A 144179-nucleotide genomic window follows, 5' to 3' on the forward strand; every position below is an offset into this window, starting at 1 on the left:
AATGTATTACTGAGTTGAAAGAAGTGGATTCTAGTGCATGGTTTTGAAACCGCAGTCAGAAAAAAAATCACAACCATATCAACATGTTAATAATCCCCGGGGCTGTCGTTTTGGTCAACAAATGAAAATTCTAAAAGTTCCGTTTTTTCTGCTTTAAACTCTAGGTACACATCCAAAATGTATTACTGAGTTGAAAGAAGTGGATTCTGGTGCATGGTTTTGAAACCGCAGTCAGAAAAAAAATCACATCCATATCAACATGTTTAAAACCCCGTGGCTGTCGTTTTGGTCAAAAAATAAAAATTCTAAAAGTTCCGTTTTTTCTGCTTTAAACTCTAGGTACACATCCAAAATGTATTACTGAGTTGAAAGAAGTGGATTCTAGTGCATGGTTTTGAAACCGCAGTCAGAAAAAAAAAATCACATCCATATCAACATGTTTATAACCCCCGGGGCTGTCGTTTTGGTCAAAAAATGAAAATTCTAAAAGTTCAGTTTTTTCTGCTTTAAACTCTAGGTACACATCCAAAATGTATTACTGAGTTGAAAGAAGTGGATTCTGGTGCATGGTTTTGAAACCGCAGTCAGAAAAAAAATCACAACCATATCAACATGTTTATAACCCCCGGGGCTGTCGTTTTGGTCAAAAAATGAAAATTCTAAAAGTTCCGTTTTTTCTGCTTTAAACTCTAGGTACACATCCAAAATGTATTACTGAGTTGAAAGAAGTGGATTCTGGTGCATGGTTTTGAAACCGCAGTCAGAAAAAAAATCACATCCATTTCAACATGTTTATAACCCCCGGGGCTGTCGTTTTGGTCAAAAAATGAAAATTCTAAAAGTTCCATTTTTTCTGCTTTAAACTCTAGGTACACATCCAAAATGTATTACTGATTTGAAAGAAGTGGATTCTGGTGCATGGTTTTGAAACCGCAGTCAGAAAAAAAATCACAACCATATCAACATGTTTATAACCCCCGGGGCTGTCGTTTTGGTCAAAAAATGAAAATTCTAAAAGTTCAGTTTTTTCTGCTTTAAACTCTAGGTACACATCCAAAATGTATTACTGAGTTGAAAGAAGTGGATTCTGGTGCATGGTTTTGAAACCGCAGTCAGAAAAAAAATCACAACCATATCAACATGTTTATAACCCCCGGGGCTGTCGTTTTGGTCAAAAAATGAAAATTCTAAAAGTTCATGTTTTTCTGCTTTAAACTCTAGGTACACATCCAAAATGTATTACTGAGTTGAAAGAAGTGGATTCTGGTGCATTATTTTGAAACCGCAGTCAGAAAAAAAATCACAACCATATCAACATGTTTATAACACCCGGGGCTGTCGTTTTGGTCAAAAAATGAAAATTCTAAAAGTTCCGTTTTTTCTGCTTTAAACTCTAAGTACACATCCAAAATGTATTACTGAGTTGAAAGAAGTGGATTCTGGTGCATTGTTTTGAAACCGCAGTCAGAAAAAAAATCACATCCATATCAACATGTTTATAACCCCCGGGGCTGTCGTTTTGGTCAAAAAATGAAAATTCTAAAAGTTCCGTTTTTTCTGCTTTAAACTCTAGGTACACATCCAAAATGTATTACTGAGTTGAAAGAAGTGGATTCTGGTGCATGGTTTTGAAACCGCAGTCAGAAAAAAAATCACATCCATATCAACATGTTTATAACCCCCGGGGCTGTCGTTTTGGTCAAAAAATTAAAATTCTAAAAGTTCAATTTTTTCTGCTTTAAACTCTAGGTACACATCCAAAATGTATTACTGATTTGAAAGAAGTGGATTCTGGTGCATGGTTTTGAAACCGCAGTCAGAAAAAAAATCACAACCATATCAACATGTTTATAACCCCCGGGGCTGTCGTTTTGGTCAAAAAATGAAAATTCTAAAAGTTCCGTTTTTTCTGCTTTAAACTCTAGGTACACATCCAAAATGTATTACTGAGTTGAAAGAAGTGGATTCTGGTGCATGGTTTTGAAACCGCAGTCAGAAAAAAAATCACAACCATATCAACATGTTTATAACCCCCGGGGCTGTCGTTTTGGTCAAAAAATGAAAATTCTAAAAGTTCATGTTTTTCTGCTTTAAACTCTAGGTACACATCCAAAATGTATAACTGAGTTGAAAGAAGTGGATTCTGGTGCATTATTTTAAAACCACAGTCAGAAAAAAAATCACAACCATATCAACATGTTTATAACACCCGGGGCTGTCGTTTTGGTCAAAAAATGAAAATTCTAAAAGTTCCGTTTTTTCTGCTTTAAACTCTAGGTACACATCCAAAATGTATTACTGAGTTGAAAGAAGTGGATTCTGGTGCATGGTTTTGAAACCGCAGTCAGAAAAAAAATCACATCCTTATCAACATTTTTATAATCCCCGGGGCTGTCGTTTTGGTCAAAAAATGAAAATTCTAAAAGTTCAGTTTTTTCTGCTTTAAACTCTAGGTACACATCCAAAATGTATTACTGAGTTGAAAGAAGTGGATTCTGGTGCATGGTTTTGAAACCGCATTCATAAAAAAATCACATCCATATCAACATTTTTATAATCCCCGGGGCTGTCGTTTTGGTAAAAAAATGAAAATTCTAAAAGTTCCGTTTTTTCTGCTTTAAACTCTAGTTACACATCCAAAACGTATTACTGATTTGAAAGAAGTGGATTCTGGTGCATGGTTTTGAAACCGCAGTCAGAAAAAAAATCACAACCATATCAACATGTTTATAACCCCCGGGGCTGTCGTTTTGGTCAAAAAATGAAAATTCTAAAAGTTCAGTTTTTTCTGCTTTAAACTCTAGGTACACATCCAAAATGTATTACTGAGTTGAAAGAAGTGGATTCTGGTGCACGGTTTTGAAACCGCAGTCAGAAAAAAAATCACATCCATATCAACATGTTTATAACCCCCGGGGCTGTCGTTTTGGTCAAAAAATGAAAATTCTAAAAGTTCCGTTTTTTCTGCTTTAAACTCTAGGTACACATCCATAATGTATTACTGAGTTGAAAGAAGTGGATTCTGGTGCATGGTTTTGAAACCGCAGTCAGAAAAAAAAAATCACATCCATATCAACATGTTTATAACCCCCGGGGCTGTCGTATTGGTCAAAAAATGAAAATTCTAAAAGTTCATGTTTTTCTGCATTAAACTCTAGGTACACATCCAAAACGTATTACTGAGTTGAAAGAAGTGGATTCTGGTGCATGGTTTTGAAACCACAGTCAGAAAAAAAATCACAACCATATCAACAAGTTAATAACCCCCGGGGCTGTCGTTTTGGTCAAAAAATGAAAATTTTAAAAGTTCAGTTTTTTCTGCTTTAAACTCTAGGTACACATCCAAAATGTATTACTGAGTTGAAAGAAGTGGATTCTGGTGCATGGTTTTGAAACCGCAGTCAGAAAAAAAATCACATCCATATCAACATGTTTATAACCCCCGCAGCTGTCGTTTTGGTCAAAAAATGAAAATTATAAAAGTTCATGTTTTTCTGCTTTAAACTCTAGGTACACATCCAAAATGTATTACTGAGTTGAAAGAAGTGGATTCTGGTGCATGGTTTTGAAACCGCAGTCAGAAAAAAAATCACATCCATATCAACATGTTTATAACCCCCGGGGCTGTCGTTTTGGTCAAAAAATGAAAATTCTAAAAGTTCATGTTTTTCTGCATTAAACTCTAGGTACACATCCAAAATGTATTACTGAGTTGAAAGAAGTGGATTCTAGTGCATGGTTTTGAAACCGCAGTCAGAAAAAAAATCACAACCATATCAACATGTTAATAATCCCCGGGGCTGTCGTTTTGGTCAACAAATGAAAATTCTAAAAGTTCCGTTTTTTCTGCTTTAAACTCTAGGTACACATCCAAAATGTATTACTGAGTTGAAAGAAGTGGATTCTGGTGCATGGTTTTGAAACCGCAGTCAGAAAAAAAATCACATCCATATCAACATGTTTAAAACCCCGTGGCTGTCGTTTTGGTCAAAAAATAAAAATTCTAAAAGTTCCGTTTTTTCTGCTTTAAACTCTAGGTACACATCCAAAATGTATTACTGAGTTGAAAGAAGTGGATTCTAGTGCATGGTTTTGAAACCGCAGTCAGAAAAAAAAAATCACATCCATATCAACATGTTTATAACCCCCGGGGCTGTCGTTTTGGTCAAAAAATGAAAATTCTAAAAGTTCAGTTTTTTCTGCTTTAAACTCTAGGTACACATCCAAAATGTATTACTGAGTTGAAAGAAGTGGATTCTGGTGCATGGTTTTGAAACCGCAGTCAGAAAAAAAAAATCACATCCATATCAACATGTTTATAACCCCCGGGGCTGTCGTTTTGGTCAAAAAATGAAAATTCTAAAAGTTCATGTTTTTCTGCATTAAACTCTAGGTACACATCCAAAATGTATTACTGAGTTGAAAGAAGTGGATTCTGGTGCATGGTTTTGAAACCGCAGTCAGAAAAAAAATCACAACCATATCAACATGTTAATAACCCCCGGGGCTGTCGTTTTGGTCAAAAAATGAAAATTCTAAAAGTTCCGTTTTTTCTGCTTTAAACTCTAGGTACACATCCAAAATGTATTACTGAGTTGAAAGAAGTGGATTCTGGTGCATGGTTTTGAAACCGCAGTCAGAAAAAAAATCACATCCATATCAACATGTTTATAACCCCCGGGGCTGTCGTTTTGGTCAAAAAATGAAAATTCTAAAAGTTCATGTTTTTCTGCATTAAACTCTAGGTACACATCCAAAATATATTACTGAGTTGAAAGAAGTGGATTCTGGTGCATGGTTTTGAAACCGCAGTCAGAAAAAAAATCACAACCATATCAACATGTTAATAACCCCCGGGGCTGTCGTTTTGGTCAAAAAATGAAAATTCTAAAAGTTCCGTTTTTTCTGCTTTAAACTCTAGGTACACATCCAAAATGTATTACTGAGTTGAAAGAAGTGGATTCTGGTGCATGGTTTTGAAACCGCAGTCAGAAAAAAAATCACATCCATATCAACATGTTTATAACCCCCGGGGCTGTCGTTTTGGTCAAAAAATGAAAATTCTAAAAGTTCATGTTTTTCTGCTTTAAACTCTAGGTACACATCCAAAATGTATTACTGAGTTGAAAGAAGTGGATTCTGGTGCATGGTTTTGAAACCGCAGTCAGAAAAAAATTCACAACCATATCAACATGTTTATAACCCCCGGGGCTGTCGTTTTGGTCAAAAAATGAAAATTCTAAAAGTTCCGTTTTTTCTGCTTTAAACTCTAAGTACACATCCAAAATGTATTACTGAGTTGAAAGAAGTGGATTCTGGTGCATGGTTTTGAAACCGCAGTCAGAAAAAAAATCACATCCATATCAACATGTTTATAACCCCCGGGGCTGTCGTTTTGGGCAAAAAATGAAAATTCTAAAAGTTCATGTTTTTCTGCATTAAACTCTAGGTACACATCCAAAATGTATTACTGAGTTGAAAGAAGTGGATTCTAGTGCATGGTTTTGAAACCGCAGTCAGAAAAAAAATCACAACCATATCAACATGTTAATAACCCCCCCGGGGCTGTCGTTTTGGTCAAAAAATGAAAATTTAAAAGTTCCTTTTTTTCTGCTTTAAACTCTAGGTACACATCCAAAATGTATTACTGAGTTGAAAGAAGTGGATTCTGGTGCATGGTTTTGAAACCGCAGTCAGAAAAAAAATCACAACCATATCAACATGTTTATAACCCCGGGGCTGTCGTTTTGGTCAAAAAATGAAAATTCTAAAAGTTCATGTTTTTCTGCTTTAAACTCTAGGTACACATCCAAAATGTATTACTGAGTTGAAAGAAGTGGATTCTGGTGCATTATTTTGAAACCACAGTCAGAAAAAAAATCACAACCATATCAACATGTTTATAACCCCCGGGGCTGTCGTTTTGGTCAAAAAATGAAAATATTAAAAGTTCCGTTTTTTCTGCTTTAAACTCTAGGTACACATCCAAAATGTATTACTGAGTTGAAAGAAGTGGATTCTGGTGCATGGTTTTGAAACCGCAGTCAGAAAAAAAATCACAACCATATCAACATGTTTATAACACCGGGGCTGTCGTTTTGGTCAAAAAATGAAAATTCTAAAAGTTCATGTTTTTCTGCTTTAAACTCTAGGTACACATCCAAAATGTATTACTGAGTTGAAAGAAGTGGATTCTGGTGCATGGTTTTGAAACCGCAGTCAGAAAAAAAATCACAACCATATCAACATGTTTATAACCCCCAGGGCTGTCGTTTTGGTCAAAAAATGAAAATTCTAAAAGTTCCGTTTTATCTGCTTTAAACTCTAGGTACACATCCAAAATGTATTACTGAGTTGAAAGAAGTGGATTCTGGTGCATGGTTTTGAAACCGCAGTCAGAAAAAAAATCACATCCTTATCAACATTTTTATAACCCCCGGGGCTGTCGTTTTGGTCAAAAAATGAAAATTCTAAAAGTTCCGTTTTTTCTGCTTTAAACTCTAGGTACACATCCAAAATGTATTACTGAGTTGAAAGAAGTGGATTCTGGTGCATGGTTTTGAAACCGCAGTCAGAAAAAAAATCACAACCATATCAACATGTTTATAACCCCCGGGGCTGTCGTTTTGGTCAAAAAATGAAAATTCTAAAAGTTCCGTTTTTTCTGCTTTAAACTCTAGGTACACATCCAAAATGTATTACTGAGTTGAAAGAAGTGGATTCTGGTGCATGGTTTTGAAACTGCAGTCAGAAAAAAAATCACAACCATATCAACATGTTAATAACCCCCGGGGCTGTCGTTTTGGTCAAAAAATGAAAATTCTAAAAGTTCTGTTTTTTATGCTTTAAACTCTAGGTACACATCCAAAATGTATTACTGAGTTGAAAGAAGTGGATTCTGGTGCATGGTTTTGAAACCGCAGTCAGAAAAAAAATCACATCCATATCAACATGTTTATAACCCCCGGGGCTGTCGTTTTGGGCAAAAAATGAAAATTCTAAAAGTTCATGTTTTTCTGCATTAAACTCTAGGTACACATCCAAAATGTATTACTGAGTTGAAAGAAGTGGATTCTAGTGCATGGTTTTGAAACCGCAGTCAGAAAAAAAATCACAACCATATCAACATGTTAATAACCCCCGGGGCTGTCGTTTTGGTCAAAAAATGAAAATTCTAAAAGTTCCTTTTTTTCTGCTTTAAACTCTAGGTACACATCCAAAATGTATTACTGAGTTGAAAGAAGTGGATTCTGGAGCATGGTTTTGAAACCGCAGTCAGAAAAAAAATCACATCCATATCAACATGTTTATAACCCCCGGGGCTGTCGTTTTGGTCAAAAAATGAAAATTCTAAAAGTTCCGTTTTTTCTGCTTTAAACTCTAGGTACACATCCAAAATGTATTACTGAGTTGAAAGAAGTGGATTCTGGTGCATGGTTTTGAAACCGCAGTCAGAAAAAAAATCACATCCATATCAACATGTTTATAACCCCCGGGGCTGTCGTTTTGGTCAAAAAATGAAAATTCTAAAAGTTCAGTTTTTTCTGCTTTAAACTCTAGGTACACATCCAAAATGTATTACTGAGTTGAAAGAAGTGGATTCTGGTGCATGGTTTTGAAACCGCAGTCAGAAAAAAAAATCACATCCATATCAACATGTTTATAACCCCCGGGGCTGTCGTTTTGGTCAAAAAATGAAAATTCTAAAAGTTCATGTTTTTCTGCTTTAAACTCTAGGTACACATCCAAAATGTATTACTGAGTTGAAAGAAGTGGATTCTGGTGCATTATTTTGAAACCGCAGTCAGAAAAAAAATCACAACCATATCAACATGTTTATAACCCCCAGGGCTGTCGTTTTGGTCAAAAAATGAAAATTCTAAAAGTTCCGTTTTATCTGCTTTAAACTCTAGGTACACATCCAAAATGTATTACTGAGTTGAAAGAAGTGGATTCTGGTGCATGGTTTTGAAACCGCAGTCAGAAAAAAAATCACATCCTTATCAACATTTTTATAACCCCCGGGGCTGTCGTTTTGGTCAAAAAATGAAAATTCTAAAAGTTCCGTTTTTTCTGCTTTAAACTCTAGGTACACATCCAAAATGTATTACTGAGTTGAAAGAAGTGGATTCTGGTGCATGGTTTTGAAACCGCAGTCAGAAAAAAAATCACAACCATATCAACATGTTTATAACCCCCGGGGCTGTCGTTTTGGTCAAAAAATGAAAATTCTAAAAGTTCCGTTTTTTCTGCTTTAAACTCTAGGTACACATCCAAAATGTATTACTGAGTTGAAAGAAGTGGATTCTGGTGCATGGTTTTGAAACCGCAGTCAGAAAAAAAATCACAACCATATCAACATGTTTATAACCCCGGGGCTGTCGTTTCGGTCAAAAAATGAAAATTCTAAAAGTTCATGTTTTTCTGCTTTAAACTCTAGGTACACATCCAAAATGTATTACTGAGTTGAAAGAAGTGGATTCTGGTGCATGGTTTTGAAACCGCAGTCAGAAAAAAATTCACAACCATATCAACATGTTTATAACCCCCGGGGCTGTCGTTTTGGTCAAAAAATGAAAATTCTAAAAGTTCCGTTTTTTCTGCTTTAAACTCTAGGTACACATCCAAAATGTATTACTGAGTTGAAAGAAGTGGATTCTGGTGCATGGTTTTGAAACCGCAGTCAGAAAAAAAATCACAACCATATCAACATGTTTATAAACCCCGGGGCTGTCGTTTCGGTCAAAAAATGAAAATTCTAAAAGTTCATGTTTTTCTGCTTTAAACTCTAGGTACACATCCAAAATGTATTACTGAGTTGAAAGAAGTGGATTCTGGTGCATTATTTTGAATCCGCAGTCAGAAAAAAAATCACAACCATATCAACATGTTTATAACCCCCGGGGCTGTCGTTTTGGTCAAAAAATGAAAATTCTAAAAGTTCCGTTTTTTCTGCTTTAAACTCTAGGTACACATCCAAAATGTATTACTGAGTTGAAAGAAGTGGATTCTGGTGCATGGTTTTGAAACCGCAGTCAGAAAAAAAATCACATCCTTATCAACATTTTTATAACCCCCGGGGCTGTCGTTTTGGTCAAAAAATGAAAATTCTAAAAGTTCAGTTTTTTCTGCTTTAAACTCTAGGTACACATCCAAAATGTATTACTGAGTTGAAAGAAGTGGATTCTGGTGCATGGTTTTGAAACCGCATTCATAAAAAAAATCACATCCATATCAACATTTTTATAATCCCCGGGGCTGTCGTTTTGGTAAAAAAATGAAAATTCTAAAAGTTCAGTTTTTTCTGCTTTAAACTCTAGGTACACATCCAAAATGTATTACTGAGTTGAAAGAAGTGGATTCTGGTGCATGGTTTTGAAACCGCAGTCAGAAAAAAAATCACAACCATATCAACATGTTTATAACCCCCGGGTCTGTCGTTTTGGTCAAAAAATGAAAATTCTAAAAGTTCCGTTTTTTCTGCTTTAAACTCTAGGTACACATCCAAAATGTATTACTGAGTTGAAAGAAGTGGATTCTGGTGCATTGTTTTGAAACCGCAGTCAGAAAAAAAATCACATCCATATCAACATGTTTATAACCCCCGGGGCTGTCGTTTTGGTCAAAAAATGAAAATTCTAAAAGTTCCGTTTTTTCTGCTTTAAACTCTAGGTACACATCCAAAATGTATTACTGAGTTGAAAGAAGTGGATTCTGGTGCATGGTTTTGAAACCGCAGTCAGAAAAAAAATCACATCCATATCAACATGTTTATAACCCCCGGGGCTGTCGTTTTGGTCAAAAAATGAAAATTCTAAAAGTTCCGTTTTTTCTGCTTTAAACTCTAGGTACACATCCAAAATGTATTACTGATTTGAAAGAAGTGGATTCTGGTGCATGGTTTTGAAACCGCAGTCAGAAAAAAAATCACAACCATATCAACATGTTTATAACCCCCGGGGCTGTCGTTTTGGTCAAAAAATGAAAATTCTAAAAGTTCCGTTTTTTCTGCTTTAAACTCTAGGTACACATCCAAAATGTATTACTGAGTTGAAAGAAGTGGATTCTGGTGCATGGTTTTGAAACCGCAGTCAGAAAAAAAATCACAACCATATCAACATGTTTATAACCCCCGGGGCTGTCGTTTTGGTCAAAAAATTAAAATTCTAAAAGTTCATGTTTTTCTGCATTAAACTCTAGGTACACATCCAAAATGTATTACTGAGTTGAAAGAAGTGGATTCTGGTGCATGGTTTTGAAACCGCAGTCAGAAAAAAAATTCACAACCATATCAACATGTTTATAACCCCCGGGGCTGTCGTTTTGGTCAAAAAATGAAAATTCTAAAAGTTCAGTTTTTTCTGCTTTAAACTCTAGGTACACATCCAAAATGTATTACTGAGTTGAAAGAAGTGGATTCTGGTGCATGGTTTTGAAACCGCAGTCAGAAAAAAAATCACAACCATATCAACATGTTTATAACCCCCGGGGCTGTCGTTTTGGTCAAAAAATGAAAATTCTAAAAGTTCCATTTTTTCTGCTTTAAACTCTAGGTACACATCCAAAATGTATTACTGAGTTGAAAGAAGTGGATTCTGGTGCATGGTTTTGAAACCGCAGTCAGAAAAAAAATCACAACCATATCAACATGTTTATAACCCCGGGGGCTGTCGTTTTGGTCAAAAAATGAAAATTCTAAAAGTTCATTTTTCTCTGCTTTAAACTCTAGGTACACATCCAAAATGTATTACTGAGTTGAAAGAAGTGGATTCTGGTGCATTATTTTGAAACCGCAGTCAGAAAAAAAATCACAACAATATCAACATGTTTATAACCCCCGGGGCTGTCGTTTTGGTAAAAAAATGAAAATTCTAAAAGTTCCGTTTTTTCTGCTTTAAACTCTAGGTACACATCCAAAATGTATTACTGAGTTGAAAGAAGTGGATTCTGGTGCATGGTTTTGAAACCGCAGTCAGAAAAAAAATCACAACCATATCAACATGTTTATAACCCCCGGGTCTGTCGTTTTGGTCAAAAAATGAAAATTCTTAAAGTTCCGGTTTTTCTGCTTTAAACTCTAGGTACACATCCAAAATGTATTACTGAGTTGAAAGAAGTGGATTCTGGTGCATGGTTTTGAAACCGCAGTCAGAAAAAAAATCACAACCATATCAACATGTTTATAACCCCGGGGGCTGTCGTTTTGGTCAAAAAATGAAAATTCTAAAAGTTCATGTTTTTCTGCTTTAAACTCTAGGTACACATCCAAAATGTATTACTGAGTTGAAAGAAGTGGATTCTGGTGCATGGTTTTGAAACCGCAGTCAGAAAAAAAATCACATCCATATCAACATGTTTATAACCCCCGGGGCTGTCGTTTTGGTCAAAAAATGAAAATTCTAAAAGTTCATGTTTTTCTGCTTTAAACTCTAGGTACACATCCAAAATGTATTACTGAGTTGAAAGAAGTGGATTCTGGTGCATGGTTTTGAAACCGCAGTCAGAAAAAAATTCACAACCATATCAACATGTTTATAACCCCCGGGGCTGTCGTTTTGGTCAAAAAATGAAAATTCTAAAAGTTCCGTTTTTTCTGCTTTAAACTCTAGGTACACATCCAAAATGTATTACTGATTTGAAAGAAGTGGATTCTGGTGCATGGTTTTGAAACCGCAGTCAGAAAAAAAATCACAACCATATCAACATGTTTATAACCCCCGGGGCTGTCGTTTTGGTCAAAAAATGAAAATTCTAAAAGTTCCGTTTTTTCTGCTTTAAACTCTAGGTACACATCCAAAATGTATTACTGAGTTGAAAGAAGTGGATTCTGGTGCATGGTTTTGAAACCGCAGTCAGAAAAAAAATCACAACCATATCAACATGTTTATAACCCCCGGGGCTGTCGTTTTGGTCAAAAAATGAAAATTCTAAAAGTTCATGTTTTTCTGCATTAAACTCTAGGTACACATCCAAAATGTATTACTGAGTTGAAAGAAGTGGATTCTGGTGCATGGTTTTGAAACCGCAGTCAGAAAAAAAATTCACAACCATATCAACATGTTTATAACCCCCGGGGCTGTCGTTTTGGTCAAAAAATGAAAATTCTAAAAGTTCAGTTTTTTCTGCTTTAAACTCTAGGTACACATCCAAAATGTATTACTGAGTTGAAAGAAGTGGATTCTGGTGCATGGTTTTGAAACCGCAGTCAGAAAAAAAATCACAACCATATCAACATGTTTATAACCCCCGGGGCTGTCGTTTTGGTCAAAAAATGAAAATTCTAAAAGTTCCATTTTTTCTGCTTTAAACTCTAGGTACACATCCAAAATGTATTACTGAGTTGAAAGAAGTGGATTCTGGTGCATGGTTTTGAAACCGCAGTCAGAAAAAAAATCACAACCATATCAACATGTTTATAACCCCGGGGGCTGTCGTTTTGGTCAAAAAATGAAAATTCTAAAAGTTCATTTTTCTCTGCTTTAAACTCTAGGTACACATCCAAAATGTATTACTGAGTTGAAAGAAGTGGATTCTGGTGCATTATTTTGAAACCGCAGTCAGAAAAAAAATCACAACAATATCAACATGTTTATAACCCCCGGGGCTGTCGTTTTGGTAAAAAAATGAAAATTCTAAAAGTTCCGTTTTTTCTGCTTTAAACTCTAGGTACACATCCAAAATGTATTACTGAGTTGAAAGAAGTGGATTCTGGTGCATGGTTTTGAAACCGCAGTCAGAAAAAAAATCACAACCATATCAACATGTTTATAACCCCCGGGTCTGTCGTTTTGGTCAAAAAATGAAAATTCTTAAAGTTCCGGTTTTTCTGCTTTAAACTCTAGGTACACATCCAAAATGTATTACTGAGTTGAAAGAAGTGGATTCTGGTGCATGGTTTTGAAACCGCAGTCAGAAAAAAAATCACAACCATATCAACATGTTTATAACCCCGGGGGCTGTCGTTTTGGTCAAAAAATGAAAATTCTAAAAGTTCATGTTTTTCTGCTTTAAACTCTAGGTACACATCCAAAATGTATTACTGAGTTGAAAGAAGTGGATTCTGGTGCATGGTTTTAAAACCGCAGTCAGAAAAAAAATCACATCCATATCAACATGTTTATAACCCCCGGGGCTGTCGTTTTGGTCAAAAAATGAAAATTCTAAAAGTTCATGTTTTTCTGCTTTAAACTCTAGGTACACATCCAAAATGTATTACTGAGTTGAAAGAAGTGGATTCTGGTGCATGGTTTTGAAACCGCAGTCAGAAAAAAATTCACAACCATATCAACATGTTTATAACCCCCGGGGCTGTCGTTTTGGTCAAAAAATGAAAATTCTAAAAGTTCCGTTTTTTCTGCTTTAAACTCTAGGTACACATCCAAAATGTATTACTGATTTGAAAGAAGTGGATTCTGGTGCATGGTTTTGAAACCGCAGTCAGAAAAAAAATCACAACCATATCAACATGTTTATAACCCCCGGGGCTGTCGTTTTGGTCAAAAAATGAAAATTCTAAAAGTTCATGTTTTTCTGCATTAAACTCTAGGTACACATCCAAAATGTATTACTGAGTTGAAAGAAGTGGATTCTGGTGCATGGTTTTGAAACCGCAGTCAGAAAAAAAATTCACAACCATATCAACATGTTTATAACCCCCGGGGCTGTCGTTTTGGTCAAAAAATGAAAATTCTAAAAGTTCAGTTTTTTCTGCTTTAAACTCTAGGTACACATCCAAAATGTATTACTGAGTTAAAAGAAGTGGATTCTGGTGCATGGTTTTGAAACCGCAGTCAGAAAAAAAATCACAACCATATCAACATGTTTATAACCCCCGGGGCTGTCGTTTTGGTCAAAAAATGAAAATTCTAAAAGTTCCATTTTTTCTGCTTTAAACTCTAGGTACACATCCAAAATGTATTACTGAGTTGAAAGAAGTGGATTCTGGTGCATGGTTTTGAAACCGCAGTCAGAAAAAAAATCACAACCATATCAACATGTTTATAACCCCGGGGGCTGTCGTTTTGGTCAAAAAATGAAAATTCTAAAAGTTCATGTTTTTCTGCTTTAAACTCTAGGTACACATCCAAAATGTATTACTGAGTTGAAAGAAGTGGATTCTGGTGCATTATTTTGAAGCCGCAGTCAGAAAAAAAATCACAACAATATCAACATGTTTATAACCCCCGGGGCTGTCGTTTTGGTAAAAAAATGAAAATTCTAAAAGTTCCGTTTTTTCTGCTTTAAACTCTAGGTACACATCCAAAATGTATTACTGAGTTGAAAGAAGTGGATTCTGGTGCATTGTTTTGAAACCGCAGTCAGAAAAAAAATCACATCCATATCAACATGTTTATAACCCCCGGGGCTGTCGTTTTGGTCAAAAAATGAAAATTCTAAAAGTTCCGTTTTTTCTGCTTTAAACTCTAGGTACACATCCAAAATGTATTACTGAGTTGAAAGAAGTGGATTCTGGTGCATGGTTTTGAAACCGCAGTCAGAAAAAAAATCACATCCATATCAACATGTTTATAACCCCCGGGGCTGTCGTTTTGGTCAAAAAATGAAAATTCTAAAAGTTTCGTTTTTTCTGCTTTAAACTCTAGGTACACATCCAAAATGTATTACTGATTTGAAAGAAGTGGATTCTGGTGCATGGTTTTGAAACCGCAGTCAGAAAAAAAATTCACAACCATATTAACATATTTATAACCCCCGGTGCTGTCGTTTTGGTCAAAAAATGAAAATTCTAAAAGTTCATGTTTTTTCTGCTTTAAACTCTAGGTACACATCCAAAATGTATTACTGAGTTGAAAGAAGTGGATTCTGGTGCATGGTTTTGAAACCGCAGTCAGAAAAAAAATCACAACCATATCAACATGTTTATAACCCCCGGGGCTGTCGTTTTGGTCAAAAAATGAAAATTCTAAAAGTTCCATTTTTTCTGCTTTAAACTCTAGGTACACATCCAAAATGTATTACTGAGTTGAAAGAAGTGGATTCTGGTGCATGGTTTTGAAACCGCAGTCAGAAAAAAAATCACAACCATATCAACATGTTTATAACCCCGGGGGCTGTCGTTTTGGTCAAAAAATGAAAATTCTAAAAGTTCATGTTTTTCTGCTTTAAACTCTAGGTACACATCCAAAATGTATAACTGAGTTGAAAGAAGTGGATTCTGGTGCATTATTTTGAAACCGCAGTCAGAAAAAAAATCACAACAATATCAACATGTTTATAAGCCCCGGGGCTGTCGTTTTGGTAAAAAAATGAAAATTCTAAAAGTTCCGTTTTTTCTGCTTTAAACTCTAGGTACACATCCAAAATGTATTACTGAGTTGAAAGAAGTGGATTCTGGTGCATTGTTTTGAAACCGCAGTCAGAAAAAAAATCACATCCATATCAACATGTTTATAACCCCCGGGGCTGTCGTTTTGGTCAAAAAATGAAAATTCTAAAAGTTCCGTTTTTTCTGCTTTAAACTCTAGGTACACATCCAAAATGTATTACTGAGTTGAAAGAAGTGGATTCTGGTGCATGGTTTTGAAACCGCAGTCAGAAAAAAAATCACAACCATATCAACATGTTTATAAACCCCGGGGCTGTCGTTTCGGTCAAAAAATGAAAATTCTAAAAGTTCATGTTTTTCTGCTTTAAACTCTAGGTACACATCCAAAATGTATTACTGAGTTGAAAGAAGTGGATTCTGGTGCATTATTTTGAATCCGCAGTCAGAAAAAAAATCACAACCATATCAACATGTTTATAACCCCCGGGGCTGTCGTTTTGGTCAAAAAATGAAAATTCTAAAAGTTCAGTTTTTTCTGCTTTAAACTCTAGGTACACATCCAAAATGTATTACTGAGTTGAAAGAAGTGGATTCTGGTGCATGGTTTTGAAACCGCATTCATAAAAAAAATCACATCCATATCAACATTTTTATAATCCCCGGGGCTGTCGTTTTGGTAAAAAAATGAAAATTCTAAAAGTTCAGTTTTTTCTGCTTTAAACTCTAGGTACACATCCAAAATGTATTACTGAGTTGAAAGAAGTGGATTCTGGTGCATGGTTTTGAAACCGCAGTCAGAAAAAAAATCACAACCATATCAACATGTTTATAACCCCCGGGGCTGTCGTTTTGGTCAAAAAATGAAAATTCTAAAAGTTCCGTTTTTTCTGCTTTAAACTCTAGGTACACATCCAAAATGTATTACTGAGTTGAAAGAAGTGGATTCTGGTGCATGGTTTTGAAACCGCAGTCAGAAAAAAAATCACAACCATATCAACATGTTTATAACCCCCGGGGCTGTCGTTTTGGTCAAAAAATGAAAATTCTAAAAGTTCATGTTTTTCTGCATTAAACTCTAGGTACACATCCAAAATGTATTACTGAGTTGAAAGAAGTGGATTCTGGTGCATGGTTTTGAAACCGCAGTCAGAAAAAAAATTCACAACCATATCAACATGTTTATAACCCCCGGGGCTGTCGTTTTGGTCAAAAAATGAAAATTCTAAAAGTTCCGTGTTTTCTGCTTTAAACTCTAGGTACACATCCAAAATGTATTACTGAGTTGAAAGAAGTGGATTCTGGTGCATGGTTTTGAAACCGCAGTCAGAAAAAAAATCACAACCATATCAACATGTTTATAACCCCGGGGCTGTCGTTTCGGTCAAAAAATGAAAATTCTAAAAGTTCATGTTTTTCTGCTTTAAACTCTAGGTACACATCCAAAATGTATTAATGAGTTGAAAGAAGTGGATTCTGGTGCATTATTTTGAAACCGCAGTCAGAAAAAAAATCACAACCATATCAACATGTTTATAACCCCCGGGGCTGTCGTTTTGGTCAAAAAATGAAAATTCTAAAAGTTCCATTTTTTCTGCTTTAAACTCTAGGTACACATCCAAAATGTATTACTGAGTTGAAAGAAGTGGATTCTGGTGCATGGTTTTGAAACCGCAGTCAGAAAAAAAATCACAACCATATCAACATGTTTATAACCCCGGGGGCTGTCGTTTTGGTCAAAAAATGAAAATTCTAAAAGTTCATGTTTTTCTGCTTTAAACTCTAGGTACACATCCAAAATGTATTACTGAGTTGAAAGAAGTGGATTCTGGTGCATTATTTTGAAACCGCAGTCAGAAAAAAAATCACAACAATATCAACATGTTTATAACCCCCGGGGCTGTCGTTTTGGTAAAAAAATGAAAATTCTAAAAGTTCCGTTTTTTCTGCTTTAAACTCTAGGTACACATCCAAAATATATTACTGAGTTGAAAGAAGTGGATTCTGGTGCATGGTTTTGAAACCGCAGTCAGAAAAAAAATCACAACCATATCAACATGTTTATAACCCCCGGGTCTGTCGTTTTGGTCAAAAAATGAAAATTCTTAAAGTTCCGGTTTTTCTGCTTTAAACTCTAGGTACACATCCAAAATGTATTACTGAGTTGAAAGAAGTGGATTCTGGTGCATGGTTTTGAAACCGCAGTCAGAAAAAAAATCACAACCATATCAACATGTTTATAACCCCCGGGGCTGTCGTTTTGGTCAAAAAATGAAAATTCTAAAAGTTCCATTTTTTCTGCTTTAAACTCTAGGTACACATCCAAAATGTATTACTGAGTTGAAAGAAGTGGATTCTGGTGCATGGTTTTGAAACCGCAGTCAGAAAAAAAATCACAACCATATCAACATGTTTATAACCCCGGGGGCTGTCGTTTTGGTCAAAAAATGAAAATTCTAAAAGTTCATGTTTTTCTGCTTTAAACTCTAGGTACACATCCAAAATGTATTACTGAGTTGAAAGAAGTGGATTCTGGTGCATGGTTTTGAAACCGCAGTCAGAAAAAAAATCACAACCATATCAACATGTTTATAACCCCAGGGTCTGTCGTTTTGGTCAAAAAATGAAAATTCTTAAAGTTCCGGTTTTTCTGCTTTAAACTCTAGGTACACATCCAAAATGTATTACTGAGTTGAAAGAAGTGGATTCTGGTGCATTGTTTTGAAACCGCAGTCAGAAAAAAAATCACATCCATATCAACATGTTTATAACCCCCGGGGCTGTCGTTTTGGTCAAAAAATGAAAATTCTAAAAGTTCCGTTTTTTCTGCTTTAAACTCTAGGTACACATCCAAAATGTATTACTGAGTTGAAAGAAGTGGATTCTGGTGCATGGTTTTGAAACCGCAGTCAGAAAAAAAATCACATCCATATCAACATGTTTATAACCCCCGGGGCTGTCGTTTTGGTCAAAAAATGAAAATTCTAAATGTTCCGTTTTTTCTGCTTTAAACTCTAGGTACACATCCAAAATGTATTACTGATTTGAAAGAAGTGGATTCTGGTGCATGGTTTTGAAACCGCAGTCAGAAAAAAAATCACAACCATATCAACATGTTTATAACCCCCGGGGCTGTCGTTTTGGTCAAAAAATGAAAATTCTAAAAGTTCCGTTTTTTCTGCTTTAAACTCTAGGTACACATCCAAAATGTATTACTGAGTTGAAAGAAGTGGATTCTGGTGCATTGTTTTGAAACCGCAGTCAGAAAAAAAATCACATCCATATCAACATGTTTATAACCCCCGGGGCTGTCGTTTTGGTCAAAAAATGAAAATTCTAAAAGTTTCGTTTTTTCTGCTTTAAACTCTAGGTACACATCCAAAATGTATTACTGAGTTGAAAGAAGTGGATTCTGGTGCATGGTTTTGAAACCGCAGTCAGAAAAAAAATCACATCCATATCAACATGTTTATAACTCCCGGGGCTGTCGTTTTGGTCAAAAAATGAAAATTCTAAAAGTTCCGTTTTTTCTGCTTTAAACTCTAGGTACACATCCAAAATGTATTACTGAGTTGAAAGAAGTGGATTCTGGTGCATTGTTTTGAAACCGCAGTCAGAAAAAAAATCACAACCATATCAACATGTTTATAACCCCCGGGGCTGTCGTTTTGGTCAAAAAATGAAAATTCTAAAAGTTCCATTTTTTCTGCTTTAAACTCTAGGTACACATCCAAAATGTATTACTGAGTTGAAAGAAGTGGATTCTGGTGCATGGTTTTGAAACCGCAGTCAGAAAAAAAATCACAACCATATCAACATGTTTATAACCCCGGGGGCTGTCGTTTTGGTCAAAAAATGAAAATTCTAAAAGTTCATGTTTTTCTGCTTTAAACTCTAGGTACACATCCAAAATGTATTACTGAGTTGAAAGAAGTGGATTCTGGTGCATTATTTTGAAACCGCAGTCAGAAAAAAAATCACAACCATATCAACATGTTTATAACCCCCGGGGCTGTCGTTTTGGTAAAAAAATGAAAATTCTAAAAGTTCCGTTTTTTCTGCTTTAAACTCTAGGTACACATCCAAAATGTATTACTGAGTTGAAAGAAGTGGATTCTGGTGCATGGTTTTGAAACCGCAGTCAGAAAAAAAATCACAACCATATCAACATGTTTATAACCCCCGGGTCTGTCGTTTTGGTCAAAAAATGAAAATTCTTAAAGTTCCGGTTTTTCTGCTTTAAACTCTAGGTACACATCCAAAATGTATTACTGAGTTGAAAGAAGTGGATTCTGGTGCATTGTTTTGAAACCGCAGTCAGAAAAAAAATCACATCCATATCAACATGTTTATAACCCCCGGGGCTGTCGTTTTGGTCAAAAAATGAAAATTCTAAAAGTTCCGTTTTTTCTGCTTTAAACTCTAGGTACACATCCAAAATGTATTACTGATTTGAAAGAAGTGGATTCTGGTGCATGGTTTTGAAACCGCAGTCAGAAAAAAAATCACAACCATATCAACATGTTTATAACCCCGGGGGCTGTCGTTTTGGTCAAAAAATGAAAATTCTAAAAGTTCATGTTTTTCTGCTTTAAACTCTAGGTACACATCCAAAATGTATTACTGAGTTGAAAGAAGTGGATTCTGGTGCATTATTTTGAAACCGCAGTCAGAAAAAAAATCACAACCATATCAACATGTTTATAACCCCCGGGGCTGTCGTTTTGGTAAAAAAATGAAAATTCTAAAAGTTCCGTTTTTTCTGCTTTAAACTCTAGGTACACATCCAAAATGTATTACTGAGTTGAAAGAAGTGGATTCTGGTGCATGGTTTTGAAACCGCAGTCAGAAAAAAAATCACAACCATATCAACATGTTTATAACCCCCGGGTCTGTCGTTTTGGTCAAAAAATGAAAATTCTTAAAGTTCCGGTTTTTCTGCTTTAAACTCTAGGTACACATCCAAAATGTATTACTGAGTTGAAAGAAGTGGATTCTGGTGCATTGTTTTGAAACCGCAGTCAGAAAAAAAATCACATCCATATCAACATGTTTATAACCCCCGGGGCTGTCGTTTTGGTCAAAAAATGAAAATTCTAAAAGTTCCGTTTTTTCTGCTTTAAACTCTAGGTACACATCCAAAATGTATTACTGATTTGAAAGAAGTGGATTCTGGTGCATGGTTTTGAAACCGCAGTCAGAAAAAAAATCACAACCATATCAACATGTTTATAACCCCCGGGGCTGTCATTTTGGTCAAAAAATGAAAATTCTAAAAGTTCCGTTTTTTCTGCTTTAAACTCTAGGTACACATCCAAAATGTATTACTGAGTTGAAAGAAGTGGATTCTGGTGCATTGTTTTGAAACCGCAGTCAGAAAAAAAATCACATCCATATCAACATGTTTATAACCCCCGGGGCTGTCGTTTTGGTCAAAAAATGAAAATTCTAAAAGTTTCGTTTTTTCTGCTTTAAACTCTAGGTACACATCCAAAATGTATTACTGAGTTGAAAGAAGTGGATTCTGGTGCATGGTTTTGAAACCGCAGTCAGAAAAAAAATCACATCCATATCAACATGTTTATAACTCCCGGGGCTGTCGTTTTGGTCAAAAAATTTAAATTCTAAAAGTTCCGTTTTTTCTGCTTTAAACTCTAGGTACACATCCAAAATGTATTACTGATTTGAAAGAAGTGGATTCTGGTGCATGGTTTTGAAACCGCAGTCAGAAAAAAAATCACAACCATATCAACATGTTTATAACCTCCGGGGCTGTCGTTTTGGTCAAAAAATGAAAATTCTAAAAGTTCCGTTTTTTCTGCTTTAAACTCTAGGTACACATCCAAAATGTATTACTGAGTTGAAAGAAGTGGATTCTGGTGCATGGTTTTGAAACCGCAGTCAGAAAAAAAATCACAACCATATCAACATGTTTATAACCCCCGGGGCTGTCGTTTTGGTCAAAAAATGAAAATTCTAAAAGTTCATGTTTTTCTGCTTTAAACTCTAGGTACACATCCAAAATGTATTACTGAGTTGAAAGAAGTGGATTCTGGTGCATTATTTTGAAACCACAGTCAGAAAAAAAATCACAACCATATCAACATGTTTATAACACCCGGGGCTGTCGTTTTGGTCAAAAAATGAAAATTCTAAAAGTTCAGTTTTTTCTGCTTTAAACTCTAGGTACACATCCAAAATGTATTACTGAGTTGAAAGAAGTGGATTCTGGTGCATGGTTTTGAAACCGCAGTCAGAAAAAAAATCACAACCATATCAACATGTTTATAACCCCCGAATCTGTCGTTTTGGTAAAAAAATGAAAATTCTAAAAGTTCCGTTTTTTCTGCTTTAAACTCTAGGTACACATCCAAAATGTATTACTGAGTTGAAAGAAGTGGATTCTGGTGCATGGTTTTGAAACCGCAGTCAGAAAAAAATCACAACCATATCAACATGTTAATAACACCCGGGGCTGTCGTTTTGGTCAAAAAATGAAAATTCTAAAAGTTCCATTTTTTCTGCTTTAAACTCTAGGTACACATCCAAAATGTATTACTGAGTTGAAAGAAGTGGATTCTGGTGCATGGTTTTGAAACCGCAGTCAGAAAAAAAATCACAACCATATCAACATGTTTATAACCCCGGGGGCTGTCGTTTTGGTCAAAAAATGAAAATTCTAAAAGTTCATGTTTTTCTGCTTTAAACTCTAGGTACACATCCAAAATGTATTACTGAGTTGAAAGAAGTGGATTCTGGTGCATTATTTTGAAACCGCAGTCAGAAAAAAAATCACAACAATATCAGCATGTTTATAACCCCCGGGGCTGTCGTTTTGGTAAAAAAATGAAAATTCTAAAAGTTCCGTTTTTTCTGCTTTAAACTCTAGGTACACATCCAAAATGTATTACTGAGTTGAAAGAAGTGGATTCTGGTGCATGGTTTTGAAACCGCAGTCAGAAAAAAAATCACAACCATATCAACATGTTTATAACCCCCGGGTCTGTCGTTTTGGTCAAAAAATGAAAATTCTTAAAGTTCCGGTTTTTCTGCTTTAAACTCTAGGTACACATCCAAAATGTATTACTGAGTTGAAAGAAGTGGATTCTGGTGCATTGTTTTGAAACCGCAGTCAGAAAAAAAATCACATCCATATCAACATGTTTATAACCCCCGGGGCTGTCGTTTTGGTCAAAAAATGAAAATTCTAAAAGTTCCGTTTTTTCTGCTTTAAACTCTAGGTACACATCCAAAATGTATTACTGAGTTGAAAGAAGTGGATTCTGGTGCATGGTTTTGAAACCGCAGTCAGAAAAAAAATCACATCCATGTCAACATGTTTATAACCCCCGGGGCTGTCGTTTTGGTCAAAAAATTAAAATTCTAAAAGTTCCGTTTTTTTCTGCTTTAAACTCTAGGTACACATCCAAAATGTATTACTGATTTGAAAGAAGTGGATTCTGGTGCATGGTTTTGAAACCGCAGTCAGAAAAAAAATCACAACCATATCAACATGTTTATAACCCCCGGGGCTGTCGTTTTGGTCAAAAAATGAAAATTCTAAAAGTTCCGTTTTTTCTGCTTTAAACTCTAGGTACACATCCAAAATGTATTACTGAGTTGAAAGAAGTGGATTCTGGTGCATGGTTTTGAAACCGCAGTCAGAAAAAAAATCACAACCATATCAACATGTTTATAACCCCCGGGGCTGTCGTTTTGGTCAAAAAATGAAAATTCTAAAAGTTCATGTTTTTCGGCTTTAAACTCTAGGTACACATCCAAAATGTATTACTGAGTTGAAAGAAGTGGATTCTGGTGCATTATTTTGAAACCACAGTCAGAAAAAAAATCACAACCATATCAACATGTTTATAACACCCGGGGCTGTCGTTTTGGTCAAAAAATGAAAATTCTAAAAGTTCAGTTTTTTCTGCTTTAAACTCTAGGTACACATCCAAAATGTATTACTGAGTTGAAAGAAGTGGATTCTGGTGCATGGTTTTGAAACCGCAGTCAGAAAAAAAATCACAACCATATCAACATGTTTATAACCCCCGAATCTGTCGTTTTGGTAAAAAAATGAAAATTCTAAAAGTTCCGTTTTTTCTGCTTTAAACTCTAGGTACACATCCAAAATGTATTACTGAGTTGAAAGAAGTGGATTCTGGTGCATGGTTTTGAAACCGCAGTCAGAAAAAAATCACAACCATATCAACATGTTAATAACACCCGGGGCTGTCGTTTTGGTCAAAAAATGAAAATTCTAAAAGTTCCGTTTTTTCTGCTTTAAACTCTAGGTACACATCCAAAATGTATTACTGAGTTGAAAGAAGTGGATTCTGGTGCATTGTTTTGAAACCACAGTCAGAAAAAAAATCACATCCATATCAACATGTTTATAACCCCCGGGGCTGTCGTTTTGGTCAAAAAATGAAAATTCTAAAAGTTCCGTTTTTTCTGCTTTAAACTCTAGGTACACATCCAAAATGTATTACTGAGTTGAAAGAAGTGGATTCTGGTGCATGGTTTTGAAACCGCAGTCAGAAAAAAAATCACAACCATATCAACATGTTTATAACCCCCGGGGCTGTCGTTTTGGTCAAAAAATGAAAATTCTAAAAGTTCCGTTTTTTCTGATTTAAACTCTAGGTACACATCCAAAATGTATTACTGAGTTGAAAGAAGTGGATTCTGGTGCATGGTTTTGAAACCGCAGTCAGAAAAAAAATCACAACCATATCAACATGTTTATAACCCCCGGGGCTGTCGTTTTGGTCAAAAAATGAAAATTCTAAAAGTTCCGTTTTTTCTGCTTTAAACTCTAGGTACACATCCAAAATGTATTACAGAGTTGAAAGAAGTGGATTCTGGAGCATGGTTTTGAAACCGCAGTCAGAAAAAAAATCACAACCATATCAACATGTTTATAACCCCTGGGGCTGTCGTTTTGGTCAAAAAATGAAAATTCTAAAAGTTCCGTTTTTTCTGCTTTAAACTCTAGGTACACATCCAAAATGTATTACTGAGTTGAAAGAAGTGGATTCTGGTGCATTGTTTTGAAACCGCAGTCAGAAAAAAAATCACATCCATATCAACATGTTTATAACCCCCGGGGCTGTCGTTTTGGTCAAAAAATGAAAATTCTAAAAGTTTCGTTTTTTCTGCTTTAAACTCTAGGTACACATCCAAAATGTATTACTGAGTTGAAAGAAGTGGATTCTGGTGCATGGTTTTGAAACCGCAGTCAGAAAAAAAATCACATCCATATCAACATGTTTATAACTCCCGGGGCTGTCGTTTTGGTCAAAAAATTTAAATTCTAAAAGTTCCGTTTTTTCTGCTTTAAACTCTAGGTACACATCCAAAATGTATTACTGATTTGAAAGAAGTGGATTCTGGTGCATGGTTTTGAAACCGCAGTCAGAAAAAAAATCACAACCATATCAACATGTTTATAACCTCCGGGGCTGTCGTTTTGGTCAAAAAATGAAAATTCTAAAAGTTCCGTTTTTTCTGCTTTAAACTCTAGGTACACATCCAAAATGTATTACTGAGTTGAAAGAAGTGGATTCTGGTGCATGGTTTTGAAACCGCAGTCAGAAAAAAAATCACAACCATATCAACATGTTTATAACCCCCGGGGCTGTCGTTTTGGTCAAAAAATGAAAATTCTAAAAGTTCATGTTTTTCTGCTTTAAACTCTAGGTACACATCCAAAATGTATTACTGAGTTGAAAGAAGTGGATTCTGGTGCATTATTTTGAAACCACAGTCAGAAAAAAAATCACAACCATATCAACATGTTTATAACACCCGGGGCTGTCGTTTTGGTCAAAAAATGAAAATTCTAAAAGTTCAGTTTTTTCTGCTTTAAACTCTAGGTACACATCCAAAATGTATTACTGAGTTGAAAGAAGTGGATTCTGGTGCATGGTTTTGAAACCGCAGTCAGAAAAAAAATCACAACCATATCAACATGTTTATAACCCCGGGGGCTGTCGTTTTGGTCAAAAAATGAAAATTCTAAAAGTTCATGTTTTTCTGCTTTAAACTCTAGGTACACATCCAAAATGTATTACTGAGTTGAAAGAAGTGGATTCTGGTGCATTATTTTGAAACCGCAGTCAGAAAAAAAATCACAACAATATCAGCATGTTTATAACCCCCGGGGCTGTCGTTTTGGTAAAAAAATGAAAATTCTAAAAGTTCCGTTTTTTCTGCTTTAAACTCTAGGTACACATCCAAAATGTATTACTGAGTTGAAAGAAGTGGATTCTGGTGCATTGTTTTGAAACCGCAGTCAGAAAAAAAATCACATCCATATCAACATGTTTATAACCCCCGGGGCTGTCGTTTTGGTCAAAAAATGAAAATTCTAAAAGTTCCGTTTTTTCTGCTTTAAACTCTAGGTACACATCCAAAATGTATTACTGAGTTGAAAGAAGTGGATTCTGGTGCATGGTTTTGAAACCGCAGTCAGAAAAAAAATCACATCCATATCAACATGTTTATAACCCCCGGGGCTGTCGTTTTGGTCAAAAAATTAAAATTCTAAAAGTTCCGTTTTTTCTGCTTTAAACTCTAGGTACACATCCAAAATGTATTACTGATTTGAAAGAAGTGGATTCTGGTGCATGGTTTTGAAACCGCAGTCAGAAAAAAAATCACAACCATATCAACATGTTTATAACCCCCGGGGCTGTCGTTTTGGTCAAAAAATGAAAATTCTAAAAGTTCCGTTTTTTCTGCTTTAAACTCTAGGTACACATCCAAAATGTATTACTGAGTTGAAAGAAGTGGATTCTGGTGCATTATTTTGAAACCACAGTCAGAAAAAAAATCACAACCATATCAACATGTTTATAACACCCGGGGCTGTCGTTTTGGTCAAAAAATGAAAATTCTAAAAGTTCAGTTTTTTCTGCTTTAAACTCTAGGTACACATCCAAAATGTATTACTGAGTTGAAAGAACTGGATTCTGGTGCATGGTTTTGAAACCGCAGTCAGAAAAAAAATCACAACCATATCAACATGTTTATAACCCCCGAATCTGTCGTTTTGGTAAAAAAATGAAAATTCTAAAAGTTCCGTTTTTTCTGCTTTAAACTCTAGGTACACATCCAAAATGTATTACTGAGTTGAAAGAAGTGGATTCTGGTGCATGGTTTTGAAACCGCAGTCAGAAAAAAATCACAACCATATCAACATGTTAATAACACCCGGGGCTGTCGTTTTGGTCAAAAAATGAAAATTCTAAAAGTTCCGTTTTTTCTGCTTTAAACTCTAGGTACACATCCAAAATGTATTACTGAGTTGAAAGAAGTGGATTCTGGTGCATTGTTTTGAAACCGCAGTCAGAAAAAAAATCACATCCATATCAACATGTTTATAACCCCCGGGGCTGTCGTTTTGGTCAAAAAATGAAAATTCTAAAAGTTCCGTTTTTTCTGCTTTAAACTCTAGGTACACATCCAAAATGTATTACTGAGTTGAAAGAAGTGGATTCTGGTGCATGGTTTTGAAACCGCAGTCAGAAAAAAAATCACAACCATATCAACATGTTTATAACCCCCGGGGCTGTCGTTTTGGTCAAAAAATGAAAATTCTAAAAGTTCCGTTTTTTCTGATTTAAACTCTAGGTACACATCCAAAATGTATTACTGAGTTGAAAGAAGTGGATTCTGGTGCATGGTTTTGAAACCGCAGTCAGAAAAAAAATCACAACCATATCAACATGTTTATAACCCCCGGGGCTGTCGTTTTGGTCAAAAAATGAAAATTCTAAAAGTTCCGTTTTTTCTGCTTTAAACTCTAGGTACACATCCAAAATGTATTACAGAGTTGAAAGAAGTGGATTCTGGAGCATGGTTTTGAAACCGCAGTCAGAAAAAAAATCACAACCATATCAACATGTTTATAACCCCTGGGGCTGTCGTTTTGGTAAAAAAAATGAAAATTCTAAAAGTTCCGTTTTTTCTGCTTTAAAGTCTAGGTACACATCCAAAATGTATTACTGAGTTGAAAGAAGTGGATTCTGGTGCATGGTTTTGAAACCGCAGTCAGAAAAAAAATCACAACCATATCAACATGTTTATAACCCCCGGGGCTGTCGTTTTGGTCAAAAAATGAAAATTCTAAAAGTTCCGTTTTTTCTGCTTTAAACTCTAGGTACACATCCAAAATGTATTACTGAGTTGAAAGAAGTGGATTCTGGTGCATGGTTTTGAAACCGCAGTCAGAAAAAAAATCACAACCATATCAACATGTTTATAACCCCGGGGGCTGTCGTTTTGGTCAAAAAATGAAAATTCTAAAAGTTCATGTTTTTCTGCTTTAAACTCTAGGTACACATCCAAAATGTATTACTGAGTTGAAAGAAGTGGATTCTGGTGCATTATTTTGAAACCGCAGTCAGAAAAAAAATCACAACCATATCAACATGTTTATAACCCCCGGGGCTGTCGTTTTGGTCAAAAAATGAAAATTCTAAAAGTTCCGTTTTTTCTGCTTTAAACTCTAGGTACACATCCAAAATGTATTACTGAGTTGAAAGAAGTGGATTCTGGTGCATGGTTTTGAAACCGCATTCATAAAAAAAATCACATCCATATCAACATTTTTATAATCCCCGGGGCTGTCGTTTTGGTAAAAAAATGAAAATTCTAAAAGTTCAGTTTTTTCTGCTTTAAACTCTAGGTACACATCCAAAATGTATTACTGAGTTGAAAGAAGTGGATTCTGGTGCATGGTTTTGAAACCGCAGTCAGAAAAAAAATCACAACCATATCAACATGTTTATAACACCCGGGTCTGTCGTTTTGGTCAAAAAATGAAAATTCTAAAAGTTCCGTTTTTTCTGCTTTAAACTCTAGGTACACATGCAAAATGTATTACTGATTTGAAAGAAGTGGATTCTGGTGCATTGTTTTGAAACCGCAGTCAGAAAAAAAATCACATCCATATCAACATGTTTATAACCCCCGGGGCTGTCGTTTTGGTCAAAAAATGAAAATTCTAAAAGTTCCGTTTTTTCTGCTTTAAACTCTAGGTACACATCCAAAATGTATTACTGAGTTGAAAGAAGTGGATTCTGGTGCATGGTTTTGAAACCGCAGTCAGAAAAAAAATCACATCCATATCAACATGTTTATAACCCCCGGGGCTGTCGTTTTGGTCAAAAAATTAAAATTCTAAAAGTTCAATTTTTTCTGCTTTAAACTCTAGGTACACATCCAAAATGTATTACTGATTTGAAAGAAGTGGATTCTGGTGCATGGTTTTGAAACCGCAGTCAGAAAAAAAATCACAACCATATCAACATGTTTATAACCTCCGGGGCTGTCGTTTTGGTCAAAAAATGAAAATTCTAAAAGTTCCGTTTTTTCTGCTTTAAACTCTAGGTACACATCCAAAATGTATTACTGAGTTGAAAGAAGTGGATTCTGGTGCATGGTTTTGAAACCGCAGTCAGAAAAAAAATCACAACCATATCAACATGTTTATAACCCCCGGGGCTGTCGTTTTGGTCAAAAAATGAAAATTCTAAAAGTTCATGTTTTTCTGCTTTAAACTCTAGGTACACATCCAAAATGTATTACTGAGTTGAAAGAAGTGGATTCTGGTGCATTATTTTGAAACCACAGTCAGAAAAAAAATCACAACCATATCAACATGTTTATAACACCCGGGGCTGTCGTTTTGGTCAAAAAATGAAAATTCTAAAAGTTCAGTTTTTTCTGCTTTAAACTCTAGGTACACATCCAAAATGTATTACTGAGTTGAAAGAAGTGGATTCTGGTGCATGGTTTTGAAACCGCAGTCAGAAAAAAAATCACAACCATATCAACATGTTTATAACCCCCGAATCTGTCGTTTTGGTAAAAAAATGAAAATTCTAAAAGTTCCATTTTTTCTGCTTTAAACTCTAGGTACACATCCAAAATGTATTACTGAGTTGAAAGAAGTGGATTCTGGTGCATGGTTTTGAAACCGCAGTCAGAAAAAAATCACAACCATATCAACATGTTAATAACACCCGGGGCTGTCGTTTTGGTCAAAAAATGAAAATTCTAAAAGTTCCGTTTTTTCTGCTTTAAACTCTAGGTACACATCCAAAATGTATTACTGAGTTGAAAGAAGTGGATTCTGGTGCATTGTTTTGAAACCGCAGTCAGAAAAAAAATCACATCCATATCAACATGTTTATAACCCCCGGGGCTGTCGTTTTGGTCAAAAAATGAAAATTCTAAAAGTTCCGTTTTTTCTGCTTTAAACTCTAGGTACACATCCAAAATGTATTACTGAGTTAAAAGAAGTGGATTCTGGTGCATGGTTTTGAAACCGCAGTCAGAAAAAAAATCACAACCATATCAACATGTTTATAACCCCCGGGGCTGTCGTTTTGGTCAAAAAATGAAAATTCTAAAAGTTCCGTTTTTTCTGCTTTAAACTCTAGGTACACATCCAAAATGTATTACAGAGTTGAAAGAAGTGGATTCTGGAGCATGGTTTTGAAACCGCAGTCAGAAAAAAAATCACAACCATATCAACATGTTTATAACCCCTGGGGCTGTCGTTTTGGTAAAAAAAATGAAAATTCTAAAAGTTCCGTTTTTTCTGCTTTAAAGTCTAGGTACACATCCAAAATGTATTACTGAGTTGAAAGAAGTGGATTCTGGTGCATTATTTTGAAACCACAGTCAGAAAAAAAATCACAACCATATCAACATGTTTATAACACCCGGGGCTGTCGTTTTGGTCAAAAAATGAAAATTCTAAAAGTTCCGTTTTTTCTGCTTTAAACTCTAGGTACACATCCAAAATGTATTACTGAGTTGAAAGAAGTGGATTCTGGTGCATGGTTTTGAAACCGCATTCATAAAAAAAATCACATCCATATCAACATTTTTATAATCCCCGGGGCTGTCGTTTTGGTAAAAAAATGAAAATTCTAAAAGTTCCGTTTTTTCTGCTTTAAACTCTAGGTACACATCCAAAATGTATTACTGAGTTGAAAGAAGTGGATTCTGGTGCATTGTTTTGAAACCGCAGTCAGAAAAAAAATCACAACCATATCAACATGTTTATAACCCCCGGGGCTGTCGTTTTGGTCAAAAAATGAAAATTCTAAAAGTTCATGTTTTTCTGCTTTAAACTCTAGGTACACATCCAAAATGTATTACTGAGTTGAAAGAAGTGGATTCTGGTGCATTATTTTGAAACCACAGTCAGAAAAAAAATCACAACCATATCAACATGTTTATAAACCCCGGGGCTGTCGTTTTGGTAAAAAAATGAAAATTCTAAAAGTTCCGTTTTTTCTGCTTTAAACTCTAGGTACACATCCAAAATGTATTACTGAGTTGAAAGAAGTGGATTCTGGTGCATTATTTTGAAACCGCAGTCAGAAAAAAAATCACAACCATATCAACATGTTTATAACCCCCGGGGCTGTCGTTTTGGTCAAAAAATGAAAATTCTAAAAGTTCCGTTTTTTCTGCTTTAAACTCTAGGTACACATCCAAAATGTATTACTGAGTTGAAAGAAGTGGATTCTGGTGCATGGTTTTGAAACCGCATTCATAAAAAAAATCACATCCATATCAACATTTTTATAATCCCCGGGGCTGTCGTTTTGGTAAAAAAATGAAAATTCTAAAAGTTCCGTTTTTTCTGCTTTAAACTCTAGGTACACATCCAAAATGTATTACTGAGTTGAAAGAAGTGGATTCTGGTGCATGGTTTTGAAACCGCAGTCAGAAAAAAAATCACAACCATATCAACATGTTTATAACCCCCGGGTCTGTCGTTTTGGTCAAAAAATGAAAATTCTAAAAGTTCAGTTTTTTCTGCTTTAAACTCTAGGTACACATCCAAAATGTATTACTGAGTTGAAAGAAGTGGATTCTGGTGCATGGTTTTGAAACCGCAGTCAGAAAAAAAATCACAACCATATCAACATGTTTATAACCCCCGGGGCTGTCGTTTTGGTCAAAAAATGAAAATTCTAAAAGTTCATGTTTTTCTGCTTTAAACTCTAGGTACACATCCAAAATGTATTACTGAGTTGAAAGAAGTGGATTCTGGTGCATTATTTTGAAACCACAGTCAGAAAAAAAATCACAACCATATCAACATGTTTATAACACCCGGGGCTGTCGTTTTGGTCAAAAAATGAAAATTCTAAAAGTTCCGTTTTTTCTGCTTTAAACTCTAGGTACACATCCAAAATGTATTACTGAGTTGAAAGAAGTGGATTCTGGTGCATGGTTTTGAAACCGCATTCATAAAAAAAATCACATCCATATCAACATTTTTATAATCCCCGGGGCTGTCGTTTTGGTAAAAAAATGAAAATTCTAAAAGTTCCGTTTTTTCTGCTTTAAACTCTAGGTACACATCCAAAATGTATTACTGAGTTGAAAGAAGTGGATTCTGGTGCATTGTTTTGAAACCGCAGTCAGAAAAAAAATCACAACCATATCAACATGTTTATAACCCCCGGGGCTGTCGTTTTGGTCAAAAAATGAAAATTCTAAAAGTTCATGTTTTTCTGCTTTAAACTCTAGGTACACATCCAAAATGTATTACTGAGTTGAAAGAAGTGGATTCTGGTGCATTATTTTGAAACCACAGTCAGAAAAAAAATCACAACCATATCAACATGTTTATAATCCCCGGGGCTGTCGTTTTGGTCAAAAAATGAAAATTCTAAAAGTTCCGTTTTTTCTGCTTTAAACTCTAGGTACACATCCAAAATGTATTACTGAGTTGAAAGAAGTGGATTCTGGTGCATGGTTTTGAAACCGCAGTCAGAAAAAAAAATCACATCCATATCAACATGTTTATAACCCCCGGGGCTGTCGTTTTGGTAAAAAAAATGAAAATTTTAAAAGTTCTGTTTTTTCTGCTTTAAACTCTAGGTACACATCCAAAATGTATTACTGAGTTGAAAGAAGTGGATTCTGGTGCATGGTTTTGAAACTGTAGTCAGAAAAAAAATCACAACCATATCAACATGTTAATAACCCCCGGGGCTGTCGTTTTGGTCAAAAAATAAAAATTCTAAAAGTTCCGTTTTTTCTGCATTAAACTCTAGGTACACATCCAAAATGTATTACTGAGTTGAAAGAAGTGGATTCTGGTGCATGGTTTTGAAACCGCAGTCAGAAAAAAAAATCACATCCATATCAACATGTTTATAACCCCCGGGGCTGTCGTTTTGGTCAAAAAATGAAAATTCTAAAAGTTCCGTTTTTTCTGCTTTAAACTCTAGGTACACATCCAAAATGTATTACTGAGTTGAAAGAAGTGGATTCTGGTGCATGGTTTTGAAACCGCAGTCAGAAAAAAATCACAACCATATCAACATGTTTATAACCCCGGGGGCTGTCGTTTTGGTCAAAAAATGAAAATTCTAAAAGTTCATGTTTTTCTGCTTTAAACTCTAGGTACACATCCAAAATGTATTACTGAGTTGAAAGAAGTGGATTCTGGTGCATTATTTTGAAACCGCAGTCAGAAAAAAAATCACAACCATATCAACATGTTTATAACCCCCGGGGCTGACGTTTTGGTCAAAAAATGAAAATTCTAAAAGTTCCGTTTTTTCTGCTTTAAACTCTAGGTACACATCCAAAATGTATTACTGAGTTGAAAGAAGTGGATTCTGGTGCATGGTTTTGAAACCGCAGTCAGAAAAAAAATCACATCCTTATCAACATTTTTATAACCCCCGGGGCTGTCGTTTTGGTAAAAAAATGAAAATTCTAAAAGTTCAGTTTTTTCTGCTTTAAACTCTAGGTACACATCCAAAATGTATTACTGAGTTGAAAGAAGTGGATTCTGGTGCATGGTTTTGAAACCGCATTCATAAAAAAAATCACATCCATATCAACATGTTTATAACCCCCGGGGCTGACGTTTTGGTCAAAAAATGAAAATTCTAAAAGTTCCGTTTTTTCTGCTTTAAACTCTAGGTACACATCCAAAATGTATTACTGAGTTGAAAGAAGTGGATTCTGGTGCATGGTTTTGAAACCGCAGTCAGAAAAAAAATCACAACCATATCAACATGTTTATAACCCCCGGGTCTGTCGTTTTGGTCAAAAAATGAAAATTCTAAAAGTTCCGTTTTTTCTGCTTAAAACTCTAGGTACACATCCAAAATGTATTACTGAGTTGAAAGAAGTGGATTCTGGTGCATTGTTTTGAAACCGCAGTCAGAAAAAAAATCACATCCATATCAACATGTTTATAACCCCCGGGGCTGTCGTTTTGGTCAAAAAATGAAAATTCTAAAAGTTCCGTTTTTTCTGCTTTAAACTCTAGGTACACATCCAAAATGTATTACTGAGTTGAAAGAAGTGGATTCTGGTGCATGGTTTTGAAACCGCAGTCAGAAAAAAAATCACATCCATATCAACATGTTTATAACCCCCGGGGCTGTCGTTTTGGTCAAAAAATGAAAATTCTAAAAGTTCCATTTTTTCTGCTTTAAACTCTATGGTACACATCCAAAATGTATTACTGATTTGAAAGAAGTGGATTCTGGTGCATGGTTTTGAAACCGCAGTCAGAAAAAAAATCACAACCATATCAACATGTTTATAACCCCCGGGGCTGTCGTTTTGGTCAAAAAATGAAAATTCTAAAAGTTCCGTTTTTTCTGCTTTAAACTCTAGGTACACATCCAAAATGTATTACTGAGTTGAAAGAAGTGGATTCTGGTGCATGGTTTTGAAACCGCAGTCAGAAAAAAAATCACATCCATTTCAACATGTTTATAACCCCCGGGGCTGTCGTTTTGGTCAAAAAATGAAAATTCTAAAAGTTCCATTTTTTCTGCTTTAAACTCTAGGTACACATCCAAAATGTATTACTGATTTGAAAGAAGTGGATTCTGGTGCATGGTTTTGAAACCGCAGTCAGAAAAAAAATCACAACCATATCAACATGTTTATAACCCCCGGGGCTGTCGTTTTGGTCAAAAAATGAAAATTCTAAAAGTTCAGTTTTTTCTGCTTTAAACTCTAGGTACACATCCAAAATGTATTACTGAGTTGAAAGAAGTGGATTCTGGTGCATGGTTTTGAAACCGCAGTCAGAAAAAAAATCACAACCATATCAACATGTTTATAACCCCCGGGGCTGTCGTTTTGGTCAAAAAATGAAAATTCTAAAAGTTCATGTTTTTCTGCTTTAAACTCTAGGTACACATCCAAAATGTATTACTGAGTTGAAAGAAGTGGATTCTGGTGCATTATTTTGAAACCGCAGTCAGAAAAAAAATCACAACCATATCAACATGTTTATAACACCCGGGGCTGTCGTTTTGGTCAAAAAATGAAAATTCTAAAAGTTCCGTTTTTTCTGCTTTAAACTCTAAGTACACATCCAAAATGTATTACTGAGTTGAAAGAAGTGGATTCTGGTGCATTGTTTTGAAACCGCAGTCAGAAAAAAAATCACATCCATATCAACATGTTTATAACCCCCGGGGCTGTCGTTTTGGTCAAAAAATGAAAATTCTAAAAGTTCCGTTTTTTCTGCTTTAAACTCTAGGTACACATCCAAAATGTATTACTGAGTTGAAAGAAGTGGATTCTGGTGCATGGTTTTGAAACCGCAGTCAGAAAAAAAATCACATCCATATCAACATGTTTATAACCCCCGGGGCTGTCGTTTTGGTCAAAAAATTAAAATTCTAAAAGTTCAATTTTTTCTGCTTTAAACTCTAGGTACACATCCAAAATGTATTACTGATTTGAAAGAAGTGGATTCTGGTGCATGGTTTTGAAACCGCAGTCAGAAAAAAAATCACAACCATATCAACATGTTTATAACCCCCGGGGCTGTCGTTTTGGTCAAAAAATGAAAATTCTAAAAGTTCCGTTTTTTCTGCTTTAAACTCTAGGTACACATCCAAAATGTATTACTGAGTTGAAAGAAGTGGATTCTGGTGCATGGTTTTGAAACCGCAGTCAGAAAAAAAATCACAACCATATCAACATGTTTATAACCCCCGGGGCTGTCGTTTTGGTCAAAAAATGAAAATTCTAAAAGTTCATGTTTTTCTGCTTTAAACTCTAGGTACACATCCAAAATGTATAACTGAGTTGAAAGAAGTGGATTCTGGTGCATTATTTTAAAACCACAGTCAGAAAAAAAATCACAACCATATCAACATGTTTATAACACCCGGGGCTGTCGTTTTGGTCAAAAAATGAAAATTCTAAAAGTTCCGTTTTTTCTGCTTTAAACTCTAGGTACACATCCAAAATGTATTACTGAGTTGAAAGAAGTGGATTCTGGTGCATGGTTTTGAAACCGCAGTCAGAAAAAAAATCACATCCTTATCAACATTTTTATAATCCCCGGGGCTGTCGTTTTGGTCAAAAAATGAAAATTCTAAAAGTTCAGTTTTTTCTGCTTTAAACTCTAGGTACACATCCAAAATGTATTACTGAGTTGAAAGAAGTGGATTCTGGTGCATGGTTTTGAAACCGCATTCATAAAAAAATCACATCCATATCAACATTTTTATAATCCCCGGGGCTGTCGTTTTGGTAAAAAAATGAAAATTCTAAAAGTTCCGTTTTTTCTGCTTTAAACTCTAGTTACACATCCAAAACGTATTACTGATTTGAAAGAAGTGGATTCTGGTGCATGGTTTTGAAACCGCAGTCAGAAAAAAAATCACAACCATATCAACATGTTTATAACCCCCGGGGCTGTCGTTTTGGTCAAAAAATGAAAATTCTAAAAGTTCAGTTTTTTCTGCTTTAAACTCTAGGTACACATCCAAAATGTATTACTGAGTTGAAAGAAGTGGATTCTGGTGCACGGTTTTGAAACCGCAGTCAGAAAAAAAATCACATCCATATCAACATGTTTATAACCCCCGGGGCTGTCGTTTTGGTCAAAAAATGAAAATTCTAAAAGTTCCGTTTTTTCTGCTTTAAACTCTAGGTACACATCCATAATGTATTACTGAGTTGAAAGAAGTGGATTCTGGTGCATGGTTTTGAAACCGCAGTCAGAAAAAAAAAATCACATCCATATCAACATGTTTATAACCCCCGGGGCTGTCGTATTGGTCAAAAAATGAAAATTCTAAAAGTTCATGTTTTTCTGCATTAAACTCTAGGTACACATCCAAAACGTATTACTGAGTTGAAAGAAGTGGATTCTGGTGCATGGTTTTGAAACCACAGTCAGAAAAAAAATCACAACCATATCAACAAGTTAATAATCCCCGGGGCTGTCGTTTTGGTCAAAAAATGAAAATTTTAAAAGTTCAGTTTTTTCTGCTTTAAACTCTAGGTACACATCCAAAATGTATTACTGAGTTGAAAGAAGTGGATTCTGGTGCATGGTTTTGAAACCGCAGTCAGAAAAAAAATCACATCCATATCAACATGTTTATAACCCCCGGGGCTGTCGTTTTGGGCAAAAAATGAAAATTCTAAAAGTTCCGTTTTATCTGCTTTAAACTCTAGGTACACATCCAAAATGTATTACTGAGTTGAAAGAAGTGGATTCTGGTGCATGGTTTTGAAACCGCAGTCAGAAAAAAAATCACATCCTTATCAACATTTTTATAACCCCCGGGGCTGTCGTTTTGGTCAAAAAATGAAAATTCTAAAAGTTCCGTTTTTTCTGCTTTAAACTCTAGGTACACATCCAAAATGTATTACTGAGTTGAAAGAAGTGGATTCTGGTGCATGGTTTTGAAACCGCAGTCAGAAAAAAAATCACAACCATATCAACATGTTTATAACCCCCGGGGCTGTCGTTTTGGTCAAAAAATGAAAATTCTAAAAGTTCCGTTTTTTCTGCTTTAAACTCTAGGTACACATCCAAAATGTATTACTGAGTTGAAAGAAGTGGATTCTGGTGCATGGTTTTGAAACTGCAGTCAGAAAAAAAATCACAACCATATCAACATGTTAATAACCCCCGGGGCTGTCGTTTTGGTCAAAAAATGAAAATTCTAAAAGTTCTGTTTTTTATGCTTTAAACTCTAGGTACACATCCAAAATGTATTACTGAGTTGAAAGAAGTGGATTCTGGTGCATGGTTTTGAAACCGCAGTCAGAAAAAAAATCACATCCATATCAACATGTTTATAACCCCCGGGGCTGTCGTTTTGGGCAAAAAATGAAAATTCTAAAAGTTCATGTTTTTCTGCATTAAACTCTAGGTACACATCCAAAATGTATTACTGAGTTGAAAGAAGTGGATTCTAGTGCATGGTTTTGAAACCGCAGTCAGAAAAAAAATCACAACCATATCAACATGTTAATAACCCCCGGGGCTGTCGTTTTGGTCAAAAAATGAAAATTCTAAAAGTTCCTTTTTTTCTGCTTTAAACTCTAGGTACACATCCAAAATGTATTACTGAGTTGAAAGAAGTGGATTCTGGAGCATGGTTTTGAAACCGCAGTCAGAAAAAAAATCACATCCATATCAACATGTTTATAACCCCCGGGGCTGTCGTTTTGGTCAAAAAATGAAAATTCTAAAAGTTCCGTTTTTTCTGCTTTAAACTCTAGGTACACATCCAAAATGTATTACTGAGTTGAAAGAAGTGGATTCTGGTGCATGGTTTTGAAACCGCAGTCAGAAAAAAAATCACATCCATATCAACATGTTTATATCCCCCGGGGCTGTCGTTTTGGTCAAAAAATGAAAATTCTAAAAGTTCAGTTTTTTCTGCTTTAAACTCTAGGTACACATCCAAAATGTATTACTGAGTTGAAAGAAGTGGATTCTGGTGCATGGTTTTGAAACCGCAGTCAGAAAAAAAAATCACATCCATATCAACATGTTTATAACCCCCGGGGCTGTCGTTTTGGTCAAAAAATGAAAATTCTAAAAGTTCATGTTTTTCTGCTTTAAACTCTAGGTACACATCCAAAATGTATTACTGAGTTGAAAGAAGTGGATTCTGGTGCATTATTTTGAAACCGCAGTCAGAAAAAAAATCACAACCATATCAACATGTTTATAACCCCCAGGGCTGTCGTTTTGGTCAAAAAATGAAAATTCTAAAAGTTCCGTTTTATCTGCTTTAAACTCTAGGTACACATCCAAAATGTATTACTGAGTTGAAAGAAGTGGATTCTGGTGCATGGTTTTGAAACCGCAGTCAGAAAAAAAATCACATCCTTATCAACATTTTTATAACCCCCGGGGCTGTCGTTTTGGTCAAAAAATGAAAATTCTAAAAGTTCCGTTTTTTCTGCTTTAAACTCTAGGTACACATCCAAAATGTATTACTGAGTTGAAAGAAGTGGATTCTGGTGCATGGTTTTGAAACCGCAGTCAGAAAAAAAATCACAACCATATCAACATGTTTATAACCCCCGGGGCTGTCGTTTTGGTCAAAAAATGAAAATTCTAAAAGTTCCGTTTTTTCTGCTTTAAACTCTAGGTACACATCCAAAATGTATTACTGAGTTGAAAGAAGTGGATTCTGGTGCATGGTTTTGAAACTGCAGTCAGAAAAAAAATCACAACCATATCAACATGTTAATAACCCCCGGGGCTGTCGTTTTGGTCAAAAAATGAAAATTCTAAAAGTTCTGTTTTTTATGCTTTAAACTCTAGGTACACATCCAAAATGTATTACTGAGTTGAAAGAAGTGGATTCTGGTGCATGGTTTTGAAACCGCAGTCAGAAAAAAAATCACATCCATATCAACATGTTTATAACCCCCGGGGCTGTCGTTTTGGGCAAAAAATGAAAATTCTAAAAGTTCATGTTTTTCTGCATTAAACTCTAGGTACACATCCAAAATGTATTACTGAGTTGAAAGAAGTGGATTCTAGTGCATGGTTTTGAAACCGCAGTCAGAAAAAAAATCACAACCATATCAACATGTTAATAACCCCCGGGGCTGTCGTTTTGGTCAAAAAATGAAAATTCTAAAAGTTCCTTTTTTTCTGCTTTAAACTCTAGGTACACATCCAAAATGTATTACTGAGTTGAAAGAAGTGGATTCTGGTGCATGGTTTTGAAACCGCAGTCAGAAAAAAAATCACATCCATATCAACATGTTTATAACCCCCGGGGCTGTCGTTTTGGTCAAAAAATGAAAATTCTAAAAGTTCCGTTTTTTCTGCTTTAAACTCTAGGTACACATCCAAAATGTATTACTGAGTTGAAAGAAGTGGATTCTGGTGCATGGTTTTGAAACCGCAGTCAGAAAAAAAATCACATCCATATCAACATGTTTATATCCCCCGGGGCTGTCGTTTTGGTCAAAAAATGAAAATTCTAAAAGTTCCGTTTTTTCTGCTTTAAACTCTAGGTACACTTCCAAAATGTATTACTGAGTTGAAAGAAGTGGATTCTGGTGCATGGTTTTGAAACCGCAGTCAGAAAAAAAAATCACATCCATATCAACATGTTTATAACCCCCGGGGCTGTCGTTTTGGTCAAAAAATGAAAATTCTAAAAGTTCATGTTTTTCTGCATTAAACTCTAGGTACACATCCAAAACGTATTACTGAGTTGAAAGAAGTGGATTCTGGTGCATGGTTTTGAAACCACAGTCAGAAAAAAAATCACAACCATATCAACATGTTAATAACCCCCGGGGCTGTCGTTTTGGTCAAAAAATGAAAATTCTAAAAGTTCCGTTTTTTCTGCTTTAAACTCTAGGTACACATCCAAAATGTATTACTGAGTTGAAAGAAGTGGATTCTGGTGCATGGTTTTGAAACCGCAGTCAGAAAAAAAATCACAACCATATCAACATGTTTATAACCCCCGGGGCTGTCGTTTTGGTCAAAAAATGAAAATTCTAAAAGTTCAGTTTTTTCTGCTTTAAACTCTAGGTACACATCCAAAATGTATTACTGAGTTGAAAGAAGTGGATTCTGGTGCATGGTTTTGAAACCGCAGTCAGAAAAAAAATCACAACCATATCAACATGTTTATAACCCCCGAATCTGTCGTTTTGGTAAAAAAATGAAAATTCTAAAAGTTCCGTTTTTTCTGCTTTAAACTCTAGGTACACATCCAAAATGTATTACTGAGTTGAAAGAAGTGGATTCTGGTGCATGGTTTTGAAACCGCAGTCAGAAAAAAATCACAACCATATCAACATGTTAATAACACCCGGGGCTGTCGTTTTGGTCAAAAAATGAAAATTCTAAAAGTTCCGTTTTTTCTGCTTTAAACTCTAGGTACACATCCAAAATGTATTACTGAGTTGAAAGAAGTGGATTCTAGTGCATTATTTTGAAACCGCAGTCAGAAAAAAAATCACAACCATATCAACATGTTTATAACCCCCAGGGCTGTCGTTTTGGTCAAAAAATGAAAATTCTAAAAGTTCCGTTTTATCTGCTTTAAACTCTAGGTACACATCCAAAATGTATTACTGAGTTGAAAGAAGTGGATTCTGGTGCATGGTTTTGAAACCGCAGTCAGAAAAAAAATCACATCCTTATCAACATTTTTATAACCCCCGGGGCTGTCGTTTTGGTCAAAAAATGAAAATTCTAAAAGTTCCGTTTTTTCTGCTTTAAACTCTAGGTACACATCCAAAATGTATTACTGAGTTGAAAGAAGTGGATTCTGGTGCATGGTTTTGAAACCGCAGTCAGAAAAAAAATCACAACCATATCAACATGTTTATAACCCCCGGGGCTGTCGTTTTGGTCAAAAAATGAAAATTCTAAAAGTTCTGTTTTTTATGCTTTAAACTCTAGGTACACATCCAAAATGTATTACTGAGTTGAAAGAAGTGGATTCTGGTGCATGGTTTTGAAACCGCAGTCAGAAAAAAAATCACATCCATATCAACATGTTTATAACCCCCGGGGCTGTCGTTTTGGGCAAAAAATGAAAATTCTAAAAGTTCATGTTTTTCTGCATTAAACTCTAGGTACACATCCAAAATGTATTACTGAGTTGAAAGAAGTGGATTCTAGTGCATGGTTTTGAAACCGCAGTCAGAAAAAAAATCACAACCATATCAACATGTTAATAACCCCCGGGGCTGTCGTTTTGGTCAAAAAATGAAAATTCTAAAAGTTCCTTTTTTTCTGCTTTAAACTCTAGGTACACATCCAAAATGTATTACTGAGTTGAAAGAAGTGGATTCTGGTGCATGGTTTTGAAACCGCAGTCAGAAAAAAAATCACATCCATATCAACATGTTTATAACCCCCGGGGCTGTCGTTTTGGTCAAAAAATGAAAATTCTAAAAGTTCCGTTTTTTCTGCTTTAAACTCTAGGTACACATCCAAAATGTATTACTGAGTTGAAAGAAGTGGATTCTGGTGCATGGTTTTGAAACCGCAGTCAGAAAAAAAAATCACATCCATATCAACATGTTTATATCCCCCGGGGCTGTCGTTTTGGTCAAAAAATGAAAATTCTAAAAGTTCCGTTTTTTCTGCTTTAAACTCTAGGTACACTTCCAAAATGTATTACTGAGTTGAAAGAAGTGGATTCTGGTGCATGGTTTTGAAACCGCAGTCAGAAAAAAAAATCACATCCATATCAACATGTTTATAACCCCCGGGGCTGTCGTTTTGGTCAAAAAATGAAAATTTTAAAAGTTCATGTTTTTCTGCATTAAACTCTAGGTACACATCCAAAACGTATTACTGAGTTGAAAGAAGTGGATTCTGGTGCATGGTTTTGAAACCACAGTCAGAAAAAAAATCACAACCATATCAACATGTTAATAACCCCCGGGGCTGTCGTTTTGGTCAAAAAATGAAAATTCTAAAAGTTCCGTTTTTTCTGCTTTAAACTCTAGGTACACATCCAAAATGTATTACTGAGTTGAAAGAAGTGGATTCTGGTGCATGGTTTTGAAACCGCAGTCAGAAAAAAAATCACAACCATATCAACATGTTTATAACCCCCGGGGCTGTCGTTTTGGTCAAAAAATGAAAATTCTAAAAGTTCAGTTTTTTCTGCTTTAAACTCTAGGTACACATCCAAAATGTATTACTGAGTTGAAAGAAGTGGATTCTGGTGCATGGTTTTGAAACCGCAGTCAGAAAAAAAAATCACAACCATATCAACATGTTTATAACCCCCGAATCTGTCGTTTTGGTAAAAAAATGAAAATTCTAAAAGTTCCGTTTTTTCTGCTTTAAACTCTAGGTACACATCCAAAATGTATTACTGAGTTGAAAGAAGTGGATTCTGGTGCATGGTTTTGAAACCGCAGTCAGAAAAAAATCACAACCATATCAACATGTTAATAACACCCGGGGCTGTCGTTTTGGTCAAAAAATGAAAATTCTAAAAGTTCCGTTTTTTCTGCTTTAAACTCTAGGTACACATCCAAAATGTATTACTGAGTTGAAAGAAGTGGATTCTGGTGCATGGTTTTGAAACCGCAGTCAGAAAAAAAATCACAACCATATCAACATGTTTATAACCCCCCGGGGCTGTCGTTTTGGTCAAAAAATGAAAATTCTAAAAGTTCCGTTTTTTCTGCTTTAAACTCTAGGTACACATCCAAAATGTATTACTGAGTTGAAAGAAGTGGATTCTGGTGCATGGTTTTGAAACTGCAGTCAGAAAAAAAATCACAACCATATCAACATGTTAATAACCCCCGGGGCTGTCGTTTTGGTCAAAAAATGAAAATTCTAAAAGTTCTGTTTTTTATGCTTTAAACTCTAGGTACACATCCAAAATGTATTACTGAGTTGAAAGAAGTGGATTCTGGTGCATGGTTTTGAAACCGCAGTCAGAAAAAAAATCACATCCATATCAACATGTTTATAACCCCCGGGGCTGTCGTTTTGGGCAAAAAATGAAAATTCTAAAAGTTCATGTTTTTCTGCATTAAACTCTAGGTACACATCCAAAATGTATTACTGAGTTGAAAGAAGTGGATTCTAGTGCATAGTTTTGAAACCGCAGTCAGAAAAAAAATCACAACCATATCAACATGTTAATAACCCCCGGGGCTGTCGTTTTGGTCAAAAAATGAAAATTCTAAAAGTTCCTTTTTTTCTGCTTTAAACTCTAGGTACACATCCAAAATGTATTACTGAGTTGAAAGAAGTGGATTCTGGAGCATGGATTTGAAACCGCAGTCAGAAAAAAAATCACATCCATATCAACATGTTTATAACCCCCGGGGCTGTCGTTTTGGTCAAAAAATGAAAATTCTAAAAGTTCCGTTTTTTCTGCTTTAAACTCTAGGTACACATCCAAAATGTATTAATGAGTTGAAAGAAGTGGATTCTGGTGCATGGTTTTGAAACCGCAGTCAGAAAAAAAATCACATCCATATCAACATGTTTATATCCCCCGGGGCTGTCGTTTTGGTCAAAAAATGAAAATTCTAAAAGTTCAGTTTTTTCTGCTTTAAACTCTAGGTACACATCCAAAATGTATTACTGAGTTGAAAGAAGTGGATTCTGGTGCATGGTTTTGAAACCGCAGTCAGAAAAAAAAATCACATCCATATCAACATGTTTATAACCCCCGGGGCTGTCGTTTTGGTCAAAAAATGAAAATTCTAAAAGTTCATGTTTTTCTGCTTTAAACTCTAGGTACACATCCAAAATGTATTACTGAGTTGAAAGAAGTGGATTCTGGTGCATTATTTTGAAACCGCAGTCAGAAAAAAAATCACAACCATATCAACATGTTTATAACCCCCAGGGCTGTCGTTTTGGTCAAAAAATGAAAATTCTAAAAGTTCCGTTTTATCTGCTTTAAACTCTAGGTACACATCCAAAATGTATTACTGAGTTGAAAGAAGTGGATTCTGGTGCATGGTTTTGAAACCGCAGTCAGAAAAAAATCACAACCATATCAACATGTTAATAACACCCGGGGCTGTCGTTTTGGTCAAAAAATGAAAATTCTAAAAGTTCCGTTTTTTCTGCTTTAAACTCTAGGTACACATCCAAAATGTATTACTGAGTTGAAAGAAGTGGATTCTGGTGCATGGTTTTGAAACCGCAGTCAGAAAAAAAATCACAACCATATCAACATGTTTATAACCCCCAGGGCTGTCGTTTTGGTCAAAAAATGAAAATTCTAAAAGTTCCGTTTTATCTGCTTTAAACTCTAGGTACACATCCAAAATGTATTACTGAGTTGAAAGAAGTGGATTCTGGTGCATGGTTTTGAAACTGCAGTCAGAAAAAAAATCACAACCATATCAACATGTTAATAACCCCCGGGGCTGTCGTTTTGGTCAAAAAATGAAAATTCTAAAAGTTCTGTTTTTTATGCTTTAAACTCTAGGTACACATCCAAAATGTATTACTGAGTTGAAAGAAGTGGATTCTGGTGCATGGTTTTGAAACCGCAGTCAGAAAAAAAATCACATCCATATCAACATGTTTATAACCCCCGGGGCTGTCGTTTTGGGCAAAAAATGAAAATTCTAAAAGTTCATGTTTTTCTGCATTAAACTCTAGGTACACATCCAAAATGTATTACTGAGTTGAAAGAAGTGGATTCTAGTGCATGGTTTTGAAACCGCAGTCAGAAAAAAAATCACAACCATATCAACATGTTAATAACCCCCGGGGCTGTCGTTTTGGTCAAAAAATGAAAATTCTAAAAGTTCCTTTTTTTCTGCTTTAAACTCTAGGTACACATCCAAAATGTATTACTGAGTTGAAAGAAGTGGATTCTGGAGCATGGTTTTGAAACCGCAGTCAGAAAAAAAATCACATCCATATCAACATGTTTATAACCCCCGGGGCTGTCGTTTTGGTCAAAAAATGAAAATTCTAAAAGTTCCGTTTTTTCTGCTTTAAACTCTAGGTACACATCCAAAATGTATTACTGAGTTGAAAGAAGTGGATTCTGGTGCATGGTTTTGAAACCGCAGTCAGAAAAAAAATCACATCCATATCAACATGTTTATATCCCCCGGGGCTGTCGTTTTGGTCAAAAAATGAAAATTCTAAAAGTTCAGTTTTTTCTGCTTTAAACTCTAGGTACACATCCAAAATGTATTACTGAGTTGAAAGAAGTGGATTCTGGTGCATGGTTTTGAAACCGCAGTCAGAAAAAAAAATCACATCCATATCAACATGTTTATAACCCCCGGGGCTGTCGTTTTGGTCAAAAAATGAAAATTCTAAAAGTTCATGTTTTTCTGCTTTAAACTCTAGGTACACATCCAAAATGTATTACTGAGTTGAAAGAAGTGGATTCTGGTGCATTATTTTGAAACCGCAGTCAGAAAAAAAATCACAACCATATCAACATGTTTATAACCCCCAGGGCTGTCGTTTTGGTCAAAAAATGAAAATTCTAAAAGTTCCGTTTTATCTGCTTTAAACTCTAGGTACACATCCAAAATGTATTACTGAGTTGAAAGAAGTGGATTCTGGTGCATGGTTTTGAAACCGCAGTCAGAAAAAAATCACAACCATATCAACATGTTAATAACACCCGGGGCTGTCGTTTTGGTCAAAAAATGAAAATTCTAAAAGTTCCTTTTTTTCTGCTTTAAACTCTAGGTACACATCCAAAATGTATTACTGAGTTGAAAGAAGTGGATTCTGGTGCATGGTTTTGAAACCGCAGTCAGAAAAAAAATCACATCCATATCAACATGTTTATAACCCCCGGGGCTGTCGTTTTGGTCAAAAAATGAAAATTCTAAAAGTTCCGTTTTTTCTGCTTTAAACTCTAGGTACACATCCAAAATGTATTACTGAGTTGAAAGAAGTGGATTCTGGTGCATGGTTTTGAAACCGCAGTCAGAAAAAAAAATCACATCCATATCAACATGTTTATATCCCCCGGGGCTGTCGTTTTGGTCAAAAAATGAAAATTCTAAAAGTTCCGTTTTTTCTGCTTTAAACTCTAGGTACACTTCCAAAATGTATTACTGAGTTGAAAGAAGTGGATTCTGGTGCATGGTTTTGAAACCGCAGTCAGAAAAAAAAATCACATCCATATCAACATGTTTATAACCCCCGGGGCTGTCGTTTTGGTCAAAAAATGAAAATTTTAAAAGTTCATGTTTTTCTGCATTAAACTCTAGGTACACATCCAAAACGTATTACTGAGTTGAAAGAAGTGGATTCTGGTGCATGGTTTTGAAACCACAGTCAGAAAAAAAATCACAACCATATCAACATGTTAATAACCCCCGGGGCTGTCGTTTTGGTCAAAAAATGAAAATTCTAAAAGTTCAGTTTTTTCTGCTTTAAACTCTAGGTACACATCCAAAATGTATTACTGAGTTGAAAGAAGTGGATTCTGGTGCATGGTTTTGAAACCGCAGTCAGAAAAAAAATCACAACCATATCAACATGTTTATAACCCCCGAATCTGTCGTTTTGGTAAAAAAATGAAAATTCTAAAAGTTCCGTTTTTTCTGCTTTAAACTCTAGGTACACATCCAAAATGTATTACTGAGTTGAAAGAAGTGGATTCTGGTGCATGGTTTTGAAACCGCAGTCAGAAAAAAATCACAACCATATCAACATGTTAATAACACCCGGGGCTGTCGTTTTGGTCAAAAAATGAAAATTCTAAAAGTTCCGTTTTTTCTGCTTTAAACTCTAGGTACACATCCAAAATGTATTACTGAGTTGAAAGAAGTGGATTCTGGTGCATGGTTTTGAAACCGCAGTCAGAAAAAAAATCACAACCATATCAACATGTTTATAACCCCCAGGGCTGTCGTTTTGGTCAAAAAATGAAAATTCTAAAAGTTCCGTTTTATCTGCTTTAAACTCTAGGTACACATCCAAAATGTATTACTGAGTTGAAAGAAGTGGATTCTGGTGCATGGTTTTGAAACCGCAGTCAGAAAAAAAATCACATCCTTATCAACATTTTTATAACCCCCGGGGCTGTCGTTTTGGTCAAAAAATGAAAATTCTAAAAGTTCCGTTTTTTCTGCTTTAAACTCTAGGTACACATCCAAAATGTATTACTGAGTTGAAAGAAGTGGATTCTGGTGCATGGTTTTGAAACCGCAGTCAGAAAAAAAATCACAACCATATCAACATGTTTATAACCCCCCGGGGCTGTCGTTTTGGTCAAAAAATGAAAATTCTAAAAGTTCCGTTTTTTCTGCTTTAAACTCTAGGTACACATCCAAAATGTATTACTGAGTTGAAAGAAGTGGATTCTGGTGCATGGTTTTGAAACCGCAGTCAGAAAAAAAATCACAACCATATCAACATGTTTATAACCCCCGAATCTGTCGTTTTGGTAAAAAAATGAAAATTCTAAAAGTTCCGTTTTTTCTGCTTTAAACTCTAGGTACACATCCAAAATGTATTACTGAGTTGAAAGAAGTGGATTCTGGTGCATGGTTTTGAAACCGCAGTCAGAAAAAAATCACAACCATATCAACATGTTAATAACACCCGGGGCTGTCGTTTTGGTCAAAAAATGAAAATTCTAAAAGTTCCGTTTTTTCTGCTTTAAACTCTAGGTACACATCCAAAATGTATTACTGAGTTGAAAGAAGTGGATTCTGGTGCATGGTTTTGAAACCGCAGTCAGAAAAAAAATCACAACCATATCAACATGTTTATAACCCCCAGGGCTGTCGTTTTGGTCAAAAAATGAAAATTCTAAAAGTTCCGTTTTATCTGCTTTAAACTCTAGGTACACATCCAAAATGTATTACTGAGTTGAAAGAAGTGGATTCTGGTGCATGGTTTTGAAACCGCAGTCAGAAAAAAAATCACATCCTTATCAACATTTTTATAACCCCCGGGGCTGTCGTTTTGGTCAAAAAATGAAAATTCTAAAAGTTCCGTTTTTTCTGCTTTAAACTCTAGGTACACATCCAAAATGTATTACTGAGTTGAAAGAAGTGGATTCTGGTGCATGGTTTTGAAACCGCAGTCAGAAAAAAAATCACAACCATATCAACATGTTTATAACCCCCCGGGGCTGTCGTTTTGGTCAAAAAATGAAAATTCTAAAAGTTCCGTTTTTTCTGCTTTAAACTCTAGGTACACATCCAAAATGTATTACTGAGTTGAAAGAAGTGGATTCTGGTGCATGGTTTTGAAACTGCAGTCAGAAAAAAAATCACAACCATATCAACATGTTAATAACCCCCGGGGCTGTCGTTTTGGTCAAAAAATGAAAATTCTAAAAGTTCTGTTTTTTATGCTTTAAACTCTAGGTACACATCCAAAATGTATTACTGAGTTGAAAGAAGTGGATTCTGGTGCATGGTTTTGAAACCGCAGTCAGAAAAAAAATCACATCCATATCAACATGTTTATAACCCCCGGGGCTGTCGTTTTGGGCAAAAAATGAAAATTCTAAAAGTTCATGTTTTTCTGCATTAAACTCTAGGTACACATCCAAAATGTATTACTGAGTTGAAAGAAGTGGATTCTAGTGCATAGTTTTGAAACCGCAGTCAGAAAAAAAATCACAACCATATCAACATGTTAATAACCCCCGGGGCTGTCGTTTTGGTCAAAAAATGAAAATTCTAAAAGTTCCTTTTTTTCTGCTTTAAACTCTAGGTACACATCCAAAATGTATTACTGAGTTGAAAGAAGTGGATTCTGGAGCATGGATTTGAAACCGCAGTCAGAAAAAAAATCACATCCATATCAACATGTTTATAACCCCCGGGGCTGTCGTTTTGGTCAAAAAATGAAAATTCTAAAAGTTCCGTTTTTTCTGCTTTAAACTCTAGGTACACATCCAAAATGTATTAATGAGTTGAAAGAAGTGGATTCTGGTGCATGGTTTTGAAACCGCAGTCAGAAAAAAAATCACATCCATATCAACATGTTTATATCCCCCGGGGCTGTCGTTTTGGTCAAAAAATGAAAATTCTAAAAGTTCAGTTTTTTCTGCTTTAAACTCTAGGTACACATCCAAAATGTATTACTGAGTTGAAAGAAGTGGATTCTGGTGCATGGTTTTGAAACCGCAGTCAGAAAAAAAAATCACATCCATATCAACATGTTTATAACCCCCGGGGCTGTCGTTTTGGTCAAAAAATGAAAATTCTAAAAGTTCATGTTTTTCTGCTTTAAACTCTAGGTACACATCCAAAATGTATTACTGAGTTGAAAGAAGTGGATTCTGGTGCATTATTTTGAAACCGCAGTCAGAAAAAAAATCACAACCATATCAACATGTTTATAACCCCCAGGGCTGTCGTTTTGGTCAAAAAATGAAAATTCTAAAAGTTCCGTTTTATCTGCTTTAAACTCTAGGTACACATCCAAAATGTATTACTGAGTTGAAAGAAGTGGATTCTGGTGCATGGTTTTGAAACCGCAGTCAGAAAAAAATCACAACCATATCAACATGTTAATAACACCCGGGGCTGTCGTTTTGGTCAAAAAATGAAAATTCTAAAAGTTCCGTTTTTTCTGCTTTAAACTCTAGGTACACATCCAAAATGTATTACTGAGTTGAAAGAAGTGGATTCTGGTGCATGGTTTTGAAACCGCAGTCAGAAAAAAAATCACAACCATATCAACATGTTTATAACCCCCAGGGCTGTCGTTTTGGTCAAAAAATGAAAATTCTAAAAGTTCCGTTTTATCTGCTTTAAACTCTAGGTACACATCCAAAATGTATTACTGAGTTGAAAGAAGTGGATTCTGGTGCATGGTTTTGAAACTGCAGTCAGAAAAAAAATCACAACCATATCAACATGTTAATAACCCCCGGGGCTGTCGTTTTGGTCAAAAAATGAAAATTCTAAAAGTTCTGTTTTTTATGCTTTAAACTCTAGGTACACATCCAAAATGTATTACTGAGTTGAAAGAAGTGGATTCTGGTGCATGGTTTTGAAACCGCAGTCAGAAAAAAAATCACATCCATATCAACATGTTTATAACCCCCGGGGCTGTCGTTTTGGGCAAAAAATGAAAATTCTAAAAGTTCATGTTTTTCTGCATTAAACTCTAGGTACACATCCAAAATGTATTACTGAGTTGAAAGAAGTGGATTCTAGTGCATGGTTTTGAAACCGCAGTCAGAAAAAAAATCACAACCATATCAACATGTTAATAACCCCCGGGGCTGTCGTTTTGGTCAAAAAATGAAAATTCTAAAAGTTCCTTTTTTTCTGCTTTAAACTCTAGGTACACATCCAAAATGTATTACTGAGTTGAAAGAAGTGGATTCTGGAGCATGGTTTTGAAACCGCAGTCAGAAAAAAAATCACATCCATATCAACATGTTTATAACCCCCGGGGCTGTCGTTTTGGTCAAAAAATGAAAATTCTAAAAGTTCCGTTTTTTCTGCTTTAAACTCTAGGTACACATCCAAAATGTATTACTGAGTTGAAAGAAGTGGATTCTGGTGCATGGTTTTGAAACCGCAGTCAGAAAAAAAATCACATCCATATCAACATGTTTATAACCCCCGGGGCTGTCGTTTTGGTCAAAAAATGAAAATTCTAAAAGTTCAGTTTTTTCTGCTTTAAACTCTAGGTACACATCCAAAATGTATTACTGAGTTGAAAGAAGTGGATTCTGGTGCATGGTTTTGAAACCGCAGTCAGAAAAAAAAATCACATCCATATCAACATGTTTATAACCCCCGGGGCTGTCGTTTTGGTCAAAAAATGAAAATTCTAAAAGTTCATGTTTTTCTGCTTTAAACTCTAGGTACACATCCAAAATGTATTACTGAGTTGAAAGAAGTGGATTCTGGTGCATTATTTTGAAACCGCAGTCAGAAAAAAAATCACAACCATATCAACATGTTTATAACCCCCAGGGCTGTCGTTTTGGTCAAAAAATGAAAATTCTAAAAGTTCCGTTTTATCTGCTTTAAACTCTAGGTACACATCCAAAATGTATTACTGAGTTGAAAGAAGTGGATTCTGGTGCATGGTTTTGAAACCGCAGTCAGAAAAAAATCACAACCATATCAACATGTTAATAACACCCGGGGCTGTCGTTTTGGTCAAAAAATGAAAATTCTAAAAGTTCCTTTTTTTCTGCTTTAAACTCTAGGTACACATCCAAAATGTATTACTGAGTTGAAAGAAGTGGATTCTGGTGCATGGTTTTGAAACCGCAGTCAGAAAAAAAATCACAACCATATCAACATGTTTATAACCCCCCGGGGCTGTCGTTTTGGTCAAAAAATGAAAATTCTAAAAGTTCCGTTTTTTCTGCTTTAAACTCTAGGTACACATCCAAAATGTATTACTGAGTTGAAAGAAGTGGATTCTGGTGCATGGTTTTGAAACCGCAGTCAGAAAAAAAATCACAACCATATCAACATGTTTATAACCCCCGAATCTGTCGTTTTGGTAAAAAAATGAAAATTCTAAAAGTTCCGTTTTTTCTGCTTTAAACTCTAGGTACACATCCAAAATGTATTACTGAGTTGAAAGAAGTGGATTCTGGTGCATGGTTTTGAAACCGCAGTCAGAAAAAAATCACAACCATATCAACATGTTAATAACACCCGGGGCTGTCGTTTTGGTCAAAAAATGAAAATTCTAAAAGTTCCGTTTTTTCTGCTTTAAACTCTAGGTACACATCCAAAATGTATTACTGAGTTGAAAGAAGTGGATTCTGGTGCATGGTTTTGAAACCGCAGTCAGAAAAAAAATCACAACCATATCAACATGTTTATAACCCCCAGGGCTGTCGTTTTGGTCAAAAAATGAAAATTCTAAAAGTTCCGTTTTATCTGCTTTAAACTCTAGGTACACATCCAAAATGTATTACTGAGTTGAAAGAAGTGGATTCTGGTGCATGGTTTTGAAACCGCAGTCAGAAAAAAAATCACATCCTTATCAACATTTTTATAACCCCCGGGGCTGTCGTTTTGGTCAAAAAATGAAAATTCTAAAAGTTCCGTTTTTTCTGCTTTAAACTCTAGGTACACATCCAAAATGTATTACTGAGTTGAAAGAAGTGGATTCTGGTGCATGGTTTTGAAACCGCAGTCAGAAAAAAAATCACAACCATATCAACATGTTTATAACCCCCCGGGGCTGTCGTTTTGGTCAAAAAATGAAAATTCTAAAAGTTCCGTTTTTTCTGCTTTAAACTCTAGGTACACATCCAAAATGTATTACTGAGTTGAAAGAAGTGGATTCTGGTGCATGGTTTTGAAACTGCAGTCAGAAAAAAAATCACAACCATATCAACATGTTAATAACCCCCGGGGCTGTCGTTTTGGTCAAAAAATGAAAATTCTAAAAGTTCTGTTTTTTATGCTTTAAACTCTAGGTACACATCCAAAATGTATTACTGAGTTGAAAGAAGTGGATTCTGGTGCATGGTTTTGAAACCGCAGTCAGAAAAAAAATCACATCCATATCAACATGTTTATAACCCCCGGGGCTGTCGTTTTGGGCAAAAAATGAAAATTCTAAAAGTTCATGTTTTTCTGCATTAAACTCTAGGTACACATCCAAAATGTATTACTGAGTTGAAAGAAGTGGATTCTAGTGCATAGTTTTGAAACCGCAGTCAGAAAAAAAATCACAACCATATCAACATGTTAATAACCCCCGGGGCTGTCGTTTTGGTCAAAAAATGAAAATTCTAAAAGTTCCTTTTTTTCTGCTTTAAACTCTAGGTACACATCCAAAATGTATTACTGAGTTGAAAGAAGTGGATTCTGGAGCATGGATTTGAAACCGCAGTCAGAAAAAAAATCACATCCATATCAACATGTTTATAACCCCCGGGGCTGTCGTTTTGGTCAAAAAATGAAAATTCTAAAAGTTCCGTTTTTTCTGCTTTAAACTCTAGGTACACATCCAAAATGTATTAATGAGTTGAAAGAAGTGGATTCTGGTGCATGGTTTTGAAACCGCAGTCAGAAAAAAAATCACATCCATATCAACATGTTTATATCCCCCGGGGCTGTCGTTTTGGTCAAAAAATGAAAATTCTAAAAGTTCAGTTTTTTCTGCTTTAAACTCTAGGTACACATCCAAAATGTATTACTGAGTTGAAAGAAGTGGATTCTGGTGCATGGTTTTGAAACCGCAGTCAGAAAAAAAAATCACATCCATATCAACATGTTTATAACCCCCGGGGCTGTCGTTTTGGTCAAAAAATGAAAATTCTAAAAGTTCATGTTTTTCTGCTTTAAACTCTAGGTACACATCCAAAATGTATTACTGAGTTGAAAGAAGTGGATTCTGGTGCATTATTTTGAAACCGCAGTCAGAAAAAAAATCACAACCATATCAACATGTTTATAACCCCCAGGGCTGTCGTTTTGGTCAAAAAATGAAAATTCTAAAAGTTCCGTTTTATCTGCTTTAAACTCTAGGTACACATCCAAAATGTATTACTGAGTTGAAAGAAGTGGATTCTGGTGCATGGTTTTGAAACCGCAGTCAGAAAAAAATCACAACCATATCAACATGTTAATAACACCCGGGGCTGTCGTTTTGGTCAAAAAATGAAAATTCTAAAAGTTCCGTTTTTTCTGCTTTAAACTCTAGGTACACATCCAAAATGTATTACTGAGTTGAAAGAAGTGGATTCTGGTGCATGGTTTTGAAACCGCAGTCAGAAAAAAAATCACAACCATATCAACATGTTTATAACCCCCAGGGCTGTCGTTTTGGTCAAAAAATGAAAATTCTAAAAGTTCCGTTTTATCTGCTTTAAACTCTAGGTACACATCCAAAATGTATTACTGAGTTGAAAGAAGTGGATTCTGGTGCATGGTTTTGAAACTGCAGTCAGAAAAAAAATCACAACCATATCAACATGTTAATAACCCCCGGGGCTGTCGTTTTGGTCAAAAAATGAAAATTCTAAAAGTTCTGTTTTTTATGCTTTAAACTCTAGGTACACATCCAAAATGTATTACTGAGTTGAAAGAAGTGGATTCTGGTGCATGGTTTTGAAACCGCAGTCAGAAAAAAAATCACATCCATATCAACATGTTTATAACCCCCGGGGCTGTCGTTTTGGGCAAAAAATGAAAATTCTAAAAGTTCATGTTTTTCTGCATTAAACTCTAGGTACACATCCAAAATGTATTACTGAGTTGAAAGAAGTGGATTCTAGTGCATGGTTTTGAAACCGCAGTCAGAAAAAAAATCACAACCATATCAACATGTTAATAACCCCCGGGGCTGTAGTTTTGGTCAAAAAATGAAAATTCTAAAAGTTCCTTTTTTTCTGCTTTAAACTCTAGGTACACATCCAAAATGTATTACTGAGTTGAAAGAAGTGGATTCTGGAGCATGGTTTTGAAACCGCAGTCAGAAAAAAAATCACATCCATATCAACATGTTTATAACCCCCGGGGCTGTCGTTTTGGTCAAAAAATGAAAATTCTAAAAGTTCCGTTTTTTCTGCTTTAAACTCTAGGTACACATCCAAAATGTATTACTGAGTTGAAAGAAGTGGATTCTGGTGCATGGTTTTGAAACCGCAGTCAGAAAAAAAATCACATCCATATCAACATGTTTATAACCCCCGGGGCTGTCGTTTTGGTCAAAAAATGAAAATTCTAAAAGTTCAGTTTTTTCTGCTTTAAACTCTAGGTACACATCCAAAATGTATTACTGAGTTGAAAGAAGTGGATTCTGGTGCATGGTTTTGAAACCGCAGTCAGAAAAAAAAATCACATCCATATCAACATGTTTATAACCCCCGGGGCTGTCGTTTTGGTCAAAAAATGAAAATTCTAAAAGTTCATGTTTTTCTGCTTTAAACTCTAGGTACACATCCAAAATGTATTACTGAGTTGAAAGAAGTGGATTCTGGTGCATTATTTTGAAACCGCAGTCAGAAAAAAAATCACAACCATATCAACATGTTTATAACCCCCAGGGCTGTCGTTTTGGTCAAAAAATGAAAATTCTAAAAGTTCCGTTTTATCTGCTTTAAACTCTAGGTACACATCCAAAATGTATTACTGAGTTGAAAGAAGTGGATTCTGGTGCATGGTTTTGAAACCGCAGTCAGAAAAAAATCACAACCATATCAACATGTTAATAACACCCGGGGCTGTCGTTTTGGTCAAAAAATGAAAATTCTAAAAGTTCCTTTTTTTCTGCTTTAAACTCTAGGTACACATCCAAAATGTATTACTGAGTTGAAAGAAGTGGATTCTGGTGCATGGTTTTGAAACCGCAGTCAGAAAAAAAATCACATCCATATCAACATGTTTATAACCCCCGGGGCTGTCGTTTTGGTCAAAAAATGAAAATTCTAAAAGTTCCGTTTTTTCTGCTTTAAACTCTAGGTACACATCCAAAATGTATTACTGAGTTGAAAGAAGTGGATTCTGGTGCATGGTTTTGAAACCGCAGTCAGAAAAAAAAATCACATCCATATCAACATGTTTATATCCCCCGGGGCTGTCGTTTTGGTCAAAAAATGAAAATTCTAAAAGTTCCGTTTTTTCTGCTTTAAACTCTAGGTACACTTCCAAAATGTATTACTGAGTTGAAAGAAGTGGATTCTGGTGCATGGTTTTGAAACCGCAGTCAGAAAAAAAAATCACATCCATATCAACATGTTTATAACCCCCGGGGCTGTCGTTTTGGTCAAAAAATGAAAATTTTAAAAGTTCATGTTTTTCTGCATTAAACTCTAGGTACACATCCAAAACGTATTACTGAGTTGAAAGAAGTGGATTCTGGTGCATGGTTTTGAAACCACAGTCAGAAAAAAAATCACAACCATATCAACATGTTAATAACCCCCGGGGCTGTCGTTTTGGTCAAAAAATGAAAATTCTAAAAGTTCAGTTTTTTCTGCTTTAAACTCTAGGTACACATCCAAAATGTATTACTGAGTTGAAAGAAGTGGATTCTGGTGCATGGTTTTGAAACCGCAGTCAGAAAAAAAATCACAACCATATCAACATGTTTATAACCCCCGAATCTGTCGTTTTGGTAAAAAAATGAAAATTCTAAAAGTTCCGTTTTTTCTGCTTTAAACTCTAGGTACACATCCAAAATGTATTACTGAGTTGAAAGAAGTGGATTCTGGTGCATGGTTTTGAAACCGCAGTCAGAAAAAAATCACAACCATATCAACATGTTAATAACACCCGGGGCTGTCGTTTTGGTCAAAAAATGAAAATTCTAAAAGTTCCGTTTTTTCTGCTTTAAACTCTAGGTACACATCCAAAATGTATTACTGAGTTGAAAGAAGTGGATTCTGGTGCATGGTTTTGAAACCGCAGTCAGAAAAAAAATCACAACCATATCAACATGTTTATAACCCCCAGGGCTGTCGTTTTGGTCAAAAAATGAAAATTCTAAAAGTTCCGTTTTATCTGCTTTAAACTCTAGGTACACATCCAAAATGTATTACTGAGTTGAAAGAAGTGGATTCTGGTGCATGGTTTTGAAACCGCAGTCAGAAAAAAAATCACATCCTTATCAACATTTTTATAACCCCCGGGGCTGTCGTTTTGGTCAAAAAATGAAAATTCTAAAAGTTCCGTTTTTTCTGCTTTAAACTCTAGGTACACATCCAAAATGTATTACTGAGTTGAAAGAAGTGGATTCTGGTGCATGGTTTTGAAACCGCAGTCAGAAAAAAAATCACAACCATATCAACATGTTTATAACCCCCCGGGGCTGTCGTTTTGGTCAAAAAATGAAAATTCTAAAAGTTCCGTTTTTTCTGCTTTAAACTCTAGGTACACATCCAAAATGTATTACTGAGTTGAAAGAAGTGGATTCTAGTGCATAGTTTTGAAACCGCAGTCAGAAAAAAAATCACAACCATATCAACATGTTAATAACCCCCGGTGCTGTCGTTTTGGTCAAAAAATGAAAATTCTAAAAGTTCCTTTTTTTCTGCTTTAAACTCTAGGTACACATCCAAAATGTATTACTGAGTTGAAAGAAGTGGATTCTGGAGCATGGTTTTGAAACCGCAGTCAGAAAAAAAATCACATCCATATCAACATGTTTATAACCCCCGGGGCTGTCGTTTTGGTCAAAAAATGAAAATTCTAAAAGTTCCGTTTTTTCTGCTTTAAACTCTAGGTACACATCCAAAATGTATTACTGAGTTGAAAGAAGTGGATTCTGGTGCATGGTTTTGAAACCGCAGTCAGAAAAAAAATCACATCCATATCAACATGTTTATATCCCCCGGGGCTGTCGTTTTGGTCAAAAAATGAAAATTCTAAAAGTTCAGTTTTTTCTGCTTTAAACTCTAGGTACACATCCAAAATGTATTACTGAGTTGAAAGAAGTGGATTCTGGTGCATGGTTTTGAAACCGCAGTCAGAAAAAAAAATCACATCCATATCAACATGTTTATAACCCCCGGGGCTGTCGTTTTGGTCAAAAAATGAAAATTCTAAAAGTTCATGTTTTTCTGCTTTAAACTCTAGGTACACATCCAAAATGTATTACTGAGTTGAAAGAAGTGGATTCTGGTGCATTATTTTGAAACCGCAGTCAGAAAAAAAATCACAACCATATCAACATGTTTATAACCCCCAGGGCTGTCGTTTTGGTCAAAAAATGAAAATTCTAAAACTTCCGTTTTATCTGCTTTAAACTCTAGGTACACATCCAAAATGTATTACTGAGTTGAAAGAAGTGGATTCTGGTGCATGGTTTTGAAACCGCAGTCAGAAAAAAATCACAACCATATCAACATGTTAATAACACCCGGGGCTGTCGTTTTGGTCAAAAAATGAAAATTCTAAAAGTTCCGTTTTTTCTGCTTTAAACTCTAGGTACACATCCAAAATGTATTACTGAGTTGAAAGAAGTGGATTCTGGTGCATGGTTTTGAAACCGCAGTCAGAAAAAAAATCACAACCATATCAACATGTTTATAACCCCCAGGGCTGTCGTTTTGGTCAAAAAATGAAAATTCTAAAAGTTCCGTTTTATCTGCTTTAAACTCTAGGTACACATCCAAAATGTATTACTGAGTTGAAAGAAGTGGATTCTGGTGCATGGTTTTGAAACTGCAGTCAGAAAAAAAATCACAACCATATCAACATGTTAATAACCCCCGGGGCTGTCGTTTTGGGCAAAAAATGAAAATTCTAAAAGTTCATGTTTTTCTGCATTAAACTCTAGGTACACATCCAAAATGTATTACTGAGTTGAAAGAAGTGGATTCTAGTGCATGGTTTTGAAACCGCAGTCAGAAAAAAAATCACAACCATATCAACATGTTAATAACCCCCGGGGCTGTCGTTTTGGTCAAAAAATGAAAATTCTAAAAGTTCCTTTTTTTCTGCTTTAAACTCTAGGTACACATCCAAAATGTATTACTGAGTTGAAAGAAGTGGATTCTGGAGCATGGTTTTGAAACCGCAGTCAGAAAAAAAATCACATCCATATCAACATGTTTATAACCCCCGGGGCTGTCGTTTTGGTCAAAAAATGAAAATTCTAAAAGTTCCGTTTTTTCTGCTTTAAACTCTAGGTACACATCCAAAATGTATTACTGAGTTGAAAGAAGTGGATTCTGGTGCATGGTTTTGAAACCGCAGTCAGAAAAAAAATCACATCCATATCAACATGTTTATATCCCCCGGGGCTGTCGTTTTGGTCAAAAAATGAAAATTCTAAAAGTTCAGTTTTTTCTGCTTTAAACTCTAGGTACACATCCAAAATGTATTACTGAGTTGAAAGAAGTGGATTCTGGTGCATGGTTTTGAAACCGCAGTCAGAAAAAAAAATCACATCCATATCAACATGTTTATAACCCCCGGGGCTGTCGTTTTGGTCAAAAAATGAAAATTCTAAAAGTTCATGTTTTTCTGCTTTAAACTCTAGGTACACATCCAAAATGTATTACTGAGTTGAAAGAAGTGGATTCTGGTGCATTATTTTGAAACCGCAGTCAGAAAAAAAATCACAACCATATCAACATGTTTATAACCCCCAGGGCTGTCGTTTTGGTCAAAAAATGAAAATTCTAAAAGTTCCGTTTTATCTGCTTTAAACTCTAGGTACACATCCAAAATGTATTACTGAGTTGAAAGAAGTGGATTCTGGTGCATGGTTTTGAAACCGCAGTCAGAAAAAAATCACAACCATATCAACATGTTAATAACACCCGGGGCTGTCGTTTTGGTCAAAAAATGAAAATTCTAAAAGTTCCGTTTTTTCTGCTTTAAACTCTAGGTACACATCCAAAATGTATTACTGAGTTGAAAGAAGTGGATTCTGGTGCATGGTTTTGAAACCGCAGTCAGAAAAAAAATCACAACCATATCAACATGTTTATAACCCCCAGGGCTGTCGTTTTGGTCAAAAAATGAAAATTCTAAAAGTTCCGTTTTATCTGCTTTAAACTCTAGGTACACATCCAAAATGTATTACTGAGTTGAAAGAAGTGGATTCTGGTGCATGGTTTTGAAACCGCAGTCAGAAAAAAAATCACATCCTTATCAACATTTTTATAACCCCCGGGGCTGTCGTTTTGGTCAAAAAATGAAAATTCTAAAAGTTCCGTTTTTTCTGCTTTAAACTCTAGGTACACATCCAAAATGTATTACTGAGTTGAAAGAAGTGGATTCTGGTGCATGGTTTTGAAACCGCAGTCAGAAAAAAAATCACAACCATATCAACATGTTTATAACCCCCGGGGCTGTCGTTTTGGTCAAAAAATGAAAATTCTAAAAGTTCCGTTTTTTCTGCTTTAAACTCTAGGTACACATCCAAAATGTATTACTGAGTTGAAAGAAGTGGATTCTGGTGCATGGTTTTGAAACTGCAGTCAGAAAAAAAATCACAACCATATCAACATGTTAATAACCCCCGGGGCTGTCGTTTTGGTCAAAAAATGAAAATTCTAAAAGTTCTGTTTTTTATGCTTTAAACTCTAGGTACACATCCAAAATGTATTACTGAGTTGAAAGAAGTGGATTCTGGTGCATGGTTTTGAAACTGCAGTCAGAAAAAAAATCACAACCATATCAACATGTTAATAACCCCCGGGGCTGTCGTTTTGGTCAAAAAATGAAAATTCTAAAAGTTCTGTTTTTTATGCTTTAAACTCTAGGTACACATCCAAAATGTATTACTGAGTTGAAAGAAGTGGATTCTAGTGCATGGTTTTGAAACCGCAGTCAGAAAAAAAATCACAACCATATCAACATGTTAATAACCCCCGGGGCTGTCGTTTTGGTCAAAAAATGAAAATTCTAAAAGTTCCTTTTTTTCTGCTTTAAACTCTAGGTACACATCCAAAATGTATTACTGAGTTGAAAGAAGTGGATTCTGGAGCATGGTTTTGAAACCGCAGTCAGAAAAAAAATCACATCCATATCAACATGTTTATAACCCCCGGGGCTGTCGTTTTGGTCAAAAAATGAAAATTCTAAAAGTTCCGTTTTTTCTGCTTTAAACTCTAGGTACACATCCAAAATGTATTACTGAGTTGAAAGAAGTGGATTCTGGTGCATGGTTTTGAAACCGCAGTCAGAAAAAAAATCACATCCATATCAACATGTTTATAACCCCCGGGGCTGTCGTTTTGGTCAAAAAATGAAAATTCTAAAAGTTCAGTTTTTTCTGCTTTAAACTCTAGGTACACATCCAAAATGTATTACTGAGTTGAAAGAAGTGGATTCTGGTGCATGGTTTTGAAACCGCAGTCAGAAAAAAAAATCACATCCATATCAACATGTTTATAACCCCCGGGGCTGTCGTTTTGGTCAAAAAATGAAAATTCTAAAAGTTCATGTTTTTCTGCTTTAAACTCTAGGTACACATCCAAAATGTATTACTGAGTTGAAAGAAGTGGATTCTGGTGCATTATTTTGAAACCGCAGTCAGAAAAAAAATCACAACCATATCAACATGTTAATAACCCCCGGGGCTGTCGTTTTGGTCAAAAAATGAAAATTCTAAAAGTTCCGTTTTTTCTGCTTTAAACTCTAGGTACACATCCAAAATGTATTACTGAGTTGAAAGAAGTGGATTCTGGTGCATGGTTTTGAAACCGCAGTCAGAAAAAAAATCACAACCATATCAACATGTTTATAACCCCCGGGGCTGTCGTTTTGGTCAAAAAATGAAAATTCTAAAAGTTCAGTTTTTTCTGCTTTAAACTCTAGGTACACATCCAAAATGTATTACTGAGTTGAAAGAAGTGGATTCTGGTGCATGGTTTTGAAACCGCAGTCAGAAAAAAAATCACAACCATATCAACATGTTTATAACCCCCGAATCTGTCGTTTTGGTAAAAAAAATGAAAATTCTAAAAGTTCCGTTTTTTCTGCTTTAAACTCTAGGTACACATCCAAAATGTATTACTGAGTTGAAAGAAGTGGATTCTGGTGCATGGTTTTGAAACCGCAGTCAGAAAAAAATCACAACCATATCAACATGTTAATAACACCCGGGGCTGTCGTTTTGGTCAAAAAATGAAAATTCTAAAAGTTCCGTTTTTTCTGCTTTAAACTCTAGGTACACATCCAAAATGTATTACTGAGTTGAAAGAAGTGGATTCTGGTGCATGGTTTTGAAACCGCAGTCAGAAAAAAAATCACAACCATATCAACATGTTTATAACCCCCAGGGCTGTCGTTTTGGTCAAAAAATGAAAATTCTAAAAGTTCCGTTTTATCTGCTTTAAACTCTAGGTACACATCCAAAATGTATTACTGAGTTGAAAGAAGTGGATTCTGGTGCATGGTTTTGAAACCGCAGTCAGAAAAAAAATCACATCCTTATCAACATTTTTATAACCCCCGGGGCTGTCGTTTTGGTCAAAAAATGAAAATTCTAAAAGTTCCGTTTTTTCTGCTTTAAACTCTAGGTACACATCCAAAATGTATTACTGAGTTGAAAGAAGTGGATTCTGGTGCATGGTTTTGAAACCGCAGTCAGAAAAAAAATCACAACCATATCAACATGTTTATAACCCCCCGGGGCTGTCGTTTTGGTCAAAAAATGAAAATTCTAAAAGTTCCGTTTTTTCTGCTTTAAACTCTAGGTACACATCCAAAATGTATTACTGAGTTGAAAGAAGTGGATTCTAGTGCATAGTTTTGAAACCGCAGTCAGAAAAAAAATCACAACCATATCAACATGTTAATAACCCCCGGGGCTGTCGTTTTGGTCAAAAAATGAAAATTCTAAAAGTTCCTTTTTTTCTGCTTTAAACTCTAGGTACACATCCAAAATGTATTACTGAGTTGAAAGAAGTGGATTCTGATGCATGGTTTTGAAACCGCAGTCAGAAAAAAAATCACATCCTTATCAACATTTTTATAACCCCCGGGGCTGTCGTTTTGGTCAAAAAATGAAAATTCTAAAAGTTCCGTTTTTTCTGCTTTAAACTCTAGGTACACATCCAAAATGTATTACTGAGTTGAAAGAAGTGGATTCTGGTGCATGGTTTTGAAACCGCAGTCAGAAAAAAAATCACAACCATATCAACATGTTTATAACCCCCGGGGCTGTCGTTTTGGTCAAAAAATGAAAATTCTAAAAGTTCCGTTTTTTCTGCTTTAAACTCTAGGTACACATCCAAAATGTATTACTGAGTTGAAAGAAGTGGATTCTGGTGCATGGTTTTGAAACTGCAGTCAGAAAAAAAATCACAACCATATCAACATGTTAATAACCCCCGGGGCTGTCGTTTTGGTCAAAAAATGAAAATTCTAAAAGTTCTGTTTTTTATGCTTTAAACTCTAGGTACACATCCAAAATGTATTACTGAGTTGAAAGAAGTGGATTCTGGTGCATGGTTTTGAAACCGCAGTCAGAAAAAAAATCACATCCATATCAACATGTTTATAACCCCCGGGGCTGTCGTTTTGGGCAAAAAATGAAAATTCTAAAAGTTCATGTTTTTCTGCATTAAACTCTAGGTACACATCCAAAATGTATTACTGAGTTGAAAGAAGTGGATTCTAGTGCATGGTTTTGAAACCGCAGTCAGAAAAAAAATCACAACCATATCAACATGTTAATAACCTCCGGGGCTGTCGTTTTGGTCAAAAAATGAAAATTCTAAAAGTTCCTTTTTTTCTGCTTTAAACTCTAGGTACACATCCAAAATGTATTACTGAGTTGAAAGAAGTGGATTCTGGTGCATGGTTTTGAAACCGCAGTCAGAAAAAAAATCACATCCATATCAACATGTTTATAACCCCCGGGGCTGTCGTTTTGGTCAAAAAATGAAAATTCTAAAAGTTCCGTTTTTTCTGCTTTAAACTCTAGGTACACATCCAAAATGTATTACTGAGTTGAAAGAAGTGGATTCTGGTGCATGGTTTTGAAACCGCAGTCAGAAAAAAAATCACATCCATATCAACATGTTTATATCCCCCGGGGCTGTCGTTTTGGTCAAAAAATGAAAATTCTAAAAGTTCCGTTTTTTCTGCTTTAAACTCTAGGTACACTTCCAAAATGTATTACTGAGTTGAAAGAAGTGGATTCTGGTGCATGGTTTTGAAACCGCAGTCAGAAAAAAAAATCACATCCATATCAACATGTTTATAACCCCCGGGGCTGTCGTTTTGGTCAAAAAATGAAAATTCTAAAAGTTCATGTTTTTCTGCATTAAACTCTAGGTACACATCCAAAACGTATTACTGAGTTGAAAGAAGTGGATTCTGGTGCATGGTTTTGAAACCACAGTCAGAAAAAAAATCACAACCATATCAACATGTTAATAACCCCCGGGGCTGTCGTTTTGGTCAAAAAATGAAAATTCTAAAAGTTCCGTTTTTTCTGCTTTAAACTCTAGGTACACATCCAAAATGTATTACTGAGTTGAAAGAAGTGGATTCTGGTGCATGGTTTTGAAACCGCAGTCAGAAAAAAAATCACAACCATATCAACATGTTTATAACCCCCGGGGCTGTCGTTTTGGTCAAAAAATGAAAATTCTAAAAGTTCAGTTTTTTCTGCTTTAAACTCTAGGTACACATCCAAAATGTATTACTGAGTTGAAAGAAGTGGATTCTGGTGCATGGTTTTGAAACCGCAGTCAGAAAAAAAATCACAACCATATCAACATGTTTATAACCCCCGAATCTGTCGTTTTGGTAAAAAAATGAAAATTCTAAAAGTTCCGTTTTTTCTGCTTTAAACTCTAGGTACACATCCAAAATGTATTACTGAGTTGAAAGAAGTGGATTCTGGTGCATGGTTTTGAAACCGCAGTCAGAAAAAAATCACAACCATATCAACATGTTAATAACACCCAGGGCTGTCGTTTTGGTCAAAAAATAAAAATACTAAAAGTTCCGTTTTTTCTGCTTTAAACTCTAGGTACACATCCAAAATGTATTACTGAGTTGAAAGAAGTGGATTCTGGTGCATGGTTTTGAAACCGCAGTCAGAAAAAAAATCACAACCATATCAACATGTTTATAACCCCCGGGGCTGTCGTTTTGGTCAAAAAATGAAAATTCTAAAAGTTCCGTTTTTTCTGATTTAAACTCTAGGTACACATCCAAAATGTATTACTGAGTTGAAAGAAGTGGATTCTGGTGCATGGTTTTGAAACCGCAGTCAGAAAAAAAATCACAACCATATCAACATGTTTATAACCCCCGGGGCTGTCGTTTTGGTCAAAAAATGAAAATTCTAAAAGTTCCGTTTTTTCTGCTTTAAACTCTAGGTACACATCCAAAATGTATTACAGAGTTGAAAGAAGTGGATTCTGGAGCATGGTTTTGAAACCGCAGTCAGAAAAAAAATCACAACCATATCAACATGTTTATAACCCCTGGGGCTGTCGTTTTGGTAAAAAAAATGAAAATTCTAAAAGTTCCGTTTTTTCTGCTTTAAAGTCTAGGTACACATCCAAAATGTATTACTGAGTTGAAAGAAGTGGATTCTGGTGCATGGTTTTGAAACCGCAGTCAGAAAAAAAATCACAACCATATCAACATGTTTATAACCCCCGGGGCTGTCGTTTTGGTCAAAAAATGAAAATTCTAAAAGTTCCGTTTTTTCTGCTTTAAACTCTAGGTACACATCCAAAATGTATTACTGAGTTGAAAGAAGTGGATTCTGGTGCATGGTTTTGAAACCGCAGTCAGAAAAAAAATCACAACCATATCAACATGTTTATAACCCCGGGGGCTGTCGTTTTGGTCAAAAAATGAAAATTCTAAAAGTTCATGTTTTTCTGCTTTAAACTCTAGATACACATCCAAAATGTATTACTGAGTTGAAAGAAGTGGATTCTGGTGCATTATTTTGAAACCGCAGTCAGAAAAAAAATCACAACCATATCAACATGTTTATAACCCCCGGGGCTGTCGTTTTGGTCAAAAAATGAAAATTCTAAAAGTTCCGTTTTTTCTGCTTTAAACTCTAGGTACACATCCAAAATGTATTACTGAGTTGAAAGAAGTGGATTCTGGTGCATGGTTTTGAAACCGCATTCATAAAAAAAATCACATCCATATCAACATTTTTATAATCCCCGGGGCTGTCGTTTTGGTCAAAAAATGAAAATTCTAAAAGTTCTGTTTTTTATGCTTTAAACTCTAGGTACACATCCAAAATGTATTACTGAGTTGAAAGAAGTGGATTCTGGTGCATGGTTTTGAAACCGCAGTCAGAAAAAAAATCACATCCATATCAACATGTTTATAACCCCCGGGGCTGTCGTTTTGGTCAAAAAATGAAAATTCTAAAAGTTCCGTTTTTTCTGCTTTAAACTCTAGGTACACATCCAAAATGTATTACTGAGTTGAAAGAAGTGGATTCTGGTGCATGGTTTTGAAACCGCAGTCAGAAAAAAAATCACATCCATATCAACATGTTTATAACCCCCGGGGCTGTCGTTTTGGTCAAAAAATGAAAATTCTAAAAGTTCCGTTTTTTCTGCTTTAAACTCTAGGTACACATCCAAAATGTATTACTGAGTTGAAAGAAGTGGATTCTGGTGCATGGTTTTGAAACCGCAGTCAGAAAAAAAAATCACATCCATATCAACATGTTTATAACCCCCGGGGCTGTCGTTTTGGTCAAAAAATGAAAATTCTAAAAGTTCATGTTTTTCTGCATTAAACTCTAGGTACACATCCAAAACGTATTACTGAGTTGAAAGAAGTGGATTCTGGTGCATGGTTTTGAAACCACAGTCAGAAAAAAAATCACAACCATATCAACATGTTAATAACCCCCGGGGCTGTCGTTTTGGTCAAAAAATGAAAATTCTAAAAGTTCTGTTTTTTCTGCTTTAAACTCTAGGTACACATCCAAAATGTATTACTGAGTTGAAAGAAGTGGATTCTGGAGCATGGTTTTGAAACCGCAGTCAGAAAAAAAATCACAACCATATCAACATGTTTATAACCACTGGGGCTGTCGTTTTGGTAAAAAAAATGAAAATTCTAAAAGTTCCGTTTTTTCTGCTTTAAAGTCTAGGTACACATCCAAAATGTATTACTGAGTTGAAAGAAGTGGATTCTGGTGCATGGTTTTGAAACCGCAGTCAGAAAAAAAATCACAACCATATCAACATGTTTATAACCCCCGGGGCTGTCGTTTTGGTCAAAAAATGAAAATTCTAAAAGTTCCGTTTTTTCTGATTTAAACTCTAGGTACACATCCAAAATGTATTACTGAGTTGAAAGAAGTGGATTCTGGTGCATGGTTTTGAAACCGCAGTCAGAAAAAAAATCACAACCATATCAACATGTTTATAACCCCCGGGGCTGTCGTTTTGGTCAAAAAATGAAAATTCTAAAAGTTCCGTTTTTTCTGCTTTAAACTCTAGGTACACATCCAAAATGTATTACAGAGTTGAAAGAAGTGGATTCTGGAGCATGGTTTTGAAACCGCAGTCAGAAAAAAAATCACAACCATATCAACATGTTTATAACCACTGGGGCTGTCGTTTTGGTAAAAAAAATGAAAATTCTAAAAGTTCCGTTTTTTCTGCTTTAAAGTCTAGGTACACATCCAAAATGTATTACTGAGTTGAAAGAAGTGGATTCTGGTGCATGGTTTTGAAACCGCAGTCAGAAAAAAAATCACAACCATATCAACATGTTTATAACCCCCGGGGCTGTCGTTTTGGTCAAAAAATGAAAATTCTAAAAGTTCCGTTTTTTCTGCTTTAAACTCTAGGTACACATCCAAAATGTATTACTGAGTTGAAAGAAGTGGATTCTGGTGCATGGTTTTGAAACCGCAGTCAGAAAAAAAATCACAACCATATCAACATGTTTATAACCCCGGGGGCTGTCGTTTTGGTCAAAAAATGAAAATTCTAAAAGTTCATGTTTTTCTGCTTTAAACTCTAGGTACACATCCAAAATGTATTACTGAGTTGAAAGAAGTGGATTCTGGTGCATTATTTTGAAACCGCAGTCAGAAAAAAAATCACAACCATATCAACATGTTTATAACCCCCGGGGCTGTCGTTTTGGTCAAAAAATGAAAATTCTAAAAGTTCCGTTTTTTCTGCTTTAAACTCTAGGTACACATCCAAAATGTATTACTGAGTTGAAAGAAGTGGATTCTGGTGCATGGTTTTGAAACCGCATTCATAAAAAAAATCACATCCATATCAACATTTTTATAATCCCCGGGGCTGTCGTTTTGGTAAAAAAATGAAAATTCTAAAAGTTCCGTTTTTTCTGCTTTAAACTCTAGGTACACATCCAAAATGTATTACTGAGTTGAAAGAAGTGGATTCTGGTGCATGGTTTTGAAACCGCAGTCAGAAAAAAAATCACAACCATATCAACATGTTTATAACCCCCGGGTCTGTCGTTTTGGTCAAAAAATGAAAATTCTAAAAGTTCCGTTTTTTCTGCTTTAAACTCTAGGTACACATGCAAAATGTATTACTGATTTGAAAGAAGTGGATTCTGGTGCATTGTTTTGAAACCGCAGTCAGAAAAAAAATCACATCCATATCAACATGTTTATAACCCCCGGGGCTGTCGTTTTGGTCAAAAAATGAAAATTCTAAAAGTTCCGTTTTTTCTGCTTTAAACTCTAGGTACACATCCAAAATGTATTACTGAGTTGAAAGAAGTGGATTCTGGTGCATGGTTTTGAAACCGCAGTCAGAAAAAAAATCACATCCATATCAACATGTTTATAACCCCCGGGGCTGTCGTTTTGGTCAAAAAATTAAAATTCTAAAAGTTCAATTTTTTCTGCTTTAAACTCTAGGTACACATCCAAAATGTATTACTGATTTGAAAGAAGTGGATTCTGGTGCATGGTTTTGAAACCGCAGTCAGAAAAAAAATCACAACCATATCAACATGTTTATAACCCCCGGGGCTGTCGTTTTGGTCAAAAAATGAAAATTCTAAAAGTTCAGTTTTTTCTGCTTTAAACTCTAGGTACACATCCAAAATGTATTACTGAGTTGAAAGAAGTGGATTCTGGTGCATGGTTTTGAAACCGCAGTCAGAAAAAAAATCACATCCATATCAACATGTTTATAATCCCCGGGGCTGTCGTTTTGGTCAAAAAATGAAAATTCTAAAAGTTCATGTTTTTCTGCTTTAAACTCTAGGTACACATCCAAAATGTATTACTGAGTTGAAAGAAGTGGATTCTGGTGCATTATTTTGAAACCACAGTCAGAAAAAAAATCACAACCATATCAACATGTTTATAACACCCGGGGCTGTCGTTTTGGTCAAAAAATGAAAATTCTAAAAGTTCCGTTTTTTCTGCTTTAAACTCTAGGTACACATCCAAAATGTATTACTGAGTTGAAAGAAGTGGATTCTGGTGCATGGTTTTGAAACCGCATTCATAAAAAAAATCACATCCATATCAACATTTTTATAATCCCCGGGGCTGTCGTTTTGGTAAAAAAATGAAAATTCTAAAAGTTCCGTTTTTTCTGCTTTAAACTCTAGGTACACATCCAAAATGTATTACTGATTTGAAAGATGAGGATTCTGGTGCATGGTTTTGAAACCGCAGTCAGAAAAAAAATCACAACCATATCAACATGTTTATAACCCCCGGGGCTGTCGTTTTGGTCAAAAAATGAAAATTCTAAAAGTTCCGTTTTTTCTGCTTTAAACTCTAGGTACACATCCAAAATGTATTACTGAGTTGAAAGAAGTGGATTCTGGTGCATTGTTTTGAAACCGCAGTCAGAAAAAAAATCACAACCATATCAACATGTTTATAACCCCCGGGGCTGTCGTTTTGGTCAAAAAATGAAAATTCTAAAAGTTCATGTTTTTCTGCTTTAAACTCTAGGTACACATCCAAAATGTATTACTGAGTTGAAAGAAGTGGATTCTGGTGCATTATTTTGAAACCACAGTCAGAAAAAAAATCACAACCATATCAACATGTTTATAATCCCCGGGGCTGTCGTTTTGGTCAAAAAATGAAAATTCTAAAAGTTCCGTTTTTTCTGCTTTAAACTCTAGGTACACATCCAAAATGTATTACTGAGTTGAAAGAAGTGGATTCTGGTGCATGGTTTTGAAACCGCAGTCAGAAAAAAAAATCACATCCATATCAACATGTTTATAACCCCCGGGGCTGTCGTTTTGGTAAAAAAAATGAAAATTTTAAAAGTTCCGTTTTTTCTGCTTTAAACTCTAGGTACACATCCAAAATGTATTACTGAGTTGAAAGAAGTGGATTCTGGTGCATGGTTTTGAAACTGTAGTCAGAAAAAAAATCACAACCATATCAACATGTTAATAACCCCCGGGGCTGTCGTTTTGGTCAAAAAATAAAAATTTTAAAAGTTCCGTTTTTTCTGCATTAAACTCTAGGTACACATCCAAAATGTATTACTGAGTTGAAAGAAGTGGATTCTGGTGCATGGTTTTGAAACCGCAGTCAGAAAAAAAAATCACATCCATATCAACATGTTTATAACCCCCGGGGCTGTCGTTTTGGTCAAAAAATGAAAATTCTAAAAGTTCCGTTTTTTCTGCTTTAAACTCTAGGTACACATCCAAAATGTGTTACTGAGTTGAAAGAAGTGGATTCTGGTGCATGGTTTTGAAACCGCAGTCAAAAAAAAATCACAACCATATCAACATGTTTATAACCCCGGGGGCTGTCGTTTTGGTCAAAAAATGAAAATTCTAAAAGTTCATGTTTTTCTGCTTTAAACTCTAGGTACACATCCAAAATGTATTACTGAGTTGAAAGAAGTGGATTCTGGTGCATTATTTTGAAACCGCAGTCAGAAAAAAAATCACAACCATATCAACATGTTTATAACCCCCGGGGCTGACGTTTTGGTCAAAAAATGAAAATTCTAAAAGTTCCGTTTTTTCTGCTTTAAACTCTAGGTACACATCCAAAATGTATTACTGAGTTGAAAGAAGTGGATTCTGGTGCATGGTTTTGAAACTGTAGTCAGAAAAAAAATCACAACCATATCAACATGTTAATAACCCCCGGGGCTGTCGTTTTGGTCAAAAAATAAAAATTTTAAAAGTTCAGTTTTTTCTGCATTAAACTCTAGGTACACATCCAAAATGTGTTACTGAGTTGAAAGAAGTGGATTCTGGTGCATGGTTTTGAAACCGCAGTCAGAAAAAAATCACAACCATATCAACATGTTTATAACCCCGGGGGCTGTCGTTTTGGTCAAAAAATGAAAATTCTAAAAGTTCATGTTTTTCTGCTTTAAACTCTAGGTACACATCCAAAATGTATTACTGAGTTGAAAGAAGTGGATTCTGGTGCATTATTTTGAAACCGCAGTCAGAAAAAAAATCACAACCATATCAACATGTTTATAACCCCCGGGGCTGACGTTTTGGTCAAAAAATGAAAATTCTAAAAGTTCCGTTTTTTCTGCTTTAAACTCTAGGTACACATCCAAAATGTATTACTGAGTTGAAAGAAGTGGATTCTGGTGCATGGTTTTGAAACCGCAGTCAGAAAAAAATCACATCCTTATCAACATTTTTATAACCCCCGGGGCTGTCGTTTTGGTCAAAAGATGAAAATTCTAAAAGTTCAGTTTTTTCTGCTTTAAACTCTAGGTACACATCCAAAATGTATTACTGAGTTGAAAGAAGTGGATTCTGGTGCATGGTTTTGAAACCGCATTCATAAAAAAAATCACATCCATATCAACATTTTTATAATCCCCGGGGCTGTCGTTTTGGTAAAAAAATGAAAATTCTAAAAGTTCCGTTTTTTCTGCTTTAAACTCTAGGTACACATCCAAAATGTATTACTGAGTTGAAAGAAGTGGATTCTGGTGCATGGTTTTGAAACCGCAGTCAGAAAAAAAATCACAACCATATCAACATGTTTATAACCCCCGGGTCTGTCGTTTTGGTCAAAAAATGAAAATTCTAAAAGTTCCGTTTTTTCTGCTTTAAACTCTAGGTACACATCCAAAATTTATTACTGAGTTGAAAGAAGTGGATTCTGGTGCATTGTTTTGAAACCGCAGTCAGAAAAAAAATCACATCCATATCAACATGTTTATAACCCCCGGGGCTGTCGTTTTGGTCAAAAAATGAAAATTCTAAAAGTTCCGTTTTTTCTGCTTTAAACTCTAGGTACACATCCAAAATGTATTACTGAGTTGAAAGAAGTGGATTCTGGTGCATGGTTTTGAAACCGCAGTCAGAAAAAAAATCACATCCATATCAACATGTTTATAACCCCTGGGGCTGTCGTTTTGGTCAAAAAATGAAAATTCTAAAAGTTCCATTTTTTCTGCTTTAAACTCTAGGTACACATCCAAAATGTATTACTGATTTGAAAGAAGTGGATTCTGGTGCATGGTTTTGAAACCGCAGTCAGAAAAAAAATCACAACCATATCAACATGTTTATAGCCCCCGGGGCTGTCGTTTTGGTCAAAAAATGAAAATTCTAAAAGTTCCGTTTTTTCTGCTTTAAACTCTAGGTACACATCCAAAATGTATTACTGAGTTGAAAGAAGTGGATTCTGGTGCATGGTTTTGAAACCGCAGTCAGAAAAAAAATCACATCCATATCAACATGTTTATAACCCCCGGGGCTGTCGTTTTGGTCAAAAAATGAAAATTCTAAAAGTTCCATTTTTTCTGCTTTAAACTCTAGGTACACATCCAAAATGTATTACTGATTTGAAAGAAGTAGATTCTGGTGCATGGTTTTGAAACCGCAGTCAGAAAAAAAATCACAACCATATCAACATGTTTATAACCCCCGGGGCTGTCGTTTTGGTCAAAAAATGAAAATTTCTAAAAGTTCAGTTTTTTCTGCTTTAAACTCTAGGTACACATCCAAAATGTATTACTGAGTTGAAAGAAGTGGATTCTGGTGCATGGTTTTGAAACCGCAGTCAGAAAAAAAATCACAACCATATCAACATGTTTATAACCCCCGGGGCTGTCGTTTTGGTCAAAAAATTAAAATTCTAAAAGTTCATGTTTTTCTGCTTTAAACTCTAGGTACACATCCAAAATGTATTACTGAGTTGAAAGAAGTGGATTCTGGTGCATTATTTTGAAACCACAGTCAGAAAAAAAATCACAACCATATCAACATGTTTATAACACCCGGGGCTGTCGTTTTGGTCAAAAAATGAAAATTCTATAAGTTCCGTTTTTTCTGCTTTAAACTCTAGCTACACATCCAAAATGTATTACTGAGTTGAAAGAAGTGGATTCTGGTGCATGGTTTTGAAACCGCAGTCAGAAAAAAAATCACATCCTTATCAACATTTTTATAACCCCCGGGGCTGTCGTTTTGGTCAAAAAATGAAAATTCTAAAGGTTCCGTTTTTTCTGCTTTAAACTCTAGGTACACATCCAAAATGTATTACTGAGTTGAAAGAAGTGGATTCTGGTGCATTGTTTTGAAACCGCAGTCAGAAAAAAAATCACATCCATATCAACATGTTTATAACCCCCGGGGCTGTCGTTTTGGTCAAAAAATGAAAATTCTAAAAGTTCCGTTTTTTCTGCTTAAAACTCTAGGTACACATCCAAAATGTATTACTGAGTTGAAAGAAGTGGATTCTGGTGCATGGTTTTGAAACCGCAGTCAGAAAAAAAATCACATCCATATCAACATGTTTATAACCCCCGGGGCTGTCGTTTTGGTCAAAAAATTAAAATTCTAAAAGTTCCATTTTTTCTGCTTTAAACTCTAGGTACACATCCAAAATGTATTACTGAGTTGAAAGAAGTGGATTCTGGTGCATGGTTTTGAAACCGCAGTCAGAAAAAAAATCACATCCTTATCAACATTTTTATAACCCCCGGGGCTGTCGTTTTGGTCAAAAAATGAAAATTCTAAAAGTTCAGTTTTTTCTGCTTTAAACTCTAGGTACACATCCAAAATGTATTACTGAGTTGAAAGAAGTGGATTCTGGTGCATGGTTTTGAAACCGCATTCATAAAAAAATCACATCCATATCAACATTTTTATAATCCCCGGGGCTGTCGTTTTGGTAAAAAAATGAAAATTCTAAAAGTTCAGTTTTTTCTGCTTTAAACTCTAGTTACACATCCAAAATGTATTACTGATTTGAAAGAAGTGGATTCTGGTGCATGGTTTTGAAACCGCAGTCAGAAAAAAAATCACAACAATATCAAAATGTTTATAACCCCCGGGGCTGTCGTTTTGGTCAAAAAATTAAAATTCTAAAAGTTCCGTTTTTTCTGCTTTAAACTCTAGGTACACATCCAAAATGTATTACTGAGTTGAAAGAAGTGGATTCTGGTGCATGGTTTTGAAACCGCAGTCAGAAAAAAAATCATATCCTTATCAACATTTTTATAACCCCCGGGGCTGTCGTTTTGGTCAAAAAATGAAAATTCTAAAAGTTCAGTTTTTTCTGCTTTAAACTCTAGGTACACATCCAAAATGTATTACTGAGTTGAAAGAAGTGGATTCTGGTGCATGGTTTTGAAACCGCATTCATAAAAAAATCACATCCATATCAACATTTTTATAATCCCCGGGGCTGTCGTTTTGGTAAAAAAATGAAAATTCTAAAAGTTCCGTTTTTTCTGCTTTAAACTCTAGTTACACATCCAAAATGTATTACTGATTTGAAAGAAGTGGATTCTGGTGCATGGTTTTGAAACCGCAGTCAGAAAAAAAATCACAACAATATCAAAATGTTTATAACCCCCGGGGCTGTCGTTTTGGTCAAAAAATGAAAATTCTAAAAGTTCCGTTTTTTCTGCTTTAAACTCTAGGTACACATCCAAAATGTATTACTGAGTTGAAAGAAGTGGATTCTGGTGCATGGTTTTGAAACCGCATTCATAAAAAAAATCACATCCATATCAACATTTTTATAATCCCCGGGGCTGTCGTTTTGGTAAAAAAATGAAAATTCTAAAAGTTCCGTTTTTTCTGCCTTAAACTCTAGGTACACATCCAAAATGTATTACTGAGTTGAAAGAAGTGGATTCTGGTGCATGGTTTTGAAACCGCAGTCAGAAAAAAAATCACAACCATATCAACATGTTTATAACCCCCGGGTCTGTCGTTTTGGTCAAAAAATGAAAATTCTAAAAGTTCCGTTTTTTCTGCTTTAAACTCTAGGTACACATCCAAAATGTATTACTGAGTTGAAAGAAGTGGATTCTGGTGCATTGTTTTGAAACCGCAGTCAGAAAAAAAATCACATCCATATCAACATGTTTATAACCCCCGGGGCTGTCGTTTTGGTCAAAAAATGAAAATTCTAAAAGTTCCGTTTTTTCTGCTTTAAACTCTAGGTACACATCCAAAATGTATTACTGAGTTGAAAGAAGTGGATTCTGGTGCATGGTTTTGAAACCGCAGTCAGAAAAAAAATCACATCCATATCAACATGTTTATAACCCCCGGGGCTGTCGTTTTGGTCAAAAAATGAAAATTCTAAAAGTTCCATTTTTTCTGCTTTAAACTCTAGGTACACATCCAAAATGTATTACTGATTTGAAAGAAGTGGATTCTGGTGCATGGTTTTGAAACCGCAGTCAGAAAAAAAATCACAACCATATCAACATGTTTATAGCCCCCGGGGCTGTCGTTTTGGTCAAAAAATGAAAATTCTAAAAGTTCCGTTTTTTCTGCTTTAAACTCTAGGTACACATCCAAAATGTATTACTGAGTTGAAAGAAGTGGATTCTGGTGCATGGTTTTGAAACCGCAGTCAGAAAAAAAATCACATCCATATCAACATGTTTATAACCCCCGGGGCTGTCGTTTTGGTCAAAAAATGAAAATTCTAAAAGTTCCATTTTTTCTGCTTTAAACTCTAGGTACACATCCAAAATGTATTACTGATTTGAAAGAAGTGGATTCTGGTGCATGGTTTTGAAACCGCAGTCAGAAAAAAAATCACAACCATATCAACATGTTTATAACCCCCGGGTCTGTCGTTTTGGTCAAAAAATGAAAATTCTAAAAGTTCCGTTTTTTCTGCTTTAAACTCTAGGTACACATCCAAAATGTATTACTGAGTTGAAAGAAGTGGATTCTGGTGCATTGTTTTGAAACCGCAGTCAGAAAAAAAATCACAACCATATCAACATGTTTATAACCCCCGGGGCTGTCGTTTTGGTCAAAAAATGAAAATTCTAAAAGTTCATGTTTTTCTGCTTTAAACTCTAGGTACACATCCAAAATGTATTACTGAGTTGAAAGAAGTGGATTCTGGTGCATTATTTTGAAACCACAGTCAGAAAAAAAATCACAACCATATCAACATGTTTATAATCCCCGGGGCTGTCGTTTTGGTCAAAAAATGAAAATTCTAAAAGTTCCGTTTTTTCTGCTTTAAACTCTAGGTACACATCCAAAATGTATTACTGAGTTGAAAGAAGTGGATTCTGGTGCATGGTTTTGAAACCGCAGTCAGAAAAAAAAATCACATCCATATCAACATGTTTATAACCCCCGGGGCTGTCGTTTTGGTAAAAAAAATGAAAATTTTAAAAGTTCCGTTTTTTCTGCTTTAAACTCTAGGTACACATCCAAAATGTATTACTGAGTTGAAAGAAGTGGATTCTGGTGCATGGTTTTGAAACTGTAGTCAGAAAAAAAATCACAACCATATCAACATGTTAATAACCCCCGGGGCTGTCGTTTTGGTCAAAAAATAAAAATTTTAAAAGTTCCGTTTTTTCTGCATTAAACTCTAGGTACACATCCAAAATGTATTACTGAGTTGAAAGAAGTGGATTCTGGTGCATGGTTTTGAAACCGCAGTCAGAAAAAAAAATCACATCCATATCAACATGTTTATAACCCCCGGGGCTGTCGTTTTGGTCAAAAAATGAAAATTCTAAAAGTTCCGTTTTTTCTGCTTTAAACTCTAGGTACACATCCAAAATGTGTTACTGAGTTGAAAGAAGTGGATTCTGGTGCATGGTTTTGAAACCGCAGTCAGAAAAAAATCACAACCATATCAACATGTTTATAACCCCGGGGGCTGTCGTTTTGGTCAAAAAATGAAAATTCTAAAAGTTCATGTTTTTCTGCTTTAAACTCTAGGTACACATCCAAAATGTATTACTGAGTTGAAAGAAGTGGATTCTGGTGCATTATTTTGAAACCGCAGTCAGAAAAAAAATCACAACCATATCAACATGTTTATAACCCCCGGGGCTGACGTTTTGGTCAAAAAATGAAAATTCTAAAAGTTCCGTTTTTTCTGCTTTAAACTCTAGGTACACATCCAAAATGTATTACTGAGTTGAAAGAAGTGGATTCTGGTGCATGGTTTTGAAACCGCAGTCAGAAAAAAATCACATCCTTATCAACATTTTTATAACCCCCGGGGCTGTCGTTTTGGTCAAAAAATGAAAATTCTAAAAGTTCAGTTTTTTCTGCTTTAAACTCTAGGTACACATCCAAAATGTATTACTGAGTTGAAAGAAGTGGATTCTGGTGCATGGTTTTGAAACCGCATTCATAAAAAAAATCACATCCATATCAACATTTTTATAATCCCCGGGGCTGTCGTTTTGGTAAAAAAATGAAAATTCTAAAAGTTCCGTTTTTACTGCTTTAAACTCTAGGTACACATCCAAAATGTATTACTGAGTTGAAAGAAGTGGATTCTGGTGCATGGTTTTGAAACCGCAGTCAGAAAAAAAATCACAACCATATCAACATGTTTATAACCCCCGGGTCTGTCGTTTTGGTCAAAAAATGAAAATTCTAAAAGTTCCGTTTTTTCTGCTTTAAACTCTAGGTACACATCCAAAATGTATTACTGAGTTGAAAGAAGTGGATTCTGGTGCATTGTTTTGAAACCGCAGTCAGAAAAAAAATCACATCCATATCAACATGTTTATAACCCCCGGGGCTGTCGTTTTGGTCAAAAAATGAAAATTCTAAAAGTTCCGTTTTTTCTGCTTTAAACTCTAGGTACACATCCAAAATGTATTACTGAGTTGAAAGAAGTGGATTCTGGTGCATGGTTTTGAAACCGCAGTCAGAAAAAAAATCACATCCATATCAACATGTTTATAACCCCTGGGGCTGTCGTTTTGGTCAAAAAATGAAAATTCTAAAAGTTCCATTTTTTCTGCTTTAAACTCTAGGTACACATCCAAAATGTATTACTGATTTGAAAGAAGTGGATTCTGGTGCATGGTTTTGAAACCGCAGTCAGAAAAAAAATCACAACCATATCAACATGTTTATAGCCCCCGGGGCTGTCGTTTTGGTCAAAAAATGAAAATTCTAAAAGTTCCGTTTTTTCTGCTTTAAACTCTAGGTACACATCCAAAATGTATTACTGAGTTGAAAGAAGTGGATTCTGGTGCATGGTTTTGAAACCGCAGTCAGAAAAAAAATCACATCCATATCAACATGTTTATAACCCCCGGGGCTGTCGTTTTGGTCAAAAAATGAAAATTCTAAAAGTTCCATTTTTTCTGCTTTAAACTCTAGGTACACATCCAAAATGTATTACTGATTTGAAAGAAGTAGATTCTGGTGCATGGTTTTGAAACCGCAGTCAGAAAAAAAATCACAACCATATCAACATGTTTATAACCCCCGGGGCTGTCGTTTTGGTCAAAAAATGAAAATTCTAAAAGTTCAGTTTTTTCTGCTTTAAACTCTAGGTACACATCCAAAATGTATTACTGAGTTGAAAGAAGTGGATTCTGGTGCATGGTTTTGAAACCGCAGTCAGAAAAAAAAAATCACATCCATATCAACATGTTTATAACCCCCGGGGCTGTCGTTTTGGTCAAAAAATGAAAATTCTAAAAGTTCATGTTTTTCTGCATTAAACTCTAGGTACACATCCAAAATGTATTACTGAGTTGAAAGAAGTGGATTCTGGTGCATGGATTTGAAACCGCAGTCAGAAAAAAAATCACAACCATATCAACATGTTAATAACCCCCCGGGCTGTCGTTTTGGTCAAAAAATGAAAATTCTAAAAGTTCCGTTTTTTCTGCTTTAAACTCTAGGTACACATCCAAAATGTATTACTGAGTTGAAAGAAGTGGATTCTGGTGCATGGTTTTGAAACCGCAGTCAGAAAAAAAATCACATCCATATCAACATGTTTATAACCCCCGGGGCTGTCGTTTTGGTCAAAAAATGAAAATTCTAAAAGTTCATGTTTTTCTGCTTTAAACTCTAGGTACACATCCAAAATGTATTAATGAGTTGAAAGAAGTGGATTCTGGTGCATGGTTTTGAAACCGCAGTCAGAAAAAAATTCACAACCATATCAACATGTTTATAACCCCCGGGGCTGTCGTTTTGGTCAAAAAATGAAAATTCTAAAAGTTCCGTTTTTTCTGCTTTAAACTCTAAGTACACATCCAAAATGTATTACTGAGTTGAAAGAAGTGGATTCTGGTGCATGGTTTTGAAACCGCAGTCAGAAAAAAAATCACATCCATATCAACATGTTTATAACCCCCGGGGCTGTCGTTTTGGGCAAAAAATGAAAATTCTAAAAGTTCATGTTTTTCTGCATTAAACTCTAGGTACACATCCAAAATGTATTACTGAGTTGAAAGAAGTGGATTCTAGTGCATGGTTTTGAAACCGCAGTCAGAAAAAAAATCACAACCATATCAACATGTTAATAACCCCCGGGGCTGTCGTTTTGGTCAAAAAATGAAAATTCTAAAAGTTCCTTTTTTTCTGCTTTAAACTCTAGGTACACATCCAAAATGTATTACTGAGTTGAAAGAAGTGGATTCTGGTGCATGGTTTTGAAACCGCAGTCAGAAAAAAAATCACAACCATATCAACATGTTTATAACCCCGGGGCTGTCGTTTTGGTCAAAAAATGAAAATTCTAAAAGTTCATGTTTTTCTGCTTTAAACTCTAGGTACACATCCAAAATGTATTACTGAGTTGAAAGAAGTGGATTCTGGTGCATTATTTTGAAACCACAGTCAGAAAAAAAATCACAACCATATCAACATGTTTATAACCCCCGGGGCTGTCGTTTTGGTCAAAAAATGAAAATATTAAAAGTTCCGTTTTTTCTGCTTTAAACTCTAGGTACACATCCAAAATGTATTACTGAGTTGAAAGAAGTGGATTCTGGTGCATGGTTTTGAAACCGCAGTCAGAAAAAAAATCACAACCATATCAACATGTTAATAACCCCCGGGGCTGTCGTTTTGGTCAAAAAATGAAAATTCTAAAAGTTCCATTTTTTCTGCTTTAAACTCTAGGTACACATCCAAAATGTATTACTGAGTTGAAAGAAGTGGATTCTGGTGCATGGTTTTGAAACCGCAGTCAGAAAAAAAATCACAACCATATCAACATGTTTATAACACCGGGGCTGTCGTTTTGGTCAAAAAATGAAAATTCTAAAAGTTCCGTTTTTTCTGCTTTAAACTCTAGGTACACATCCAAAATGTATTACTGAGTTGAAAGAAGTGGATTCTGGTGCATGGTTTTGAAACCGCAGTCAGAAAAAAATCACATCCTTATCAACATTTTTATAACCCCCGGGGCTGTCGTTTTGGTCAAAAAATGAAAATTCTAAAAGTTCAGTTTTTTCTGCTTTAAACTCTAGGTACACATCCAAAATGTATTACTGAGTTGAAAGAAGTGGATTCTGGTGCATGGTTTTGAAACCGCATTCATAAAAAAAATCACATCCATATCAACATTTTTATAATCCCCGGGGCTGTCGTTTTGGTAAAAAAATGAAAATTCTAAAAGTTCCGTTTTTACTGCTTTAAACTCTAGGTACACATCCAAAATGTATTACTGAGTTGAAAGAAGTGGATTCTGGTGCATGGTTTTGAAACCGCAGTCAGAAAAAAAATCACAACCATATCAACATGTTTATAACCCCCGGGTCTGTCGTTTTGGTCAAAAAATGAAAATTCTAAAAGTTCCGTTTTTTCTGCTTTAAACTCTAGGTACACATCCAAAATGTATTACTGAGTTGAAAGAAGTGGATTCTGGTGCATTGTTTTGAAACCGCAGTCAGAAAAAAAATCACATCCATATCAACATGTTTATAACCCCCGGGGCTGTCGTTTTGGTCAAAAAATGAAAATTCTAAAAGTTCCGTTTTTTCTGCTTTAAACTCTAGGTACACATCCAAAATGTATTACTGAGTTGAAAGAAGTGGATTCTGGTGCATGGTTTTGAAACCGCAGTCAGAAAAAAAATCACATCCATATCAACATGTTTATAACCCCTGGGGCTGTCGTTTTGGTCAAAAAATGAAAATTCTAAAAGTTCCATTTTTTCTGCTTTAAACTCTAGGTACACATCCAAAATGTATTACTGATTTGAAAGAAGTGGATTCTGGTGCATGGTTTTGAAACCGCAGTCAGAAAAAAAATCACAACCATATCAACATGTTTATAGCCCCCGGGGCTGTCGTTTTGGTCAAAAAATGAAAATTCTAAAAGTTCCGTTTTTTCTGCTTTAAACTCTAGGTACACATCCAAAATGTATTACTGAGTTGAAAGAAGTGGATTCTGGTGCATGGTTTTGAAACCGCAGTCAGAAAAAAAATCACATCCATATCAACATGTTTATAACCCCCGGGGCTGTCGTTTTGGTCAAAAAATGAAAATTCTAAAAGTTCCATTTTTTCTGCTTTAAACTCTAGGTACACATCCAAAATGTATTACTGATTTGAAAGAAGTAGATTCTGGTGCATGGTTTTGAAACCGCAGTCAGAAAAAAAATCACAACCATATCAACATGTTTATAACCCCCGGGGCTGTCGTTTTGGTCAAAAAATGAAAATTCTAAAAGTTCCGTTTTTTCTGCTTTAAACTCTAGGTACACATCCAAAATGTATTACTGAGTTGAAAGAAGTGGATTCTGGTGCATGGTTTTGAAACCGCAGTCAGAAAAAAAATCACAACCATATCAACATGTTTATAACCCCCGGGGCTGTCGTTTTGGTCAAAAAATGAAAATTCTAAAAGTTCATGTTTTTCTGCTTTAAACTCTAGGTACACATCCAAAATGTATTACTGAGTTGAAAGAAGTGGATTCTGGTGCATTATTTTGAAACCACAGTCAGAAAAAAAATCACAACCATATCAACATGTTTATAACACCCGGGGCTGTCGTTTTGGTCAAAAAATGAAAATTCTATAAGTTCCGTTTTTTCTGCTTTAAACTCTAGCTACACATCCAAAATGTATTACTGAGTTGAAAGAAGTGGATTCTGGTGCATGGTTTTGAAACCGCAGTCAGAAAAAAAATCACATCCTTATCAACATTTTTATAACCCCCGGGGCTGTCGTTTTGGTCAAAAAATGAAAATTCTAAAAGTTCCGTTTTTTCTGCTTTAAACTCTAGGTACACATCCAAAATGTATTACTGAGTTGAAAGAAGTGGATTCTGGTGCATGGTTTTGAAACCGCAGTCAGAAAAAAAATCACAACCATATCAACATGTTTATAACCCCCGGGTCTGTCGTTTTGGTCAAAAAATGAAAATTCTAAAGGTTCCGTTTTTTCTGCTTTAAACTCTAGGTACACATCCAAAATGTATTACTGAGTTGAAAGAAGTGGATTCTGGTGCATTGTTTTGAAACCGCAGTCAGAAAAAAAATCACATCCATATCAACATGTTTATAACCCCCGGGGCTGTCGTTTTGGTCAAAAAATGAAAATTCTAAAAGTTCCGTTTTTTCTGCTTAAAACTCTAGGTACACATCCAAAATGTATTACTGAGTTGAAAGAAGTGGATTCTGGTGCATGGTTTTGAAACCGCAGTCAGAAAAAAAATCACATCCATATCAACATGTTTATAACCCCCGGGGCTGTCGTTTTGGTCAAAAAATTAAAATTCTAAAAGTTCCATTTTTTCTGCTTTAAACTCTAGGTACACATCCAAAATGTATTACTGAGTTGAAAGAAGTGGATTCTGGTGCATGGTTTTGAAACCGCAGTCAGAAAAAAAATCACATCCTTATCAACATTTTTATAACCCCCGGGGCTGTCGTTTTGGTCAAAAAATGAAAATTCTAAAAGTTCAGTTTTTTCTGCTTTAAACTCTAGGTACACATCCAAAATGTATTACTGAGTTGAAAGAAGTGGATTCTGGTGCATGGTTTTGAAACCGCATTCATAAAAAAATCACATCCATATCAACATTTTTATAATCCCCGGGGCTGTCGTTTTGGTAAAAAAATGAAAATTCTAAAAGTTCAGTTTTTTCTGCTTTAAACTCTAGTTACACATCCAAAATGTATTACTGATTTGAAAGAAGTGGATTCTGGTGCATGGTTTTGAAACCGCAGTCAGAAAAAAAATCACAACAATATCAAAATGTTTATAACCCCCGGGGCTGTCGTTTTGGTCAAAAAATTAAAATTCTAAAAGTTCCGTTTTTTCTGCTTTAAACTCTAGGTACACATCCAAAATGTATTACTGAGTTGAAAGAAGTGGATTCTGGTGCATGGTTTTGAAACCGCAGTCAGAAAAAAAATCATATCCTTATCAACATTTTTATAACCCCCGGGGCTGTCGTTTTGGTCAAAAAATGAAAATTCTAAAAGTTCAGTTTTTTCTGCTTTAAACTCTAGGTACACATCCAAAATGTATTACTGAGTTGAAAGAAGTGGATTCTGGTGCATGGTTTTGAAACCGCATTCATAAAAAAATCACATCCATATCAACATTTTTATAATCCCCGGGGCTGTCGTTTTGGTAAAAAAATGAAAATTCTAAAAGTTCCGTTTTTTCTGCTTTAAACTCTAGTTACACATCCAAAATGTATTACTGATTTGAAAGAAGTGGATTCTGGTGCATGGTTTTGAAACCGCAGTCAGAAAAAAAATCACAACAATATCAAAATGTTTATAACCCCCGGGGCTGTCGTTTTGGTCAAAAAATGAAAATTCTAAAAGTTCCGTTTTTTCTGCTTTAAACTCTAGGTACACATCCAAAATGTATTACTGAGTTGAAAGAAGTGGATTCTGGTGCATGGTTTTGAAACCGCATTCATAAAAAAAATCACATCCATATCAACATTTTTATAATCCCCGGGGCTGTCGTTTTGGTAAAAAAATGAAAATTCTAAAAGTTCCGTTTTTTCTGCCTTAAACTCTAGGTACACATCCAAAATGTATTACTGAGTTGAAAGAAGTGGATTCTGGTGCATGGTTTTGAAACCGCAGTCAGAAAAAAAATCACAACCATATCAACATGTTTATAACCCCCGGGTCTGTCGTTTTGGTCAAAAAATGAAAATTCTAAAAGTTCCGTTTTTTCTGCTTTAAACTCTAGGTACACATCCAAAATGTATTACTGAGTTGAAAGAAGTGGATTCTGGTGCATTGTTTTGAAACCGCAGTCAGAAAAAAAATCACATCCATATCAACATGTTTATAACCCCCGGGGCTGTCGTTTTGGTCAAAAAATGAAAATTCTAAAAGTTCCGTTTTTTCTGCTTTAAACTCTAGGTACACATCCAAAATGTATTACTGAGTTGAAAGAAGTGGATTCTGGTGCATGGTTTTGAAACCGCAGTCAGAAAAAAAATCACATCCATATCAACATGTTTATAACCCCCGGGGCTGTCGTTTTGGTCAAAAAATGAAAATTCTAAAAGTTCCATTTTTTCTGCTTTAAACTCTAGGTACACATCCAAAATGTATTACTGATTTGAAAGAAGTGGATTCTGGTGCATGGTTTTGAAACCGCAGTCAGAAAAAAAATCACAACCATATCAACATGTTTATAGCCCCCGGGGCTGTCGTTTTGGTCAAAAAATGAAAATTCTAAAAGTTCCGTTTTTTCTGCTTTAAACTCTAGGTACACATCCAAAATGTATTACTGAGTTGAAAGAAGTGGATTCTGGTGCATGGTTTTGAAACCGCAGTCAGAAAAAAAATCACATCCATATCAACATGTTTATAACCCCCGGGGCTGTCGTTTTGGTCAAAAAATGAAAATTCTAAAAGTTCCATTTTTTCTGCTTTAAACTCTAGGTACACATCCAAAATGTATTACTGATTTGAAAGAAGTAGATTCTGGTGCTTGGTTTTGAAACCGCAGTCAGAAAAAAAATCACAACCATATCAACATGTTTATAACCCCCGGGGCTGTCGTTTTGGTCAAAAAATGAAAATTCTAAAAGTTCAGTTTTTTCTGCTTTAAACTCTAGGTACACATCCAAAATGTATTACTGAGTTGAAAGAAGTGGATTCTGGTGCATGGTTTTGAAACCGCAGTCAAAAAAAAAATCACAACCATATCAACATGTTTATAACCCCCGGGGCTGTCGTTTTGGTCAAAAAATGAAAATTCTAAAAGTTCATGTTTTTCTGCTTTAAACTCTAGGTACACATCCAAAATGTATTACTGAGTTGAAAGAAGTGGATTCTGGTGCATTATTTTGAAACCACAGTCAGAAAAAAAATCACAACCATATCAACATGTTTATAACACCCGGGGCTGTCGTTTTGGTCAAAAAATGAAAATTCGAAAAGTTCCGTTTTTTCTGCTTTAAACTCTAGGTACACATCCAAAATGTATTACTGAGTTGAAAGAAGTGGATTCTGGTGCATGGTTTTGAAACCGCAGTCAGAAAAAAAATCACATCCTTATCAACATTTTTATAACCCCCGGGGCTGTCGTTTTGGTCAAAAAATGAAAATTCTAAAAGTTCCGTTTTTTCTGCTTTAAACTCTAAGTACACATCCAAAATGTATTACTGAGTTGAAAGAAGTGGATTCTGGTGCATGGTTTTGAAACCGCAGTCAGAAAAAAAATCACAACCATATCAACATGTTTATAACCCCCGGGTCTGTCGTTTTGGTCAAAAAATGAAAATTCTAAAGGTTCCGTTTTTTCTGCTTTAAACTCTAGGTACACATCCAAAATGTATTACTGAGTTGAAAGAAGTGGATTCTGGTGCATTGTTTTGAAACCGCAGTCAGAAAGAAAATAACATCCATATCAACATGTTTATAACCCCCGGGGCTGTCGTTTTGGTCAAAAAATGAAAATTCTAAAAGTTCCGTTTTTTCTGCTTAAAACTCTAGGTACACATCCAAAATGTATTACTGAGTTGAAAGAAGTGGATTCTGGTGCATGGTTTTGAAACCGCAGTCAGAAAAAAAATCACATCCATATCAACATGTTTATAACCCCCGGGGCTGTCGTTTTGGTCAAAAAATGAAAATTCTAAAAGTTCCATTTTTTCTGCTTTAAACTCTAGGTACACATCCAAAATGTATTACTGATTTGAAAGAAGTGGATTCTGGTGCATGGTTTTGAAACCGCAGTCAGAAAAAAAATCACAACCATATCAACATGTTTATAACCCCCGGGGCTGTCGTTTTGGTCAAAAAATGAAAATTCTAAAAGTTCCGTTTTTTCTGCTTTAAACTCTAGGTACACATCCAAAATGTATTACTGAGTTGAAAGAAGTGGATTCTGGTGCATGGTTTTGAAACCGCAGTCAGAAAAAAAATCACAACCATATCAACATGTTTATAACCCCCGGGGCTGTCGTTTTGGTCAAAAAATGAAAATTCTAAAAGTTCATGTTTTTCTGCTTTAAACTCTAGGTACACATCCAAAATGTATAACTGAGTTGAAAGAAGTGGATTCTGGTGCATTATTTTGAAACCACAGTCAGAAAAAAAATCACAACCATATCAACATGTTTATAACACCCGGGGCTGTCGTTTTGGTCAAACAATGAAAATTCTAAAAGTTCCGTTTTTTCTGCTTTAAACTCTAGGTACACATCCAAAATGTATTACTGAGTTGAAAGAAGTGGATTCTGGTGCATGGTTTTGAAACCGCAGTCAGAAAAAAAATCACATCCTTATCAACATTTTTATAACCCCCGGGGCTGTCGTTTTGGTCAAAAAATGAAAATTCTAAAAGTTCAGTTTTTTCTGCTTTAAACTCTAGGTACACATCCAAAATGTATTACTGAGTTGAAAGAAGTGGATTCTGGTGCATGGTTTTGAAACCGCATTCATAAAAAAATCACATCCATATCAACATTTTTATAATCCCCGGGGCTGTCGTTTTGGTAAAAAAATGAAAATTCTAAAAGTTCCGTTTTTTCTGCTTTAAACTCTAGTTACACATCCAAAATGTATTACTGATTTGAAAGAAGTGGATTCTGGTGCATGGTTTTGAAACCGCAGTCAGAAAAAAAATCACAACAATATCAAAATGTTTATAACCCCCGGGGCTGTCGTTTTGGTCAAAAAATGAAAATTCTAAAAGTTCCGTTTTTTCTGCTTTAAACTCTAGGTACACATCCAAAATGTATTACTGAGTTAAAAGAAGTGGATTCTGGTGCATGGTTTTGAAACCGCAGTCAGAAAAAAAATCATATCCTTATCAACATTTTTATAACCCCCGGGGCTGTCGTTTTGGTCAAAAAATGAAAATTCTAAAAGTTCAGTTTTTTCTGCTTTAAACTCTAGGTACACATCCAAAATGTATTACTGAGTTGAAAGAAGTGGATTCTGGTGCATGGTTTTGAAACCGCATTCATAAAAAAATCACATCCATATCAACATTTTTATAATCCCCGGGGCTGTCGTTTTGGTAAAAAAATGAAAATTCTAAAAGTTCCGTTTTTTCTGCTTTAAACTCTAGTTACACATCCAAAATGTATTACTGATTTGAAAGAAGTGGATTCTGGTGCATGGTTTTGAAACCGCAGTCAGAAAAAAAATCACAACAATATCAAAATGTTTATAACCCCCGGGGCTGTCGTTTTGGTCAAAAAATGAAAATTCTAAAAGTTCCGTTTTTTCTGCTTTAAACTCTAGGTACACATCCAAAATGTATTACTGAGTTGAAAGAAGTGGATTCTGGTGCATGGTTTTGAAACCGCAGTCAGAAAAAAAATCATATCCTTATCAACATTTTTATAACCCCCGGGGCTGTCGTTTTGGTCAAAAAATGAAAATTCTAAAAGTTCAGTTTTTTCTGCTTTAAACTCTAGGTACACATCCAAAATGTATTACTGAGTTGAAAGAAGTGGATTCTGGTGCATGGTTTTGAAACCGCATTCATAAAAAAATCACATCCATATCAACATTTTTATAATCCCCGGGGCTGTCGTTTTGGTCAAAAAATGAAAATTCTAAAAGTTCCGTTTTTTCTGCTTTAAACTCTAGTTACACATCCAAAATGTATTACTGATTTGAAAGAAGTGGATTCTGGTGCATGGTTTTGAAACCGCAGTCAGAAAAAAAATCACAACCATATCAACATGTTTATAACCCCCGGGGCTGTCGTTTTGGTAAAAAAAATGAAAATTTTAAAAGTTCCGTTTTTTCTGCTTTAAACTCTAGGTACACATCCAAAATGTATTACTGAGTTGAAAGAAGTGGATTCTGGTGCATGGTTTTGAAACTGCAGTCAGAAAAAAAATCACAACCATATCAACATGTTAATAACCCCCGGGGCTGTCATTTTGGTCAAAAAATGAAAATTCTAAAAGTTCCGTTTTTTCTGCTTTAAACTCTAGGTACACATCCAAAATGTATTACTGAGTTGAAAGAAGTGGATTCTGGTGCATGGTTTTGAAACCGCAGTCAGAAAAAAAAATCACATCCATATCAACATGTTTATAATCCCCGGGGCTGTCGTTTTGGTCAAAAAATGAAAATTCTAAAAGTTCTGTTTTTTCTGCTTTAATCTCTAGGTACACATCCAAAATGTATTACTGAGTTGAAAGAAGTGGATTCTGGTGCATGGTTTTGAAACCGCAGTCAGAAAAAAAAATCACATCCATATCAACATGTTTATAACCCCCGAGGCTGTCGTTTTGGTCAAAAAATGAAAATTCTAAAAGTTCTGTTTTTTATGCTTTAAACTCTAGGTACACATCCAAAATGTATTACTGAGTTGAAAGAAGTGGATTCTGGTGCATGGTTTTGAAACCGCAATCAGAAAAAAAATCACATCCATATCAACATGTTTATAACCCCCGGGGCTGTCGTTTTGGTCAAAAAATTAAAATTCTAAAAGTTCATGTTTTTCTGCATTAAACTCTAGGTACACATCCAAAATGTATTACTGAGTTGAAAGAAGTGGATTCTAGTGCATGGTTTTGAAACCGCAGTCAGAAAAAAAATCACAACCATATCAACATGTTAATAACCCCCGGGGCTGTCGTTTTGGTCAAAAAATGAAAATTCTAAAAGTTCCGTTTTTTCTGCTTTAAACTCTAGGTACACATCCAAAATGTATTACTGAGTTGAAAGAAGTGGATTCTGGTGCACGGTTTTGAAACCGCAGTCAGAAAAAAAATCACATCCATATCAACATGTTTATAACCCCCGGGGCTGTCGTTTTGGTCAAAAAATGAAAATTCTAAAAGTTCCGTTTTTTCTGCTTTAAACTCTAGGTACACATCCATAATGTATTACTGAGTTGAAAGAAGTGGATTCTGGTGCATGGTTTTGAAACCGCAGTCAGAAAAAAAAATCACATCCATATCAACATGTTTATAACCCCCGGGGCTGTCGTATTGGTCAAAAAATGAAAATTCTAAAAGTTCATGTTTTTCTGCATTAAACTCTAGGTACACATCCAAAACGTATTACTGAGTTGAAAGAAGTGGATTCTGGTGCATGGTTTTGAAACCACAGTCAGAAAAAAAATCACAACCATATCAACAAGGTAATAACCCCCGGGGCTGTCGTTTTGGTCAAAAAATGAAAATTCTAAATGTTCCGTTTTTTCTGCTTTAAACTCTAGGTACACATCCAAAATGTATTACTGAGTTGAAAGAAGTGGATTCTGGTGCATGGTTTTGAAACCGCAGTCAGAAAAAAAATCACAACCATATCAACATGTTTATAACCCCCGGGGCTGTCGTTTTGGTCAAAAAATGAAAATTCTAAAAGTTCAGTTTTTTCTGCTTTAAACTCTAGGTACACATCCAAAATGTATTACTGAGTTGAAAGAAGTGGATTCTGGTGCATGGTTTTGAAACCGCAGTCAGAAAAAAAATCACATCCATATCAACATGTTTATAACCCCCGCAGCTGTCGTTTTGGTCAAAAAATGAAAATTATAAAAGTTCATGTTTTTCTGCTTTAAACTCTAGGTACACATCCAAAATGTATTACTGAGTTGAAAGAAGTGGATTCTGGTGCATGGTTTTGAAACCGCAGTCAGAAAAAAAATCACATCCATATCAACATGTTTATAACCCCCGGGGCTGTCGTTTTGGTCAAAAAATGAAAATTCTAAAAGTTCATGTTTTTCTGCTTTAAACTCTAGGTACACATCCAAAATGTATTACTGAGTTGAAAGAAGTGGATTCTGGTGCATGGTTTTGAAACCGAGGTCAGAAAAAAATTCACAACCATATCAACATGTTTATAACCACCGGGGCTGTCGTTTTGGTCAAAAAATGAAAATTCTAAAAGTTCCGTTTTTTCTGCTTTAATCTCTAGGTACACATCCAAAATGTATTACTGAGTTGAAAGAAGTGGATTCTGGTGCATGGTTTTGAAACCGCAGTCAGAAAAAAAAATCACATCCATATCAACATGTTTATAACCCCCGGGGCTGTCGTTTTGGTCAAAAAATGAAAATTCTAAAAGTTCTGTTTTTTATGCTTTAAACTCTAGGTACACATCCAAAATGTATTACTGAGTTGAAAGAAGTGGATTCTGATGCATGGTTTTGAAACCGCAGTCAGAAAAAAAATCACATCCATATCAACATGTTTATAACCCCCGGGGCTGTCGTTTTGGTCAAAAAATGAAAATTCTAAAAGTTCATGTTTTTCTGCATTAAACTCTAGGTACACATCCAAAATGTATTACTGAGTTGAAAGAAGTGGATTCTGGTGCATGGTTTTGAAACCGCAGTCAGAAAAAAAATCACAACCATATCAACATGTTAATAACCCCCGGGGCTGTCGTTTTGGTCAACAAATGAAAATTCTAAAAGTTCTGTTTTTTCTGCTTTAAACTCTAGGTACACATCCAAAATGTATTACTGAGTTGAAAGAAGTGGATTCTGGTGCATGGTTTTGAAACCGCAGTCAGAAAAAAAATCACATCCATATCAACATGTTTAAAACCCCGTGGCTGTCGTTTTGGTCAAAAAATAAAAATTCTAAAAGTTCCGTTTTTTCTGCTTTAAACTCTAGGTACACATCCAAAATGTATTACTGAGTTGAAAGAAGTGGATTCTAGTGCATGGTTTTGAAACCGCAGTCAGAAAAAAAAATCACAACCATATCAACATGTTTATAACCCCCGGGGCTGTCGTTTTGGTCAAAAAATGAAAATTCTAAAAGTTCAGTTTTTTCTGCTTTAAACTCTAGGTACACATCCAAAATGTATTACTGAGTTGAAAGAAGTGGATTCTGGTGCATGGTTTTGAAACCGCAGTCAGAAAAAAAAAATCACATCCATATCAACATGTTTATAACCCCCGGGGCTGTCGTTTTGGTCAAAAAATGAAAATTCTAAAAGTTCATGTTTTTCTGCATTAAACTCTAGGTACACATCCAAAATGTATTACTGAGTTGAAAGAAGTGGATTCTGGTGCATGGATTTGAAACCGCAGTCAGAAAAAAAATCACAACCATATCAACATGTTAATAACCCCCCGGGCTGTCGTTTTGGTCAAAAAATGAAAATTCTAAAAGTTCCGTTTTTTCTGCTTTAAACTCTAGGTACACATCCAAAATGTATTACTGAGTTGAAAGAAGTGGATTCTGGTGCATGGTTTTGAAACCGCAGTCAGAAAAAAAATCACATCCATATCAACATGTTTATAACCCCCGGGGCTGTCGTTTTGGTCAAAAAATGAAAATTCTAAAAGTTCATGTTTTTCTGCTTTAAACTCTAGGTACACATCCAAAATGTATTAATGAGTTGAAAGAAGTGGATTCTGGTGCATGGTTTTGAAACCGCAGTCAGAAAAAAATTCACAACCATATCAACATGTTTATAACCCCCGGGGCTGTCGTTTTGGTCAAAAAATGAAAATTCTAAAAGTTCCGTTTTTTCTGCTTTAAACTCTAAGTACACATCCAAAATGTATTACTGAGTTGAAAGAAGTGGATTCTGGTGCATGGTTTTGAAACCGCAGTCAGAAAAAAAATCACATCCATATCAACATGTTTATAACCCCCGGGGCTGTCGTTTTGGGCAAAAAATGAAAATTCTAAAAGTTCATGTTTTTCTGCATTAAACTCTAGGTACACATCCAAAATGTATTACTGAGTTGAAAGAAGTGGATTCTAGTGCATGGTTTTGAAACCGCAGTCAGAAAAAAAATCACAACCATATCAACATGTTAATAACCCCCGGGGCTGTCGTTTTGGTCAAAAAATGAAAATTCTAAAAGTTCCTTTTTTTCTGCTTTAAACTCTAGGTACACATCCAAAATGTATTACTGAGTTGAAAGAAGTGGATTCTGGTGCATGGTTTTGAAACCGCAGTCAGAAAAAAAATCACAACCATATCAACATGTTTATAACCCCGGGGCTGTCGTTTTGGTCAAAAAATGAAAATTCTAAAAGTTCATGTTTTTCTGCTTTAAACTCTAGGTACACATCCAAAATGTATTACTGAGTTGAAAGAAGTGGATTCTGGTGCATTATTTTGAAACCACAGTCAGAAAAAAAATCACAACCATATCAACATGTTTATAACCCCCGGGGCTGTCGTTTTGGTCAAAAAATGAAAATATTAAAAGTTCCGTTTTTTCTGCTTTAAACTCTAGGTACACATCCAAAATGTATTACTGAGTTGAAAGAAGTGGATTCTGGTGCATGGTTTTGAAACCGCAGTCAGAAAAAAAATCACAACCATATCAACATGTTAATAACCCCCGGGGCTGTCGTTTTGGTCAAAAAATGAAAATTCTAAAAGTTCCATTTTTTCTGCTTTAAACTCTAGGTACACATCCAAAATGTATTACTGAGTTGAAAGAAGTGGATTCTGGTGCATGGTTTTGAAACCGCAGTCAGAAAAAAAATCACAACCATATCAACATGTTTATAACACCGGGGCTGTCGTTTTGGTCAAAAAATGAAAATTCTAAAAGTTCCGTTTTTTCTGCTTTAAACTCTAGGTACACATCCAAAATGTATTACTGAGTTGAAAGAAGTGGATTCTGGTGCATGGTTTTGAAACCGCAGTCAGAAAAAAAATCACAACCATATCAACATGTTTATAACCCCCGGGGCTGTCGTTTTGGTCAAAAAATGAAAATTCTAAAAGTTCCGTTTTTTCTGCTTTAAACTCTAGGTACACATCCAAAATGTATTACTGAGTTGAAAGAAGTGGATTCTGGTGCATGGTTTTGAAACTGCAGTCAGAAAAAAAATCACAACCATATCAACATGTTAATAACCCCCGGGGCTGTCGTTTTGGTCAAAAAATGAAAATTCTAAAAGTTCTGTTTTTTATGCTTTAAACTCTAGGTACACATCCAAAATGTATTACTGAGTTGAAAGAAGTGGATTCTGGTGCATGGTTTTGAAACCGCAGTCAGAAAAAAAATCACATCCATATCAACATGTTTATAATCCCCGGGGCTGTCGTTTTGGGCAAAAAATGAAAATTCTAAAAGTTCATGTTTTTCTGCATTAAACTCTAGGTACACATCCAAAATGTATTACTGAGTTGAAAGAAGTGGATTCTAGTGCATGGTTTTGAAACCGCAGTCAGAAAAAAAATCACAACCATATCAACATGTTAATAACCCCCGGGGCTGTCGTTTTGGTCAAAAAATGAAAATTCTAAAAGTTCCTTTTTTTCTGCTTTAAACTCTAGGTACACATCCAAAATGTATTACTGAGTTGAAAGAAGTGGATTCTGGTGCATGGTTTTGAAACCGCAGTCAGAAAAAAAATCACAACCATATCAACATGTTTATAACCCCGGGGCTGTCGTTTTGGTCAAAAAATGAAAATTCTAAAAGTTCATGTTTTTCTGCTTTAAACTCTAGGTACACATCCAAAATGTATTACTGAGTTGAAAGAAGTGGATTCTGGTGCATTATTTTGAAACCACAGTCAGAAAAAAAATCACAACCATATCAACATGTTTATAACCCCCGGGGCTGTCGTTTTGGTCAAAAAATGAAAATATTAAAAGTTCCGTTTTTTCTGCTTTAAACTCTAGGTACACATCCAAAATGTATTACTGAGTTGAAAGAAGTGGATTCTGGTGCATGGTTTTGAAACCGCAGTTTGAAAAAAAATCACAACCATATCAACATGTTAATAACCCCCGGGGCTGTCGTTTTGGTCAAAAAATGAAAATTCTAAAAGTTCCATTTTTTCTGCTTTAAACTCTAGGTACACATCCAAAATGTATTACTGAGTTGAAAGAAGTGGATTCTGGTGCATGGTTTTGAAACCGCAGTCAGAAAAAAAATCACAACCATATCAACATGTTTATAACACCGGGGCTGTCGTTTTGGTCAAAAAATGAAAATTCTAAAAGTTCCGTTTTTTCTGCTTTAAACTCTAGGTACACATCCAAAATGTATTACTGAGTTGAAAGAAGTGGATTCTGGTGCATGGTTTTGAAACCGCAGTCAGAAAAAAAATCACAACCATATCAACATGTTTATAACCCCCGGGGCTGTCGTTTTGGTCAAAAAATGAAAATTCTAAAAGTTCCGTTTTTTCTGCTTTAAACTCTAGGTACACATCCAAAATGTATTACTGAGTTGAAAGAAGTGGATTCTGGTGCATGGTTTTGAAACTGCAGTCAGAAAAAAAATCACAACCATATCAACATGTTAATAACCCCCGGGGCTGTCGTTTTGGTCAAAAAATTAAAATTCTAAAAGTTCTGTTTTTTATGCTTTAAACTCTAGGTACACATCCAAAATGTATTACTGAGTTGAAAGAAGTGGATTCTGGTGCATGGTTTTGAAACCGCAGTCAGAAAAAAAATCACATCCATATCAACATGTTTATAACCCCCGGGGCTGTCGTTTTGGGCAAAAAATGAAAATTCTAAAAGTTCATGTTTTTCTGCATTAAACTCTAGGTACACATCCAAAATGTATTACTGAGTTGAAAGAAGTGGATTCTAGTGCATGGTTTTGAAACCGCAGTCAGAAAAAAAATCACAACCATATCAACATGTTAATAACCCCCGGGGCTGTCGTTTTGGTCAAAAAATGAAAATTCTAAAAGTTCCTTTTTTTCTGCTTTAAACTCTAGGTACACATCCAAAATGTATTACTGAGTTGAAAGAAGTGGATTCTGGTGCATGGTTTTGAAACCGCAGTCAGAAAAAAAATCACATCCATATCAACATGTTTATAACCCCCGGGGCTGTCGTTTTGGTCAAAACATGAAAATTCTAAAAGTTCCGTTTTTTTCTGCTTTAAACTCTAGGTACACATCCAAAATGTATTACTGAGTTGAAAGAAGTGGATTCTGGTGCATGGTTTTGAAACCACAGTCAGAAAAAAAAATCACATCCATATCAACATGTTTATAACCCCCGGGGCTGTCGTTTTGGTCAAAAAATGAAAATTCTAAAAGTTCATGTTTTTCTGCATTAAACTCTAGGTACACATCCAAAACGTATTACTGAGTTGAAAGAAGTGGATTCTGGTGCATGGTTTTGAAACCACAGTCAGAAAAAAAATCACAACCATATCAACATGTTAATAACCCCCGGGGCTGTCGTTTTGGTCAAAAAATGAAAATTCTAAAAGTTCCGTTTTTTCTGCTTTAAACTCTAGGTACACATCCAAAATGTATTACTGAGTTGAAAGAAGTGGATTCTGGTGCATGGTTTTGAAACCGCAGTCAGAAAAAAAATCACAACCATATCAACATGTTTATAACCCCCGGGGCTGTCGTTTTGGTCAAAAAATGAAAATTCTAAAAGTTCAGTTTTTTCTGCTTTAAACTCTAGGTACACATCCAAAATGTATTACTGAGTTGAAAGAAGTGGATTCTGGTGCATGGTTTTGAAACCGCAGTCAGAAAAAAAATCACATCCATATCAACATGTTTATAACCCCCGGGGCTGTCGTTTTGGTCAAAAAATGAAAATTCTAAAAGTTCCTTTTTTTCTGCTTTAAACTCTAGGTACACATCCAAAATGTATTACTGAGTTGAAAGAAGTGGATTATGGTGCATGGTTTTGAAACCGCAGTCAGAAAAAAAATCACATCCATATCAACATGTTTATAACCCCCGGGGCTGTCGTTTTGGTCAAAAAATGAAAATTCTAAAAGTTCATGTTTTTCTGCATTAAACTCTAGGTACACATCCAAAATGTATTACTGAGTTGAAAGAAGTGGATTCTGGTGCATGGTTTTGAAACCGCAGTCAGAAAAAAAATCACAAACAATATCAACATGTTAATAACCCCCGGGGCTGTCGTTTTGGTCAAAAAATGAAAATTCTAAAAGTTCCGTTTTTTCTGCTTTAAACTCTAGGTACACATCCAAAATGTATTACTGAGTTGAAAGAAGTGGATTCTGGTGCATGGTTTTGAAACCGAAGTCAGAAAAAAAATCACAACCATATCAACATGTTTATAACCCCCGGGGCTGTCGTTTTGGTCAAAAAATGAAAATTCTAAAAGTTCCGTTTTTTCTGCTTTAAACTCTAGGTACACATCCAAAATGTATTACTGAGTTGAAAGAAGTGGATTCTGGTGCATGGTTTTGAAACCGCAGTCAGAAAAAAAATCACATCCATATCAACATGTTTATAACCCCCGGGGCTGTCGTTTTGGTCAAAAAATGAAAATTCTAAAAGTTCATGTTTTTCTGCTTTAAACTCTAGGTACACATCCAAAATGTATTACTGAGTTGAAAGAAGTGGATTCTGGTGCATGGTTTTGAAACCGCAGTCAGAAAAAAAATCACATCCATATCAACATGTTTATAACCCCCGGGGCTGTCGTTTTGGTCAAAAAATGAAAATTCTAAAAGTTCATGTTTTTCTGCTTTAAACTCTAGGTACACATCCAAAATGTATTACTGAGTTGAAAGAAGTGGATTCTGGTGCATTATTTTGAAACCGCAGTCAGAAAAAAAATCACAACCATATCAACATGATTATAACCCCCGGGGCTGTCGTTTTGGTCAAAAAATGAAAATTCTAAAAGTTCCATTTTTTCTGCTTTAAACTCTAGGTACACATCCAAAATGTATTACTGAGTTGAAAGAAGTGGATTCTGGTGCATGGTTTTGAAACCGCAGTCAGAAAAAAAATCACATCCATATCAACATGTTTATAACCCCCGGGGCTGTCGTTTTGGTCAAAAAATGAAAATTCTAAAAGTTCATGTTTTTCTGCTTTAAACTCTAGGTACACATCCAAAATGTATTACTGAGTTGAAAGAAGTGGATTCTGGTGCATGGTTTTGAAACCGCAGTCAGAAAAAAAATCACATCCATATCAACATGTTTATAACCCCCGGGGCTGTCGTTTTGGTCAAAAAATGAAAATTCAAAAAGTTCATGTTTTTCTGCTTTAAACTCTAGGTACACATCCAAAATGTATTACTGAGTTGAAAGAAGTGGATTCTGGTGCATGGTTTTGAAACCGCAGTCAGAAAAAAAATCACATCCATATCAACATGTTTATAACCCCCGGGGCTGTCGTTTTGGTCAAAAAATGAAAATTCTAAAAGTTCATGTTTTTCTGCTTTAAACTCTAGGTACACATCCAAAATGTATTACTGAGTTGAAAGAAGTGGATTCTGGTGCATTATTTTGAAACCGCAGTCAGAAAAAAAATCACAACCATATCAACATGTTTATAACCCCCAGGGCTGTCGTTTTGGTCAAAAAATGAAAATTCTAAAAGTTCCATTTTTTCTGCTTTAAACTCTAGGTACACATCCAAAATGTATTACTGAGTTGAAAGAAGTGGATTCTGGTGCATGGTTTTGAAACCGCAGTCAGAAAAAAAATCACATCCATATCAACATGTTTATAAGCCCCGGGGCTGTGGTTTTGGTCAAAAAATGAAAATTCTAAAAGTTCATGTTTTTCTGCTTTAAACTCTAGGTACACATCCAAAATGTATTACTGAGTTGAAAGAAGTGGATTCTGGTGCATGGTTTTGAAACCGCAGTCAGAAAAAAATTCACAACCATATCAACATGTTTATAACCCCCGGGGCTGTCGTTTTGGTCAAAAAATGAAAATTCTAAAAGTTCCGTTTTTTCTGCTTTAAACTCTAGGTACACATCCAAAATGTATTACTGAGTTGAAAGAAGTGGATTCTGGTGCATTATTTTGAAACCGCAGTCAGAAAAAAAATCACAACCATATCAACATGTTTATAACCCCCGGGGCTGTCGTTTTGGTCAAAAAATGAAAATTCTAAAAGTTCAATTTTTTCTGCTTTAAACTCTAGGTACACATCCAAAATGTATTACTGAGTTGAAAGAAGTGGATTCTGGTGCATGGTTTTGAAACCGCAGTCAGAAAAAAAATCACATCCATATCAACATGTTTATAACCCCCGGGGCTGTCGTTTTGGTCAAAAAATGAAAATTCTAAAAGTTCATGTTTTTCTGCTTTAAACTCTAGGTACACATCCAAAATGTATTACTGAGTTGAAAGAAGTGGATTCTGGTGCATGGTTTTGAAACCGCAGTCAGAAAAAAAATCACATCCATATCAACATGTTTATAACCCCCGGGGCTGTCGTTTTGGTCAAAAAATGAAAATTCTAAAAGTCCATGTTTTTCTGCTTTAAACTCTAGGTAGACATCCAAAATGTATTACTGAGTTGAAAGAAGTGGATTCTGGTGCATGGTTTTGAAACCGCAGTCAGAAAAAAATTCACAACCATATCAACATGTTTATAACCCCCGGGGCTGTCGTTTTGGTCAAAAAATGAAAATTCTAAAAGTTCAGTTTTTTCTGCTTTAAACTCTAGGTACACATCCAAAATGTATTACTGAGTTGAAAGAAGTGGATTCTGGTGCATTATTTTGAAACCGCAGTCAGAAAAAAAATCACAACCATATCAACATGTTTATAACCCCCGGGGCTGTCGTTTTGGTCAAAAAATGAAAATTCTAAAAGTTCATGTTTTTCTGCTTTAAACTCTAGGTACACATCCAAAATGTATTACTGAGTTGAAAGAAGTGGATTCTGGTGCATGGTTTTGAAACCGCAGTCAGAAAAAAAATCACATCCATATCAACATGTTTATAACCCCCGGGGCTGTCGTTTTGGTCAAAAAATGAAAATTCTAAAAGTTCATGTTTTTCTGCTTTAAACTCTAGGTACACATCCAAAATGTATTACTGAGTTGAAAGAAGTGGATTCTGGTGCATTATTTTGAAACCGCAGTCAGAAAAAAAATCACAACCATATCAACATGTTTATAACCCCCGGGGCTGTCGTTTTGGTCAAAAAATGAAAATTCTAAAAGTTCCATTTTTTCTGCTTTAAACTCTAGGTACACATCCAAAATGTATTACTGAGTTGAAAGAAGTGGATTCTGGTGCATGGTTTTGAAACCGCAGTCAGAAAAAAAATCACATCCATATCAACATGTTTATAACCCCCGGGGCTGTCGTTTTGGTCAAAAAATGAAAATTCTAAAAGTTCATGTTTTTCTGCTTTAAACTCTAGGTACACATCCAAAATGTATTACTGAGTTGAAAGAAGTGGATTCTGGTGCATGGTTTTGAAACCGCAGTCAGAAAAAAAATCACATCCATATCAACATGTTTATAACCCCCGGGGCTGTCGTTTTGGTCAAAAAATGAAAATTCTAAAAGTTCATGTTTTTCTGCTTTAAACTCTAGGTACACATCCAAAATGTATTACTGAGTTGAAAGAAGTGGATTCTGGTGCATGGTTTTGAAACCGCAGTCAGAAAAAAATTCACAACCATATCAACATGTTTATAACCCCCGGGGCTGTCGTTTTGGTCAAAAAATGAAAATTCTAAAAGTTCCGTTTTTTCTGCTTTAAACTCTAGGTACACATCCAAAATGTATTACTGAGTTGAAAGAAGTGGATTCTGGTGCATTATTTTGAAACCGCAGTCAGAAAAAAAATCACAACCATATCAACATGTTTATAACCCCCGGGGCTGTCGTTTTGGTAAAAAAATGAAAATTCTAAAAGTTCCGTTTTTTCTGCTTTAAACTCTAGGTACACATCCAAAATGTATTACTGAGTTGAAAGAAGTGGATTCTGGTGCATGGTTTTGAAACCGCAGTCAGAAAAAAAATCACAACCATATCAACATGTTTATAACCCCTGGGTCTGTCGTTTTGGTCAAAAAATGAAAATTCTAAAAGTTCCGTTTTTTCTGCTTTAAACTCTAGGTACACATCCAAAATGTATTACTGAGTTGAAAGAAGTGGATTCTGGTGCATTGTTTTGAAACCGCAGTCAGAAAAAAAATCACATCCATATCAACATGTTTATAACCCCCGGGGCTGTCGTTTTGGTCAAAAAATTAAAATTCTAAAAGTTCTGTTTTTTCTGCTTTAAACTCTAGGTACACATCCAAAATGTATTACTGAGTTGAAAGAAGTGGATTCTGGTGCATGGTTTTGAAACCGCAGTCAGAAAAAAAATCACAACCATATCAACATGTTTATAACCCCCGGGGCTGTCGTTTTGGTCAAAAAATGAAAATTCTAAAAGTTCCGTTTTTTCTGCTTTAAACTCTAGGTACACATCCAAAATGTATTACTGAGTTGAAAGAAGTGGATTCTGGTGCATTATTTTGAAACCACAGTCAGAAAAAAAATCACAACCATATCAACATGTTTATAACACCCGGGGCTGTCGTTTTGGTAAAAAAATGAAAATTCTAAAAGTTCCGTTTTTTCTGCTTTAAACTCTAGGTACACATCCAAAATGTATTACTGAGTTGAAAGAAGTGGATTCTGGTGCATTATTTTGAAACCGCAGTCAGAAAAAAAATCACAACCATATCAACATGTTTATAACCCCCGGGGCTGTCGTTTTGGTCAAAAAATGAAAATTCTAAAAGTTCCGTTTTTTCTGCTTTAAACTCTAGGTACACATCCAAAATGTATTACTGAGTTGAAAGAAGTGGATTCTGGTGCATGGTTTTGAAACCGCAGTCAGAAAAAAAATCACAACCATATCAACATGTTTATAACCCCTGGGTCTGTCGTTTTGGTCAAAAAATGAAAATTCTAAAAGTTCCGTTTTTTCTGCTTTAAACTCTAGGTACACATCCAAAATGTATTACTGAGTTGAAAGAAGTGGATTCTGGTGCATTGTTTTGAAACCGCAGTCAGAAAAAAAATCACATCCATATCAACATGTTTATAACCCCCGGGGCTGTCGTTTTGGTCAAAAAATGAAAATTCTAAAAGTTCCGTTTTTTCTGCTTTAAACTCTAGGTACACATCCAAAATGTATTACTGAGTTGAAAGAAGTGGATTCTGGTGCATGGTTTTAAAACCGCAGTCAGAAAAAAAATCACATCCATATCAACATGTTAATAACCCCCGGGGCTGTCGTTTTGGTCAAAAAATTAAAATTCTAAAAGTTCAGTTTTTTCTGCTTTAAACTCTAGGTACACATCCAAAATGTATTACTGATTTGAAAGAAGTGGATTCTGGTGCATGGTTTTGAAACCGCAGTCAGAAAAAAAATCACAACCATATCAACATGTTTATAACCCCCGGGGCTGTCGTTTTGGTCAAAAAATGAAAATTCTAAAAGTTCCGTTTTTTCTGCTTTAAACTCTAGGTACACATCCAAAATGTATTACTGAGTTGAAAGAAGTGGATTCTGGTGCATTATTTTGAAACCACAGTCAGAAAAAAAATCACAACCATATCAACATGTTTATAACACCCGGGGCTGTCGTTTTGGTAAAAAAATGAAAATTCTAAAAGTTCCGTTTTTTCTGCTTTAAACTCTAGGTACACATCCAAAATGTATTACTGAGTTGAAAGAAGTGGATTCTGGTGCATTATTTTGAAACCACAGTCAGAAAAAAAATCACAACCATATCAACATGTTTATAACACCCGGGGCTGTCGTTTTGGTCAAAAAATGAAAATTCTAAAAGTTCCGTTTTTTCTGCTTTAAACTCTAGGTACACATCCAAAATGTATTACTGAGTTGAAAGAAGTGGATTCTGGTGCATGGTTTTGAAACCGCATTCATAAAAAAAATCACATCCATATCAACATTTTTATAATCCCCGGGGCTGTCGTTTTGGTAAAAAAAAGAAAATTCTAAAAGTTCCGTTTTTTCTGCTTTAAACTCTAGTTACACATCCAAAATTACTGATTTGAAAGAAGTGGATTCTGGTGCATGGTTTTGAAACCGCAGTCAGAAAAAAAATCACAACCATATCAACATGTTTATAACCCCCGGGGCTGTCGTTTTGGTCAAAAAATGAAAATTCTAAAAGTTCCATTTTTTCTGCTTTAAACTCTAGGTACACATCCAAAATGTATTACTGAGTTGAAAGAAGTGGATTCTGGTGCATGGTTTTGAAACTGCAGTCAGAAAAAAAATCACAACCATATCAAAATGTTAATAACCCCCGGGGCTGTCGTTTTGGTCAAAAAATGAAAATTCTAAAAGTTCCGTTTTTTCTGCTTTAAACTCTAGGTACACATCCAAAATGTATTACTGAGTTGAAAGAAGTGGATTCTGGTGCATGGTTTTGAAACCGCAGTCAGAAAAAAAAATCACATCCATATCAACATGTTTATAACCCCCGGGGCTGTCGTTTTGGTCAAAAAATGAAAATTCTAAAAGTTCCGTTTTTTCTGCTTTAATCTCTAGGTACACATCCAAAATGTATTATTGAGTTGAAAGAAGTGGATTCTGGTGCATGGTTTTGAAACCGCAGTCAGAAAAAAAAATCACATCCATATCAACATGTTTATAATCCCCGGGGCTGTAGTTTTGGTCAAAAAATGAAAATTCTAAAAGTTCTGTTTTTTATGCTTTAAACTCTAGGTACACATCCAAAATGTATTACTGAGTTGAAAGAAGTGGATTCTGGTGCATGGTTTTGAAACCGCAGTCAGAAAAAAAATCACATCCATATCAACATGTTTATAACCCCCGGGGCTGTCGTTTTGGTCAAAAAATGAAAATTCTAAAAGTTCATGTTTTTCTGCATTAAACTCTAGGTAAACATCCAAAATGTATTACTGAGTTGAAAGAAGTGGATTCTAGTGCATGGTTTTGAAACCGCAGTCAGAAAAAAATCACAACCATATCAACATGTTAATAACCCCCGGGGCTGTCGTTTTGGTCAAAAAATGAAAATTCTAAAAGTTCCGTTTTTTCTGCTTTAAACTCTAGGTACACATCCAAAATGTATTACTGAGTTGAAAGAAGTGGATTCTGGTGCACGGTTTTGAAACCGCAGTCAGAAAAAAAATCACATCCATATCAACATGTTTATAACCCCCGGGGCTGTCGTTTTGGTCAAAAAATGAAAATTCTAAAAGTTCAGTTTTTTCTGCTTTAAACTCTAGGTACACATCCATAATGTATTACTGAGTTGAAAGAAGTGGATTCTGGTGCATGGTTTTGAAACCGCAGTCAGAAAAAAAAATCACATCCATATCAACATGTTTATAACCCCCGGGGCTGTCGTTTTGGTCAAAAAATGAAAATTCTAAAAGTTCATGTTTTTCTGCATTAAAATCTAGGTACACATCCAAAACGTATTACTGAGTTGAAAGAAGTGGATTCTGGTGCATGGTTTTGAAACCACAGTCAGAAAAAAAATCACAACCATATCAACAAGTTAATAACCCCCGGGGCTGTCGTTTTGGTCAAAAAATTAAAATTCTAAAAGTTCCGTTTTTTCTGCTTTAAACTCTAGGTACACATCCAAAATGTATTACTGAGTTGAAAGAAGTGGATTCTGGTGCATGGTTTTGAAACCGCAGTCAGAAAAAAAATCACAACCATATCAACATGTTTATAACCCCCGGGGCTGTCGTTTTGGTCAAAAAATGAAAATTATAAAAGTTCATGTTTTTCTGCTTTAAACTCTAGGTACACATCCAAAATGTATTACTGAGTTGAAAGAAGTGGATTCTGGTGCATGGTTTTGAAACCGCAGTCAGAAAAAAATTCACAACCATATCAACATGTTTATAACCCCCGGGGCTGTCGTTTTGGTCAAAAAATGAAAATTCTAAAAGTTCCGTTTTTTCTGCTTTAAACTCTAGGTACACATCCAAAATGTATTACTGAGTTGAAAGAAGTGGATTCTGGTGCATGGTTTTGAAACCGCAGTCAGAAAAAAAAATCACATCCATATCAACATGTTTATAACCCCCGGGGCTGTCGTTTTGGTCAAAAAATTAAAATTCTAAAAGTTCTGTTTTTTATGCTTTAAACTCTAGGTACACATCCAAAATGTATTACTGAGTTGAAAGAAGTGGATTCTGGTGCATGGTTTTGAAACCGCAGTCAGAAAAAAAAATCACATCCATATCAACATGTTTATAACCCCCGGGGCTGTCGTTTTGGTCAAAAAATGAAAATTCTAAAAGTTCCGTTTTTTCTGCTTTAATCTCTAGGTACACATCCAAAATGTATTATTGAGTTGAAAGAAGTGGATTCTGGTGCATGGTTTTGAAACCGCAGTCAGAAAAAAAAATCACATCCATATCAACATGTTTATAATCCCCGGGGCTGTAGTTTTGGTCAAAAAATGAAAATTCTAAAAGTTCTGTTTTTTATGCTTTAAACTCTAGGTACACATCCAAAATGTATTACTGAGTTGAAAGAAGTGGATTCTGGTGCATGGTTTTGAAACCGCAGTCAGAAAAAAAATCACATCCATATCAACATGTTTATAACCCCCGGGGCTGTCGTTTTGGTCAAAAAATGAAAATTCTAAAAGTTCATGTTTTTCTGCATTAAACTCTAGGTACACATCCAAAATGTATTACTGAGTTGAAAGAAGTGGATTCTAGTGCATGGTTTTGAAACCGCAGTCAGAAAAAAATCACAACCATATCAACATGTTAATAACCCCCGGGGCTGTCGTTTTGGTCAAAAAATGAAAATTCTAAAAGTTCCGTTTTTTCTGCTTTAATCTCTAGGTACACATCCAAAATGTATTATTGAGTTGAAAGAAGTGGATTCTGGTGCATGGTTTTGAAACCGCAGTCAGAAAAAAAAATCACATCCATATCAACATGTTTATAATCCCCGGGGCTGTAGTTTTGGTCAAAAAATGAAAATTCTAAAAGTTCTGTTTTTTATGCTTTAAACTCTAGGTACACATCCAAAATGTATTACTGAGTTGAAAGAAGTGGATTCTGGTGCATGGTTTTGAAACCGCAGTCAGAAAAAAAATCACATCCATATCAACATGTTTATAACCCCCGGGGCTGTCGTTTTGGTCAAAAAATGAAAATTCTAAAAGTTCATGTTTTTCTGCATTAAACTCTAGGTACACATCCAAAATGTATTACTGAGTTGAAAGAAGTGGATTCTAGTGCATGGTTTTGAAACCGCAGTCAGAAAAAAATCACAACCATATCAACATGTTAATAACCCCCGGGGCTGTCGTTTTGGTCAAAAAATGAAAATTCTAAAAGTTCCGTTTTTTCTGCTTTAAACTCTAGGTACACATCCAAAATGTATTACTGAGTTGAAAGAAGTGGATTCTGGTGCACGGTTTTGAAACCGCAGTCAGAAAAAAAATCACATCCATATCAACATGTTTATAACCCCCGGGGCTGTCGTTTTGGTCAAAAAATGAAAATTCTAAAAGTTCAGTTTTTTCTGCTTTAAACTCTAGGTACACATCCATAATGTATTACTGAGTTGAAAGAAGTGGATTCTGGTGCATGGTTTTGAAACCGCAGTCAGAAAAAAAAATCACATCCATATCAACATGTTTATAACCCCCGGGGCTGTCGTTTTGGTCAAAAAATGAAAATTCTAAAAGTTCATGTTTTTCTGCATTAAAATCTAGGTACACATCCAAAACGTATTACTGAGTTGAAAGAAGTGGATTCTGGTGCATGGTTTTGAAACCACAGTCAGAAAAAAAATCACAACCATATCAACAAGTTAATAACCCCCGGGGCTGTCGTTTTGGTCAAAAAATTAAAATTCTAAAAGTTCCGTTTTTTCTGCTTTAAACTCTAGGTACACATCCAAAATGTATTACTGAGTTGAAAGAAGTGGATTCTGGTGCATGGTTTTGAAACCGCAGTCAGAAAAAAAATCACAACCATATCAACATGTTTATAACCCCCGGGGCTGTCGTTTTGGTCAAAAAATGAAAATTATAAAAGTTCATGTTTTTCTGCTTTAAACTCTAGGTACACATCCAAAATGTATTACTGAGTTGAAAGAAGTGGATTCTGGTGCATGGTTTTGAAACCGCAGTCAGAAAAAAATTCACAACCATATCAACATGTTTATAACCCCCGGGGCTGTCGTTTTGGTCAAAAAATGAAAATTCTAAAAGTTCCGTTTTTTCTGCTTTAAACTCTAGGTACACATCCAAAATGTATTACTGAGTTGAAAGAAGTGGATTCTGGTGCATGGTTTTGAAACCGCAGTCAGAAAAAAAAATCACATCCATATCAACATGTTTATAACCCCCGGGGCTGTCGTTTTGGTCAAAAAATTAAAATTCTAAAAGTTCTGTTTTTTATGCTTTAAACTCTAGGTACACATCCAAAATGTATTACTGAGTTGAAAGAAGTGGATTCTGGTGCATGGTTTTGAAACCGCAGTCAGAAAAAAAAATCACATCCATATCAACATGTTTATAACCCCCGGGGCTGTCGTTTTGGTCAAAAAATGAAAATTCTAAAAGTTCATGTTTTTCTGCATTAAACTCTAGGTACACATCCAAAATGTATTACTGAGTTGAAAGAAGTGGATTCTGGTGCATTATTTTGAAACCACAGTCAGAAAAAAAATCACAACCATATCAACATGTTTATAACCCCGGGGCTGTCGTTTTGGTCAAAAAATGAAAATTCTAAAAGTTCCGTTTTTTCTGCTTTAAACTCTAGGTACACATCCAAAATGTATTACTGAGTTGAAAGAAGTGGATTCTGGTGCATGGTTTTGAAACCGCAGTCAGAAAAAAAATCACAACCATATCAACATGTTAAAAACCCCCGGGGCTGTCGTTTTGGTCAAAAAATGAAAATTCTAAAAGTTCCGTTTTTTCTGCTTTAAACTCTAGGTACACATCCAAAATGTATTACTGAGTTGAAAGAAGTGGATTCTGGTGCATGGTTTTGAAACTGCAGTCAGAAAAAAAATCACAACCATATCAACATGTTAATTATCCCCGGGGCTGTCGTTTTGGTCAAAAAATGAAACTTCTAAAAGTTCCATTTTTTCTGCTTTAAACTCTAGGTACACATCCAAAATGTATTACTGAGTTGAAAGAAGTGGATTCTGGTGCATGGTTTTGAAACCGCAGTCAGAAAAAAAATCACAACCATATCAACATGTTTATAACCCCCGGGGCTGTCGTTTTGGTCAAAAAATGAAAATTCTAAAAGTTCATGTTTTTCTGCTTTAAACTCTAGGTACACATCCAAAATGTATTACTGAGTTGAAAGAAGTGGATTCTGGTGCATTATTTTGAAACCGCAGTCAGAAAAAAAATCACATCCTTATCAACATTTTTATAACCCCCGGGGCTGTCGTTTTGGTCAAAAAATGAAAATTCTAAAAGTTCCGTTTTTTCTGCTTTAAACTCTAGGTACACATCCAAAATGTATTACTGAGTTGAAAGAAGTGGATTCTGGTGCATGGTTTTGAAACCGCAGTCAGAAAAAAAATCACAACCATATCAACATGTTTATAACCCCCGGGGCTGTCGTTTTGGTCAAAAAATGAAAATTCTAAAAGTTCATGTTTTTCTGCTTTAAACTCTAGGTACACATCCAAAATGTATTACTGAGTTGAAAGAAGTGGATTCTGGTGCATTATTTTGAAACCGCAGTCAGAAAAAAAATCACAACCATATCAACATTTTTATAACCCCCGGGGCTGTCGTTTTGGTCAAAAAATGAAAATTCTAAAAGTTCCGTTTTTTTCTGCTTTAAACTCTAGGTACACATCCAAAATGTATTACTGAGTTGAAAGAAGTGGATTCTGGTGCATGGTTTTGAAACCGCAGTCAAAAAAAAAATCACAACCATATCAACATGTTTATAACCCCCGAATCTGTCGTTTTGGTAAAAAAATGAAAATTCTAAAAGTTCAATTTTTTCTGCTTTAAACTCTAGGTACACATCCAAAATGTATTACTGAGTTGAAAGAAGTGGATTCTGGTGCATGGTTTTGAAACCGCAGTCAGAAAAAAATCACAACCATATCAACATGTTAATAACCCCCGGGGCTGTCGTTTTGGTCAAAAAATGAAAATTCTAAAAGTTCCGTTTTTTCTGCTTTAAACTCTAGGTACACATCCAAAATATATTACTGAGTTGAAAGAAGTGGATTCTGGTGCATTGTTTTGAAACCGCAGTCAGAAAAAAAATCACATCCATATCAACATGTTTATAACCCCCGGGGCTGTCATTTTGGTCAAAAAATGAAAATTCTAAAAGTTCCGTTTTTTATTCGTTAAACTCTAGGTACACATCCAAAATGTATTACTGAGTTGAAAGAAGTGTATTCTGGTGCATGGTTTTGAAACCGCAGTCAGAAAAAAAATCACAACCATATCAACATGTTTATAACCCCCGGGGCTGTCGTTTTGGTCAAAAAATGAAAATTCTAAAAGTTCCGTTTTTTCTGCTTTAAACTCTAGGTGCACATCCAAAATGTATTACTGAGTTGAAAGAAGTGGATTCTGGTGCATGGTTTTGAAACCGCAGTCAGAAAAAAAATCACAACCATATCAACATGTTTATAACCCCCGAATCTGTCGTTTTGGTAAAAAAATGAAAATTCTAAAAGTTCAGTTTTTTCTGCTTTAAACTCTAGGTACACATCCAAAATGTATTACTGAGTTGAAAGAAGTGGATTCTGGTGCATTGTTTTGAAACCGCAGTCAGAAAAAAAATCACATCCATATCAACATGTTTATAACCCCCGGGGCTGTCGTTTTGGTCAAAAAATGAAAATTCTAAAAGTTCTGTTTTTTCTGCTTTAAACTCTAGGTACACATCCAAAATGTATTACTGAGTTGAAAGAAGTGGATTCTGGTGCATTATTTTGAAACCGCAGTCAGAAAAAAAATCACAACCATATCAACATGTTTATAACCCCCGGGGCTGTCGTTTTGGTCAAAAAATGAAAATTCTAAAAGTTCAGTTTTTTCTGCTTTAAACTCTAGGTACACATCCAAAATGTATTACTGAGTTGAAAGAAGTGGATTCTGGTGCATGGTTTTGAAACCGCAGTCAGAAAAAAAATCACATCCTTATCAACATTTTTATAACCCCCGGGGCTGTCGTTTTGGTCAAAAAATGAAAATTCTAAAAGTTCCGTTTTTTCTGCTTTAAACTCTAGGTACACATCCAAAATGTATTACTGAGTTGAAAGAAGTGGATTCTGGTGCATGGTTTTGAAACCGCAGTCAGAAAAAAATCACAACCATATCAACATGTTTATAACCCCCGGGGCTGTCGTTTTGGTCAAAAAATGAAAATTCTAAAAGTTCATGTTTTTCTGCTTTAAACTCTAGGTACACATCCAAAATGTATTACTGAGTTGAAAGAAGTGGATTCTGGTGCATTATTTTGAAACCGCAGTCAGAAAAAAAATCACAACCATATCAACATGTTTATAACCCCCGGGGCTGTCGTTTTGGTCAAAAAATGAAAATTCTAAAAGTTCCGTTTTTTTCTGCTTTAAACTCTAGGTACACATCCAAAATGTATTACTGAGTTGAAAGAAGTGGATTCTGGTGCATGGTTTTGAAACCGCAGTCAGAAAAAAAATCACAACCATATCAACATGTTTATAACCCCCGAATCTGTCGTTTTGGTAAAAAAATGAAAATTCTAAAAGTTCCGTTTTTTCTGCTTTAAACTCTAGGTACACATCCAAAATGTATTACTGAGTTGAAAGAAGTGGATTCTGGTGCATGGTTTTGAAACCGCAGTCAGAAAAAAATCACAACCATATCAACATGTTAATAACCCCCGGGGCTGTCGTTTTGGTCAAAAAATGAAAATTCTAAAAGTTCCGTTTTTTCTGCTTTAAACTCTAGGTACACATCCAAAATGTATTACTGAGTTGAAAGAAGTGGATTCTGGTGCATTGTTTTGAAACCGCAGTCAGAAAAAAATCACATCCATATCAACATGTTTATAACCCCCGGGGCTGTCGTTTTGGTCAAAAAATGAAAATTCTAAAAGTTCCGTTTTTTCTGATTTAAACTCTAGGTACACATCCAAAATGTATTACTGAGTTGAAAGAAGTGGATTCTGGTGCATGGTTTTGAAACCGCAGTCAGAAAAAAAATCACATCCATATCAACATGTTTATAACCCCCGGGGCTGTCGTTTTGGTCAAAAAATTAAAATTCTAAAAGTTCCGTTTTTTCTGCTTTAAACTCTAGGTACACATCCAAAATGTATTACTGAGTTGAAAGAAGTGGATTCTGGTGCATGGTTTTGAAACCGCAGTCAGAAAAAAAATCACAACCATATCAACATGTTTATAACCCCTGGGGCTGTCGTTTTTGTAAAAAAAATGAAAATTCTAAAAGTTCCGTTTTTTCTGCTTTAAACTCTAGGTACACATCCAAAATGTATTACTGAGTTGAAAGAAGTGGATTCTGGTGCATGGTTTTGAAACCGCAGTCAGAAAAAAAATCACAACCATATCAACATGTTTATAATCCCCGGGGCTGTCGTTTTGGTCAAAAAATGAAAATTCTAAAAGTTCCGTTTTTTCTGCTTTAAACTCTAGGTACACATCCAAAATGTATTACTGAGTTGAAAGAAGTGGATTCTGGTGCATGGTTTTGAAACCGCAGTCAGAAAAAAAAATCACAACCATATCAACATGTTTTTAACCCCGGGGGCTGTCGTTTTGGTCAAAAAATGAAAATTCTAAAAGTTCATGTTTTTCTGCTTTAAACTCTAGGTACACATCCAAAATGTATTACTGAGTTGAAAGAAGTGGATTCTGGTGCATTATTTTGAAACCGCAGTCAGAAAAAAAATCACAACCATATCAACATGTTTATAACCCCCGGGGCTGTCGTTTTGGTCAAAAAATGAAAATTCTAAAAGTTCCGTTTTTTCTGCTTTAAACTCTAGGTACACATCCAAAATGTATTACTGAGTTGAAAGAAGTGGATTCTGGTGCATGGTTTTGAAACCGCAGTCAGAAAAAAAATCACATCCTTATCAACATTTTTATAACCCCCGGGGCTGTCGTTTTGGTCAAAAAATGAAAATTCTAAAAGTTCAGTTTTTTCTGCTTTAAACTCTAGGTACACATCCAAAATGTATTACTGAGTTGAAAGAAGTGGATTCTGGTGCATGGTTTTGAAACCGCAGTCAGAAAAAAAATCACAACCATATCAACATGTTTATAACCCCCGGGTCTGTCGTTTTGGTCAAAAAATGAAAATTCTAAAAGTTCCGTTTTTTCTGCTTTAAACTCTAGGTACACATCCAAAATGTATTACTGAGTTGAAAGAAGTGGATTCTGGTGCATTGTTTTGAAACCGCAGTAAGAAAAAAAATCACATCCATATCAACATGTTTATAACCCCCGGGGCTGTAGTTTTGGTCAAAAAAATGAAAATTCTAAAAGTTCCGTTTTTTCTGCTTTAAACTCTAGGTACACATCCAAAATGTATTACTGATTTGAAAGAAGTGGATTCTGGTGCATGGTTTTGAAACCAAAGTCAGAAAAAAAATCACAACCATATCAACATGTTTATAACCCCCGGGGCTGTCGTTTTGGTCAAAAAATGAAAATTCTAAAAGTTCCATTTTTTCTGCTTTAAACTCTAGGTACACATCCAAAATGTATTACTGAGTTGAAAGAAGTGGATTCTGGTGCATGGTTTTGAAACCGCAGTCAGAAAAAAAATCACAACCATATCAACATGTTTATAACCCCCGGGGCTGTCGTTTTGGTCAAAAAATTAAAATTCTAAAAGTTCATATTTTTCTGCTTTAAACTCTAGGTACACATCCAAAATGTATTACTGAGTTGAAAGAAGTGGATTCTGGTGCATGGTTTTGAAACCGCAGTCAGAAAAAAAATCACAACCATATCAACATGTTTATAACACCCGGGGCTGTCGTTTTGGTCAAAAAATGAAAATTCTAAAAGTTCCGTTTTTTCTGCTTTAAACTCTTGGTACACATCCAAAATGTATTACTGAGTTGAAAGAAGTGGATTCTGGTGCATGGTTTTGAAACCGCATTCATAAAAAAAATCACATCCATATCAACATTTTTATAATCCCCGGGGCTGTCGTTTTGGTAAAAAAAATGAAAATTCTAAAAGTTCCGTTTTTTCTGCTTTAAACTCTAGGTACACATCCAAAATGTATTACTGATTTGAAAGAAGTGGATTCTGGTGCATGGTTTTGAAACCGCAGTCAGAAAAAAAATCACAACCATATCAACATGTTTATAACCCCCGGGGCTGTCGTTTTGGTCAAAAAATGAAAATTCTAAAAGTTCCATTTTTTCTGCTTTAAACTCTAGGTACACATCCAAAATGTATTACTGAGTTGAAAGAAGTGGATTCTGGTGCATTATTTTGAAACCACAGTCAGAAAAAAAATCACAACCATATCAACATGTTTATAACCCCCGGGGCTGTCGTTTTGGTAAAAAAATGAAAATTCTAAAAGTTCCGTTTTTTCTGCTTTAAACTCTAGGTACACATCCAAAATGTATTACTGAGTTGAAAGAAGTGGATTCTGGTGCATGGTTTTGAAACCGCAGTCAGAAAAAAAAATCACATCCATATCAACATGTTTATAACCCCCGGGGCTGTCGTTTTGGTAAAAAAAATGAAAATTTTAAAAGTTCCGTTTTTTCTGCTTTAAACTCTAGGTACACATCCAAAATGTATTACTGAGTTGAAAGAAGTGGATTCTGGTGCATGGTTTTGAAACTGCAGTCAGAAAAAAAATCACAACCATATCAACATGTTAATAACCCCCGGGGCTGTCGTTTTGGTCAAAAAATAAAAATTCTAAAAGTTCCGTTTTTTCTGCTTTAAACTCTAGGTACACCTCCAAAATGTATTACTGAGTTGAAAGAAGTGGATTCTGGTGCATGGTTTTGAAACCGCAGTCAGAAAAAAATCACAACCATATCAACATGTTAATAACCCCCGGGGCTGTCGTTTTGGTCAAAAAATGAAAATTCTAAAAGTTCCGTTTTTTCTGCTTTAAACTCTAGGTACACATCCAAAATGTATTACTGAGTTGAAAGAAGTGGATTCTGGTGCATTGTTTTGAAACCGCAGTCAGAAAAAAAATCACATCCATATCAACATGTTTATAACCCCCGGGGCTGTCGTTTTGGTCAAAAAATGAAAATTCTAAAAGTTCCATTTTTTCTGCTTTAAACTCTAGGTACACATCCAAAATGTATTACTGAGTTGAAAGAAGTGTATTCTGGTGCATGGTTTTGAAACCGCAGTCAGAAAAAAAAATCACAACCATATCAACATGTTTATAACCCCCGGGGCTGTCGTTTTGGTCAAAAAATGAAAATTCTAAAAGTTCCGTTTTTTCTGCTTTAAACTCTAGGTGCACATCCAAAATGTATTACTGAGTTGAAAGAAGTGGATTCTGGTGCATGGTTTTGAAACCGCAGTCAGAAAAAAAATCACAACCATATCAACATGTTTATAACCCCCGGGGCTGTCGTTTTGGTCAAAAAATGAAAATTCGAAAAGTTCCATTTTTTCTGCTTTAAACTCTAGGTACACATCCAAAATGTATTACTGAGTTGAAAGAAGTGGATTCTGGTGCATGGTTTTGAAACCGCAGTCAGAAAAAAAATCACAACCATATCAACATGTTTATAACCCCCGGGGCTGTCGTTTTGGTCAAAAAATGAAAATTCTAAAAGTTCCGTTTTTTCTGCTTTAAACTCTAGGTACACATCCAAAATGTATTACTGAGTTGAAAGAAGTGGATTCTGGTGCATGGTTTTGAAACCGCATTCATAAAAAAAATCACATCCATATCAACATTTTTATAATCCCCGGGGCTGTCGTTTTGGTAAAAAAAATGAAAATTCTAAAAGTTCCGTTTTTTCTGCTTTAAACTCTAGGTACACATCCAAAATGTATTACTGATTTGAAAGAAGTGGATTCTGGTGCATGGTTTTGAAACCGCAGTCAGAAAAAAAATCACAACCATATCAACATGTTTATAACCCCCGGGGCTGTCGTTTTGGTCAAAAAATGAAAATTCTAAAAGTTCCGTTTTTTCTGCTTTAAACTCTAGGTACACATCCAAAATGTATTACTGAGTTGAAAGAAGTGGATTCTGGTGCATTGTTTTGAAACCGCAGTCAGAAAAAAAATCAAAACCATATCAACATGTTTATAACCCCCGGGGCTGTCGTTTTGGTCAAAAAATGAAAATTCTAAAAGTTCCATTTTTTCTGCTTTAAACTCTAGGTACACATCCAAAATGTATTACTGAGTTGAAAGAAGTGGATTCTGGTGCATTATTTTGAAACCACAGTCAGAAAAAAAATCACAACCATATCAACATGTTTATAACCCCCGGGGCTGTCGTTTTGGTAAAAAAATGAAAATTCTAAAAGTTCCGTTTTTTCTGCTTTAAACTCTAGGTACACATCCAAAATGTATTACTGAGTTGAAAGAAGTAGATTCTGGTGCATGGTTTTGAAACCGCAGTCAGAAAAAAAAATCACATCCATATCAACATGTTTATAACCCCCGGGGCTGTCGTTTTGGTAAAAAAAATGAAAATTTTAAAAGTTCCGTTTTTTCTGCTTTAAACTCTAGGTACACATCCAAAATGTATTACTGAGTTGAAAGAAGTGGATTCTGGTGCATGGTTTTGAAACTGCAGTCAGAAAAAAAATCACAACCATATCAACATGTTAATAACCCCCGGGGCTGTCGTTTTGGTCAAAAAATAAAAATTCTAAAAGTTCCGTTTTTTCTGCTTTAAACTCTAGGTACACATCCAAAATGTATTACTGAGTTGAAAGAAGTGGATTCTGGTGCATGGTTTTGAAACCGCAGTCAGAAAAAAATCACAACCATATCAACATGTTAATAACCCCCGGGGCTGTCGTTTTGGTCAAAAAATGAAAATTCTAAAAGTTCCGTTTTTTCTGCTTTAAACTCTAGGTACACATCCAAAATGTATTACTGAGTTGAAAGAAGTGGATTCTGGTGCATTGTTTTGAAACCGCAGTCAGAAAAAAAATCACATCCATATCAACATGTTTATAACCCCCGGGGCTGTCGTTTTGGTCAAAAAATGAAAATTCTAAAAGTTCCATTTTTTCTGCTTTAAACTCTAGGTACACATCCAAAATGTATTACTGAGTTGAAAGAAGTGGATTCTGGTGCATGGTTTTGAAACCGCAGTCAGAAAAAAAATCACAACCATATCAACATGTTTATAACCCCCGGGGCTGTCGTTTTGGTCAAAAAATGAAAATTCTAAAAGTTCCGTTTTTTCTGCTTTAAACTCTAGGTACACATCCAAAATGTATTACTGAGTTGAAAGAAGTGGATTCTGGTGCATGGTTTTGAAACCGCATTCATAAAAAAAATCACATCCATATCAACATTTTTATAATCCCCGGGGCTGTCGTTTTGGTAAAAAAAATGAAAATTCTAAAAGTTCCGTTTTTTCTGCTTTAAACTCTAGGTACACATCCAAAATGTATTACTGATTTGAAAGAAGTGGATTCTGGTGCATGGTTTTGAAACCGCAGTCAGAAAAAAAATCACAACCATATCAACATGTTTATAACCCCCGGGGCTGTCGTTTTGGTCAAAAAATGAAAATTCTAAAAGTTCCGTTTTTTCTGCTTTAAACTCTAGGTACACATCCAAAATGTATTACTGAGTTGAAAGAAGTGGATTCTGGTGCATTGTTTTGAAACCGCAGTCAGAAAAAAAATCAAAACCATATCAACATGTTTATAACCCCCGGGGCTGTCGTTTTGGTCAAAAAATGAAAATTCTAAAAGTTCCATTTTTTCTGCTTTAAACTCTAGGTACACATCCAAAATGTATTACTGAGTTGAAAGAAGTGGATTCTGGTGCATTATTTTGAAACCACAGTCAGAAAAAAAATCACAACCATATCAACATGTTTATAACCCCCGGGGCTGTCGTTTTGGTAAAAAAATGAAAATTCTAAAAGTTCCGTTTTTTCTGCTTTAAACTCTAGGTACACATCCAAAATGTATTACTGAGTTGAAAGAAGTAGATTCTGGTGCATGGTTTTGAAACCGCAGTCAGAAAAAAAAATCACATCCATATCAACATGTTTATAACCCCCGGGGCTGTCGTTTTGGTAAAAAAAATGAAAATTTTAAAAGTTCCGTTTTTTCTGCTTTAAACTCTAGGTACACATCCAAAATGTATTACTGAGTTGAAAGAAGTGGATTCTGGTGCATGGTTTTGAAACTGCAGTCAGAAAAAATATCACAACCATATCAACATGTTAATAACCCCCGGGGCTGTCGTTTTGGTCAAAAAATAAAAATTCTAAAAGTTCCGTTTTTTCTGCTTTAAACTCTAGGTACACATCCAAAATGTATTACTGAGTTGAAAGAAGTGGATTCTGGTGCATGGTTTTGAAACCGCAGTCAGAAAAAAATCACAACCATATCAACATGTTAATAACCCCCGGGGCTGTCGTTTTGGTCAAAAAATGAAAATTCTAAAAGTTCCGTTTTTTCTGCTTTAAACTCTAGGTACACATCCAAAATGTATTACTGAGTTGAAAGAAGTGGATTCTGGTGCATTGTTTTGAAACCGCAGTCAGAAAAAAAATCAAAACCATATCAACATGTTTATAACCCCCGGGGCTGTCGTTTTGGTCAAAAAATGAAAATTCTAAAAGTTCCATTTTTTCTGCTTTAAACTCTAGGTACACATCCAAAATGTATTACTGAGTTGAAAGAAGTGGATTCTGGTGCATTATTTTGAAACCACAGTCAGAAAAAAAATCACAACCATATCAACATGTTTATAACCCCCGGGGCTGTCGTTTTGGTAAAAAAATGAAAATTCTAAAAGTTCCGTTTTTTCTGCTTTAAACTCTAGGTACACATCCAAAATGTATTACTGAGTTGAAAGAAGTAGATTCTGGTGCATGGTTTTGAAACCGCAGTCAGAAAAAAAAATCACATCCATATCAACATGTTTATAACCCCCGGGGCTGTCGTTTTGGTAAAAAAAATGAAAATTTTAAAAGTTCCGTTTTTTCTGCTTTAAACTCTAGGTACACATCCAAAATGTATTACTGAGTTGAAAGAAGTGGATTCTGGTGCATGGTTTTGAAACTGCAGTCAGAAAAAATATCACAACCATATCAACATGTTAATAACCCCCGGGGCTGTCGTTTTGGTCAAAAAATAAAAATTCTAAAAGTTCCGTTTTTTCTGCTTTAAACTCTAGGTACACATCCAAAATGTATTACTGAGTTGAAAGAAGTGGATTCTGGTGCATGGTTTTGAAACCGCAGTCAGAAAAAAATCACAACCATATCAACATGTTAATAACCCCCGGGGCTGTCGTTTTGGTCAAAAAATGAAAATTCTAAAAGTTCCGTTTTTTCTGCTTTAAACTCTAGGTACACATCCAAAATGTATTACTGAGTTGAAAGAAGTGGATTCTGGTGCATTGTTTTGAAACCGCAGTCAGAAAAAAAATCAAAACCATATCAACATGTTTATAACCCCCGGGGCTGTCGTTTTGGTCAAAAAATGAAAATTCTAAAAGTTCCATTTTTTCTGCTTTAAACTCTAGGTACACATCCAAAATGTATTACTGAGTTGAAAGAAGTGGATTCTGGTGCATTATTTTGAAACCACAGTCAGAAAAAAAATCACAACCATATCAACATGTTTATAACCCCCGGGGCTGTCGTTTTGGTAAAAAAATGAAAATTCTAAAAGTTCCGTTTTTTCTGCTTTAAACTCTAGGTACACATCCAAAATGTATTACTGAGTTGAAAGAAGTGGATTCTGGTGCATGGTTTTGAAACCGCAGTCAGAAAAAAAAATCACATCCATATCAACATGTTTATAACCCCCGGGGCTGTCGTTTTGGTAAAAAAAATGAAAATTTTAAAAGTTCCGTTTTTTCTGCTTTAAACTCTAGGTACACATCCAAAATGTATTACTGAGTTGAAAGAAGTGGATTCTGGTGCATGGTTTTGAAACCGCAGTCAGAAAAAAAATCACATCCATATCAACATGTTTATAACCCCCGGGGCTGTCGTTTTGGTCAAAAAATGAAAATTCTAAAAGTTCCATTTTTTCTGCTTTAAACTCTAGGTACACATCCAAAATGTATTACTGAGTTGAAAGAAGTGTATTCTGGTGCATGGTTTTGAAACCGCAGTCAGAAAAAAAATCACAACCATATCAACATGTTTATAACCCCCGAATCTGTCGTTTTGGTAAAAAAATGAAAATTCTAAAAGTTCCGTTTTTTCTGCTTTAAACTCTAGGTACACATCCAAAATGTATTACTGAGTTGAAAGAAGTGGATTCTGGTGCATGGTTTTGAAACCGCAGTCAGAAAAAAATCACAACCATATCAACATGTTAATAACCCCCGGGGCTGTCGTTTTGGTCAAAAAATGAAAATTCTAAAAGTTCAGTTTTTTCTGCTTTAAACTCTAGGTACACATCCAAAATGTATTACTGAGTTGAAAGAAGTGGATTCTGGTGCATGGTTTTGAAACCGCATTTATAAAAAAAATCACATCCATATCAACATTTTTGTAATCCCCGGGGCTGTCGTTTTGGTAAAAAAATGAAAATTCTAAAAGTTCCGTTTTTTCTGCTTTAAACTCTAGGTACACATCCAAAATGTATTACTGATTTGAAAGAAGTGGATTCTGGTGCATAGTTTTGAAACCGCAGTCAGAAAAAAAATCACAACCATATCAACATGTTTATAACCCCCGGGGCTGTCGTTTTGGTCAAAAAATGAAAATTCTAAAAGTTCCGTTTTTTCTGCTTTAAACTCTAGGTACACATCCAAAATGTATTACTGAGTTGAAAGAAGTGGATTCTGGTGCATTGTTTTGAAACCGCAGTCAGAAAAAAAATCACAACCATATCAACATGTTTATAACCCCCGGGGCTGTCGTTTTGGTCAAAAAATGAAAATTCTAAAAGTTCCATTTTTTCTGCTTTAAACTCTAGGTACACATCCAAAATGTATTACTGAGTTGAAAGAAGTGGATTCTTGTGCATTATTTTGAAACCACAGTCAGAAAAAAAATCACAACCATATCAACATGTTTATAACCCCCGGGGCTGTCGTTTTGGTAAAAAAAATGAAAATTTTAAAAGTTCCGTTTTTTCTGCTTTAAACTCTAGGTACACATCCAAAATGTATTACTGAGTTGAAAGAAGTGGATTCTGGTGCATGGTTTTGAAACCGCAGTCAGAAAAAAATCACAACCATATCAACATGTTAATAACCCCCGGGGCTGTCGTTTTGGTCAAAAAATGAAAATTCTAAAAGTTCCGTTTTTTCTGCTTTAAACTCTAGGTACACATCCAAAATGTATTACTGAGTTGAAAGAAGTGGATTCTGGTGCATTGTTTTGAAACCGCAGTCAGAAAAAAAATCACATCCATATCAACATGTTTATAACCCCCGGGGCTGTCGTTTTGGTCAAAAAATGAAAATTCTAAAAGTTCCATTTTTTCTGCTTTAAACTCTAGGTACACATCCAAAATGTATTACTGAGTTGAAAGAAGTGTATTCTGGTGCATGGTTTTGAAACCGCAGTCAGAAAAAAAATCACAACCATATCAACATGTTTATAACCCCCGGGGCTGTCGTTTTGGTCAAAAAATGAAAATTCTAAAAGTTCCGTTTTTTCTGCTTTAAACTCTAGGTACACATCCAAAATGTATTACTGAGTTGAAAGAAGTGGATTCTGGTGCATTGTTTTGAAACCGCAGTCAGAAAAAAAATCACAACCATATCAACATGTTTATAACCCCCGGGGCTGTCGTTTTGGTCAAAAAATGAAAATTCTAAAAGTTCCATTTTTTCTGCTTTAAACTCTAGGTACACATCCAAAATGTATTACTGAGTTGAAAGAAGTGGATTCTGGTGCATTATTTTGAAACCACAGTCAGAAAAAAAATCACAACCATATCAACATGTTTATAACCCCCGGGGCTGTCGTTTTGGTAAAAAAATGAAAATTCTAAAAGTTCCGTTTTTTCTGCTTTAAACTCTAGGTACACATCCAAAATGTATTACTGAGTTGAAAGAAGTGGATTCTGGTGCATGGTTTTGAAACCGCAGTAAGAAAAAAAAATCACATCCATATCAACATGTTTATAACCCCCGGGGCTGTCGTTTTGGTAAAAAAAATGAAAATTTTAAAAGTTCCGTTTTTTCTGCTTTAAACTCTAGGTACACATCCAAAATGTATTACTGAGTTGAAAGAAGTGGATTCTGGTGCATGGTTTTGAAACCGCAGTCAGAAAAAAATCACAACCATATCAACATGTTAATAACCCCCGGGGCTGTCGTTTTGGTCAAAAAATGAAAATTCTAAAAGTTCCGTTTTTTCTGCTTTAAACTCTAGGTACACATCCAAAATGTATTACTGAGTTGAAAGAAGTGGATTCTGGTGCATTGTTTTGAAACCGCAGTCAGAAAAAAAATCACATCCATATCAACATGTTTATAACCCCCGGGGCTGTCGTTTTGGTCAAAAAATGAAAATTCTAAAAGTTCCATTTTTTCTGCTTTAAACTCTAGGTACACATCCAAAATGTATTACTGAGTTGAAAGAAGTGTATTCTGGTGCATGGTTTTGAAACCGCAGTCAGAAAAAAAATCACAACCATATCAACATGTTTATAACCCCCGGGGCTGTCGTTTTGGTCAAAAAATGAAAATTCTAAAAGTTCCGTTTTTTCTGCTTTAAACTCTAGGTGCACATCCAAAATGTATTACTGAGTTGAAAGAAGTGGATTCTGGTGCATGGTTTTGAAACCGCAGTCAGAAAAAAAATCACAACCATATCAACATGTTTATAACCCCCGAATCTGTCGTTTTGGTAAAAAAATGAAAATTCTAAAAGTTCCGTTTTTTCTGCTTTAAACTCTAGGTACACATCCAAAATGTATTACTGAGTTGAAAGAAGTGGATTCTGGTGCATGGTTTTGAAACCGCAGTCAGAAAAAAATCACAACCATATCAACATGTTAATAACCCCCGGGGCTGTCGTTTTGGTCAAAAAATGAAAATTCTAAAAGTTCAGTTTTTTCTGCTTTAAACTCTAGGTACACATCCAAAATGTATTACTGAGTTGAAAGAAGTGGATTCTGGTGCATTATTTTGAAACCGCAGTCAGAAAAAAAATCACAACCATATCAACATGTTAATAACCCCCGGGGCTGTCGTTTTGGTCAAAAAATGAAAATTCTAAAAGTTCTGTTTTTTCTGCTTTAAACTCTAGGTACACATCCAAAATGTATTACTGAGTTGAAAGAAGTGGATTCTGGTGCATTGTTTTGAAACCGCAGTCAGAAAAAAAATCACATCCATATGAACATGTTAATAACCCCCGGGGCTGTCGTTTTGGTCAAAAAATGAAAATTCTAAAAGTTCCGTTTTTTCTGCTTTAAACTCTAGGTACACATCCAAAATGTATTACTGAGTTGAAAGAAGTGGATTCTTGTGCATTGTTTTGAAACCGCAGTCAGAAAAAAAATCACATCCATATGAACATGTTTATAACCCCCGGGGCTGTCGTTTTGGTCAAAAAATGAAAATTCTAAAAGTTCCGTTTTTTCTTCTTTAAACTCTAGGTGCACATCCAAAATGTATTACTGAGTTGAAAGAAGTGGATTCTGGTGCATGGTTTTGAAACCGCAGTCAGAAAAAAAATCACAACCATATCAACATGTTTATAACCCCCGAATCTGTCGTTTTGGTAAAAAAATGAAAATTCTAAAAGTTCCGTTTTTTCTGCTTTAAACTCTAGGTACACATCCAAAATGTATTACTGAGTTGAAAGAAGTGGATTCTGGTGCATGGTTTTGAAACCGCAGTCAGAAAAAAATCACAACCATATCAACATGTTAATAACCCCCGGGGCTGTCGTTTTGGTCAAAAAATGAAAATTCTAAAAGTTCCGTTTTTTCTGCTTTAAACTCTAGGTACACATCCAAAATGTATTACTGAGTTGAAAGAAGTGGATTCTGGTGCATTGTTTTGAAACCGCAGTCAGAAAAAAAATCACATCCATATCAACATGTTTATAACCCCCGGGGCTGTCGTTTTGGTCAAAAAATGAAAATTCTAAAAGTTCCATTTTTTCTGCTTTAAACTCTAGGTACACATCCAAAATGTATTACTGAGTTGAAAGAAGTGTATTCTGGTGCATGGTTTTGAAACCGCAGTCAGAAAAAAAATCACAACCATATCAACATGTTTATAACCCCCGGGGCTGTCGTTTTGGTCAAAAAATGAAAATTCTAAAAGTTCCGTTTTTTCTGCTTTAAACTCTAGGTGCACATCCAAAATGTATTACTGAGTTGAAAGAAGTGGATTCTGGTGCATGGTTTTGAAACCGCAGTCAGAAAAAAAATCACAACCATATCAACATGTTTATAACCCCCGAATCTGTCGTTTTGGTAAAAAAATGAAAATTCTAAAAGTTCCGTTTTTTCTGCTTTAAACTCTAGGTACACATCCAAAATGTATTACTGAGTTGAAAGAAGTGGATTCTGGTGCATGGTTTTGAAACCGCAGTCAGAAAAAAATCACAACCATATCAACATGTTAATAACCCCCGGGGCTGTCGTTTTGGTCAAAAAATGAAAATTCTAAAAGTTCAGTTTTTTCTGCTTTAAACTCTAGGTACACATCCAAAATGTATTACTGAGTTGAAAGAAGTGGATTCTGGTGCATTATTTTGAAACCGCAGTCAGAAAAAAAATCACAACCATATCAACATGTTAATAACCCCCGGGGCTGTCGTTTTGGTCAAAAAATGAAAATTCTAAAAGTTCTGTTTTTTCTGCTTTAAACTCTAGGTACACATCCAAAATGTATTACTGAGTTGAAAGAAGTGGATTCTGGTGCATTGTTTTGAAACCGCAGTCAGAAAAAAAATCACATCCATATGAACATGTTAATAACCCCCGGGGCTGTCGTTTTGGTCAAAAAATGAAAATTCTAAAAGTTCCGTTTTTTCTGCTTTAAACTCTAGGTACACATCCAAAATGTATTACTGAGTTGAAAGAAGTGGATTCTTGTGCATTGTTTTGAAACCGCAGTCAGAAAAAAAAATCACATCCATATGAACATGTTTATAACCCCCGGGGCTGTCGTTTTGGTCAAAAAATGAAAATTCTAAAAGTTCCGTTTTTTCTGCTTTAAACTCTAGGTGCACATCCAAAATGTATTACTGAGTTGAAAGAAGTGGATTCTGGTGCATGGTTTTGAAACCGCAGTCAGAAAAAAAATCACAACCATATCAACATGTTTATAACCCCCGAATCTGTCGTTTTGGTAAAAAAATGAAAATTCTAAAAGTTCCGTTTTTTCTGCTTTAAACTCTAGGTACACATCCAAAATGTATTACTGAGTTGAAAGAAGTGGATTCTGGTGCATGGTTTTGAAACCGCAGTCAGAAAAAAATCACAACCATATCAACATGTTAATAACCCCCGGGGCTGTCGTTTTGGTCAAAAAATGAAAATTCTAAAAGTTCAGTTTTTTCTGCTTTAAACTCTAGGTACACATCCAAAATGTATTACTGAGTTGAAAGAAGTGGATTCTGGTGCATTGTTTTGAAACCGCAGTCAGAAAAAAAATCACAACCATATCAACATGTTTATAACCCCCGGGGCTGTCGTTTTGGTCAAAAAATGAAAATTCTAAAAGTTCCGTTTTTTCTGCTTTAAACTCTAGGTACACATCCAAAATGTATTACTGAGTTGAAAGAAGTGGATTCTGGTGCATGGTTTTGAAACCGCAGTCAGAAAAAAAATCACAACCATATCAACATGTTTATAACCCCCGGGGCTGTCGTTTTGGTCAAAAAATGAAAATTCTAAAAGTTCATGTTTTTCTGCTTTAAACTCTAGGTACACATCCAAAATGTATTACTGAGTTGAAAGAAGTGGATTCTGGTGCATTATTTTGAAACCGCAGTCAGAAAAAAAATCACAACCATATCAACATGTTTATAACCCCCGGGGATGTCGTTTTGGTCAAAAAATGAAAGTTCTAAAAGTTCCGTTTTTTCTGCTTTAAACTCTAGGTACACATCCAAAATGTATTACTGAGTTGAAAGAAGTGGATTCTGGTGCATGGTTTTGAAACCGCAGTCAGAAAAAAAATCACATCCTTATCAACATTTTTATAACCCCCGGGGCTGTCGTTTTGGTCAAAAAATGAAAATTCTAAAAGTTCCGTTTTTTTCTGCTTTAAACTCTAGGTACACATCCAAAATGTATTACTGAGTTGAAAGAAGTGGATTCTGGTGCATGGTTTTGAAACCGCAGTCAGAAAAAAATCACAACCATATCAACATGTTAATAACCCCCGGGGCTGTCGTTTTGGTCAAAAAATGAAAATTCTAAAAGTTCCGTTTTTTCTGCTTTAAACTCTAGGTACACATCCAAAATGTATTACTGAGTTGAAAGAAGTTGATTCTGGTGCATTGTTTTGAAACCGCAGTCAGAAAAAAAATCACATCCATATCAACATGTTTATAACCCCCGGGGCTGTCGTTTTGGTCATAAAATGAAAATTCTAAAAGTTCCGTTTTTTCTGATTTAAACTCTAGGTACACATCCAAAATGTATTACTGAGTTGAAAGAAGTGGATTCTGGTGCATGGTTTTGAAACCGCAGTCAGAAAAAAAATCACATCCATATCAACATGTTTATAACCCCCGGGGCTATCGTTTTGGTCAAAAAATGAAAATTCTAAAAGTTCCGTTTTTTCTGCTTTAAACTCTAGGTACACATCCAAAATGTATTACTGAGTTGAAAGAAGTGGATTCTGGTGCATGGTTTTGAAACCGCAGTCAGAAAAAAAATCACAACCATATCAACATGTTTATAACCCCTGGGGCTGTCGTTTTTGTAAAAAAAATGAAAATTCTAAAAGTTCCGTTTTTTCTGCTTTAAACTCTAGGTACACATCCAAAATGTATTACTGAGTTGAAAGAAGTGGATTCTGGTGCATGGTTTTGAAACCGCAGTCAGAAAAAAAATCACAACCATATCAACATGTTTATAACCCCCGGGGCTGTCGTTTTGGTCAAAAAATGAAAATTCTAAAAGTTCCGTTTTTTCTGCTTTAAACTCTAGGTACACATCCAAAATGTATTACTGAGTTGAAAGAAGTGGATTCTGGTGCATGGTTTTGAAACCGCAGTCAGAAAAAAAATCACAACCATATCAACATGTTTTTAACCCCGGGGGCTGTCGTTTTGGTCAAAAAATAAAAATTCTAAAAGTTCCTGTTTTTCTGCTTTAAACTCTAGGTACTCATCCAAAATGTATTACTGAGTTGAAAGAAGTGGATTCTGGTGCATGGTTTTGAAACCGCAGTCAGAAAAAAAATCACAACCATATCAACATGTTTATAACCCCCGGGGCTGTCGTTTTGGTCAAAAAATGAAAATTCTAAAAGTTCTGTTTTTTCTGCTTTAAACTCTAGGTACACATCCAAAATGTATTACTGAGTTGAAAGAAGTGGATTCTGGTGCATTGTTTTGAAACCGCAGTAAGAAAAAAAATCACATCCATATTAACATGTTTATAACCCCCGGGGCTGTCGTTTTGGTCAAAAAATGAAAATTCTAAAAGTTCCGTTTTTTCTGCTTTAAACTCTAGGTACACATCCAAAATGTATTACTGAGTTGAAAGAAGTGGATTCTGGTGCATGGTTTTGAAACCGCAGTCAGAAAAAAAATCACATCCATATCAACATGTTTATAACCCCCGGGGCTGTCGTTTTGGTCAAAAAATTAAAATTCTAAAAGTTCCTGTTTTTTCTGCTTTAAACTCTAGGTACACATCCAAAATGTATTACTGATTTGAAAGAAGTGGATTCTGGTGCATGGTTTTGAAACCGCAGTCAGAAAAAAAATCACAACCATATCAACATGTTTATAACCCCCGGGGCTGTCGTTTTGGTCAAAAAATTAAAATTCTAAAAGTTCAGTTTTTTCTGCTTTAAACTCTAGGTACACATCCAAAATGTATTACTGATTTGAAAGAAGTGGATTTTGGTGCATGGTTTTGAAACCGCAGTCAGAAAAAAAATCACAACCATATCAACATGTTTATAACCCCCGGGGCTGTCGTTTTGGTCAAAAAATGAAAATTCTAAAAGTTCATGTTTTTCTGCATTAAACTCTAGGTACACATCCAAAATGTATTACTGAGTTGAAAGAAGTGGATTCTGGTGCATGGTTTTGAAACCGCAGTCAGAAAAAAAATCGCAACCATATCAACATGTTAATAACCCCCGGGGCTGTCGTTTTGGTCAAAAAATGAAAATTCTAAAAGTTCCGTTTTTTCTGCTTTAAACTCTAGGTACACATCCAAAATGTATTACTGAGTTGAAAGAAGTGGATTCTGGTGCATGGTTTTGAAACCGCAGTCAGAAAAATAATCACAACCATATCAACATGTTTATAACCCCCGGGGCTGTCGTTTTGGTCAAAAAATGAAAATTCTAAAAGTTCAGTTTTTTCTGCTTTAAACTCTAGGTACACATCCAAAATGTATTACTGAGTTGAAAGAAGTGGATTCTGGTGCATGGTTTTGAAACCGCAGTCAGAAAAAAAATCACAACCATATCAACATGTTTATAACCCCCGGGGCTGTCGTTTTGGTCAAAAAAATGAAAATTCTAAAAGTTCCGTTTTTTCTGCTTTAAACTCTAGGTACACATCCAAAATGTATTACTGAGTTGAAAGAAGTGGATTCTGGTGCATGGTTTTGAAACCGCAGTCAGAAAAAAATCACATCCATATCAACATGTTTATAACCCCCGGGGCTGTCGTTTTGGTCAAAAAATGAAAATTCTAAAAGTTCCGTTTTTTCTGCTTTAAACTCTAGGTACACATCCAAAATGTATTACTGAGTTGAAAGAAGTGGATTCTGGTGCATGGTTTTGAAACCGCAGTCAGAAAAAAAATCACATCCATATCAACATGTTTATAACCCCCGGGGCTGTCGTTTTGGTCAAAAAATGAAAATTCTAAAAGTTCATGTTTTTCTGCATTAAACTTTAGGTACACATCCAAAATGTATTACTGAGTTGAAAGAAGTGGATTCTGGTGCATGGTTTTGAAATCGCAGTCAGAAAAAAAATCACATCCATATCAACATGTTTATATCCCCCGGGGCTGTCGTTTTGGTCAAAAAATGAAAATTCTAAAAGTTCCGTTTTTTCTGCTTTAAACTCTAGGTACACATCCAAAATGTATTACTGAGTTGAAAGAAGTGGATTTTGGTGCATGGTTTTGAAACCGCAGTCAGAAAAAAAATCACATCCATATCAACATGTTTATAACCCCCGGGGCTGTCATTTTGGTCAAAAATGAAAATTCTAAAAGTTCCGTTTTTTCTGCTTTAAACTCTAGGTACACATCCAAAATGTATTACTGAGTTGAAAGAAGTGGATTCTGGTGCATGGTTTTGAAACCGCAGTCAGAAAAAAAAAATCACATCCATATCAACATGTTTATAACCCCCGGGGCTGTCGTTTTGGTCAAAAAATGAAAATTCTAAAAGTTCCGTTTTTTCTGCTTTAAACTCTAGGTACACATCCAAAATGTATTACTGAGTTGAAAGAAGTGGATTCTGGTGCATGGTTTTGAAACCGCAGTCAGAAAAAAAAATCACATCCATATCAACATGTTTATAACCCCCGGGGCTGTCGTTTTGGTCAAAAAATGAAAATTCTAAAAGTTCCATTTTTTCTGCTTTAAACTCTAGGTACACATCCAAAATGTATTACTGAGTTGAAAGAAGTGGATTCTGGTGCATGGTTTTGAAACCGCAGTCAGAAAAAAAATCACATCCATATCAACATGTTTATAACCCCCGGGGCTGTCGTTTTGGTCAAAAAATGAAAATTCTAAAAGTTCCGTTTTTTCTGCTTTAAACTCTAGGTACACATCCAAAATGTATTACTGAGTTGAAAGAAGTGGATTCTGGTGCATGGTTTTGAAACCGCAGTCAGAAAAAAAAAAATCACATCCATATCAACATGTTTATAACCCCCGGGGCTGTCGTTTTGGTCAAAAAATGAAAATTCTAAAAGTTCCGTTTTTTCTGCTTTAAACTCTAGGTACACATCCAAAATGTATTACTGAGTTGAAAGAAGTGGATTCTGGTGCATGGTTTTGAAACCGCAGTCAGAAAAAAAAAATCACATCCATATCAACATGTTTATAACCCCCGGGGCTGTCGTTTTGGTCAAAAAATGAAAATTCAAAATGTTCCGTTTTTTCTGCTTTAAACTCTAGGTACTCATCCAAAATGTATTACTGAGTTGAAAGAAGTGGATTCTGGTGCATGGTTTTGAAACCGCAGTCAGAAAAAAAATCACATCCATATCAACATGTTTATAACCCCCGGGGCTGTCGTTTTGGTCAAAAAATGAAAATTCTAAAAGTTCCATTTTTTTCTGTTTTAAACTCTAGGTACACATCCAAAATGCATTACTGAGTTGAAAGAAGTGGATTCTGGTGCATGGTTTTGAAACCGCAGTCAGAAAAAAAATCACAACCATATCAACATGTTAATAACCCCCGGGGCTGTCGTTTTGGTCAAAAAATGAAAATTCTAAAAGTTCATGTTTTTCTGCTTTAAACTCTAGGTACACATCCAAAATGTATTACTGAGTTGAAAGAAGTGGATTCTGGTGCATTATTTTGAAACCGCAGTCAGAAAAAAAATCACAACCATATCAACATGTTTATAACCCCCGGGGCTGTCGTTTTGGTCAAAAAATGAAAATTCTAAAAGTTCCGTTTTTTCTGCTTTAAACTCTAGGTACACATCCAAAATGTATTACTGAGTTGAAAGAAGTGGATTCTGGTGCATGGTTTTGAAACCGCAGTCAGAAAAAAAATCACATCCTTATCAACATTTTTATAACTCCCGGGGCTGTCGTTTTGGTCAAAAAATGAAAATTCTAAAAGTTCAGTTTTTTCTGCTTTAAACTCTAGGTACACATCCAAAATGTATTACTGAGTTGAAAGAAGTGGATTCTGGTGCATGGTTTTGAAACCGCAGTCAGAAAAATAAAATCACATCCATATCAACATGTTTAAAACCCCCGGGGCTGTCGTTTTGTTAAAAAAATGAAAATTCTAAAAGTTCCGTTTTTTCTGCTTTAAACTCTAGGTACACATCCAAAATGTATTACTGAGTTGAAAGAAGTGGATTCTGGTGCATGGCTTTGAAACCGCAGTCAGAAAAAAAATCACATCCATATCAACGTGTTTATAACCCCCGGGGCTGTCGTTTTGGTCAAAAAATGAAAATTCTAAAAGTTCCGTTTTTTCTGCTTTAAACTCTAGGTACACATCCAAAATGTATTACTGAGTTGAAAGAAGTGGATTCTGGTGCATTATTTTGAAACCGCAGTCAGAAAAAAAAACACAACCATATCAACATGTTTATAACCCCCCGGGGCTGTCGTTTTGGTCAAAAAATTAAAATTCTAAAAGTTCATGTTTTTCTGCATTAAACTCTAGGTACACATCCAAAATGTATTACTGAGTTGAAAGAAGTGGATTCTGGTGCATGGTTTTGAAACCGCAGTCGAAAAAAAATCACAACCATATCAACATGTTAATAACCCCCGGGGCTGTCGTTTTGGTCAAAAAATGAAAATTCTAAAAGTTCTGTTTTTTCTGCTTTAAACCCTAGGTACACATCCAAAATGTATTACTGAGTTGAAAGAAGTGGATTCTGGTGCATGGTTTTGAAACCGCAGTCAGAAAAAAAATCACAACCATATCAACATGTTAATAACCCCCGGGGCTGTCGTTTTGGTCAAAAAATGAAAATTCTAAAAGTTCCGTTTTTTCTGCATTAAACTCTAGGTACACATCCAAAATGTATTACTAAGTTGAAAGAAGTGGATTCTGGTGCATTGTTTTGAAACCGCAGTCAGAAAAAAAATCACATCCATATCAACATGTTTATAACCCCCCGGGGCTGTCGTTTTGGTCAAAAAATGAAAATTCTAAAAGTTCCGTTTTTTCTGCTTTAAACTCTAGGTACACATCCAAAATGTATTACTGAGTTGAAAGAAGTGGATTTTGGTGCATGGTTTTGAAACCGCAGTCAGAAAAAAAATCACATCCATATCAACATGTTTATAACCCCCGGGGCTGTCGTTTTGGTCAAAAATGAAAATTCTAAAAGTTCTGTTTTTTCTGCTTTAAACTCTAGGTACACATCCAAAATGTATTACTGAGTTGAAAGTAGTGGATTCTGGTGCATGGTTTTGAAACCGCAGTCAGAAAAAAAATCACATCCATATCAACATGTTTATAACCCCCGGGGCTGTCGTTTTTGGTCAAAAAATGAAAATTCTAAAAGTTCCGTTTTTTCTGCTTTAAACTCTAGGTACACATCCAAAATGTATTACTGAGTTGAAAGAAGTGGATTCTGGTGCATGGTTTTGAAACCGCAGTCAGAAAAAAAATCACATCCATATCAACATGTTTATAACCCCCGGGGCTGTCGTTTTGGTCAAAAAATGAAAATTCTAAAAGTTCATGTTTTTCTGCATTAAACTCTAGGTACACATCCAAAATGTATTACTGAGTTGAAATAAGTGGATTCTGGTGCATGGTTTTGAAACCGCAGTCAGAAAAAAAATCGCAACCATATCAACATGTTAATAACCCCCGGGGCTGTCGTTTTGGTCAAAAAATGAAAATTCTAAAAGTTCTGTTTTTTCTGCTTTAAACTCTAGGTACACATCCAAAATGTATTACTGAGTTGAAAGAAGTGGATTCTGGTGCATGGTTTTGAAACCGCAGTCAGAAAAATAATCACAACCATATCAACATGTTTATAACCCCCGGGGCTGTCGTTTTGGTCAAAAAATGAAAATTCTAAAAGTTCAGTTTTTTCTGCTTTAAACTCTAGGTACACATCCAAAATGTATTACTGAGTTGAAAGAAGTGGATTCTGGTGCATGGTTTTGAAACCGCAGTCAGAAAAAAAATCACAACCATATCAACATGTTTATAACCCCCGTGGCTGTCGTTTTTGTAAAAAAAATGAAAATTCTAAAAGTTCAGTTTTTTCTGCTTTAAACTCTAGGTACACATCCAAAATGTATTACTGAGTTGAAAGAAGTGGATTCTGGTGCATGGTTTTGAAACCGCAGTCAGAAAAAAAATCACAACCATATCAACATGTTAATAACCCCCGGGGCTGTCGTTTTGGTCAAAAAATGAAAATTCTAAAAGTTCAGTTTTTTCTGCTTTAAACTCTAGGTACACATCCAAAATGTATTACTGAGTTGAAAGAAGTGGATTCTGGTGCATGGTTTTGAAACCGCAGTCAGAAAAAAAATCACAACCATATCAACATGTTTATAACCCCCGGGGCTGTCGTTTTGGTAAAAAAAATGAAAATTCTAAAAGTTCCGTTTTTTCTGCTTTAAACTCTAGGTACACATCCAAAATGTATTACTGAGTTGAAAGAAGTGGATTCTGGTGCATGGTTTTGAAACCGCAGTCAGAAAAAAAATCACATCCATATCAACATGTTTATAACCCCCGGGGCTGTCGTTTTGGTCAAAAAATGAAAATTCTAAAAGTTCATGTTTTTCTGCATTAAACTCTAGGTACACATCCAAAATGTATTACTGAGTTGAAAGAAGTGGATTCTGGTGCATGGTTTTGAAACCGCAGTCAGAAAAAAAATCACATCCATATCAACATGTTTATAACCCCCGGGGCTGTCGTTTTGGTCAAAAAATGAAAATTCTAAAAGTTCATGTTTTTCTGCATTAAACTGTAGGTACACATCCAAAATGTATTACTGAGTTGAAAGAAGTGGATTCTGGTGCATGGTTTTGAAATCGCAGTCAGAAAAAAAATCACATCCATATCAACATGTTTATAACACCCCGGGGCTGTCGTTTTGGTCAAAAAATGAAAATTCTAAAAGTTCCGTTTTTTCTGCTTTAAACTCTAGGTACACATCCAAAATGTATTACTGAGTTGAAAGAAGTGGAGTTTGGTGCATGGTTTTGAAACCGCAGTCAGAAAAAAAATCACATCCATATCAACATGTTTATAACCCCCGGGGCTGTCGTTTTGGTCAAAAATGAAAATTCTAAAAGTTCCGTTTTTTCTGCTTTAAACTCTAGGTACACATCCAAAATGTATTACTGAGTTGAAAGAAGTGGATTCTGGTGAATGGTTTTGAAACCGCAGTCAGAAAAAAAAAATCACATCCATATCAACATGTTTATAACCCCCGGGGCTGTCGTTTTGGTCAAAAAATGAAAATTCTAAAAGTTCCGTTTTTTCTGCTTTAAACTCTAGGTACACATCCAAAATGTATTACTGAGTTGAAAGAAGTGGATTCTGGTGCATGGTTTTAAAACCGCAGTCAGAAAAAAAATCACATCCATATCAACATGTTTATAACCCCTGGGGCTCTCGTTTTGGTCAAAAAATGAAAATTCTAAAAGTTCATGTTTTTCTGCATTAAACTCTAGGTACACATCCAAAATGTATTACTGAGTTGAAAGAAGTGGATTCTGGTACATGGTTTTGAAACCGCAGTCAGACAAAAAATCACAACCATATCAACATGTTAATAACCCCCGGGGCTGTCGTTTTGGTCAAAAAATGAAAATTCTAAAAGTTCAGTTTTTTTCTGCTTTAAACTCTAGGTACACATCCAAAAGGTATTACTGAGTTGAAAGAAGTGGATTCTGGTGCATGGCTTTGAAACCGCAGTCAGAAAAAAAAATCACATCCATATCAACATGTTTATAATCCCCGGGGCTGTCGTTTTGGTCAAAAAATGAAAATTCTAAAAGTTCCGTTTTTTCTGCTTTAAACTCTAGGTACACATCCAAAATGTATTACTGAGTTGAAAGAAGTGGATTCTGGTGCATTATTTTGAAACCGCAGTCAGAAAAAAAACACAACCATATCAACATGTTTATAACCCCCCGGGGCTGTCGTTTTGGTCAAAAAATTAAAATTCTAAAAGTTCATGTTTTTCTGCATTAAACTCTAGGTACACATCCAAAATGTATTACTGAGTTGAAAGAAGTGGATTCTGGTGCATGGTTTTGAAACCGCAGTCGAAAAAAAATCACAACCATATCAACATGTTAATAACCCCCGGGGCTGTCGTTTTGGTCAAAAAATGAAAATTCTAAAAGTTCTGTTTTTTCTGCTTTAAACCCTAGGTACACATCCAAAATGTATTACTGAGTTGAAAGAAGTGGATTCTGGTGCATGGTTTTGAAACCGCAGTCAGAAAAAAAATCACAACCATATCAACATGTTAATAACCCCCGGGGCTGTCGTTTTGGTCAAAAAATGAAAATTCTAAAAGTTCCGTTTTTTCTGCTTTAAACTCTAGGTACACATCCAAAATGTATTACTGAGTTGAAAGAAGTGTATTCTGGTGCATTGTTTTGAAACCGCAGTCAGAAAAAAAATCACATCCATATCAACATGTTTATAACCCCCGGGGCTGTCGTTTTGGTCAAAAAATGAAAATTCTAAAAGTTCAGTTTTTTCTGCATTAAACTCTAGGTACACATCCAAAATGTATTACTGAGTTGAAAGAAGTGTATTCTGGTGCATGGTTTTGAAACCGCAGTCAGAAAAATAATCACAACCATATCAACATGTTTATAATCCCCGGGGCTGTCGTTTTGGTCAAAAAATGAAAATTCTAAAAGTTACGTTTTTTCTGCTTTAAACTCTAGGTACACATCCAAAATGTATTACTGAGTTGAAAGAAGTGGATTCTGGTGCATGGTTTTGAAACCGCAGTCAGAAAAAAAATCACAACCATATCAACATGTTTATAACCCCCGGGGCTGTCGTTTTGGTCAAAAAATGAAAATTCTAAAAGTTCCGTTTTTTCTGCTTTAAACTCTAGGTACACATCCAAAATGTATTACTGAGTTGAAAGAAGTGGATTCTGGTGCATGGTTTTGAAACCGCAGTCAGAAAAAAAACACATCCATATCAACATGTTTATAACCCCCGGGGCTGTCGTTTTGGTCAAAAAATGAAAATTCTAAAAGTTCATGTTTTTCTGCATTAAACTCTAGGTACACATCCAAAATGTATTACTGAGTTGAAAGAAGTGGATTCTGGTGCATGGTTTTGAAACCGCAGTCAGAAAAAAAATCACATCCATATCAACATGTTTATAACCCCCGGGGCTGTCGTTTTGGTCAAAAAATGAAAATTCTAAAAGTTCATGTTTTTCTGCATTAAACTCTAGGTACACATCCAAAATGTATTACTGAGTTGAAAGAAGTGGATTCTGGTGCATGGTTTTGAAACCGCAGTCAGAAAAAAAATCACAACCATATCAACATGTTAATAACCCCCGGGGCTGTCGTTTTGGTCAAAAAATGAAAATTCTAAAAGTTCAGTTTTTTCTGCTTTAAACTCTAGGTACACATCCAAAATGTATTACTGAGTTGAAAGAAGTGGATTCTGGTGCATGGTTTTGAAACCGCAGTCAGAAAAAAAATCACATCCATATCAACATGTTTATAACCCCCGGGGCTGTCGTTTTGGCCAAAAAATGAAAATTCTAAAAGTTCCGTTTTTTCTGCTTTAAACTCTAGGTACACATCCAAAATGTATTACTGAGTTGAAAGAAGTGGATTCTGGTGCATGGTTTTGAAACCGCAGTCAGAAAAAAAATCACATGCATATCAACATGTTTATAACCCCCGGGGCTGTCGTTTTGGTCAAAAAATGAAAATTCTAAAAGTTCATGTTTTTCTGCATTAAACTCTAGGTACACATCCAAAATGTATTACTGAGTTGAAATAAGTGGATTCTGGTGCATGGTTTTGAAACCGCAGTCAGAAAAAAAATCACATCCATATCAACATGTTTATAACCCCCGGGGCTGTCGTTTTGGCCAAAAAATGAAAATTCTAAAAGTTCTGTTTTTTCTGCTTTAAACTCTAGGTACACATCCAAAATGTATTACTGAGTTGAAAGAAGTGGATTCTGGTGCATGGTTTTGAAACCGCAGTCAGAAAAAAAATCACATCCATATCAACATGTTTATAACCCCCGGGGCTGTCGTTTTGGTCAAAAAATGAAAATTCTAAAAGTTCCATTTTTTTCTGTTTTAAACTCTAGGTACACATCCAAAATGCATTACTGAGTTGAAAGAAGTGGATTCTGGTGCATGGTTTTGAAACCGCAGTCAGAAAAAAAATCACATCCATATCAACATGTTTATAACCCCCGGGGCTGTCGTTTTGGTCAAAAAATGAAAATTCGAAAAGTTCCATTTTTTCTGCTTTAAACTCTAGGTACACATCCAAAATGTATTACTGAGTTGAAAGAAGTGGATTCTGGTGCATGGTTTTGAAACCGCAGTCAGAAAAAAAATCACATCCATATCAACATGTTTATAACCCCCGGGGCTGTCGTTTTGGTCAAAAAATGAAAATTCTAAAAGTTCCATTTTTTTCTGTTTTAAACTCTAGGTACACATCCAAAATGCATTACTGAGTTGAAAGAAGTGGATTCTGGTGCATGGTTTTGAAACCGCAGTCAGAAAAAAAATCACATCCATATCAACATGTTTATAACCCCCGGGGCTGTCGTTTTGGTCAAAAAATGAAAATTCGAAAAGTTCCGTTTTCTCTGCTTGAAACTCTAGGTACACATCCAAAATGTATTACTGAGTTGAAAGAAGTGGATTCTGGTGCATGGTTTTGAAACCGCAGTCAGAAAAAAAATCACATCCATATCAACATGTTTATAACCCCCGGGGCTGTCGTTTTGGTCAAAAAATGAAAATTCTAAAAGTTCCATTTTTTTCTGTTTTAAACTCTAGGTACACATCCAAAATGCATTACTGAGTTGAAAGAAGTGGATTCTGGTGCATGGTTTTGAAACCGCAGTCAGAAAAAAAATCACAACCATATCAACATGTTAATAACCCCCGGGGCTGTCGTTTTGGTCAAAAAATGAAAATTCTAAAAGTTCCGTTTTTTCTGCTTTAAACTCTAGGTACACATCCAAAATGTATTACTGAGTTGAAAGAAGTGGATTCTGGTGCATGGTTTTGAAACCGCAGTCAGAAAAAAAACACATCCATATCAACATGTTTATAACCCCCGGGGCTGTCGTTTTGGTCAAAAAATGAAAATTCTAAAAGTTCATGTTTTTCTGCATTAAACTCTAGGTACACATCCAAAATGTATTACTGAGTTGAAAGAAGTGGATTCTGGTGCATGGTTTTGAAACCGCAGTCAGAAAAAAAATCACATCCATATCAACATGTTTATAACCCCCGGGGCTGTCGTTTTGGTCAAAAAATGAAAATTCTAAAAGTTCATGTTTTTCTGCATTAAACTCTAGGTACACATCCAAAATGTATTACTGAGTTGAAAGAAGTGGATTCTGGTGCATGGTTTTGAAACCGCAGTCAGAAAAAAAATCACAACCATATCAACATGTTAATAACCCCCGGGGCTGTCGTTTTGGTCAAAAAATGAAAATTCTAAAAGTTCATGTTTTTCTGCATTAAACTCTAGGTACACATCCAAAATGTATTATTGAGTTGAAATAAGTGGATTCTGGTGCATGGTTTTGAAACCGCAGTCAGAAAAAAAATCGCAACCATATCAACATGTTAATAACCCCCGGGGCTGTCATTTTGGTCAAAAAATGAAAATTCTAAAAGTTCATGTTTTTTCTGCTTTAAACTCTAGGTACACATCCAAAATGTATTACTGAGTTGAAAGAAGTGGATTCTGGTGCATGGTTTTGAAACCGCAGTCAGAAAAATAATCACAACCATATCAACATGTTTATAACCCCCGGGGCTGTCGTTTTGGTCAAAAAATGAAAATTCTAAAAGTTCAGTTTTTTCTGCTTTAAACTCTAGGTACACATCCAAAATGTATTACTGAGTTGAAAGAAGTGGATTCTGAAGCATGGTTTTGAAACCGCAGTCAGAAAAAAAATCACAACCATATCAACATGTTTATAACCCCCGGGGCTGTCGTTTTGGTAAAAAAAATGAAAATTCTAAAAGTTCAGTTTTTTCTGCTTTAAACTCTAGGTACACATCCAAAATGTATTACTGAGTTGAAAGAAGTGGATTCTGGTGCATGGTTTTGAAACCGCAGTCAGAAAAAAAATCACAACCATATCAACATGTTAATAACCCCCGGGGCTGTCGTTTTGGTCAAAAAATGAAAATTCTAAAAGTTCCGTTTTTTCTGCTTTAAACTCTAGGTACACATCCAAAATGTATTACTGAGTTGAAAGAAGTGGATTCTGGTGCATGGTTTTGAAACCGCAGTCAGAAAAAAAATCACAACCATATCAACATGTTTATAACCCCCGGGGCTGTCGTTTTGGTAAAAAAAATGAAAATTCTAAAAGTTCCGTTTTTTCTGCTTTAAACTCTAGGTACACATCCAAAATGTATTACTGAGTTGAAAGAAGTGGATTCTGGTGCATGGTTTTGAAACCGCAGTCAGAAAAAAAATCACATCCATATCAACATGTTTATAACCCCCGGGGCTGTCGTTTTGGTCAAAAAATGAAAATTCTAAAAGTTCATGTTTTTCTGCATTAAACTCTAGGTACACATCCAAAATGTATTACTGAGTTGAAAGAAGTGGATTCTGGTGCATGGTTTTGAAACCGCAGTCAGAAAAAAAATCACATCCATATCAACATGTTTATAACCCCCGGGGCTGTCGTTTTGGTCAAAAAATGAAAATTCTAAAAGTTCATGTTTTTCTGCATTAAACTGTAGGTACACATCCAAAATGTATTACTGAGTTGAAAGAAGTGGATTCTGGTGCATGGTTTTGAAATCGCAGTCAGAAAAAAAATCACATCCATATCAACATGTTTATAACCCCCCGGGGCTGTCGTTTTGGTCAAAAAATGAAAATTCTAAAAGTTCCGTTTTTTCTGCTTTAAACTCTAGGTACACATCCAAAATGTATTACTGAGTTGAAAGAAGTGGAGTTTGGTGCATGGTTTTGAAACCGCAGTCAGAAAAAAAATCACATCCATATCAACATGTTTATAACCCCCGGGGCTGTCGTTTTGGTCAAAAAATGAAAATTCTAAAAGTTCATGTTTTTCTGCATTAAACTCTAGGTACACATCCAAAATGTATTACTGAGTTGAAAGAAGTGGATTCTGGTGCATGGTTTTGAAACCGCAGTCAGAAAAAAAATCACAACCATATCAACATGTTAATAACCCCCGGGGCTGTCGTTTTGGTCAAAAAATGAAAATTCTAAAAGTTCATGTTTTTCTGCATTAAACTCTAGGTACACATCCAAAATGTATTATTGAGTTGAAATAAGTGGATTCTGGTGCATGGTTTTGAAACCGCAGTCAGAAAAAAAATCGCAACCATATCAACATGTTAATAACCCCCGGGGCTGTCATTTTGGTCAAAAAATGAAAATTCTAAAAGTTCATGTTTTTTCTGCTTTAAACTCTAGGTACACATCCAAAATGTATTACTGAGTTGAAAGAAGTGGATTCTGGTGCATGGTTTTGAAACCGCAGTCAGAAAAATAATCACAACCATATCAACATGTTTATAACCCCCGGGGCTGTCGTTTTGGTCAAAAAATGAAAATTCTAAAAGTTCAGTTTTTTCTGCTTTAAACTCTAGGTACACATCCAAAATGTATTACTGAGTTGAAAGAAGTGGATTCTGAAGCATGGTTTTGAAACCGCAGTCAGAAAAAAAATCACAACCATATCAACATGTTTATAACCCCCGGGGCTGTCGTTTTGGTAAAAAAAATGAAAATTCTAAAAGTTCAGTTTTTTCTGCTTTAAACTCTAGGTACACATCCAAAATGTATTACTGAGTTGAAAGAAGTGGATTCTGGTGCATGGTTTTGAAACCGCAGTCAGAAAAAAAATCACAACCATATCAACATGTTAATAACCCCCGGGGCTGTCGTTTTGGTCAAAAAATGAAAATTCTAAAAGTTCCGTTTTTTCTGCTTTAAACTCTAGGTACACATCCAAAATGTATTACTGAGTTGAAAGAAGTGGATTCTGGTGCATGGTTTTGAAGCCGCAGTCAGAAAAAAAATCACAACCATATCAACATGTTTATAACCCCCGGGGCTGTCGTTTTGGTAAAAAAAATGAAAATTCTAAAAGTTCCGTTTTTTCTGCTTTAAACTCTAGGTACACATCCAAAATGTATTACTGAGTTGAAAGAAGTGGATTCTGGTGCATGGTTTTGAAACCGCAGTCAGAAAAAAAATCACATCCATATCAACATGTTTATAACCCCCGGGGCTGTCGTTTTGGTCAAAAAATGAAAATTCTAAAAGTTCATGTTTTTCTGCATTAAACTCTAGGTACACATCCAAAATGTATTACTGAGTTGAAAGAAGTGGATTCTGGTGCATGGTTTTGAAACCGCAGTCAGAAAAAAAATCACAACCATATCAACATGTTTATAACCCCCGGGGCTGTCGTTTTGGTCAAAAAATGAAAATTCTAAAAGTTCCGTTTTTTCTGCTTTAAACTCTAGGTACACATCCAAAATGTATTACTGAGTTGAAAGAAGTGGATTCTGGTGCATGGTTTTGAAACCGCAGTCAGAAAAAAAACACATCCATATCAACATGTTTATAACCCCCGGGGCTGTCGTTTTGGTCAAAAAATGAAAATTCTAAAAGTTCATGTTTTTCTGCATTAAACTCTAGGTACACATCCAAAATGTATTACTGAGTTGAAAGAAGTGGATTCTGGTGCATGGTTTTGAAACCGCAGTCAGAAAAAAAATCACATCCATATCAACATGTTTATAACCCCCGGGGCTGTCGTTTTGGTCAAAAAATGAAAATTCTAAAAGTTCCGTTTTTTCTGCTTTAAACTCTAGGTACACATCCAAAATGTATTACTGAGTTGAAAGAAGTGGATTCTGGTGCATGGTTTTGAAACCGCAGTCAGAAAAAAAATCACAACCATATCAACATGTTTATAACCCCCGGGGCTGTCGTTTTGGTCAAAAAATGAAAATTCTAAAAGTTCCGTTTTTTCTGCTTTAAACTCTAGGTACACATCCAAAATGTATTACTGAGTTGAAAGAAGTGGATTCTGGTGCATGGTTTTGAAACCGCAGTCAGAAAAAAAACACATCCATATCAACATGTTTATAACCCCCGGGGCTGTCGTTTTGGTCAAAAAATGAAAATTCTAAAAGTTCATGTTTTTCTGCATTAAACTCTAGGTACACATCCAAAATGTATTACTGAGTTGAAAGAAGTGGATTCTGGTGCATGGTTTTGAAACCGCAGTCAGAAAAAAAATCACATCCATATCAACATGTTTATAACCCCCGGGGCTGTCGTTTTGGTCAAAAAATGAAAATTCTAAAAGTTCATGTTTTTCTGCATTAAACTCTAGGTACACATCCAAAATGTATTACTGAGTTGAAAGAAGTGGATTCTGGTGCATGGTTTTGAAACCGCAGTCAGAAAAAAAATCACAACCATATCAACATGTTAATAACCCCCGGGGCTGTCGTTTTGGTCAAAAAATGAAAATTCTAAAAGTTCATGTTTTTCTGCATTAAACTCTAGGTACACATCCAAAATGTATTATTGAGTTGAAATAAGTGGATTCTGGTGCATGGTTTTGAAACCGCAGTCAGAAAAAAAATCGCAACCATATCAACATGTTAATAACCCCCGGGGCTGTCATTTTGGTCAAAAAATGAAAATTCTAAAAGTTCATGTTTTTTCTGCTTTAAACTCTAGGTACACATCCAAAATGTATTACTGAGTTGAAAGAAGTGGATTCTGGTGCATGGTTTTGAAACCGCAGTCAGAAAAATAATCACAACCATATCAACATGTTTATAACCCCCGGGGCTGTCGTTTTGGTCAAAAAATGAAAATTCTAAAAGTTCAGTTTTTTCTGCTTTAAACTCTAGGTACACATCCAAAATGTATTACTGAGTTGAAAGAAGTGGATTCTGAAGCATGGTTTTGAAACCGCAGTCAGAAAAAAAATCACAACCATATCAACATGTTTATAACCCCCGGGGCTGTCGTTTTGGTAAAAAAAATGAAAATTCTAAAAGTTCAGTTTTTTCTGCTTTAAACTCTAGGTACACATCCAAAATGTATTACTGAGTTGAAAGAAGTGGATTCTGGTGCATGGTTTTGAAACCGCAGTCAGAAAAAAAATCACAACCATATCAACATGTTAATAACCCCCGGGGCTGTCGTTTTGGTCAAAAAATGAAAATTCTAAAAGTTCCGTTTTTTCTGCTTTAAACTCTAGGTACACATCCAAAATGTATTACTGAGTTGAAAGAAGTGGATTCTGGTGCATGGTTTTGAAACCGCAGTCAGAAAAAAAATAACAACCATATCAACATGTTTATAACCCCCGGGGCTGTCGTTTTGGTAAAAAAATGAAAATTCTAAAAGTTCCGTTTTTTCTGCTTTAAACTCTAGGTACACATCCAAAATGTATTACTGAGTTGAAAGAAGTGGATTCTGGTGCATGGTTTTGAAACCGCAGTCAGAAAAAAAATCACATCCATATCAACATGTTTATAACCCCCGGGGCTGTCGTTTTGGTCAAAAAATGAAAATTCTAAAAGTTCATGTTTTTCTGCATTAAACTCTAGGTACACATCCAAAATGTATTACTGAGTTGAAAGAAGTGGATTCTGGTGCATGGTTTTGAAACCGCAGTCAGAAAAAAAATCACATCCATATCAACATGTTTATAACCCCCGGGGCTGTCGTTTTGGTCAAAAAATGAAAATTCTAAAAGTTCATGTTTTTCTGCATTAAACTGTAGGTACACATCCAAAATGTATTACTGAGTTGAAAGAAGTGGATTCTGGTGCATGGTTTTGAAATCGCAGTCAGAAAAAAAATCACATCCATATCAACATGTTTATAACCCCCGGGGCTGTCGTTTTGGTCAAAAAATGAAAATTCTAAAAGTTCCGTTTTTTCTGCTTTAAACTCTAGGTACACATCCAAAATGTATTACTGAGTTGAAATAAGTGGATTCTGGTGCATGGTTTTGAAACCGCAGTCAGAAAAAAAATCGCAACCATATCAACATGTTAATAACCCCCGGGGCTGTCGTTTTGGTCAAAAAATGAAAATTCTAAAAGTTCAGTTTTTTCTGCTTTAAACTCTAGGTACACATCCAAAATGTATTACTGAGTTGAAAGAAGTGGATTCTGGTGCATGGTTTTGAAACCGCAATCAGAAAAATAATCACAACCATATCAACATGTTTATAACCCCCGGGGCTGTCGTTTTGGTCAAAAAATGAAAATTCTAAAAGTTCAGTTTTTTCTGCTTTAAACTCTAGGTACACATCCAAAATGTATTACTGAGTTGAAAGAAGTGGATTCTGGTGCATGGTTTTGAAACCGCAGTCAGAAAAAAAATCACATCCATATCAACATGTTTATAACCCCCGGGGCTGTCGTTTTGGTCAAAAAATGAAAATTCTAAAAGTTCATGTTTTTCTGCATTAAACTCTAGGTACACATCCAAAATGTATTACTGAGTTGAAAGAAGTGGATTCTGGTGCATGGTTTTGAAACCGCAGTCAGAAAAAAAATCACATCCATATCAACATGTTTATAACCCCCGGGGCTGTCGTTTTGGTCAAAAAATGAAAATTCTAAAAGTTCATGTTTTTCTGCATTAAACTGTAGGTACACATCCAAAATGTATTACTGAGTTGAAAGAAGTGGATTCTGGTGCATGGTTTTGAAATCGCAGTCAGAAAAAAAATCACATCCATATCAACATGTTTATAACCCCCCGGGGCTGTCGTTTTGGTCAAAAAATGAAAATTCTAAAAGTTCCGTTTTTTCTGCTTTAAACTCTAGGTACACATCCAAAATGTATTACTGAGTTGAAAGAAGTGGAGTTTGGTGCATGGTTTTGAAACCGCAGTCAGAAAAAAAATCACATCCATATCAACATGTTTATAACCCCCGGGGCTGTCGTTTTGGTCAAAAAATGAAAATTCTAAAAGTTCATGTTTTTCTGCATTAAACTCTAGGTACACATCCAAAATGTATTACTGAGTTGAAAGAAGTGGATTCTGGTGCATGGTTTTGAAACCGCAGTCAGAAAAAAAATCACATCCATATCAACATGTTTATAACCCCCGGGGCTGTCGTTTTGGTCAAAAAATGAAAATTCTAAAAGTTCATGTTTTTCTGCATTAAACTCTAGGTACACATCCAAAATGTATTATTGAGTTGAAATAAGTGGATTCTGGTGCATGGTTTTGAAACCGCAGTCAGAAAAAAAATCGCAACCATATCAACATGTTAATAACCCCCGGGGCTGTCATTTTGGTCAAAAAATGAAAATTCTAAAAGTTCATGTTTTTTCTGCTTTAAACTCTAGGTACACATCCAAAATGTATTACTGAGTTGAAAGAAGTGGATTCTGGTGCATGGTTTTGAAACCGCAGTCAGAAAAATAATCACAACCATATCAACATGTTTATAACCCCCGGGGCTGTCGTTTTGGTCAAAAAATGAAAATTCTAAAAGTTCAGTTTTTTCTGCTTTAAACTCTAGGTACACATCCAAAATGTATTACTGAGTTGAAAGAAGTGGATTCTGAAGCATGGTTTTGAAACCGCAGTCAGAAAAAAAATCACAACCATATCAACATGTTTATAACCCCCGGGGCTGTCGTTTTGGTAAAAAAAATGAAAATTCTAAAAGTTCAGTTTTTTCTGCTTTAAACTCTAGGTACACATCCAAAATGTATTACTGAGTTGAAAGAAGTGGATTCTGGTGCATGGTTTTGAAACCGCAGTCAGAAAAAAAATCACAACCATATCAACATGTTAATAACCCCCGGGGCTGTCGTTTTGGTCAAAAAATGAAAATTCTAAAAGTTCCGTTTTTTCTGCTTTAAACTCTAGGTACACATCCAAAATGTATTACTGAGTTGAAAGAAGTGGATTCTGGTGCATGGTTTTGAAACCGCAGTCAGAAAAAAAATCACAACCATATCAACATGTTTATAACCCCCGGGGCTGTCGTTTTGGTCAAAAAATGAAAATTCTAAAAGTTCCGTTTTTTCTGCTTTAAACTCTAGGTACACATCCAAAATGTATTACTGAGTTGAAAGAAGTGGATTCTGGTGCATGGTTTTGAAACCGCAGTCAGAAAAAAAACACATCCATATCAACATGTTTATAACCCCCGGGGCTGTCGTTTTGGTCAAAAAATGAAAATTCTAAAAGTTCATGTTT

This window comes from Crinia signifera, chromosome 7 (genome assembly GCF_055691185.1).
Source record: "Crinia signifera chromosome 7, ASM5569118v1, whole genome shotgun sequence".
NCBI lineage: Eukaryota > Metazoa > Chordata > Amphibia > Anura > Myobatrachidae > Crinia > Crinia signifera.